The 144,179-nt window shown below is 35.4% G+C and overlaps 5 protein-coding genes, 1 long non-coding RNA gene and 1 other non-coding gene across 11 annotated transcripts; 2 read left to right on the top strand and 5 right to left on the bottom strand.

Annotated features, from left to right (window-relative positions):
• The first annotated feature begins 36,959 nt into the window (after nt 1-36,959).
• Nucleotides 36,960-37,063, top strand: LOC112804241 (small nucleolar RNA R71). Its single transcript, XR_003202857.1, has one exon. It is a non-coding gene; the product is annotated as a small nucleolar RNA R71 (small nucleolar RNA).
• Nucleotides 37,064-50,005: 12,942 nt separating this feature from the next.
• Nucleotides 50,006-54,182, top strand: LOC112800934 (serine/threonine-protein kinase PBL35). 2 transcript variants are annotated; one of them, XM_025843393.3, is made up of 7 exons: nt 50,165-50,356; nt 50,756-50,994; nt 51,739-52,082; nt 52,182-52,317; nt 52,760-52,896; nt 52,985-53,108; nt 53,467-54,182. In XM_025843393.3, exons 2-7 carry the CDS (start codon nt 50,760-50,762, stop codon nt 53,976-53,978), a joined length of 1,488 nt encoding a protein of 495 aa, XP_025699178.1. In that variant the 5' UTR covers nt 50,165-50,356; nt 50,756-50,759; the 3' UTR covers nt 53,979-54,182. The 2 variants fall into 2 exon arrangements, with proteins under 2 accessions (XP_025699177.1, XP_025699178.1); XM_025843392.3 differs by having other exon boundaries at nt 50,006-50,994.
• Nucleotides 54,183-56,277: 2,095 nt separating this feature from the next.
• LOC140184844 (uncharacterized) lies at nt 56,278-56,721 on the bottom strand. Its single transcript, XM_072238031.1, has one exon. It carries the CDS (start codon nt 56,719-56,721, stop codon nt 56,278-56,280), a length of 444 nt encoding a protein of 147 aa, XP_072094132.1.
• A 23,489-nt stretch (nt 56,722-80,210) lies between these two features.
• On the bottom strand, nt 80,211-82,328 carry LOC112803313 (uncharacterized). The gene has a single exon (XM_025846814.1). It carries the CDS (start codon nt 82,326-82,328, stop codon nt 80,211-80,213), a length of 2,118 nt encoding a protein of 705 aa, XP_025702599.1.
• Nucleotides 82,329-83,623: 1,295 nt separating this feature from the next.
• LOC112800933 (2-oxoadipate dioxygenase/decarboxylase, chloroplastic) lies at nt 83,624-87,404 on the bottom strand. Its single transcript, XM_025843391.3, has 7 exons — nt 86,960-87,404; nt 86,391-86,540; nt 86,075-86,290; nt 85,148-85,269; nt 84,900-85,063; nt 84,453-84,607; nt 83,624-83,986 (listed from the first exon to the last, which is right to left on the bottom strand). Exons 1-7 carry the CDS (start codon nt 87,188-87,190, stop codon nt 83,891-83,893), a joined length of 1,134 nt encoding a protein of 377 aa, XP_025699176.1. The 5' UTR covers nt 87,191-87,404; the 3' UTR covers nt 83,624-83,890.
• A 15,329-nt stretch (nt 87,405-102,733) lies between these two features.
• Nucleotides 102,734-108,225, bottom strand: LOC112800932 (protein IQ-DOMAIN 29). Of its 4 annotated transcripts, none has more exons than XM_025843388.2 (7): nt 107,713-108,225; nt 106,841-106,989; nt 106,380-106,658; nt 105,949-106,137; nt 105,707-105,787; nt 103,372-105,040; nt 102,734-103,052 (listed from the first exon to the last, which is right to left on the bottom strand). In XM_025843388.2, the coding sequence occupies exons 2-7, from the start codon at nt 106,937-106,939 to the stop codon at nt 103,021-103,023; spliced, it is 2,349 nt and encodes a 782-aa protein (XP_025699173.1). In that variant the 5' UTR covers nt 106,940-106,989; nt 107,713-108,225; the 3' UTR covers nt 102,734-103,020. The 4 variants fall into 4 exon arrangements, with proteins under 4 accessions (XP_025699173.1, XP_025699172.1, XP_025699174.1 ...); XM_025843387.2 differs by having other exon boundaries at nt 107,784-108,225; XM_025843389.2 differs by having other exon boundaries at nt 107,871-108,134.
• Nucleotides 108,226-119,163: 10,938 nt separating this feature from the next.
• LOC140184669 (uncharacterized) lies at nt 119,164-120,460 on the bottom strand. Its single transcript, XR_011881859.1, has 2 exons — nt 119,540-120,460; nt 119,164-119,430 (listed from the first exon to the last, which is right to left on the bottom strand). It is a non-coding gene; the product is annotated as an uncharacterized lncRNA (long non-coding RNA).
• Nucleotides 120,461-144,179: the final 23,719 nt, after the last annotated feature.

The following is a 144,179-nucleotide window of genomic DNA, read 5'->3' as shown; positions in this document are numbered from 1 at the left end:
TTCTTCCCTCCTTCTACCTCTCATCCAACACTTCCAAACACCATTGATAACCATTTATTTCAGTTAGTTAGTTAATTAGTTAGTTTTAGTTTAGCTTTCATTTTATTTTCTCTCTTTTCACTCTAAGTGTTGGATTATTGACTTTGTTTACTACGCATTGCTGCCCCTTTATTGCCTAAATGCTATTTTAGCATGAATGTTTTAAGAATAATCTTTGTTGGATTCTATTGTTGAGGTTATATTTTGCTACTTGGTTTTGAGTTTTTCATGCTTACCTTTTGAAAAATACCAAGTGATGAGAATTGCCTTCGAGCTTATGACACTTTTGAATTGCATGTTGTAGCTAGCCATCATGTGATTTGAACTCTCTCTTTGAGTGGGCAATTTCTTGATGGATGTTAAGCATTTACCTTAATGTATTGTATTTCATGATCATATGCATCCATATGTGTTTGACTTGAATGCTTTCATGCTTCTTTAATGCTTGTTTTACCTTACAAGTTTACTTAAAGCATCTCAAGCACACTAGGATAAGTGAAGTGCATGCTTCTTTTGTGACATCGCCCTTTTATGCTAATATGTGTTCTAAACCGCGCAATTTAGAATTCACACACCTATTTGTCATTAATGTCACACTCACTCCATTCTAGTGATTTATCTCATTCCAACAATGTATGCTTCCTTGCTTTTGTATTGTCTCATCTTATGGTGTTATATTTTTACTTTTCATGATGGATGCACCACAAGTAATAACGGAAGCAAGACTAAGAACACGTAGCAATCCGGAGATTCACCGTACCCCCTTGCTCATCTTTGGATGCACCGAGGACGGTGCAAACTTTTAACTATGGGGAGGTCGTCCGACCGGTCGGCGATTTTGGGTGACAAGTTTCTAAATTCAACACTTTTGCATTTCATTTTAGTTTTTTTAGGATTTTTGTTGCATTTTCTTATTTTTGCATATATATACACAATTAGCTTAGTCAAAATAATGAAATTTTTCGAGAAAATTATCTATAGGGCATCTCAATTGATTTAAGTGAAAACTTTTCATAGAACTTGCTTGAATTATATATATTGTGGAGCATGTTTTGAGCTAAGAATACAAGCAAGAGAGTTTTGAGCCTATTGATGTGGTTACAATTTATAACCACCTATTTTTCCTTCTTGTGTGCATTATTCTCTTTCTATGAATGTAATCTTTGATTTGTTTGATTCTTTATGTCCATTATTTTGTGTATTCATGCATTTATATGATTGAGGCCATCATTTCATTAGCTCACTTACCCAAAGGGCCTTACCTTTTATCTTTCTTTGTTAGCCAAATTTGAGCCTACGATTAACCCACTTTGTTCTTAATTTAGCACATTACAAGCCTTAAAGCGAAAAACATTAAAAGTCCTTATTTGGATCTTTGATTAGCTTAGGCTGGTGTGTGTGAGTACCATTTAAGTGTGGGACCTCGGGACATTGGGTGAATGAAAGGGTAGTTTTGTATTTTTATTGAAATTATTGGGAATTGGGTATATGCTCATGTATTGATCAAATGTATAGACCTTATGCATTGATGTTCTTGTATATAGTTTGAAAGAAAGAAAAATGAGATAAAACAAAAGAAAAAGAAATAAAAGTGAAAAAAAAAACAAAAGAAAAGAAAAAAATGTATATAGAAAAAGAAAAGAAAAAGAAAAAGCAATAAAAAGGGGACAAAATGCCCCAAAGCAAAGTGAAGCTCAATAAAGATCAATGCATAAGTGTTGTGAAATGAAAAGGAAATGCATGAGTATGTGGAAAAGTGAAGAATGGGTAGTTAGGTTAGAACTTAATTGTATAGGATGTCATAGGCTAGGTGGGAAGTTTAAGCTTATCAAAGATTCAAACTTCAAGCTCACTTAACCAAATATGCATCCTACCTTGACCCTAGTCCCATTACAACCTATAAAAAGACCTCATGATACTTATATGCATGCATGAAATATATGTTGATTGTTAGAAGAAAAATAAATCTTAGAAAGCATAAAATAGAGGAGAATTGAGTGAATCAACCCTAAACACTTGAGCGAATAGAGTGCAAACACTACCGGTGAGGGTTCGATGCTCAATTACATGTTTTCACCTACAATCATCACACTTCATGCAAGTTTGTAAAAATATTTAATAACTCAATTCAAATATGGATTAGACTTGCTAGTCCTTAGCCCTTGTGCATATATGCCTCTTGGGAATTGATTTATTTTGACCAAGCAATTGCATTCATTTAAATAGTTGCAATTAGATAGGTTGCATATAGTTTAGTTCCATTGAATAAATGCCATACCTTTGCTTCATTCTTAGTTTAAGCATGAGGACATGCTTGGTTTAAGTGTGGGGAGGTTGATAAACCCCAGTTTTAGGGTTTATCTTGTATTGTTTTAGGAGATTTTATTACCTTTTACCCACATTTATTCAATGAATTAGCATGATTTTGTGATTGTCTCCTTATTTGTGCTTAGATGTGAAAACATGCTTTTTAGACCTTTAATTTGATGATTTTTTTATCTCCCTTTAATTCCACTAGATGCCTTGATGTGTTTGTTAGTGATTTCATATTGAAAAGGCTAGGAATGGATCAAAGGAGTGAAGAGGAAAGCATGCAAAGTGGAGAAATCATGGAAAGTTAAAGAAGTTGAACTCACCCATGGACGCTGATGAACGAAATTTAGCATGCCGATTTAGAATTCAATAATGGATATGATCGTGAGTATAGTCTAATCGACATTCAAAACTTCGCATCAAACAATCCTACAATCTATAACCGAGAGTACTAGTCTCCCGAGTCGTCCTCCCTTGGAATTGCTAGAGAATGCATATTATTGATTAGGAAGCTTTGTTATGGTTCTTTTAGATGTTTAGCGAGAATAGATGGCAAACTATTAATATTAGAAGACTTGGCCTAGGGTTGGCATTAGAAATTCTATCATTATAGTTTCCCCAATGATGATAACAATTAGGCTTTGCCTCATTTAGTTAACCCCTAGGTATAGAGGAAAGTCAAATGAGATTAACTAACTTGAGTCACAAGTCCTAGTTTTACCCTAGGAAAATCTAGTTTTAGTGCACTCCAAGTCAATTAGCAATTCCTAATTCCCAATCAACAATTGACATAAATTATTCAACTCTCTCTAATGGTCCAAACCCTTATGCCAAGTAAGAAACTTTTACTCCATAACTAGTGTTGGCATTTTATCAAACACTTGATGAGCAAGGATGAAAGACATAGTAAGAATGAGAAGAGATTAGAATTAAAAGTACTTCAACGCAAGGAATTAACAACAATTAACAAAGAACAACAATAGAAATGAACTTCTCAAGAAATTGATAGAATCCAAAACTACAAAGTTGAATCTAGGATCTATGAGAATTGATCAATTACAAGCACTAATGGAGATTAGAGAAGAAGATCTATAATATGAATAAAGTAAATTGAGAATTGCAATTTGATCTCACCAAAGAATGATTGAGAATTCAGAAATTGAGGAAGATGAACCCTAATGAGAGCTTGGAATCTCTCTCTCTACCCAAGAGTGTAACTACCACAAGGAGAAAAATCTAGAAACATGTAAAATGAGCTAAAAAATCACTTAACCGTTCAACCCCTGGTCTTTTTAGGCTTTTCCCGCCAAGGCACTTCCCCAAAATGGGATCTCCAACTGTCTCCACGCCCAGGTCACGTGACCCTATTAAAAAATCATATTCGAGCATCAGCGCGCTCGCGCAGAGTCCGCGCGCGCGCCACTGGGGCATCTCGCAATTCGAGCAGACGCCTGACGTACGCGTGCGCGTCCATGGTGGTCATGGCTTAGCCGCTACACGTGTCGGCTCGTAGCTCGGCTTCTGACTTTGGCTTCTGGCTGCGCAATCCACGCGGGCGCGCCAAGTACGCGCACGCGCCCTTGCTGAAGTTCCCAAGGCTCAATTTCTCATGCTCCCCTCTTTTGCACCCACTTTCCTTCTCTCCTCCGGGTCATCCATGCCCTATATTCTGAAACCACTTAACACACAGGTCACGGCATCGAATGACACCAATAGGAGAATAGAAATGTATCTAGTTTAGTGCAAAATAAGCATGTTTTCATCCATAAAGCAAAAACTAGGGAAGAAACACAAAACCGTGCATTTTCATATGAAAAGTGTGTGGAATCATCGATAAAACCCCTGAAATCGATACAAGGTAAACCCTAAAATTGGGGTTTATCAGACGCGCGTGCACACTTGGCGCTTGCGCACACCTTGCGAATCACCCCATGGATGCGTACGCGGGCTGTGCGCGTACGCGTCGGTGCCGGTTTATGATATTTTAATGAAAACGCACCCAACGAACTCTCAAGGGTTGTGGGGCCCAATCTCAACCAACTTTGGCGCCAGAAATGCTATTTAAAGCCAAGGAATGAAGAGCAAGGGGGATTCCAATCATTCACACTCATTAGGATTAGTTTAGAGTTAGTTTTCGAGAGAGAAGCTCTCTCTTCTCTCAAGAATTAAGATTAGGATTAGGTTTAGTTCTTAGATCTAGATTTTAATTCATCTTCTTCTACTTCTATCTTCTCAATTCCTTGTAGTTACATTCATTCTTCTTCCATTCTTTTGTTGTAATTCCTTTATGTTGTTCTTATATTTTGTTGTAGATCTAATATTGTTCCTTCTACTTTCTCCCAATTCAATTTGAGGTAATTCATAATAATTGTATCTTCTTTTCTTTTCTATTGTTTATCTCTTGCTTTTGTAGTTGTAGATTCCTTTAATTCTTGCACTTAATAATGTTTACCTTTATTGCCTTTTATGTGTTTGTTGAAATGTCTCTTCTAGTTATTAGTTAGATTTTGTTCCTCTTGGCCTAGGTAGAGTAATTAGTGACTCTTGAGCTATCTAATTCCTTTATTGATTGATAATTAAAAGTAGCTAATTGATTTGAATACCTCTAAAGCTAGTCTTTCCTTTAGGAGTTGATTAGGACTTGAGGAATCAAATTGATTCATCCACTTGACTTTCCTCCATGGTTAGAGGTTAACTAAGTGGGAGTAATGGACAATTTGTTATCACAATTGAGGAGGATAACTAGGATAGGACTTCTAATTCTCATATCTTGCCAAGAGCTTTGTTAGTTGTTAGTTTATTTTCTTTGCCATTTATATTTCTTGTCTAAAATCTTAAAAACCCCAAATATAACTCACAACCAATAACAAGACACTTCATTACAATTCCTAGGGAGAACGACCCGAGGTTTCAATACTTCGGTTTATAAATTTAGGGATTTGTTACTTGTGACAAACAATCTTTTGTATGAAAGGATTATTGCTTGGTTTAGAAACTATACTTTACAACGAGATTTCATTAGTGAATTTCTAAGCCGTCAAAAATCCAATCATCAGACAACTCCCTTCAATTACTCCTTCATCTGCAAAGGTCTCTTCTATCTTCACCTTTAGTGCCTCCTCTACCTCCTTGAAGTATGGATTCGTGAAGATGATCCCTTCTCTCTTGTTCCATGTCAATAGTAGCATTGGGATCATGTTGCTCTTAGATTGATGGATGTGGGTGCTTTTCCATGGATGGTGGTGATGGGATGGAGAGATCATTCTGTGGCTGAGATGAAAGTACACTGGAGCTTGAAGGTTGAACATTGGAGGTGGAGGGTTGGTCCATGTGGGATATAAGATTTTGGAGTGTAGAGGTGAGACCAATGAGAGAGGTAAGTGTGATCTCCATGGAGGTTTGGGGTGGATAGGAGGGTTCATTTTTTTGGAAAACAGGTTCATAATATAGAGGTGGTTCTTTTTTATAAGGATATGGAGATGGTGAATATTGAGGTGGTGGTTCTGGGTATGGTTCATATGGTGGTTGGTGTGGTGGATAAGGATTAGGGTCATATGGAGGTGAGTGGTGGTAAGGGGCTTGTGAGTATGGTGGTCCAAGGTTATGTTGAGGAAGGGGTTTATAGGCATGTGGTGGTGGTTGTTGATAATCAAAAGAGTGCTCACCATAGCCATTGCCTTGATATGCATCATAGAATGGTTGTTGATAGTTCATTGGAGGATGTTGTTGTCATGAGGGTTGATAAAGTCCTTGTGACTCCTCCCATCTTTGATTGTCCCAACCTTGATGCATGTTCTCGTTGTAATCTCCTCTTCCTGCAACATAATTGCAAGCAGACTCATAGCCAAAGGGGTGAGAGTTCATAGTAGTAGGAAAAAAATAAAAACAAAAACTAACAAAAAGAATATATTTTGAAAAAGATATGATTTTTGAAAAAAGATAAGATAAGATTTTGAAAAAGATATGATTTTTGAAAAAAAGATTAGATAAGATTTTGAAAAAGATATGATTTTTGAAAAAAATATTTGATTTTTGAAATTCAAAACTAAGATAAGATAAGATAAAAATTTTAAAATAAAAATCTGAATTTTTTTTTTTGAAAAATATTTACAATAACCAATAATAAGGCACACGTTTGCAATTCCCCGGCAACGGCACCATTTTGACGATCGGATTTTCTATCGGTAAAGAAATATAAAAATATAATCGCGTTGTAAGTATAGCTTCTAAACAAACAGAAAATCCTTTCGTACAAACGTTTGGTTGTCACAAGTAACAAACCCAATAAAAATAAATAACCGAAGTATTCAAACCTCGGGTCGTCTTCTCAAGGAATTGCAGGGAAGTATGATTTATTATTGGTTATGGAAAACAGTATTTTTGGGTTTTGAAAGGGTTTTGAACAAGAGAGATAGATTGCAAAAATTAATAAATTAATAATTAAAAACTTTTGGCAAGGTATGAAAACTGGAAGTTCTATCCTAGTTATCCTTATCAATGGTGATGAGAATTATATTTTTGCTACCACTAAGTCAACCTCTAACTATGAAGGTAAGTTAAGTGGAAAAATCAATTTAACACCTAAAGTCCTAGTCAACTCCTAAGGAAAGACTAGAGTTATAGGAATCTAAATTAATCAGCAAAGATAACAATTATCAATCACGATGAGTTTGACAACTCAAGAGTAACCAATTAATCAACCAAAGCCAAAAAGGGAAAAATCTAAATTATTTATATAATAAATAGAAGAAAGCAACCATGAGTCTGAATACCTCAAATTATATTAGTTAAGAAAATCCTAACATGAAAGGTTCATAAACAATAAAAGAGGAAATAAATAAAAAGAACATTGAACCTGTGACGAAGAAGAAGAGATCCTAATCCTAAAATTAAGAGAAATCCTAATTATTAAGAGAGAGGAGAGAGCCTCCCTCTCTAAAAACTACATCTAAAAATTATTAAAAGTAAATTATGAGTCGTCTCCTTTCATTCCTCCACTTTGCAGCCTTTAATCTGTGCATTCTGGGCCGAAAACTGGGTCAAAAACAACCCAAAAATCACTTCTGGTACGTACAGGTGGCGGGAAAGTGACGCGAAAGTGTCATCCACGCGTTCGCTTCTTGAGTAATTATGAATGTTTGTTTGACTGGATTGTTGTGCGGCTTTGTGAAACGGAATGTTTTTGAAGTCGATTCTTTTAAAGATTTGAGATCGAGTTTAATCTGTTGGGAATTGATTTGAGTTGAGTTGATTTTCTTGATAATGTGAAAAATAGAATACATTTTTGGATTCATCCTGGTTTGCTTTAATTGATTGGTTTTGATAAATGAGTTATTGCTAAACTATTTCTTAAAAGTTTTGGAAATGAGTTTAATCAGTTGAGAATGAGTTGATCTTGAAACGGTTTCCTTGAGATATGAAAATGAGATGACTGTTGGTTTTGGTTTGCTTTTGGACTGATTTTGGATTTTTGGACTGTTGAAAAGTATTGTGGAACGGTTTAGTTGGGACCCGAACCGGGTGGCAAAGTCCAAGTTTTAGGGGAGGTGCTGCCGAAATTTCTATAAAAATCCTAGACTTTGTTTGAAAAGTTTTTTAGAAAGGTTTGGATTTGAGAAATTTTATTAATTGATTTATTAAGAAAATATTTATTTTTTTGAGCGTAATTTAATTAAGAAAACTTTGTGTCTTGAGTTTGACTTTAGAAATGAATTATTTTACCGTTTGAACCACTAAATGAAAGAATTGTGTTCTAATATTGATTTTAATAGAAAAAGGACTTTTGCTCTTGGTTGGACTTAAAGATTTTGTTCAGAGGGGCTTTTAGTGATTTTAAAGGAAATTGGACTTTTGATTGAATAATTACGTTTGAGACATTTTGGAAGAGGTTAGAGAATTGGTTTCAAGAAGAAATTCGAAAGTGGTTTGATTCAAATGGACTGGTTTTGTTTCAAGTGAATTGATTTTTGGATTGAATTGGAACTTGAGATTTTATATGACTCGGGTTCATAATAAATTCAGCTTTTATCTACTTGAACTAAGAATCTATGATTTTAAGAGTTTCAATGAGTTTTTAATGAATTGAGATAGGTTGTCCTTCCCTAAAGACTTGAGACTCTACTGAGGAACTTTTGTTATAAAATCCCATTGTTGGATGGACGATTTTGAATATTTCAAAATGAGTTTTTAACTTGCCATGGTTTTGGAAGTTTTGAAAAGAGAATGCCGAGGGTGGCTTTGTTTTTGAAAAATGGGAACTTACCTTGAGTAAGAGTGGCTTGTGAGCCTGAGATAATTTGAGAAATGAGAACTTTAAAGCCAAGGTTGAAAAGCGTTGAAATTTGATTTCAAAGTGAAGTGAATTGAGAAAAAAGTGATTTATGGCTTTGAATACTGATTTTTATGAATTTGATGATGTTGAATGGTGGAAGTGCTATTTTGTTATGAGCCAGAATAGCTGTGTATGATAATGAATTATGGCTGATTGTGGAATATGTCATGAACTGGATGGCTGACTATGAATTATGAAATTAAACCGGATGGCTGAGATGAATGTTGATTCATGGCTGAGAATGAATGCATATATGCTGAGTTATTGATATTGTGATTGTTGCACTTCCACTATTGAAGGCACGAGTTTCTCTGGAAGAAAGCAGTGGCTAGCCACCACGTGCTCTAGGTGGAGACTCGAGACTCTACTGACCCTATGTCCCTTTGGGTTTCCTTGGGGTTTCTTATTTTATTTACATGTATATATTGCTATGCTCGGACCGGTTATCTTCGCCATCGGATTTTGAGTTTTGATATTCCTGTTTTTGACACTCCTTGTATATATATAATCTTGCAATAGTTTTTTCCTTCATTTGTTACATTTTCGATCGGAGTGCTGCGCTTTCGAGTTATGATTTTTTGTTTACCCCTTTTTCTTCAGAGCCTCATAGTTATAATCATCTCTTATACTAATATACGTACTAAATTTTAATTTTTAGAGGTCGTAATACCTTGCCATCTCTGAATTATGTCTTAAGCATAAGACTCTCTATGGTAAGGTGTTACATTATGGTATCAGAGCAGTTCGTTCCTATAGAGCCTGAGGGACGGACTGACTATGCTTCTGTGCATTCTCTATATGTGTGTTATGTGCTATTAGTATATCTACTTGATATAACTAGCATAAACGTTCATGAGCATGCATTTGGGACTTTGAAGCACTAAACTTCCGATATTGAGACTGATAAACTTAATATCGATTGCTTGGTATGTATAGGAACCAGATGGCGCCTCGTGGATGTGGTAGAGGCCTGGTAGAGGTCGTACTAATGCTCGTGCACCGGAGATCAGCCCTAATGACCCAGTGAACTTTATGACGGCGTTGGAGAACATGGCTGCTACTATGCAAGCCACTGCTGAGGCCCTTGGGCAACAGATGAACAACCATGGCAATGACAGAGGCGGAGTTCAGGGCCCGATGACACTGGCAAACTTTTTGAAGGTTAATCCACCTAGGTTCAAGGGAACTACTAGCCCGACTGAAGCCGACACCTGATAAGGATAACTAGGATAGGACTTCTAATTTTCATACCTTGCCAAGAGTTTTCTCATTATTAATTTATTTCCTGCAATTTATTTCTCTTGTTCAAACCTTTTAAAAACCCAAAAATACTGTTTTCCATAACCAATAATAAAACACACCTCCCTGCAATTCCTTGAGAAGACGACCCGATGTTTGAATACTTCAGTTATTTATTTTTATTGGGTTTGCTTAAGTGACAACCAAAACTTTTGTACAAAAGGATTCTCTGTTAGTTTAGAAACTATATCTATAACGTGATTACTTTATTTTTATGAAATTCTTTACTAGCAAGAATCCGATCGTCAAAATGGCACCGTTGCCGGAGAATTGCAAACGTGTGCCTTATTATTGGTTATTGTAAATATTTGCTTTTTAATTGTTTTTTTCAAAAATTTCATAAAAAAATTCAGATTTTTATTTTAAAATTTTTTATCTTATCTTATCTTAGTTTTAAATTTCAAAATTCAAATCTTTTTCAAAAATAATATATTTTTCAAAATATTATCTATCTTATTTCAAAATCAAATTTCAAATTTTAAAATTCAAAATTTATTTTTCAAATTCAAAATTTAAATTTCAAAACCTCTTAATTTAATAACTTATCTTCTCTTACCTAACTTATCTTATCTTTTCTAATCTTAAAATCAAATCTTTTTCAAACCTTTTCTCTTATCTTATTTTATTTTATTTTCTTTTGCTTGTTTATTTGTTTTTTTTTTTTATTAGCTACTATGAATTCTCACCCTTTTTGCTATGAGTTTAGTTCAAATTATGTTGAAGGGAATGGACGCTATAATGAGAACACACATCAAGGTTGGAACAATCAAAGATGGGAGGAGCCACAAGGATTTGATTAAACCTCATGGCAACAACCACCTCCAATGGACTATCAACAACCATTCTGTGATGCATATCAAGGCAATGGCTATGGTGAGCACTCTTTTGATTATCAACAACCACCACCTTATGCTTATCAACCACCTCCACAACATACCTTTGAACAACCGAACTCACAAGCCCCTTACCACCAAACAGCCCCATATAACCCTAACCCTTATCCACCATACCAACCACCTTATGAGCCATATGAACCATATATAGAACCACCCCAATTCCACCCTAATTACTCCCAAGAACCACCACCTGAACATACACCATCTCCATATCCATCAATCCAAGAGCACTATGATCCTACTTATGATAGCTGAGCGCAACAAGAATCAAAGGATCGTCTCAAGGAAGCAGTGAAAAAATTTCATGCAACCCTTCACCAATTGAATCAAGCGATCAATCAATTACCTTTCTGACATTTGGACACTCAAGGAAACCCCATGGCTTCATGTGGACAATTTAATGAAGAATGTAGCATGAAGGAGATGCTAGAAACTCCGGTGGCCAGTATGGAGCATGACCTTGTACTGGAACAAGTGGAGGAAGCCAAAATTATCGAAGAAGATGAATTGGTTGAAGACTTAGGAGATGAAAAACCTCCATGGGAAATTCTAGTCATAGAGCCTCCTTCAAAGACGTTTGAAATTTATGTTGAAGAGGGTGTACAACCTCCAAGGCATATCATGGTTGAAGACTTTGAAGAGGTTGATCAAGAGATGGAGATTAAAGAAGAAGAAGCACAATCCCCCATGCCCTTGGTAAGTAACGAAGAAAAGATTGAATTGGAAGAAAGCTATCAAGAGAGAGAGGTTGAAATTAAAGAAGCTTGGAAAGAGGTGAAAGTTGTCAAGGAAGAGATCAAGGGAATGGAACTGGGAATCACCTTGCCAAAGTTGTTGGAGACCTCTCCCCCAAAGCCATTACCATCGAATACAACATTCAAGTGGGTAAAACACTTATCCTTAACCTTTACTTTCCCACTTGAATATGGGCTTCTAGAGACGGATGGTCAACTTAGGGCACTTTATGGCATTAAGAGTAAGAGGAAGATGGTTAGTGGTTGGAATTGTCATGCAAGGTTCAATATGGTTGTATGCTCCAACTTGAAATGCAAGGTTTGGTGTAAAGCTCAATTGAATGGGTCTAGGAAGCTGTTTGGATGCCTTAGTGAGAATTTCAATTGCGTGCCACCCGGATGGAACAATATTGCTCAACAAGAAGACGGGTGCAAAAGCAAGATTTGGGACCCCAAAATTCAGTCTAGCAATCAATACTCTTGGGGCCTTGTCACTTGCTTTAACATGCTTGAAGACTTTCTGCGCCTAGTTTGGGATCCCGGAAGCTACTGGAATTCCAAACATTGGTGGAGATTTTTGGATGAATACAGCATAAGCCACCATAACAGGGAGCTCATCAAATGTCCAACTTAAGGACTTTAACCAAAAGTGCTAGGTGGGAGACAACCCACCGTGGTATGATCGTTCCATTTTCAATTTTATTTAGTTTTGTTTGTTTTTTTTTGTTTTTTTTTTATTTTATTGAACCTGGAATTATTCATAACATTTGCATCAGCATCTGCATACTGCATTATGCATTTTGCATAAAAAAAATGCCGCGACGTGTAAGCGTCGCTGATGTGTCCGCGTCGCAGGTGCATTAGGAAGAAAAGAAAAGTGAACAGAGAGTCACGTGAAAACGTGGCTGGAGGCGTGCCTTAGGCACAAATATACCCACACGACCGCGTGCACCACGCGTCCGCGTCATGTGCAAAATAGCCTCCCACGCGTTCGCGTCATCCACGCGAACGCGTGGCTCTGTGAAATCGACGTAAATGGGTGCACGGGAGAGAGTTATGATAGAGTAGGGCTGGACTCGTGCTAGCAGCACAAGCCCTACCACGCGAACGCGTGACTCACGCGTCCGCATCATTTTTCAAATATGGCCATTCACACGATCGCGTTACCCACGCGAACACGTCACCCAGATTTTTGGCAAATTGCATTTAAAATAGAGAGTCGCGCAAACGCACGGCTGCACTCCCGCCAATAGCACAAATAAGGTCACGCGTACGCGTGACCCATGCGTACGCGTGACCCACGCGTCCGCGTTACCTGAAATTATCACCCACCATGCGTCCGCGTCGTCTGCGCCGCACAGCTTATCCAGATCTGCGCCAGAAATCTTATCTATTCTAATCCTAATTTCTTCTATCTTTTCTTCTTTCTTCTTTCTTCTTTCTTCTTCCTTTCTTACTTCTTCTTTCTTTCTTACTTTATCTCTTTAACTTCTCATCCCTTTTCACTTTAATTCTATTTTACTTAATTTATTTGCATATTTTATTCATTGCATTTTAATTTTGTGCATATTTTTCTTTTCTTTTCTAAATTTATTATTTTTCCATTGGTGTTACTTGTTCATATTCAACTGTTGCATCTTTTCTTGAATTATTCTGGTGCTTCATGACTTGTTTTACTCTTACTGGGTATTATTCTTCATAAGTCAGTGCTACTCCTTCATGATACTTATATCATCTTGCATTGCCATGAACTTACACTATCTTGCATTACCCACATTCTCTCCCCCATTGTTGCAACTTTTACACCACTGGTATGCCATTTCCTTCTATTGCTTTCTCATGTACATGTTGTAGCTACCATGTAAATGAGACCCTTATTATTTGGCATTAACCCACCCATACTTTATTTATTTTCTTATCTTTATTTCTGGGTTACTTTTTTTTCTCTTCTTTCAGGATGGCCACCAAAGAAGGGAAAGGGAAAGCTCTAAATGGGGAGACAAACAAGTCCATCTGCACAATCCTTGGAGAAAAGCGTCAGTTGTAGCAACCCGTCCACTTGCACATCTTAGCATGCACCGAGGACGGTGAAATCTTTAAGTGTGGGGAGGTCGATACCGATCTCCGTGGGTTAGTACCTTCATGTCTCAACACCAATGATTAAATTTTCTTTGTTAAATTAGTTGTTGCATTTGCATGTTTGTTTGATTTTGTGCATATTTTACCACTTGGTTGAAGTAATATTTTCTTTTTCAAGAAAATTTTTTATAGCATTTCACTAATTTAAATTAAAACTTTTTATTAAACTTGTTCGAAGGAATATTATACTGGAACATGGTTTAGAGCCCGAACACACAAAACCAGTGAGATTTTAAGCCTACTTGATTTTATTGGGTTTCGGGCATACTTTGACAGAGTATAACTTAGGCTCCAGATCCCTGTTTTATGTCAAACTTATTTAGAAATGCAATTGGATCCAGGATGTTCATGCCATTTGAAGAACAGGCGAAAAATGATTTGAAATGATAGAGTTATGTCCGTCGAAAAATTAGGGGTTTAATCTGTGGAATCTACAGCTTTTAACTTAGAAATCTTTTTAGCAGAATACCCCCCACTTCAGTAAAGGTAGCATTATGGGCGTTTAACGCCAGAATGAGCAGCGTCCTAGGCGTTCAGAAAAACACCAGTGACAAAGGGTTTCTGGCATTTAAATGCCAGCCAGGGTACCTGGCTGAGCGTTAAATGCCCAGATTGGCCAGCCGATGGTTGTTAAACGCTAGGGGAAGGGGAAGGGGAACTTCGTTCCCAATTCAATTTTTTTTCAAATTTTTTGTTTTAATTCTTAATTTTCTACATAAAAACATTACAAATCTTTATCTTTCAATTCCCATTTCAAAAATTATTAATCTTATAAATTCTTCTTAATTCCCTTTCAATTCTTTTGCAAAAATGTTTTTAAAACTCATTCATCTTTCCAATTTCTTTCCATATCTTTTCAAATCACCCATTTTATCTTTTTTTTAGATGCATTAACAAAAATTCAAATTTAATTTCCCCATATCTTTTCCATATCTTTCAAAAATTTTAAACCCTATCTTTTTCATATCATGTTTATCTTTTACCAATCATATCTTTCTATCATATCTTTTTCAAAAAAAATTTTGAAAACCCACCCTTCCTCCCTTTTTAAATCCCATTCGGCCATCCCCATTCAATCACCATTTGAATCCTTCTCTCTTTTTATCCCTCTTCTTTCCTTTCTTTTGCTTGAGGACAAGCAAATCTCTAAGTTTGGTGTATTTTACCGTGATCACTGAGCTAAAATTCACCAAGATCATGGCCCCTAAAAGAAAACAAACCACTCCAAGAGGCAAGAAAGAGAACAATCCAAAACCTTGGATACATGAGAGGTTCTGCACCAAAGAACATGCAGACCATTACTTCAAAATCACGTGCAGAAGATCAGTGATCCTGGAAGTTAAATTTAATCTGAAAGAAGACGAATATCCGGAGATCCAAGAGCAGATTCGAAATAGAGGCTGGGAAATCCTAGCTAATCCTGAGATGAATGTGCGAAGAAACATGGTCCAAGAATTCTATGCAAATCTGTGGCTAACAGATAAGCAAAGAATAGAGGGAACTGCCTTCTACACCTTTCGGACTATGGTCAGGAGGAAGATTATTTACTTTCACCTTGACAAAGTAAGAGAAGTCCTCAAACTTCCTTATCTGCAAGATGATCCAGAATCCTTTAATAGAAGAATGGCTAAAGATAAAAAGATGGATCAAGTTCTAGAGGACATATGCCTCCCTGGAACCAAGGGGATAACCAACACAAAAGGTGTCCCAAACCAACTAAAGAGGGGAGATCTCAAACCAGCTGCTAAGGGCTGGCTGGATTTATTGGGCATTCTATACTTCCCACAAGTAACCGTTCTAAAGTTACTGTAAAAAGGGCAGTAATGATTCACTGTATTATGCTGAGAAATGTACACAATTGCACAAAAACAATCTACTGAGGCCAAATTGGCTTACCAAAGCTTGATCTATCTGTTATGTAAGGATGCAGGGGTACAGATGGGAGTGGATGAGTTCATCCCAACCGAGCACTCAATCACTAAAAAGATAATGGATGGATCTCAAGCTCAAGACAATCCCACCAAGAGGAAGGCGCATGAGCTTCTCCCAGAAATCCCCCAATTTGATTATTGGGTTCGCTTAGAAGCATCTGTTACCAAGCTACAAGAAGCTGTGGATCAACTCAAAGAAGAGCAGCAGAATCAGAACAGCATGCTTTGCAAATTGCTCAAGGAACAAGAGAAGCAAGGGCGTGAGCTACAGGAGCTGAAGCGCCAGAGGCTATCCCTTGAAGTGCCAGGCGTTCCTCAGATTTAAGGAGCACCTATCTCCCAAAATTAAGGTTGTTGAGTCCTAACACTGTGATAACTTTTGTTATTAGGGACCTATATTAGGATTGCATGAGCATTAGTTTTATTTTTTATCAATTTGGGTATAATTTAATTTTCTTATCATCATCAAACATGAATAAAATAGTAGATTTTTTTAGAAGAGCAAGGGTGCAAATATCTCGAGTATATAATAAGAAAAATTTAAATTATTTATATGTGGCGGCATTACGCTAGCTCTCTGAATGAAGGCATCAACAGTGCATAATTTTTTTTTATATACTGAAATTTAAGTAATGTTTGACTCTTGAAAGAAGGAGGTAAACAAAGAAATGTTATTGATAATCTAAAAAATCATGAAATTGATTCTTGAAGTAAGAAAAAGCAGTGAAGAATACAAAGCTTGCGAAAAAATGTGCGAAAAATAAAGAAAAAGAAAGAAAAAAAGCAAACAGAAAAAGCCAATAGCCCTTTAAACAAAAAGGCAAGGGTAAAAAAGGATCCAAGGCTTTGAGCATTAATGGATAGGAGGGATCAAGGAAATAAAATCCTGACCTAAGCGGCTACATCAAGTTGTCCCTAATCATGTGCTTGTGTCATGAAGGTCCAAGTAAGAAGCTTGAGACTGAATGGTTAAAATCGTGATCTAAAGCAAAAAGAGTGTGCTTAAGAACTCTGGGCACCTCTAACTGGGGACTTTAGCAAAGCTGAGTCACAATCTAAAAAGGTTCACCCAGTTAGGAGTCTGTGGCATTTATGTATATGGTGGTAATACTGGAAAACAATATGCTTAGGGTCACGACCAAGACTCATAAAGTAGCTGTGTTCAAGAATCAACATACTAAACTAGGAGAATCAATAACATTATCTGCATGCTGAGTTCTGAAGGAAGCCAATCATTCTAAGTTTCAGGGGATAAAATGAGATGCCAAAACTACTCAGAAGTAAAAAGCTATAAGCCCTGCTCATCTAATTTGAATTTGAGCATCATTGAAGACTCTGAGATTTTATTGCACCACGATCTTCTTTTCATCCTATTTTATTTGTCTAGTTGCTTGGGGACAAGCAACAGTTTAAGTTTGCTGTTGTGATGAGCGGATATTTTATACGCTTTTTGGTAGTATTTTCATATAGTTTTTAGCATGTTTTATTCACTTTTTGTTGCATTTTTATTAATTTTTAAGCAAAAACCACATTTCTGGACTTTACTATGAGTTGGTGTGTTTTTCTGTAATTTCAGGTATTTTCTGCCTGAAATTGAGGGACCTGAGCAAAATTCTTATTCAGAGACTGAAAAAAGACTGCAGATGTTGTTGGATTCTGACCCTCCTGCACTCGAAGTGAACTTTCTAGAGCTACATAAACCCAATTGGCGCGATCTCATTTGCGTTGGAAAGTAGACATCTTGGGCTTTCCAGCAATATATGATAGTCCATACTTTGCCCGAGATTTGATGGGCCAAACTGGCGTTTAAACGCCCACCAAGACCCTTTTCTGACGTAAAACGCCATAACTGGCACTAAAGCTGGAGTTAAACGTCCAAAGGGGCATCCAAGATGGAGTTTAACTCCAGAAACGGCACATGCATGTGAAAGCTAGGAAGCTCAGCCCAAACCCTCACCAAGTGGGCCCCGAAAGTAGATTTCTACACTCTCTGCATCTAGTTACTCATTCTCTGTAAACCTAGGTTACTAGTTTAGTATAAAAACTACTTTTAGAGATTTATTTTGCAACTTATGACATTTTTGACAAATCCTATTGTATCTTCTATAGTATGAACCTCTAAACCCCATAGGTAGGGGTGAGGAGCTCTGCTGTGTTTCCATGGATTAATGCAATTACTGTTGTTTTCTATTCAATCACGTTTGTTTCTATTCTAAGATACTCACTCGTATTTCAACATGGAGAATGTGATGATCTGTGACACTCATCATTATCTCCAACTTATGAATGCGTGCCTGACAACGACTTCCATTCTACATGAGCTCAACGTAGTCATTGGCCGACAGCTTGAGTGTGTATCTCTTGGGTTTCTAATCCACGAGTTTGACCTACATCTCCTGACAACAGAGCACTCAAACTCGTGAGATCTGAACCTTCATGGTAGAGGCTAGAATCAATTGGCAGCATCCCTGAGATCCGGAAAGTCTAAACCTTGTATGTGGTATTCCGAGTAGGATCTAGAAAGGGATGATTGTGATGAGCTTCAAACTCGTGACTGTTGGGTACAGTGACAGTGTGCAAAAGGATCAATGGATCTTATTCCAACACAAGTGAGAACTGACAGATGATTAGCCCTGCGGTCAGAACCGTAGCCGGACCATTTTCATTGAGAGAACGGATAGTAGCCACTGACAACGGTGATCCACCAACATAAAGCCTGCCATAGAAAGAGCCATGCGCGTTTGGAGAAGAAGACAGTAGGAGAGCAGCGATTCAGAAGACAGAGTATCTCCGGAACCTCAACCTATTCCTCATCACCAAAACACAAGTATCACTTATTTTATGTTCTTTTACTTTTTACAAATAAAACTAAGAATTGTTATTAATATACTGACTAAGAATAATAAGATAACCATAGCTTGCTTCAAGCTGGCAATCTCCATGGGATCGACCCTTACTCACGTAAGGTATTACTTGGGTGACCCAGTGCACTTGCTGGTCAGTTGTGCAGAGTTGCAAAAGTGTGATTGCAATTTCGTGCACCAAGTTTTTGGCGCCGTTGACGGGGATTGTTCGAGTTTGGACAACTGACGGTTCATCTTGTTGCTTACATTAGGAATAATTATTTTTGTTGAGTCTTTTGTTTGAGTCTAGTTTCATGCTTTAAGTTTGGTGTCAATTGTATGTTTTTATTTTTCCTTTATCTTTTCAAATTTTTTGTGTTCCTTGTTTGATCTTCAGTTTTTCTTGTTTTGTGTCTTTCCCTGTTTTTCTTGTGCATTTTCAAATTATTAGTGTCCAAAGTATAAAAATTTTTAAGTTTGGTGTCTTTTGTGTTTTTGTTTTCTCAAAAATTTTCAAAAATTGTTCTTGGTGTTCATCTTGATCTTCAAAGTGTTCTCGGTGTTCATCTTGACATTAAGATTTTTCTTGATTGTTCTCTTTGTTTTGATCTAAAAAATTCTAAGTTTGGTGTTATTTTACTATTTTTCTCTTTCTACATTAAATTCAAAAATATATATTTTCCTTTATTTGCTCATTATTTTTGAATTCCTTGGGTTGACTTGGTCAAAATTTTTAAAAATTATATATTTTTCAAATCATATCTTTTTTAAAATTTTAAAATCATATCTTTTTTCAAAATCTCCTAACCACTTTCTCTCTCCATTTTTTCGAAAATCCTCATCAAAATTTTTTCAAATCTTTTAAATAATTAATTATTTTAGTTTCAAATTTTTTTTATTTTTATTTATTTCATCAAAAAAATTTAAAAAAAAAAAGAAATTAATAAAATAAAATAAAATAAAATTTTTATTCACAATTCACATCACCTCCCTTTCTCCATCATGGACCTAAGTGGAACTAAACAGTCCAGAAGGACTCTGGGGTCATATAGTAACACCATTACTGCTTCATATGGGGGTAATATTTGTATACCCCCCATTAGAACCAGTAATTTTGAGCTAAATCCCCAGCTCATTATCACAGTGCAGCAAAATTGCCAGTATTCCGGTCTTCCACAGGAAGAACCTACTGAGTTTCTGGCACAATTCTTACAGATTGCTGACACAGTGCATGATAAGGAAGTAGATCAGGATGTCTACAGATTATTATTATTTCCATTTCCTGTAAAAGATCAAGCTAAAAGGTGGTTAAATAACCAACCTACAGCAAGCATAAAAGCTTGGAAATAGTTGTCAGAAAAATTTCTGAATCAATATTTCCCTCCAAAAAGGATGACACAGTTAAGACTGGACATCCAAGGCTTTAAACAAGAGGATAATGAATCTCTTTATGATACCTGGGAAAGGTACAAAGAGATGCTAAGGAAATGCCCCTCTGAAATATTTTTAGAATGGGTGCAATTAGACATCTTCTACTATGGGCTTACAGAAAAGGCCCAGATATCTCTAGACCACTCAGCTGGCGAATCTATACACATGAGAAAAATAATTGAAGAGGCTTAAGAGTTCATAGATACAGTTGCTAGAAATCAGCATCTATACTTAAGAAGTGAGTCCTCCATGAAAGAAGAGGCTAAAGCAGTATCCACTGAACTTAGTCCTCCAGAACAAGTTGCTGAACTCAATCAGCAATTACTTGCTCTAATAAAACAATTAGCAGAATTTAAAGAGATGCTACAAGACACTTAAAATGCTAACAAGAATATGGAAGCACAATTGGATCAGACAAGACAGTAATTATCTAAACAAATAACAGAAGAGTGTCAAGTTGTTCATTTAAGGAGTGGAAAGACATTGAACCTCTCAAATCAAAGCAGCAGGAAGTCAAGAAAAGAACATTTGACAGAGGATGACCAATTCACTACCCAAAATCCCTCTGAGGAAACGTAAGAGCCCAGAGAGGAATGATTCTGGCGTTAAAATGCCAGAAAAGGGTCAAAAAACTGGCGTTAAAGGCCCATTTAGCTGCCAACTCTGGCGTTCAAATGCCAGAAAAGGGTAGCAACCTGCCGTTAAATGCCAATAAAGATTCCAATTCTGGCGTTCAAATGCTAGAAAAGGGTGGCAATCTGGCATTAAACGCCCATTCAGCACCCAATTCTGGCGTTAAAACGCCAATGAGGGATCAGACACCTGCAAGTGCTGATAACAACCCTCCTAAGCACACTTCTCCAACCACTTCTATAGGCAATAAACCTGCAGCAACTAAGGTTGAAGAATATAAAGCCAAGATACCTTATCCTTAAAAACTCTACTAAGCGGAACAGGATAAGCAATTTGCCCGCTTTGCAGATGGTGCACGAAATTATGATCATCAATGGCGCCATCAACATGGTACGCACAATTGCAATCTCAACTCTTTATCACAACTTCGCACAACTAACCAGCAAGTGTACTGGGTCGTCCAAGTAATAAACCTTACACGAGTAAGGGTTGATCCCACAGAGATTGTTGGTATGAAGCAAGCTATGGTCACCTTGTAAATCTTAGTCAGGCAAACTCAAATGATTATGGATGATGTATGAATAAAACATAAAGATAAAGATAGAGATACTTATGTAATTCATTGGTGAGAATTTCAGATAAGCGTATGGAGATGCTTTGTCCCTTCCGTCTCTCTGCTTTCCTACTGTCTTCATCCAATCCTTCTTACTCCTTTCCATGGCAAGCTGTATGTAGGGTTTCACCGTTGTCAGTGGCTACCTTCCATCCTCTCAGTGAAAATGTTCAACGCACCCTGTCACAACACGGCTATTCAGCTGTTGGTTCTCGATCATGTCGGAATAGAATCCAGTGATTCTTTTGCGTCTGTCACTAACGCCCCACAATCGCGAGTTTGAAGCTCGTCACAGTCATTCAATCATTGAATCCTACTCAGAATACCACAGACAAGGTTTAGACCTTCCGGATTCTCTTGAATGCCGCCATCAATTCTAACTTATACCACAAAGATTCCGATTAAGGGATCCAAGAGATAAACATTCAAGCCTTGTTTTCTTGTAGAACAGAAGTGGTTGTCAGGCACTCGTTCATAAGTGAGAATGATGATGAGTGTCACATAATCATCACATTCATCATGTTCTTGGGTGCAAATGAATATCTTAGAACAAGAATGAGCCGAATTGAATAGAAAAACAATAGTAATTGCATTAATACTCGAGGTACAGCAGAGCTCCACACCTTAATCTATGGTGTGTAGAAACTCCACCGTTGAAAATACATAAGAACAAGGTCTAGGCATGGCCGTGAGGCCAGCCTCCAAACGTGATCAAAAGATCTAAAATGATCCAAAGATTCAAAGATCTAAAGATGAAAATACAATAGTAAAAGGTCCTACTTATAGAGAACTAGTAGCCTAGGGTTTACAGAGATGAGTAAATGACATAAAAATCCACTTCTGGGCCCACTTGGTGTGTGCTTGGGCTGAGCATTGAAGCATTTTCGTGTAGAGACTTCTCTTGGAGTTAAACGCTAGCTTTTGTGCCAGTTTGGGCGTTTAACTCCCATTCTTGTGCCAGTTCCGGCGTTTAACGCCGGGCATTCTTGAGCTGATTTGGAATGCCGGTTTGGGCCATCAAATCTCGGGCAAAGTATGAACTATTATACATTGCTGGAAAGCCCAGGATGTCTACTTTCCAACGCCGTTGAGAGCGCACCAATTGGGCTTCTGTAGCTCCAGAAAATCCACTTCGAGTACAGGGAGGTCAGAATCCAACAGCATCTGCAGTCCTTTTTAGTCTCTAAATCAGATTTTTGCTCAGGTCCCTCAATTTCAGCCAGAAAATACCTGAAATCATAGAAAAACACACAAACTCATAGTAAAGTCCAGAAAAGTGAATTTTAACTAAAAACTAATAAAAATATACTAGAAACTAACTAAAACATACTAAAAACATACTAAAAACAATGCCAAAAAGCGTATAAATTATCCGCTCATCAGCAGACTATCTCAGGACTCTTGAAATAAAGATTCAGTTTGCAGAGGCACTTGAGCAAATACCCTTTTATGCTAAGTTCATGAAAGAGATCTTGAGTCATAAGAAGGATTAGAGGGAAACTGAAAAAGTTTTTCTCACTGAAGAATGCAGTGCAGTCATTTTAAAAAGCTTACCAGAGAAGCTTAAAGATCCTGGAAGCTTTATGATACCATGCACATTAGAGGGTGCTTGTACCAAAATAGCTCTATGTGATCTTGGAGTGAGTATCAACTTGATACCTGCATCCACTATCAGAAAGCTTGGTTTGACTGAAGAAGTCAAACCAACCCGGATATGTCTCCAACTTGCTGATGGCTCTATTAAAATTCCATCAGGCGTAATTGAGGACATGATTGTCAAGGTTGGGCCATTCGCCTTTTCCACTGACTTTGTAGTGCTGGAAATGGAGGAGCACAAGAGTGCAACTCTCGTTCTAGGAGGACCATTCCTAGCAACTGGACGAACTCTCATTGACGTCCAAAAAGGGGAAGTAACCCTGAGAGTCAATGAGGATGAGTTTAAGTTGAATGCTGTCAAAGCTATACAACATCCAGACATATCAAGAGACTGCATGAGCATTGAAATTATTGACTCCCTGGTGGAGGAGGTCAATATGACTGAGAGTCTCGAATCAGAGCTAGAGGACATCTTTAAAGATGTTCAGCCTAATTTGAAGGAATAAGAGAAAATAGAAGAACCTCTGATAACTCCTCATGAAGAGGAGAAGCCTCCTAAACCCGAGCTCAAACCACTACCGCCATCCCTGAAATATACATTTCTGGGAGAAGATGACACTTTTTCAGTGATCATAAACTCTGCCTTAAAACCACAGGAAGAGGAAGCACTAATTCAGGTGCTAAGGACACATAAGACAGCTCTTGGGTGGTCCATAAGTGATCTTAAGGGCATTAGCCCAGCCAGATGCATGCACAAGATCCTATTAGAGGATGATGCCAAGCCAGTGGTTCAACCACAGAGGCGGCTAAATCCGGCCAAAAAGGAGGTGGTGCAGAAAGATGTCACTAAATTACTAGAGGCTAGGATTATTTATCCTATTTCTAATAGCCCCTGGGTGAGCCCTGTCTAAGTTGTCCCCAAAAAGGGAGGCATGACAGTGGTTCATAATGAAAAAAATGAATTGGTTCCTACAAGAACAGTTACAGGGTGGCGTATGTGTATTGACTACAGAAGGCTCAACACTGCCACCAGAAAGGATCATTTTCCTTTACCATTCATAGACCAAATGCTAGAGAGACTAGCAGGTCATGAATACTACTGCTTTTTGTACGGCTACTCAGGTTATAACCAAATTGCAGTGGATCCTCAGGACCAAGAGAAAATCGCATTCACATGTCCATCTAGAATATTTGCCTACAGAAGGATGCCATTTGGTATTTGCAATGCGTCTGCAACCTTTCAGAGGTGCATGCTCTCTATCTTCTCTGATATGGTAGAGAAATTTCTGGCAATCTTTATGGATGACTTCTCAGTATTTGGAGACTCATTCAGCTCTTGTCTTGACTATCTAGCACTTGTTCTGAAAAGATGCCAAGAGACTAACCTGGTTTTAAACTGGGAGAAATGTCACTTTATGGTGACTGAAGGAATTGTCCTTGGACACAAAATTTCGAACAGGGGAATAGAGGTGGATCAAGCTAAGGTAGAAGTAATTGAAAAATTACCACCACCTGCCAATGTTAAGACAATCAGAAGCTTTCTTGGGCATGCCGGATTCTACAGGAGGTTTATAAAGGATTTTTTAAAAATTGCCAAACCTCTAAGCAATCTGCTAGCTGCTGATACACCATTTGTCTTTGATACTGAGTGTTTGCAGGCCTTTGAAACTCTGAAAGTTAAGCTGGTCACAGCACCAATCATTTCTGCACCAAACTGGACATTACCATTTGAAATAAGGTGTGATGCCAGTGACCATGCCATTGGTGCAGTATTAGAACAAAGGCATGACAAGCTTTTGCATGTCATTTATTATGCTAGTCGTGTTTTAAATGATGCATAGAAGAATTACACAACCACAGAGAAGGAGTTGCTTACAGTGGTTTATGCCATTGACAAGTTCAGATCTTATTTAGTAGGATCAAAAGTGATTGTGTACACTGACCATGCTGCTCTTAAATATCTCCTCACAAAGTAGGATTCAAAACCCAGACTTATAAGGTGGGTGTTGCTTCTGCAAGAGTTTGATATAGAAATAAGAGACAGAAAATGGACAGAGAACCAAGTAGCTGATTACTTGTCCCGGATAGAACCAGTAGCAGGAGCGTCCCTCCCTCCTAATGAGATCTCGAAAACCTTTCCTGATGAGCAACTCTTTGCCATTCAGGAAGTACCATGGTTTGCAGACATTGCAAACTATAAAGCTGTGAGATTCGTACCCAAGGAGTACAGTAAGATACAAATGAAAAAATTGATTTCTGATGCAAAGTACTACTTGTGGGATGAACCATATCTCTTTAAGAGATGTGCAGACAGAATAATCCATAGATGTGTGCTCAGAGAAGAGACGCAAAAAATCCTATGGCATTGCCATGGATCACAATATGGAGGACATTTCAGAGGTGAGCAAACAGCCACAAAGGTTCTCCAGTCTGGCTTCTGCTGGCCTACTCTCTATAGAGATTCCCAAGAGTTTGTACGTAACTATGACAGTTGCCAGAGAGCTGGTAACTTGCCTCACGGTTATGCCATGCCTCAGCAAGGGATCTTAGAGATTGAGTTGTTTGATGTATAGGGTATTGACTTCGTGGGGCCTTTCCCACCGTCATACTCAAACACTTATATTATGGTGGCAGTAGACTATGTATCTAAATGGGTAGAAGCAATTACAACGCCCACTAATGATACTAAGACCGTGCTAAAGTTCCTCCAGAAGCATATCTTCAGCAGGTTTGGTGTCCCTAGAATATTAATCAGTGATGGAGGCACTCACTTCTGCAATAAACAACTTGACTATGCTCTGGTCCGATATGGAATTAACCACAAAGTGGCAACTCCGTATCATCCACAGACAAATGGGTAGGCTAAAGTCTCAAATAGAGAACTAAAACGAATCCTGGAATGGACTGTATGTACCCGTAGAAGGATTGGGCAAGAAGTTTTGATGATGCTCTGTGGGCATACAGAATAGCATTCAAGACTCCTATAGGGATCTCTCCATACCAGCTTGTGTATGGCAAGGCCTGTCATCTGCCAGTGAAACTGGAACATAAGGCCTACTGGGCAACCAGATTCCTAAACCTTAATGCTAAGTTAGCTGGAGAGAAGAGATTACTCTAGCTGAATGAGCTAGAGGAGTTCAGACTCAATGCTTTCGAAAATGCCAAAATTTACAAGGAGAAAGTAAAAAGGTGGAATGACAAAAAGCTATCATCTAGAGTCTTTAAGCCAGAACAGAAGGTTCTGTTGTTTAACTCTAGGCTCAGATTGTTCCCTGGGAAATTGAAATCCCGATGGAGGGGACCATATGTGATTACAAGTGTGTCACCATATGGATATGTAGAACTTCAGGATACTGACTCTAACAAAAAATTCATTGTTAATAGACAGAGAGTCAAGCATTATCTTGAAGGCAATGTTGTGCAAGAATGCTCAAGACTGAGACTGGATTAAAGCTCAGTAAAGTCCAAGTAAAGACATTAAAGAAGTGCTTGCTGGGAGGCAACACAGCCATCAGCAGACATCAAATGTTTGCAACAGTTATATAAGTTTATTCATGTTAGTTAAATAATACAGAAAAACGAAAGGTTCAGAGTATAAAGCAGAGAAATCACAGAGAAAAAGAGCTCACTAGTATTAAAACGCCAGTAAAGAAGCATTCTGGGCGTTAAACGCTAGAATGGGCACCATTCTGGGCGTTTAACGCCAGTAAAGGTAGCATTCTGGGCGTTTAATGCCAGAATGAGCAGCGTCCTGGGCGTTCAGAAAAATGCCCAGTGACAAAGGGTTTCTGGCGTTTAAACACCAGCTAGGGTACCTGGCTGAGTATTAGACGCTCAAATTGGCCAGCCGATGGGCGTTAAACGCCAAAATGGATACCATTCTGGGCATTTAACGCCAGAACAGCAGGGGGAGGGGAACTTCGTTCCTAATCTAATTTTTTTCAAATTTTCTTGTTTTAATTCTTAATTTTCTGCATAAAAATATTACAAATCTTCATCTTTCAATCCCCATTTCAAAAATTATTAATCTTATAAATTCTTCTTAATTCCCTTTCAATTCTTTTGCAAAAACATTTTTAAAACTCATTCATCTTTCCAATTTCTTTCCATATCTTTTCAAATCACCCATTTTATCTTTTTTTTAGATACATTAACAAAAATTCAAATTTTATTTCCCCATATCTTTCAAAATTTTAAAATCCTATCTTTTTCATATCATGTTTATCTTTTACCAATCATATCTTTCTATCATATCTTTTTCAAAAAAATTTCGAAAACCCACCCTCCCTCCATTTTAAATCCCATTCGGCCATCCCCAATCAATCACCATTCGAATCATTTTCTCCTTTTATCCCTCTTCTTTCCTTTCTTTTGCTTGAGGACAAGCAAACCTCTAAGTTTGGTGTGTTTTTCCGTGATTACTGAACTAAAATTCACCAAGATCATGGCCCCTAAAAGAAAACAAACCATCCCAAGAGGCAAGAAAGAGAACAATCCAAAACCTTGGATACATGAGAGGTTCTGCACCCAAGAACATGCAGACCATTACTTCAAAATCACGTGCAGAAGATCAATGATCCCGGAAGTTAAATTCGATCTTAAAGAAGACAAATATTTGGAGATCCAAGAGCAGATTCAAAATAGAGGTTGGGAAATTCTATACAAATCTGTGGCTAACAGATAAGCAAAGAATAGAGGGAACTGCCTTCCACATCTTTCAGACTATGGTCAGCGGGAAGATTATTTACTTTCACCTTGATAAAGTAAGAGAAGTCCTCAAACTTCCTCAACTCCAAGATGATCCAGAATTCTTTAATAGGAGAATGGCTAAAGATAAAAAATTGGATCAAGTTCTAGAGGATATATGCCTTCCTGGAACCAAGTGGATAACCAACACAAAAGGTGTCCCAAACCAACTAAAGAGAAGAGATCTCAAACCAGCTCGTAAGGGCTGGCTAGATTTCATTGGGCATTCTATACTTCCCACAAGTAACCGTTCTAAAGTTACTGTAAAAAGGGCAGTGATGATTCATTGTATTATATTGGGAAGAGAAGTGGAGGTTCATCAGCTAATTCCTTGTGAAATGTATACAATTGCACAAAAGGAATCTACTGAGGCCAAATTGGCTTACCCAAGCTTGATCTATCTGTTATGTAAGGATGCAAGGGTACAGATGAGAGTGGATGAGTTCATCCCAACTGAGCGCTCAATCACTAAAAAGATAATAGATAGATCTCAAGCTCAAGACAACCCCACCAAGAGGAGGGCGCATGAGCTTCTCCCAGAAATCTCCCAATTTGACTATTGGGTTCGCTTAGAAGCATCTATTACCAAGCTGCAAGAAGCTGTGGATCAACTCAAAGAAGAGCAGCAGAATCAGAACAGCATGCTTTGCAAATTACTCAAGGAACAAGAGCAGCAAGGGCATGAGCTACAGGAGCTGAAGCGCCAGAGGCTATCCCTTGAAGCGTCAGGCGTCCCCCAGATTGAAGGAGCACCTATCTCCAAAAATCAAAGTTGTTGACTCCTAACTCTATGATAACTTTTGTTATTAAGGACCTATATTAGGATTGCATGAGCATTAGTATTATTTTTATCAATTTGGGTATAATTTAATTTTCTTATCATCATCAAACATGAATAAAATAGTAGATTTTTTTAGAAGAGCAAGGGTGCAAATATCTCGAGTATGTAATAAGAAAAATTCAAATTATTTATATGTGGCAGCATTGTTCTAGCTCTCTGAATGAAGGCACAAACAGTGCATAATTTTTTTATATACTGAAATTTAAGTAATGTTTGACTCTTGAAAGAAGGAGGTAAACAGAGAAATATTATTGATAATCTGAAAAATCATGAAATTAATTCTTGAAGCAAGAAAAAGCAGTGAAGAACACAAAGCTTGCGAAAAAAATGTGCAAAAAATAAAGAAAAAGAAAGAAAAAAAAGCAACCAGAAAAAGCCAATAGCCCTTTAAACAAAAAGGCAAGGGTAAAAAAAGGATCCAAGGCTTTGAGCATTAATGGATAGGAGGGCTCAAGGGAATAAAATCCTGGCCTAAGCAGCTACACCAAGTTGTCCCTAATCATGTGCTTGTGTCATGAAGGTCCAAGTGAGAAGCTTAAGACTGAGTGGTTAAAGTCGTGATGCAAAGCAAAAAGAGTGTGCTTAAGAACTCTGGGCACCTCTAACTGGGGACTCTTGCAAAGCTGAGTCACAATCTGAAAAGGTTCACCCAGTTAAGTGTCTGTGGCATTTATGTATCTGGTGGTAATACTGGAAATTAATATGCTTAGGGTCACGACCAAGACTCATAAAGTAGCTGTGTTTAAGAATCAACATACTAAACTAGGAGAATCAATAACACTATCTACATGCTGAGTTCTAAAGGAAGCCAATCATTCTGAGTTTCAGGGGATAAAATGAGATGCCAAAACTACTCAGAAGCAAAAAGCTATAAACCACGCTCATCTAATTTGTATTTGAGATTCATTGAAGACTCTGAGATTTTATTGTACCACGATCTTCTTTTCATCCCATTTTATTTGTCTAGTTGCTTGGGGACAAGCAACAGTTTAAGTTTGGTGTTGTGATGAGCGGATATTTTATACGCTTTTTGGTAGTGCTTTCATATAGTTTTTAGCATGTTTTATTCACTTTTTGTTGCATTTTTATTAATTTTTATGCAAAAATCACATTTATGGACTTTACTATGAGTTGGTGTATTTTTCTGTAATTTCAAGTATTTTCTGGTTGAAATTGAGGGACCTGAGCAAAAATCTGATTCAGAGGATGAAAAAGGACTGCAAATGTTGTTGGATTCTGAACCTCCTGCACTCAAAGTAAACTTTCTGGAGCTATAAATAACAAATTGGCATGCTCTCAGTTGCGTTGGAAAGTAGACATCTTGGGCTTTCCAGCAATATATGATACTTTATACTTTGTCTGAGATTTGATGGGCCAAACTGGCGTTTAAACGCCCACCAGAGACCCTTTTCTGGCGTAAAACGCCAAAACTAGCACCAAAGCTGGAGTTAAACGCCCAAACTGGCATCCCAGCTGGCATTTAACTCCAGAAACGCACATGCATGTGAAATCTAGGAAGCTCAGCCCAAACACTCACCAAGTGGGCCCCGGAAGTGGATTTCTGCACTCTCTGCAACTAGTTACTCATTCTCTGTAAACCTAGGTTACTAGTTTATTATAAAAACTACTTTTAGAGATTTATTTTGCAACTTATGATAATTTTGACAAATCCTACTGTATCTTCTATAGTATGAACCTTTAAACCCCATAGGTGGGGTGAGGAGCTCTGCTGTGTTTCCATGGATTAATACAATTACTGTTGTTTTCTATTCAATCACGTTTGTTTCTATTCTAAGATACTCACTCGTATTTCAACATGGAGAATGTGATGATCTGTGACACTCATCATCATTCCCCAACTTATGAACGCGTGCCTGACAACCACTTCCGTTCTACATGAGCTCAACATAGTCTTTGGGCGACAACTTGAGTGTGTATCTCTTGGGTTTCTAATCCACGAGTTTGACCTGCATCTCCTGACAACAGAGCACTCAAACTCGTGAGATCTGAACCTTTGTGGTAGAAGCTAGAATCAATTGGCAGCATCCCTGAGATCCAAAACGTCTAAACCTTGTCTGTGGTATTCCGAGTAGGTGGTGCACGAAATTGTGATTATCAACAATGGCGCCAAAGACTTGGAGCTCTTAAACGTGAATCACACTTTGTCACAACTTCGCACAACTAACCAGCAAGTGCACTGGGTCGTCCAAGTAATACCTTACGTGAGTAAGGGTTGATCCCACGGAGATTGTTGGTATGAAGCAAGCTATGGTCATCTTGTAAATCTCAGTCAGGCAGATTCTAATGGTTATAATGGTTTTCGAATATAAAGATAAATAAAGCATAAAATAAAGATAGAGATACTTATGTAATTCATTGGTGGGAATTTCAGATAAGTGTATGGAGATGTTTTATCCCTCTTGAATCTCTACTTTCCTACTGCCTTCATCCAATCCTTCATACTCCTTTCCATGGCAAGTTGTATGTTCAGGTTTCACCGGCGTCAATGGCTACCTCCCGTCCTCTCAGTGAAAATGGTCCAAATGCGCTGTCACCGCACGGACTAATCATCTGTCGTTTATCGATCATGTTGGAATAGAATCCAATGATTCTTTTGCGTCTGTCACTATGCCCAACACTCGCGAGTTTGAAGCTCGTCACAGTCATCCCATCTCAGATCCTACTCGAAATACCACAGACAAGGTTTAGACTTTCCAGATTTTAGGAATGGCCACCAATAATTCTAGCTTATACCACGAAGACTCCGATCTTTCGAAATGGAGGCTAAGAGATACGCGCTCGATCTAAGGTAAAACGGAAGTGGTTGTCAGTCACACGTTCATAGGTGAGAATGGTGATGAGTGTCACAGATCATCAATTTATCATGTTGAAGTGAAGCGAATATCTTAAAATAAGAATAAGCTGAATTGAATAGAAGAATAATAGTAATTGCATTAATACTCGAGGAACAGCAGAGCTCCACACCTTAATCTATGGTGTGTAGAGACTCCACCGTTGAAAATACATAAGAATAATGTCTAGGCATGGCCGAATGGCCAGCCTCCCCCAAATGATATGTGAATGCGAAAAATAGGGAAAATGACCCGGTCAAAAAAAGAGACCCCCAGTACAATAGTAAAAAGTTCTATTTATACTAAACTAGTTACTAGGGTTTACAGAAATAAGTCTAAGTGTAGAAATCCACTTTCGGGGCCCATTTTGGTGTGTGCTTGGGCTGAGCTTGAGCTTTACACGTGCAGAGGCTTCTCTTGGGGTTAAACGCCAAGTTGTAACATGTTTTTGGCATTTAACTCTGGTTTGTGACGTGTTTCTAGCGTTTTACTCAAGAATGCAGCATGGAACTGGCATTGAATGCCAGTTTGCGTCATCTAAACTCAAATAAAGTATGGACTATTATATATTTCTGGAAATCCCTGGATGTCTAATTTCCAACGCAATTAAGAGCGCGCCATTTGGAGTTCTGTAGCTCCAAAAAATCCATTTTGAGTGAAGGGAGGTCAGAATCCAACAGCATCAGCAGTCCTTTTTCAGCCTGAATCAGATTTTTGCTCAGGTCCCTCAATTTCAGCCAGAAAATACCTAAAATCACAAAAAAACACACAAACTTATAGTAAAGTCCAAAAATGTGAATTTTGCATAAAAACTAATAAAAACATCCCAAAAAGTAGCTAGATCTTACTAAAAACTACCTAAAAATAATGCCAAAAAGCGTATAAAATATCCGCTCATCACAATACCAAACTTAAATTGTTGCTTGTTCCCAAGCAACTGAAAATAAAATAGGATAAAAAGAAGAGAATATACTATAAATCCCAAAATATCAATGAATATTAGTTCTAATTAGATGAGCGGGACTTGTAGCTTTTTGCTTCTGAACAGTTTTGGCATCTCACCTTATCCTTTGAAGTTTAGAATGATTGGCATCCATAGGAACTCAGAGTTCAAATAGTGTTATTGATTCTCCTAGTTAATTATGTTGATTCTTGAACACAGCTACTTTTATGAGTCTTGGCCGTGGCCCTAAGCACTTTGTTTTTCAGTATTACCACCAGATACATAAATGCCACAGACACATGACTGGGTGAACCTTTTCAGATTGTGACTCAGCTTTGCTAAAGTCCCCAGTTAGAGGTGTCGAGAGCTCTTAAGCACACTCTTTTTGCTTTGGATCATGACTTTAACCACTCAGTCTCAAGCTTTTCACTTGGACCTGCATGCCACAAGCACATGGTTAGGGATAGCTTGATTTAGCCGCTTAGGCCTGGATTTATTTCCTTGGGCCCTCCTATCCATTGATGCTCAAAGCCTTGGATCCTTTTTACCCTTGACTTTTGGTTTTAAGGGCTATTGGCTTTTTCTGCTTGCTTTTTTTCTTTTTCTTTCTTTAAATTTTTTTCGCAAGCTTTTTCTTCACTGCTTTTTCTTACTTCAAGAATCAATTTTATGATTTTTCAGATTATCAATAACATTTCTCTTGTTCATCATTCTTTCAAGAGCCAACAATTTTAACATTCATAAACAACAAGATCAAAAATATGCACTGTTCAAGCATTCATTCAGAAAACAAAAAGTATTGTCACGACATCAATATAATTAAACTAAATTCAAGGATGGATTCGAAACTCATGTATTTCTTATTCTTTTGTATTAAAAACATTTTTCATTTAAGAAAAGTGGAGGATTTATGGAATTATTCATAGCCTTAAGACATAGTTACTAAATACTAATAATCATGTAATAAAGACACAAACATAGACAAACATGAAGCTCAAAAATAAAAAAACAGAGAGATAAGAACAAGGAAGTTAAGGAATGAGCCCACCTTAGTGATGGTGGCGCCTTCTTCTTGAAGGACCAATGGTGTTCTTGAGCTCCTCTATGTCTCTTCCTTGCCTTTGTTGCTCCTCCCTCATAGCTCTTGGATCTTCTCTAATCTCATTGAGAATGATGGAGTGCTCTTGGTGTTCTACCCTTAATTGGTTCATGTTATGACTCAATCCTTCTAGAGAAGTGTTGAGTTGTTCTCAATAGTTTTTTGGAGGAAAATATATCCCTTGAGGAATCTCAGGAATTTCTTGATGATAAGCTTCCTCATGCGTCTCTTGAGATCCATGAATGGGCTCTCTTGTTTGCTCCATCCTTTTCTTAGTGATGGGCTTGTCCTCTTCAATGAGGATGTCTCCTTCTATGACAACTCCAGCTAAGTTGCATAGATGGCAAATGAGATGAGAAAAAGCTAGCCTTGCCAAGGTGGAGGGTTTTTTGGCTGCTTTGTAGAGTTCTAGAGAGATGACTTCATGAATTTCTACTTCCTCTCCAATCATGATGCTATGGATCATGATGGCCCGATCCACAGTTACTTCGGATCGGTTGCTAGTAGGAATGATGGAGCGTTGGATGAACTCCAACCATCCTCTAGCCACAGGCTTAAGGTCCATTCTTCTTAATTGAACCAGATTGCCTCTTGAGTCTCTTTTCTATTGAGCTCCTTCGACACATATGTCCATGAGGACTTGGTCCAACCTTTGATCAAAGTTGACCCTTCTAGTATAGGGGCGTGCGTCTTCTTGCATCACAGGCAAGTTGAATGCCAACCTTACATTCTCCGAACTGAAATCTAAGCATTTTCCCCGAACCATTGTAAGGTATTTTTTGGATTCGGGTTCATACTTTGATCATGGTCCCTAGTGATCCATGCATTGGCATAGAACTCTTGAACCATTAAGATTCTGACTTGTTGAATGGGGTTGGTAAGAACTTCCCATCCTCTTCTTATAATCTCTTGTCGGATCTCCGGATACTCATTTTTCTTGAGCATGAAAGGGACCTCAGGGATCACCTTTTTCTTGGCCACAACTTCATAGAAGTGGTCTTGATGGGCTTTTGAGTTGAATCTTTCCATCTCCCATGACTCAGAGGTGGAAGCAATTGCCTTCCCTTTCCTCTTTCTTGAGGTTTCTCTGGCCTTAGGTGCCATCAATGATTATGGAAAAACAAAAAAGCTATGCTTTTACCACATCAAACTTAGAATATTGCTTGCCCTTAAGCTAAAGAAGAAAGAATAGAAGAAGAAGAAGAAGAAGATATGGAGGAGAGGGAGAGATGTGTGGGTTTCGGCCAAGGGGGAGAAGAGAGGGTGGTGTTGTGTGAAAATGAAGAAGGATGGGGGTTTATATAGTGGAGGGATAGGGGTATGGGTTCGATTATTTAGGGTGGGTTTGGGTGGAAAAAAGATTTTGAATTTGAAGGTAGGTGGGGTTTATGGGGAAGAGTGGATGGATGTGATTGGTGAAGGGGTAATAGGAAAGAGAGATTGAGGTGATTGGTGAAGGGTATAGTGTTATTGGATTGTGTGAAGAAGAGAGAAGTGGGGTAAGTGGGGATCCTGTGGGGTCCACAGATCCTGAGGTGATTCTGTAGGGTCCACAGATCCTGAGGTGTCACGGATTTCTCATCCCTGCACTTTTTAGGCGTGTAAAATGCCCTCTGTATGCAATCCTGGCGTTTAACGCTAGACTGTAGCTTGTTTCTGGCGTTAAACACCCAGATGTAGCCTGTTTCTGGCGTTTAACGCTAGCCTGATGCTTGTTTCTGGCGTTAAACGCCAGCTTGGTGCTTGTTTCTGGCGTTAAACGCCAGACAGATGCTTGTTTCTGGCGTTTAAATGCCAGACAGCTCTTCCTCCAGGGTGTACTTTTTCTTCTGCTATTTTTGATTCTGTTTTTAATTTTTGCAATTGTTTTGTGACTCCACATGATTATAAACCTAATAAAACATAAAAGAACAATAGAAATATAGATAATTAAAAATTGGGTTGCCTCCCAATAAGCGCTTCTTTAATGTCAATAGCTTGACAGTGAGCTCTCATGGAGCTTCATAGATGTTCAGAGCATTGTTGGGACCTCCCAACACCAAACTTAGAGTTTGAATATAGGGGTTCAACACCAAACTTAGAGTTTGGTTGTGGCCTCCCAACACCAAACTTAGAGTTTGATTGTGGGGGCTTTGTTTGACTCTGTATTGAGAGAAGCTTTTCATGCTTCCTCTCCATGGTTGCAAAGGAAGATCCTTGAGCTTTAAACACAAGGTAGTCCCCATTCAATTGAATGACTAGCTCTCCTCTGTCAACATCAATCACAGCTCCTGCTGTGGCTAGAAAAGATCTTCCAAGGATGATGTATTCATCCTCATCCTTCCCATTGTCTAAGATTATGAAATCAACAGGGATGTAAAGGCCTTTAACCTTCACTAACACGTCCTCTACCAATCCATAAGCTTGTTTTATTGACTTGTCTGCCATCTCTAATGAGATTCTTGCAACTTGTACCTCAAAGATCCCCTGTTTCTCCATTATAGAGAGTGGCATAAGATTTATACCTGACCCCAGGTCACACAGAGCCTTCTCAAAGGTTATGGTGCCTATGGTACAGGGTATTAAGAATTTACCAGGATCTTGTTTCTTTTGAGGTAAATTTTGCTGAACCCATGTATTTAGTTCATTAATGAGCAAGGGAGGTTCACCTTCCCAAGTCTCATTACCAAACAACTTGGCCTTCAGTTTCATGATGGCTCCTAGATAGTGAGCAACTTGCTCTTCAGTTACATCTTCATCCTCTTCAGAGGAAGAATAGTTCTCAGAGCTCATGAATGGCAGAAAGAAGTTTAATGGAATCTCTATGGTCTCTATATGAGCCTCAGATTCCTTTAAGTCCTCAATAGGGAACTCCTTTCTGTCTGGGGGACGTCCCATGAGGTCTTCCTCATTGGGATTCACGTCCTCCCCTTCCTCTTTGGATTCGGCCATTTTGATAATATCAATGACCTTGCACTCTCTTTTTGGATTCTCTTCTGTATTGCTTGGGAGAGTACTAGGAGGAGTTTCAGTGATTTTCTTACTCAGCTGACCCACTTGTGCCTCCAAGTTTCTAATGGAGGACCTTGTTTCACTCATGAAACTTAAAGTGGCCTTAGATAGATTAGAGACTATGTTTGCTAAGCTAGAGGGACTCTGCTCAAAATTCTCTGTCTGTTGCTGAGAAGATGATGGAAAAGGCTTGCTATTGCTAAACATGTTTCTTCCACCATTATTAAAGCCTTGTTGAGGCTTTTGTTTATCCTTCCATGAGAAATTTGGATAATTTCTCCATGAGGAATTATAGGTGTTTCCATAAGGTTCACCCATGTAATTCACCTCTACCATTGTAGGATTCTCAGAAGATGCCTCTTTAGTACTGTTGGATGCATTTTGCCATCTATTCAGACTCTGAGAAATCATGTTGACTGACTTACTGAGTCAACATTTTGTTCTGAGCCAATATGGCATTCAGAGCATCAATTTCAAGAACTCCCTTCCTCTGAGGCGTCCCATTATTCACAGGATTCCTTTCAGAAGTGTACATGAACTGGTTATTTGCAACCATGTCAATGAGTTCTTGAGCTTCTGTAGGCATTTTCTTTAGGTGAATGGATCCACCTGCAAAATGGTCTAATGACATCTTAGAGAACTCAAATAGACCATTATAGAATATATCCAAAATGGTCCACTCTGAAAGTATGTCAGAAGGACACTTTTTGGTCAACTGCTTGTATCTTTCCCAAGCTTCAAAGAGGGATTCACCATCTTTTTATTTGAAGGTTTGAACATCCACTCTAAGCTTGCTCAGCTTTTAAGGAGGAAAGAACTTAGCCAAGAAGGTTGTGACCAACTTATCCCAAGAGTCTAGGCTATCTTTAGGTTGTGAGTCCAACCATGTTCTAGCTCTGTCTCTTACAACAAAAGGTAAAAGCATGAGCCTGTAGACTTCAGGATCTACTCCATTAGTCTTAACAGTATTACAAATCTGCAAGAACTCAGTTAAAAACTGATAGGGATCTTTTGATGGAAGTCCATGAAACTTGCAGTTCTGTTGCATTAGAGCAACTAGTTGAGGTTTCATCTCAAAATTATTTGCTCCAATAGCAAGGATTGAGATACTTCTTCCATAAAAATTGGAAGTAGGTGTAGTATAATCACCAAGCATCCTCCTTGCATTATTGTTGGGTTCGGTCATGTCTGCTTCTTTTTCGAGATTCTCTGTAAGGTTTTCTCTGGATTGTTATGCTTTAGCTTCTCTTAGCTTCTTCTTCAAAGTCCTTTCAGGTTCAGGATCTGCTTCAACAAGAATGTCCTTGTCCTTGCTCCTGCTCATATGAAAAAGAAGAGAACAAAAAGGGAAGAGGAATCCTCTATGTCACAGTATAGAGATTCCTTTATGTGAGTAGAAGAAAAAAAGAATAAGAATGAAGAAGAGAAAAATTCAAATACAGGGGAGAAGAGAGGGTTCGAATTTTAAGATGAAGAGAAGTGTTAGTAAATAAATAAAATAAATAGAAAGAGATGAGAGGGAGAGATTTTTGAAAATTATTTTTGAAAAAAAGTGAGTGATTTTCGAAAATTAAGAGAAGAAATAAAATTAAAACTAAAATTTGAAACAATTAGTTAATTAAAAGAATTTTGAAAAAGAGTGAGGAATTTTCGAAAATTAGAAAGAGAAAAGTAGTTAGGTGGTTTTGAAAAAGATAAGAAATAAACAAAAAGTTAATTAATTAGTTGAAAAAGATTTGAAAATCAATTTTGAAAAGATAAGGAGTTAGAAAAGATTTTTTTTTTGAAATTGATTTTGAAAAAGATATGATTTGAAAAAAGATATGGTTGAGATTTGTTTTGAAAAAGATTTGAAAAAGAAATTAAAAAGATTTGATTTTTCAAATTAAAATTGATTACTTGACTAACAAGAAACTAAAAGATATGATTCTAGAATTGAAAGATTGAACCTTTCTTAACAAGAAAGTAACAAACTTCAAATTTTTGAATCAATCACATTAATTGTTAGTAAAATTTTCGAAAATTATGAAATAAAATTAAGAAAAAGATTTTGAAAATCATTTTTCTAAAATTTTCAAAAATTAATAAGAAAAATGAAAAAGATTTGATTTTTGAAAAAGATTTTGAAAATATAGGATTTTTAAAATTGAAATCTTGATTTGACTAACAAGAAACAACTTATTTTAAAAAATTTTGACTAAGTCAACCCAAAGTTTTCGAAATTTATGAGACAAATAAAGGAAAGATATTTTTTATTTTTGAATTTTTAATGATGAGAGAGAAAAACACAAAAATGACTCACAACATAAAAATTATGAATCAAAACACATGATGCATGCAAGAACACTATGAATGTCAAGATGAACACCAAGAACACTTTGAAGATCAAGATGAACATCAAGACTTATTTTTGAAAATTTTCAAGAAAAGAAAAACATGCAAGGCACCAAACTTAGAAATTTTTCATGTTTAGACACTATGAATGCAAAAATGCATATGAAAAATAACAAAAAACACAAAATAAAAAAATATGAAGATCAAACAAGAAGACTTACCAAGAATAACTTGAAGATCATGAAGAATGCAATGCATGAATTTTCGAAAATATTTTTGACAAAAAATAAAAGTATACAATTGACACTAAACTTAAAAATTGACTCTAGACTCAAACAAGAAACACAAAATATTTTTGGTTTTTATGATTTTATTATTTTTTTATTTTTTTTTTGAAAATTAATTGTGGAATTAAAGAATTAAAGAAGATCAAAAAATCCCTACTAAGGAATTTTCACTAGGGGATAAAGTACTGCTAAACATTCAAACCATGAAGGTGCCCCCACAGCTGTCTGATTACTATATTGTGACTGAGATCTTTCCACGGAAACTCATAGAGGTCATCAAAGAAGAAACCGGAAGGAAGTTCACGGTAAAGAAAGACAAGCTAAGGCACTGTGATCTTCAATTTCCATGATCAACAGAATGAAGGATGTCAAGCTAGTGACAATAAAAGAGCGCTTGTTGGGAGGAAACCCAACCTGAGGTAGTTTTCTTTTCATAGCTTTTTCAATAAAAATGCTGAATAATTGGTATGCATTGCAAGGAGCTAAGTTTGGTGTTGCACACCAAAACAATTTAAGGGAGAATGGAGGATTCTAAGTTTGGTGTTCCACCAAAATCTCACTTAAAAGCACATTCTCACCTCCTGCACAATGCTAGCTCCAAGCAATCAGACAAATTATTCAACTCTTTAACAGCTTTCTAGCTTTAATTCCATAACCTCTAGCAAAGACACAAGGATTTCACATATGGTTAACTTGTTGCATCAGAGGCAGTGGCAAGCAATTAAGTTTGGTGTTCCCTGATAAACGAAATTTAGCATGCCGATTTAGAATTCAAGGATGAATATGATCGTGAGTATAGTCTAATCGGCACTCAAATTTCGTACCAAACAATCCTACAATCTATATCCGAGAGTAGAATAGACGATGCTCTCTCGGTTTCGCTTGATGGCATTTCAAGGACATAGAAGTCAATTGGGAACACCAACCCTTTGATATTCACCAATACGTCTTCCGCAACACCCGTTACGGTTATTATGCTTTTATCCGCTAGGACAAATCTTGCCGTCGACCTTTTTAGTGGTGGCAACTTCAATATCCGGTAGACGGAGAGCGGCATGATGCTAACACATGCTCCGAGGTCACACATACAATCTATAAATTGAACTCCATTAACGGTGCAAGTGACCATACAAGGGCCCGGATCATCACACTTCTCGGGCAATGCTCCCATTAAAGCGGAAATAGAACTCCCCAATGGGATGGTTTCCAATTCAAGAATTATATCCTTGTTTATGCATAGATCTTTGAGGAATTTTGCATATCTAGGAACTTGATGGATAGCATCAAAGAGGGGAATGGTTACCTCAACTTTCTTGAACATTTCCACCATTTTTGGGTCGAGTTCTATGCGCTTTCTAGCTTTCTTTGCAAGTGTTGGAAATGGAAGTGGTTGAGCGATTTCTTCTTCTTCCAAGGTTCTCTTGGCCTTGGTTGTCTCCCTTGTTGGTTGGGCTTCATCCTCAACTATGACTTGTGGTGTCTCCTTTTCCTCTACCTCTTCCATATCTCATCTTCTTGGGTGGTTGTGATGGGATTGGGGTCCTTTGCTTCATTCTCTTTTAATTGTGTTCCGGATCTAAGGGTGATAGCATTAATACCTCCTTTTGGATTTGGTTGGGGTTGAGAGGGAATAACACTTTGGATTGGGGGTTGAGGAGTGGGGTTTGATGGTGCATCCATGCGTGCAAGAAGAGCTTGTAGTGTAGAGGTGAGGCCGGTGAGACCGGAAGCAAGTGTGTTTTGTAGTTCCTTTTGGCCTTGGATAATGGTCCGGAGTGTTTCGTCTTGGTTGGAGGGGGTGGTTGTATATGCGAGTTGAGGAGATTGTGATTGGTTGGGTGGCGATCTTTGATGTGGTGGTTGGTATGTTTGATAGTTTCTTTGTGGGTTTTGTTGGTTGTATGGTTGATTTTGTTGGTTGTATGGTCGGTTTTGTGAGAAGTTTTGTGAGTTGTTGCTCCATCTTTGACCTCCTCCGTTGTTGTTGTTGTCCCTATTTCCTTGTTGGTGATTGTCTCTCCAATTTTGATTATGGTACCCTCCCCCTTGATTGTAGTTTCCTCCTTGATAAGGGTGCCCTTGGTTAGAATTACCGCCTTGGTAGTATCCTTGATTTGGGCGGTCATAGAAATTATGGGTAGCCGCCAAAGTGTTGTCTTCTTGAAGGCTTGGGCACTCATCCGTGTAGTGAGAATAGCAAGAGCAAATGCCACATACTTTTTGAGGAACCAATTGTTGGTTGTGTTGTTGAGGGGGTGGGGGTTGTTGTTGGTATGATTGAGGTTGTTGTGGTTGTTGTTGGTTCAATTGGAGTTGCCTCAAGATGGATGTCATTTCACTCAAGGATTGAGTTAAAGCGGTGGTTTCACTACTAGTTGATACCTCATTCACGGTTCTTGGACGGTTAACTCTTCGTCTCATATGTTGGTTGGATTCGGCTAAGTCAATGATAAGTTGCCATGCCTCTTCCGCTGTTTTATATTTGGACAAAGAACCATTGCTAGAGGTGTCCAAGAGAGTTCTATCTTGCTCTCGCATCCCTTGACATATGTATCCAAGCAATACTTGAGTATCAAGCATGTGATTGGGGCATGCGTCTAGTAGCTTGCGAAACCGTTCCCAATACTCGTAGAATGGTTCCGTCTCACCTTGCACAATACAAGACATTTCCTTCCTTAGCCTATCCATCTTCTCCGGGGGTAAGAATTTATCCAAGAATCCTCTTCTAAGTAGGTCCCAATCGGAGGTAACTTCACTAGATAGAGTGTAGAACCATTCTTTAGCCTTGTCTTCAAGAGAGAAAGGGAAAGCAAACAACCATATGGCAACCTCATCGGACCCTTCCCGTCTAGTAGTTGAGCATATGCGATGGAAGTCCTTGAGATGTCGAATAGGGTCTTGTGCGGGAAGCCCATGAAACTTAGGTAGGAGGTTGATCAAAGCGGTCTTTAATTCAAAGTTAGCATTCAAGTTGGGGTGAGTTACATGATGGGGTTGAAGGACATAATCCGATGCACCCGCTTCCTTGATGGTAACTCTCCTCAGAGCATCCATGGTATTATTACCTAAAACAAAAGAAGAATTGTTAGAGAGATTGGTGGGAGTATGACTAATGCCTTCTTTGAGTGACGGTTCAATGTTCACTTTTAGTAAGGTGGTTGCGGAGGTGAAAACCTCTTCACCTTTCCCAAACTTTAGCCGCCTCCGAGCTTGTCTAATATGAAACAAAGTTCGTTCTATTTCCGGATCAAAAGGGACTGAGCTCGGATTCGGTTGTGAACGCGTCATGCAATGAAGGGGAAATGAAATTCATGGTAACGATGAGGGGTTAGTCACTTGAACAATTTACAATGAAATGTAGCTATGTACATATGCACACACTCAATCCAAACAATAACATGGCACACTAAGCAAACTTCCCCGGCAACGGCGCCATTTTGATAAATGAAATTTAGCATGCCGATTTAGAATTCAAGGATGAATATGATCGTGAGTATAGTCTAATCGGCACTCAAATTTCGTACCAAATAATCCTACAATCTATATCCGAGAGTACTAGTCTCCCGAGTCGTCCTTCCTTGGAATTGCCAAAATGTGCATCTTATTGATTAGAAAGAGTTGTTAAGGTTCTTTGAAAGTTTTAGCAACGTAGTAGGAAACAAGCAATCAATCATTAAAGGACTTGGCTTAGGGTTGGCAATTGAATGCATATCCTTATAGTTCTTTCAATGAAGATAACAATTAGGCCATGCCTCATTTAGTTATCCCCTAGGTATAGAGGAAAGTCAAATGAAGGTAGTCAACTTGAGTCACAAGTCCTAGCTTCACCTCATGGGAATCTAGCTTTAGTGCACTCCAAGTCGATTAGCAATCCCTAATTCCAAATCAACAATTGACACAACTATTCAACTTCTTCTAATGATCCAACCCTATGCCAAGTGAGAATTTTCTACTCCATAACTAGTGTTGACATTTTATCAAACATGTGATGAGCAAGAAAGAAAGTCATAGTAAAATGAGAAGAAAAGTAGAATTAAAGGTATTGCAACACAAGGAACTAATAACAAATGTCAAAGAGCAACAATGAGGATCAAAATCTCCAAGTATTAATGAAATCCAAAATCATAAAGTTGAATCCTAGATCTAAGGGAGTTTAGCAATTACAACTACAACTTGAAATTGGAAAAGAAAATCTATTACATGAACAAAGTAAAGTGAGAATTGCGATGGATCTCACCAAAGAGTGGGTGAAAATTCAGAAATTTGATGAAGAAGAACCCTAGTAAGAGCTTGAGATCTCTCTCTCCTCCTCTAAGAGTGTGACTCACTATCCCTCAAAAATATCTAAAACTAGAAAATGAACTAAGTCCCTTTGACCCTTGCCCCTCTGGTCTTCTTAAACTTTCCCCGCTAAGATATTCCCCAAAAATGGGATCTCCAACCAACTCCACGCCTAAGTCACGTGACTTCTAAAAAAAATCACATTCGAACATCGGCGCTTACGCGCAAGGTACGCGCGCGCACCACAGATGCAATTTGGAATGTACGCGGAGGCGTGACGTACGCGTGCGCGCTCACGAAGATCATGGCTTAGCCGCTACGCAAGCCGACTCGTGGCTTGACTCTTGGCTTCGGCTTCTAGTTGTTCTATCCACGCGGACGCGTCAAGTGCGCGCACGCGCCCATGCCGAGATTTCCAAGGCTTAATTCTCTTGCTCCCTTCCTTTGCTCCCATCTTCCTTCTCTCTCACGGTCCATCCCTGCTCTATATTCTGGAACCACTTAACACACGGGTCACGGCATTGAATGGCATCGAGAGAGGATTAGAAATGTATCTATTTTAGTGCAAAATAAGTATGTTTTCATCCATGGTGCAAAACTAGGAAAGGAATGCAAATCCTTGTATTTTCATACAGAAAGTGTGTGGAATCATTGATAAAACCCCTGAAATTAGCACAAGATAAACCCTCGAAATGGGGTTTGCATTCCCACACCAAAATAAATCCAAAAGACACACTCAATTTATGCATACTAACCATTCATTTAAGGGCTTGAGAAGCAAGCAACTTTTGAGAATTATGCAGGAAATTAGCCAACAATTGAAGACAATTTGCATTGTGACTCAAAAGGGATACAACAAGAGGAAGAATGAAAAGCTGCAACCCAAAAGGTTGTATCTACACTTAATCCTTGTTGTTGTGAAATGTTTTAATTTAGGAATTCTTGTATGTCTTGCTAAAGTGTTCATCTGATTGCAAGTGAAGTTGTTTGATTAAGTATGCTGATCTGCATAATGTTTGTTATCCATCACTTAGCTTTGAATTTTGTTTTGTTTCCCCTGCTGTTTGAATAAAAGAGAGATGTTTGACTTAGAAAAGTAATTGTTCAATGTTGCAAAAGTTAGAATGAAAGTTAGTGGTGGTATGTGTTTGATTCAATTATTAGCTCATAGAATAAATGCTGTATAATGACATATTACTTGAAGCTTAAGCTAGTTTGCTGCTATGATCCTTCAATTAATGAAAGTCCGTTGCAAATAAATCAAAACTAAAAGAAAAAGAAGAAGAAAAAGCCAAAAGCTGGCAAAGAAACAAATAATAAGGCTAGACACCAATAGCTTGGACCCTAGGACACATGCCTGTGGTGTTTTTGTACTAGGATATGCTTGGACAAGTAAGTTCTAATGAGTATTTCAAAACTTGGCCACTTAAATCAACTGATTTGGGATTGCCAACTGAAAGTCCACAATAAAGAGCAACCTAGCTACAAAACATTTAGTTATCCAAAGAGATGCTGGGCATCAATGATCCTAGGAAGAAAAAGGTGAGCCATGTGTCTGTGGTGAAGAAATGTCGAGTGAAATTAAGCTAAAGGCCACTGCAACATTTGCCACCAAGCCTTCAATAAGCAATAAGCTCTCTAATGCAAAAGAAAGAAGAAAAAGCTAACAAGGGAAATAAGCAAAAAGTAAGGTATTGTAGCAGCAACCTTGGTGAACCCTTTAGGAGACATTGTTTGTTTTGACAGCAAGTAATAAATGAACTACTATTGATCTGCATAAAACCCCATAAACCAAATTCAACTATCTGCCTGATAAGGACATATATACTTCTCTATTTCATTCTATCTTCTCTTATGTTTAGTGCTTGCTTGGGGACAAGCAAGATTTAAGTTTGGTGTTGTGATGACAAGTCATCATATGCCTATTTTTCAAGTTAATTTCACTTGTTTCACTAGTGTTTATGCACTTTCTTGCATTCTAAGTAAGTAATTTGGAATGGAAATGCATGATTTCTTTGAATCAAACAACCACCATTTAATTAATGCTAAATCATGAGGTTTAAGCTAAATTTAATTGTATTTTAATGATTTATAAACCTTGTGAATTTGGTGATACTTTGATTGGTTATTTTGATTATTTGTAGGTGAAGAAAAGAAGAAAACAAGAAAGCGTGGCCTAAGAAGTGTGGCCCAAGGAAGAAAATAGTGTGGCAAAATGAAGGAGGGAAGCCACACTGCTCTCCCCAAGAGCACACTGCTCTCCAAGGGAGCACAACAATGAACCAAGCATGCAAAGCTTCAATGCTCTGCCCTCCCTTGAGAGCGGAGCACAAATTCAAGCCAAGAAACAAGGAAGAGCAAAAATTCTGCTCTACTCTCCTCAAGAGCAATTTCGGGCTCCTCATGGAAAAATTGAAGAAAAATTAACTCCAAGTGCCACCCATGGGTTTCGAACCCAAGCTCAAGAGGGAAGGAAGTGGCGCTCAAATGAAAGAAAAACAAGCCAAAATTGGCTTGTTTTCAACCTCCAAGGATTGAACACAGCACCTTAAGGAAGCAAGGAGCAAGGTGCCACTTTGTGCACAAAAGAAATCAGCCAGCGCATGCTTCCCCAAAGTTTCGAACTTGGGACTTCACCCAAGAACAATGCGCTGCTCACAAGGAGAGCAGAGCACTCTCCTTGGTGCTTGGTGCGTGCATCACATGGTCCAGGAAGCTTGGCGCGCACATTGACTCGGCCAGGGGGGCTTGGAGCGCGCAAGATATGAGCACAAGCACTGCTCCGCTCTCCACAAGAGCGGAGCAGCATCCTGATGTCTCACCAACCTTGGCACGCAACTTGGATCCCTACACAAAGCTTCACTGCTCTGCTCTCCACAAGAGCAGAGCAGCCTCTTGGGAGAAACTTGGGCTGAAATTCAATTAAAAATCCAACTTAATTCATTTCTTCACCAAATTAAAAGCCCATCCAAATTCTAAAACCCAAGAATAGAAAGTGTATAAATAGAGGCTAGTTTGATTTAGAAAAAAAGAAAAAGAACCTTCAATTTCATTTTTACCTCTAGACTCACTTTGAAAGTTTGATTTTCATTTCTGGAGCTTTTACTTTTAAATTTAGATCTTAGAGAATTGGGAAGAGGAATTGATCTCTCTTCTTCCTTGTTCTTGCTCGAACACTCTTTATTTTTCTTGCTTTGGATCTTGGGCGGAGAATTGAAGAACTTCTGTTTCAATCTCACCTTGAGATCTCTTGTTTACTCTTTCTGCATAATTGAATTTAAATTTCTGTTTACTGCTTCATCTTCTATTCTTCCGCAATTTACTTTTCTTTATTTCTTTTGCAATTAATCTTGTTGGATCAAGGGAGGATTTGAGATCTAGACTTGCTTTCTAGTCTCTTCCACTCCTGAGATCTTCAACCATCTTTTAATTTTCTGCAATTAAGCACAAGTCATTTTCTGTTTTATGTTTCAAAGCATTCTATCCTTACTTTTTAAGATCTGTTTCAATTCAATTCATCTTCTACTCTTCTGTTTAATGCAATTTACTTCTGCTTGTTTAAATTCTGCAATCCCAGTCCCTCAATCCCTTTATCATTCAAGCAATTTATACTTCTTGCACTCTAAGTTACCGCAATTTACATTTCTTGCACTTTAAGTTTCAGTCATTTAATTTCTTGTTCTTTAAGATTCAGCACCTTTACTTTCAGTTCTCTTTAATTTCTGCAATTCATCCCTCTCCCTTTACATTTCTTGCAATTTACCTTCTGTCTGCTACAAATCACTCAACCAATACTTGATTCGCTTGACTAAATCAACCACTAAACTAAAATTGCTCAATCCTTCAATCCCTATGGGATCGACCTCACTCATGTGAGTTATTATTACTTGATGCGACCCGGTACACTTGCCGGTGAGTTTTGTGTTGGATCATTTTCCACACATCAGTTCTCACCCATGCGGATTTTGTGGTTTTCAGATGCAGGACGTGAGGCTTCTCGTTGAAGCATGTTGAAGACTTCTGGATTAGCGAAGATCCTTTGTTCTCGGGACTCCATTTTAGTTTTATATGCTTTGCTTAGATACTTTTATCTCCATTAAATAATACAAACTGTGATAACCACTCTAACAGGAGATTTTGGAGAATAGGTTTTTTGTATTTATGTCCCTTTGGGTTTCCTTGGGGTTTCTTATTTTATTTACATGTATATATTGTTATGCTCGGACCGGTTATCTTCGCAACTGGATTTTGAGTTTTGATATTCCTGTTTTTGACACTCCTTGTATATATATAATCTTGCAATAGTTATTTCCTTCATTCGTTACGTTTTCGATCGGAGTGTTGCGCTTTCGAGTTACGATTTTTTGTTTACCCATTTTTCTTCAAAGGCTCCTAGTTATAATCATCTCTCATACTAATATACGTACTAAATTTTAATTTTTAGAGGTCGTAATACCTTGCCATCTCTGAATTATGACTTAAGCATAAGATTCTGTATGGTAGGGTGTTACAAGTACTGTCCAAGTAGATGAACCTCTTTAGAGAACTTCTTCACAGAACAAGACCTCAATACACTGAGTTATCTCTTCTTATTTCTGAATGAACAAAAAAACTTCTTTTATCTCCTTGCATGTTGCTGGGCTACTCTTCCTAGGTCAACTTCTTGAACTTTGTGCTTCACCAACCCACCATCTCACTTTTTCCCATTAATCTTCAGAATAGAAACTTTGGTTCTGACCTTCTCTTGTTGACTGAAAGCCATAGGAAAGTAGAAACAGATATCCTCAATGGTAAACTTAGATCTTGGCCATTGATAAGCTACTTGGTCTCCAAGACATACTTGTGACCGTAGATACACAGCAGTGGGAACAGAAATCATCTTTCCCATGTTTCTCAATATGGAGTGGCAGAGAGTTGAAGATGAAGAGAAGAAAATGAGATACATGTAGAAGGAAATAAAATCACCTTTAGCTTCTGACCTCTGCTTGATGTGGTTTGAAATGGTTGATTAGACTTCTGTCATTCAAGCTTAATCTTTCTCTTTCTTGCTTCTTTGGTGATTAGCTTAGGGAAGAAGCTCTCTCTTTCTTCTGTGATTTCTGACCAAAGGGGAAAAGTGAACGTTGATTTGGTGAAAGCAAATGAGAGGGAATTGCTTCCTATTGGGCTTGGATCGGATCATTTCATGTAACCCGTTTTGATTTCTCAGCTTTGTTTTCTTTTCGGCTTCGTTTGTGTTATTAACCAACCAGCCTTGTTCTAATTTCATCCAATTGGGCTGCTGTATTGATTTGTGGCCTGCAATGCTTAATTACAAATAATTAACATTAGTTAGATAATTTCCCAAAAATAATGTTTGCCATCATTGATTAATTTAGTTAATTTCTTAACTCAACACAATACACTTAAAATATCTTCGTGTTACACCCAAATATCTTCGTATTACACCCAAATTTACTACAAATACAGAAAAATATTTTCTTTAATGCTACATTTTTTTCTTCTTTTTTTCTTATTTATTTCTTTCTTTTAGTTGAATGAATTGAATGAATGTAAGTTCATCCTCTTCCAAATAATTTTGTACCATTATGTGTTTCTTTTTCTTCTTTGTCTGGTTTTTTTGTTTTTTATTCTTGTTAAGAGAGTAAAACAAGAAAAAAAGATGAATAAGACAAAAAAAAGATGATGATGATGATGATGATGACGATGATGACGATGATGATGATGATGAAAAAAAAGAAGAAGAAGAAGCACCAGAAAATGAGGAGGAGGGAGAAAAAGAGTTTTGAATTATGCAGGACTTATTAGCACATATACACCAAAAATTCTTAAACAATACACTCAAATATCTTCGTGTTATACCCAAATATCTTCGTGTTACACCTAAATTTGCTGCAAATACAGAAAAATATTTCCTCTAATACGGAACTTTTACATTACATTCAATTTAAACCATCAACGATGAACAACAATTTTCACAAACAAAACAATAATCAATTTCGTTTTGGTTCAATTGACAATCTGAACTTAAATTATTCATTATCTTCAATAACGAGATAACTGATGATGGAGGAGAAGGAGAAAAATGAAGGAGGAGAAGAAATTCCAATAAAAAAAAAAGAAGGAGGAGGAGGAGGAGGAGGAGGAAGAGGAGGTGGTGGTGATGATAACGAAAGAAAAGAAGAAGAAGAAGAAGAAGAAGAACGTGCAGTAACGGCACGAAAAAGAAAAACATGCGCGCGTAAATATAAATGATTTGTATAGTAAAATGACTTGTATTTGAAGAATAATACTAATAATAAATATAAAATATGTCAAAATATTAAATATGTTGGTCTTTTACTCAAGGGTTTGAATATTGTTTAAAAATAACCAAAATATATATACTCAAATCCGCGACTTCTTAAGTATGGGGAGACTATGCCATTTGAACTATAATTCATTGGCATAACCAAAATATATTACAAATTTAATATATGAAAAATAATATTTGAAGAAAAAAAACTGAACACTGCTTTTTTTTTTCCTTTAATTTAAACATAGTAGATAATAAAGGAATAGATCCCTTAATTTAAAATATCACTCTATGCATTTCAAAATATTAGACTTTCATGATTGTACAAAAAAAAAAAAAGAAAAAAAGAAGAAATGATTTAATATTTTAGATTTAAAAAGTTCAAGTGGGCAACTAAATGTCCTTACCTTTCAAATGATCATCCATTTAATTTACAATATGTTAAACTTTTTTAGAAGAATAATATTCTGAATATTTTTTTGAGGTAATTTTATCCGACTACTTGAAATTAAATTTCATAAAAGATGTATGGTAACTTATGTGTTTTTTTTTTTTTTAAAAAAAGAGAGGATTATTTATCACCTGAATACATCATGTGTTCATAGTTAGCTGTAGGCAACGAACAGTTAGTATTTCTTTTGTAACGGCTTGTACATTATTATAGTATATAAACAAATATTACAGAAGATATAATATTGAATGAATTAATTAATTAGATTAATTTCCCAACATTTGTTTGTTTGTCTGTATGTTGGTTTGTTTGTGTTTCCTTTTGCAGCATTGTGTTTGTGTAGCAGTAACGAGGGACCCTCCAATCACTGAGAGATTTCTCTCTATTCTTTGAGCTTAGCGGAGTTTTCTGAGTTTCATCTCAGCTCTCAGCTCTCAGGTATTCTGCTCTCTCTGCGAGTGTTTTCTTTCTTCGTTAAAAGCTGCCACTTCACTCTCTCTTCTCTTCTTTTACCCTTCCTTTCTCATTTCCCAACTCATCATCCTTCATCATCAATCTAGGGTTCAAGTTTCTTCTTGTGCTTTTCCCACCACCCCTTTTCATTTGGGTACTTTGATCTGTTTCATGTGATCCGTTTCTCTTTCCTCTTGGGTTTTCTCATTTGCACTGTTTTGAACTGTTCTGATATGAAAAGTTGTGATTTTTAGCCCCTTTTGTATCAAAATTTTAGTGGATATGGTGGTGGGAGAGTAGGGGCATTTAAAAGTTTTTTTTTTTTTGGGAATTGTGGGGGTGGTTTTGGTTTTGATGATATCTGGGGTTTGGTCTCTTTGCTAGAGCCATGGGTTTGGGTGCTGAGAATGGTAAGGTGGTAGATTCTTGGGATGTGTGTAAATCAAAGCGGAAGAAGAAGAGTAAGAAATTGAAGCAGAAGGAAGGGGAGGTAGTGGTGGAGGAGGAAGATGAGGAGTTTGAGGGAGAGACTGGGTGTTGGGTTAGGCTAAGGTTCATGGGGAGCTGCATTTCTTCAAGACCCAAAGTTGATAACTCAGTCAGTGGCACCACCACTCATGATGGTAATCTATCTCTATTTCCTCTTTGAGAGTTGTTATTATTTTTGTGCTTAATTTCTCAGATGTGCTTTGAAGGTTCCTTGTTGGTAAATGTGTTTGTGGTATGTTTTTCATTGCACACAAATGTTACTCAAAGGTTGTATATTGGTTTTCCTTTTTGTCTGGTTTGGTCTGCTCTAGAATTCTTCCAATTGAAACTTTACCATACTTTATGAATGTGAATGATGAATCAATGATATGCCGAAAATGAAGGTGTGGGATTAGTTTTGCTGTGGCATCTAATCAAAACAATATTGAGCAATATGAGATCTAGTTATGTTAAATAATTGACATAGCCTACACAGGATTAATATGTTAATCCTATTAGATGTGCTGTAATCTCCATCATTGAGGTTTTTATTTTTCTCTTCTTTTAACTGCGTGTAGCTTTCCGAGTTCATGAGTGAGAAACCAATGTTGATTTAGATTTTAGATTAGCTAGGAAAGTGTCGCATCTGAAACTTTTCTTAAACTAAATAATATCAGATAACGTGTGTATTAGAACAGAAGTTTATCCTATTAAATGTTTGAAATAACTGGATTTCAGAAATGTTGTAAAGGGTTAAACTATTTTTAAGTTCAATCGTTGGTTTAACAAATAAATCTTGAGTTGGTACTTATTTCCCCATTTTGTCCAAGTTTGAAAGTGCATGATGCTACTTTAGAGCTTTTTCCTATAATCTTTTCTCTCTTTGGCTTTTCTTTTAGCTGAAAGTAAATCAACTAGTGATACAAGTAGAGACCAACGAAGTGAACCAACGGCCCCAGTAGTCTCATCTACAACCACTAGCAATGCAAGCAGTTCATCAACTTCTAAACTCGAAGAGGAGCTTAAAGTTGCCTCCAGGCTACGAAAGTTCTCTTTCAATGATCTTAAGTTGGCAACGAGAAATTTTCGGCCTGAGAGTCTTCTTGGCGAAGGTGGGTTTGGTTGCGTATTCAAGGGATGGGTTGAAGAAAATGGAACTGCTCCAGTGAAACCTGGCACAGGGCTTACCGTTGCCGTAAAAACCCTCAACCATGATGGGCTCCAAGGCCATAAAGAATGGCTGGTTTGTATGCTTTTAATTTTACTTTATTTCTTTCTTTCAAATATTCCTTTATAATTGCATCTTTTTTCGGTTTTGAATTCTTGTTGGTTCATGTTACAGGCTGAAGTAAACTTTCTTGGTGATCTAGTCCATCCACACCTTGTTAAGCTTATAGGGTACTGCATTGAAGATGATCAAAGGTTGCTAGTGTATGAGTTCATGCCTCGGGGAAGCCTAGAAAATCACTTATTTAGGAGTAAGCAACTACTTTTGACTGATTAGTTTCCACATTTTCTTTTCCAGCAATAATAGTTGGACCATTCCTGCACTTTGAAATTTTATATCATTGAAATGACAATGTATTTTCACATGGAAATTAGATTTGAAGGCAGAAGCAGAGGTGTGCTTCTTAATTCTTATTTATATGTTCTAGTACTGACTACTGAGTGATTTAACAATAATGTTTAGTTGTCAATTATACTGTTTCTATATCTCACTTTATTCTTCCCCGGACCTTGCGTTAACGCGGGATGCTTGTTTACCAAGCTGTCCTTCTTATATCTCACTTTATTCCGGTTGGCTTTAGCATTGTTGTATAACATGGGTAGATTGTGAACATAAAATTAACTTTTGCTCTGTATTGTATTTCGATTGTTATCCTTGTTGATGTTCTCATGTAGAAATCATATCGTGTGTAGGATCCATGCCTCTTCCATGGTCCGTTAGGTTGAAAATTGCACTAGGAGCAGCTAAGGGTCTTGCTTTTCTTCACGAAGAAGCTGAACGACCAGTAATATATAGAGATTTTAAAACTTCAAATATATTATTAGATGCAGTAAGTGCAAAATATTACCCAAAATTTTTGCCGTCCCCCCCCCCCTTTTTCTCTCTTTTGTCAGTCTTGTAATATCATGCCAATTCAGGAATACAACGCCAAGCTCTCAGACTTTGGACTCGCCAAAGATGGTCCAGAAGGAGATAAAACCCATGTGTCTACCCGAGTGATGGGAACCTATGGTTATGCAGCACCGGAGTATGTCATGACAGGTAAGTTTAGTTCAATATGGCAAGTCCAAAATTCAAGTATTAGCTGTTATTTATTGGTGAAGTCACATTTTTACTAGGAATGACTCCAGACTGAAATATTTTGAATGTAATTCCTTATGAGATTGTTGAGTTTTAATGTTTGGTACACGATTGTTGTTGAAAACTCCAAAATCAGGTTTCCGCTTTGCTTATGGGAAACTAAACATGCTATTAGTTGTTTTCCTCTGAAATCACATTTATTGTTCAGATCATTATGTACTTGGATTGTAGTTGTCTGCATAAACTTTCAAAAAAAGTTATGCATACATTTTGCCTATAGGATTGCGCAGTTTCATAATTTAAGATACTCGTGTCGCAGGTCATCTTACATCAAGAAGTGACGTGTATAGTTTTGGAGTGGTACTACTTGAGATGTTGACCGGAAGAAGATCTATGGACAAACACCGTCCCAATGGCGAACATAACCTTGTGGAATGGGCTCGGCCGCATCTGGGAGAGAAGAGAAGGTTCTATAGGCTGTTGGACCCTCGCCTTGAAGGCCATTTCTCCATAAAAGGAGCTCAAAAAGCTGCCCAAATTGCCGCTCGCTGTCTTAGTAGAGATCCAAAAGCCAGACCCTTAATGAGTGAAGTTGTAGAAGATCTAAAGCCTCTGCTAAGTCTTAGGGACATGGCAAGCTCTTCATATTACTTCCAATCGATGCAAGCTGACCGCTTTAGCCCTAGTCCAAATACCCGAAATGGGCGGACACAAGGAGTGTTCCTCGCCCGGAATGCGCAGAGGAGTCTTTCAATACCCCATGGTATCCATGCCTCTCCATATCACCATCAGTTTCTGCAACAATCACCAAAACCTAATGGCAAAGCATAGAGCTGGCGAGAATTCTTTCCTTCTTTTCACCTTTTCTTCTTTTTCGAGACTTCTTATTTTCCTCCAGTATAGAATGTGCCCTTGTGTCAAAAAACCATTTTTCATGGACAACTTGAGATCAGACAAAGAAACATGCTGCTTTTATGATGTATGTTATGAGTATCTAGTAGAAGCTATTGAAATAGCTTTGTCTTGTGTCAAAAATTGTTAACCAGTATGTTTCTTCAGGTTGTCGTCATCATCATCATCATCTATTTTTCTTCTTTTTCTTTTTTCAATGTTTTCTCTCGCTTTCTCATGAAACGTTCTCTCCTTTAAGGCTTTGCATGTGTGGCATATAACAATGTGGCTTTCGTAAATTAATATAGGCATATGTTAACAGAAAGATAAAGAAGCAGCATTGTTGCATCAATCTGATGTCAGCTATTTGTTCCTATTTGATCCATGAAACGGGTCTTCATGTGCAGCAAAGGCTCATTCATTACTTTATGGCATCTTCTATTAGTAAAATAGTACAAACTTATTAGTCTGATTATCGTTGATGGCTTTAGTTCTTATCGTTCTTGTAACAATCATAGATTATGCAAAGGATGAGATTTAAGCAATGGATATTACTATTATTCTTTAAATTTCCCTTAATATATATATTCAAACAGTCGTTGCTGCTCCTAAATTTGAGGCACCAAACTCGAGTTTGCACACCCCAATCCATCAAGGATTGTTCAAGGGCATTTTATCGTATTATTTTTTAATTTAATTCATTGCATTTTTGACATTCCTCTTTGTTTATGACGCAATTTTACTTTTGTTATTATCTTTCACGCGTGTTATTGAATAATTGCATGTCGCCTTTAATTTGAATATTATTTAATCGTTGATTCAAATCGATGCCAGTAATACATTTCCTTTAGTTGAGTATAAACAGTAACGGATCTAGAATAATTATACTACGAAGTTATAAAATATAATTATTTTCTAAATTATTTAACCAACAAATTAAAATAATAAAATAATAACATAATTTAGAATTCTATTCTTTTAGGTCTCATATTTTAAAAAGATTGAATAATCTTTTCATTGTCAATACAATCAAATATCTCTCTTTTTATGTCACTAAGCAATGATTTAAAAATTCATCTTCCATACGGTTAGGAAGTTGACTCTTTATGATGTTCATAGCGAAAAAATTCTTTTAACTGATATAATTGCTACAGGCAAAACTAAAATTAATTTCAAAAGAAGAAACACTAATGGATAAACAATATTTTTTCGAATCTCAACCAATTTTTAAAAAAGAGCACCAATTCCATTTAAGTCCGAGAATTGATCGTCAGAACGCACATCTAGCATGAAGTTCTCAAGTTGACTGTCAAGTGCTAAAAGTTGAGTGAAAAAAAATTTTTAATGGATAGAATTGAACTAACTGGATTAACTTCTCCTTATCAAATACAAAAAATGAGTGTCTTAGATTCACACAAGCTAGGCAAAGAAGCAATTTAGTATTCACCTCTGTAAAACGATTATTGAGTTCTTGAAGTTGTCTATCAACTATTTGATAGAATATCTCAACTTAAAAATGATGCAAATTTGATTTTTGAGCTTTGTGTCTTGATCTTTCTTGTGACACAAATATATCATCCATAATTCGAACAGTAATATTATGTTTGTCACAAAACAGTGAGACTTTATCAAGTAAAAGAGACCAACCATCATCTTTTATATTTTGCAACCGTTGCTTAGACACTTTGACTAATGCCACAGCATTTACAATGTCTTGATAATTCTTTTATAACGTTTGAAATAACTCATTAGTAACTCCCAAGATATTTTTCATTAATTGCAGGTTGAAAATGAATTCAAAGGATTGAATGACATTCAATTAATGACATACTTCAGCTCTTTGTTCTGAATTATTTTCATCTTCCTCAATATATTCAAGAACATTAACCACGGAAGGAAAAAAGAAATTTATCTAAGTATAGTTCTATAGTGTGAAACCCATCTAGTGTCTGCAGTTCTTTTTAAAGCTCTTTCTTGATTCAAACCACGTCTACTAGAAATTTCTTCATTTTTTAATGCTTCAACTGTCTTAATCATCTTACTATCACGAAGTATATCTCTTGTTTACACAAAACTCCAATAACATTGTACAAATTGGTTAACAAATTAAAAAGTAAAGCAATTTCAACTTTTTTTTTGTAACGGTTACAAGTGCTAACTGAAGTTGGTGGACAAAGCAATGTACATAAAAAGCATAAGAGTTTTCTTTTAATATCAGAGTTTTCAAACCATTAAATTCTCATTGCATGTTATTTGCACCATCATATCCTTGTCCACGTACTCTTGATAAACTTAAATTATATATTTCTAATAATGACTCTAATGCTAATTTTAGAGATAAAGCATTGGTATTAGAAACATGAATAAGACCATGAAAATGCTCCCTAATTTGTCCAACTTTGTTCACATACCTTAAGCAAACTGACATTTGCTCCTTAATAGAAATGTCGCGGGCTTCATCAACCAAAACAGCAAATAATTCATCTCCAAGATCATCAACAATAACTTTTGTCGTTTCACTTGTAGCAGCTCTTACAATGTCTTTTTGGATTGAGGGTGCTATTAGTTTAAGATTCCCACGAGCATGCTTGAAAGCATGACCAATCTCTTCATTATGTTGCGCAAGAAAGTTTAGAAGTTCCAAAAAAAAATTTTTGGTTAACAGAATCATCTGTCTCATCATTACCACGAAAGGTCAATCCTCGTCGCGAAAGAAATCTAATACAATCAATTGTTGCTGTCAAGTGAATTCGATAATTGTTTTTAGCTTGCTCAGATTATTTTTCAATAGCAGCAGTAATGTGTTGTTTTGGTATCATAAGTTCTTTACATTTTCTATAAGATTGATTATGAGCGCTATCATGAATCCCAACATGAGTTTGTAGTCTCTCTCTTTTTTTTCAATTTAAAAAGTTATTAGTTAAAAAAGCATCACCACCTTCCATCCGAATTTCATAAGATAACAACAAAGACAAAAAAATAGCATCTTTTGATATACTATACTCTAACCAGTTGCCAGAGTCATCAAACCAATTAGAATTAAATATTTGAAAAGAAGAACCACAAGCAGATTGCGAAAAATCATGAGTCCTTGATTGACAAGGACCTTTTTGCAAATATACACATCTAACTTTATCTCTATCATTCGAATGATAACTTAAAATTTTTTGTCGTTATCCTAGATCTGCTATAAGACTCTCTTCTTTGAATTCTAAAAATCTCCTTTTATTAGAAGTGGTTGATGAATTATTTTGGAATCTAATCTCCAACGACGATGTTCTTTTGAAATATTTTTTCATTACTAAAAGAATAAATTTATAGACCTAAGTTAATTAATTAATGAAAAGAATTTATTATTCCATACAAATTTATAAGTACAATATAAAATTATAAATACAAAATATAAACCAAAGAATAAGAAAAATACACAATAATATAGCATCAAATTAAGAATGTATATAGTAAAAGAGTATCCAAAAATATAGATGTTGCACAATACAACTGCAGTGACAATAAGTCAATAAGCCACCAAGGCGCAAACCACCGAATATTAAGAATTACTACCCTACAACATTATTCTTCATCTTATAGCATCTTCCAATAACGAGATTCATTGTAAAAATAATTCACAAGTCCAATAAGGAGATTCATTGTAAAATTCAATTAATTTTTAGCAACAAAATGCAATATCTTAATTTAATTATACATCAATATACACAAACATAAATCATCCAATAATCCAATTATTCAAACAGTGTCAAATATTCAAATTCACAGTTTCACATCAATGTTTAATTCACATCAATTATTCAAATTTCAAACAACATCAACTTTTTATTTCTAAATTGATAAAATCGATTCTTACTGGAGAGTGGAGAGGCGAGACCATGAGAGAGTCATAGACGCAGAGGCAGTGAGCGACAGAGACAACGGAGTGGCGAGAATGCAAGACCGCGAGAGACGATGACAAAGCAACAAGCCAGCAACAAGTTAGCAATGAACCAGGCAAGCAGCAACGAGCCAGTAGGAGACATGAACGTAGAAACAAAGAGCGAGCGAGCAGAGCAGGTCAGGAGACACCGAGCCAGCGACAAGCCAGCAGCGTTGACGACTCCGCGATAGTGACGCGAACTGCGAACAGATGAGAAGGTGGGCAGCAAGCTACGCATCAGTTACGCGATGGGGAGAAGGAAAGTAGAGACAAAATTGAGAAAGGGTAGAAGGAGAAGGGTGTTACGGGCTTAGGGATTTCAATTTTGGAGGTAGGGTCAAATTGTTTTTGGGAGTGGGGGCACTTATTATTTTTTTACTCAGTGCTTTTTAGTAATTTGTCAAATTCTATTGGGTGTACTTGCCCCCACTCAACTATGAATACATCCGTCGGACTGTCCCTAGTAGAATTTGACAAATTACTAAGAAGCACTCAGTAAAAAAAATAGGTGCCCCACTCCCAAAAAGAATTTGACCCCACCCCAAAATTAAAATCCCAAAAATAATTTGACCCCACGCCCAAAATTGAAATCCCTAATCCCATTACACCCATCTCTTTCTCCTCTTTCTCAATTTTGTCTCTGCTCTCCTTCTCCCCCTCACGTAACTTATGCGCAGCTTGCTATCCACCTTCTCATCTGTCCGTAGTCCGCATCACTCTCGCGGAGTCGTCGACACTGCTGGGTCGGTGTCTCGGCATCTTATGACCTGTCCTGCTTGCTTGCTCTTTGTTTCTACATTCACTGTCTCCTACTGGCTCGTTGCTAGTTTCCTGGTTCATCGCTGGCTTGTCGCTGACTCGTTGCTCCGTCATCATCTCTTGCAGTCTTGCACTCTCGCCAGGCTATCTGTCTGTTTATCTCGCCACTCTGTTGTCTCTGTTGTTCTCTGCCTCTGTGTCTGTGACTCTCTCGCGGTATCACCTATTCACTCTCCAGTAAGAATTGATTTTATCAATTTAGAAATAAGAATGTGATGCTGTTTGAAATTTGAATAATTGATGTGAATTGAGATATTGATGTGAAAATGTGAATTTGAATATTTGATGTTGTTTGAATAATTAGATTATTGGATGATTTATTTTTGTGTCTATTGATGTATAATTGAATTGGGATATTGCATTTTATTGCTGAAAATTAATTGGATTTTACAATGAATCTCTTTATTGGAATTGTGAATTATTTTTACAGTGACTCTCGTTGTTGGAAGATGTTATAAGATGAGGAATACTGTTGAGGGATAGTTATTTTTGAGATTCAGTGGTTTGCGCCTTGGTGGCTTACTGACTTATTGTCACTGCAGTTGTATTGTGCAACATCTATATTTCTGGATTTTTTTTACTATATACATTCTTAATTTGATGTTATATTATTGTGTACTTTTCTTATTCTTTGGTTTATGTTTTGTATTTATAATTTTATATTATACTTTTAAATTTATATGGAATTGTAAATTATTTTTATTAATTAATTAACTTAGGTTTATAAATTTATTCTTTCAGTAATGGAGAAATATTTCAAAAGAACATCATCATTGGAGATTGGATCCCAAAATAACAAAAGGAGGTTTTTAGAATCCAAAATAGAGATTCTTATAACAGATCCAGGACAACGACCAAAGATTTTAAATTATCATCCGAATGACAGAGATAAAGTTAGATGTGCATATTTGTAAAAAGTTCCTTGTAACAAAAGACTCATGATTTCCCGCAAACTGCTTGTGATTCTTCTTTTCGAAGATTTAATCCTAATTGGTTTGATTACTACGGCAACTGGTTAGAGTATAGTATATTAAAAGATATTTTTTTGTCTTTGTTGTTATCTTATGAAGTCCGAATTGAAGGTAGCGATGCTTTTGTAACTAATGGATTTTTAAACTGGAAAAAAAAAGAGAGACTACAAACTCATATTGGGATTCATGATAGCGCTCATAATCAAGCTTGGAGGAAATGTGAAGCACTTATGAGACCAAAACAACACATCACAGCTGCTATTGAAAAACAATTTGAGCAAGCTAAAAAGAATTATCAAGACATTGTAAATGCTATTGCATTAGTCAAAGTGTCTAAGCAATAATTGCAAAATATAAGAGATGATGATTGATCTCTTTTACTTGAAGAAGTCTCACTGTTTTGTGACACAAGGAAGATCAAGACGCAAAGCTTAAAAGATATCAAATTTGCATCTTTTTCAAGTTGAGATATTCTATGAAGTAGTTGATAGACAACTTCAAGAACTTAATAATCATTTTACAGAGGTGAATATTGAATTGTTTCTTTGCATAGCTTGTCTGAATCCAAGATATTCATTTTTTGCATTTGATATGGAGAAGTTGATCCCGTTAGCTCAATTCTATCCATTAGAATTTTCTTCCACTCAACTTTTGGCACTTGACGATCAACTTGAGAACTCCATATTAGATGTAAGTTCTGATGATCAATTTTCAGACTTAAAAGGAATTAGTGCTCTTTCTCAAAAATTGGTTGAGACTTGAAAAATTATTGTTTATCCATTAATGTTTCTTCTTTTGAAGTTAGCCTTAGTTTTGTCCGTTGCAACTGCATCAGTTGAAAGAACTTTTTCTACTATTAACATCTTAAAGAGTTGACTTCGTAACCTAATGGGGGATGAGTTTTTAAATGATTGTTTAATGACATATATAGAAAGAGAGACATTTGATTATATTAACAATGAAAATATTATTCAATATTTTTAAAATATGAAACCTAGAAGAATAGAATTCTAAATTATGTTATTATTTTGAATTATTATTTTGTTATTTTAATTTGTTGGTTAAATAATTTAAAGAGTAATCATATTTTATAATATTATAGTATAATTATAAAAATTATTATACTATATATATCGTCCCTACTAATAAAATTTTTTAGATTCGTCATCGACTACATTCCTCTTCTATTGTTTTTTTTTTCTCTTTCTCTTTTCCACCTTTTCTTATTTGTTTTTGTCTTATTTTCTTTTGTTTTTTCCTTTTCAAAAAACAAAATCAAAAAGAAGAAAGAAAAAAGAAGAAAGAAGAAAGAAAAAAAATAGTGGTAGAAGAAGGAGAAAATAAAAAAGAAATCAAGAGAAGAAAAAACGTATAATTTACGTTGTACTTTTGCGTGGATATTTTTGTTAGAATAATAAGTGATTGAATAAACTTAGTTGAATTTGGTTACAAAAATATTTGTTCCTCTGGCACTAACTTAACAATAATAATATCATCTCTTTAACTATTTTGAGTTAGTCTGGCGTTAGTTCATTAATTTATTTAAACTTGGATTTAGATCTCGCTTTGTATATATTAGCGGCTCACCAAGCACTATCGTGTCTGTTGAGCCGCTTTTCTATTGAACTTAAGAAATTAATTTTATATTTTTATTTTAAAATTATAAATTTAATAATAATTAAAAATAAATTATAAAAAATATCTTAAATTATTTAACATAGAAAATGTTAAAATAAATAAATTTAAATTAAAAAATAAGATTAAAAAATATTAATTTGCTATTATGTGTAATAAAATCAATATAAAAATTTATTGATATTATTTAAAAATTAGTTATTTATAAATATTATTAAATTTATTTATTTTTTTAATCCTATTTAATTATAAGTAAATTTAAAAATTTATATTCAAAACATTTTTTTATCTTCCTCCATAATTCTAATAGGTAAAAAAATATATTTCTTCAATCTTATCTTGAATCTCTTTAATTATCTTTAATTTTATTATTTTTTAAAATTATTAATTTTTATTTTGATTATATTATCTCATCATATTATACACTATCATTTCTCTTATCATTATTATTATGTTGCTTTGTTTTATTCTTTTTTTTTCTTTTTTTATTCATCTCAATCGCAATTAATTATCACTATACCATTATTCCAATTCTCATTTTTATCTATCACTTCGATCTATAACAACCATTGTGTTAACTTTTGAGTTATTAAAGATTTTCTAAAAGAATTTTTTTTCTTTTTTGATTTAGATATCTAATATATACTTATTATATAGATCTTTATTATTGTTCAGACTTACTTGTTAAGTCATATTTTATTGCTTTCAGACAAAATTTAAGATATCAAGTATTTAAATTTTTTGTTAATCAAATTATAAAATTTGTCAACAATTATAAAAAAATAATATCAAATATTTTATATCTTTTTAAAAGAGCAATATTATATGAACACTACTATTTTAGCTACTATTAACATATACAATTGAATATAAAAATATTATATTATTGTTGAATATCTCCTCTACTCTTAACACTTATTTATAATAATTCTTAATCTTTCTCTAGATTTAATAGGTCAACTTCTATGTCTCTAACTAATAAAATTTGTAAGATTTTCTTAAAGTTTCATTCAATTTCAAAACAAAATTGTAATTTTTATATTTTTATTTTTTTAAATATTTTTAGGAAATTAATTTTTATATTTTTTAAAACGTATAAATTTGAGATAAAAAATAAAAATTTCAATAAATAATAAATTATTAATAAATAAAAATAAAAATAAAAATTTTATAAGTTATTTAATTTTTTTTAATGTATAGAATAATAAAGTTTAAATTAATTTAAGTATGATACTAAAATTATTATGCTATTATTGTATGTAACAATTAAGATAAAAATTTATAAATATTTATAAATTTATTTATTTATTTAATCTTATTTAATTTGAAGCAAATATAAAAATTTAAATTTAAAGAACTCTTTTTCTTGCATAATTTTAATTGCTAATTTCTTTTTTAATTTTATATTTAATATCTTAAATCATCTTTTGTTCTATTATTTTTAAAAAAATTTAATTTTTATTTTCATTATTTTTTACCATTTTTTTTACACATATTTATCATTATTTTTTTTAATCAAGTGAGATAAAAATAGGGAGAGAGTGTACATGTATTCCATAGAATAAAGAAGAAGACAATACGAGTATAAAAGGTAACGGTACAAAGAATAAAAGAAAATTAACTAATAATTATATTTTTTACCAAATTTTAAGATGACAATTATATTAAACACTGTTTATTAATAGGATTAAGATGGAAAAGTAGAAATTGGCCACCAAACTCTTCTATTCCCTTTATATATATTGTTATAGATATATATTGTTATAGATATTTAATTTAAAGTACATTAAGATATTATAATAATATTTATAACAATATTATTTAGGACAATTATAAAAGATTTATTGAATCAAAATCTAAAAAAAATATTATTAATTAAATAAATACACAGGATTCTTAGCTATATTTAGACTATTCGGTCTGTTACTTGGACCAACTCCATTATTATTATGGTATCTGAATATTTAAAAAATTTATTTTTAGACAACATTATATATTGTGTAGATACTTAGAGTATATTAAAAAAGTAGGATAATAATTTGAAGAGAAAAATTATTCTTTGTAAATTTATTTTTTTAAAAATTGTCCCGAACTATTTTACTTTTATTTTTTGGAAATATATTCAAATAAAAAAATCTGTAACTATAATTTACATCCAATACGAAAATTTTTGATATTATGCAGTAACAGTAATTTGAGATTTGAGATGATAGATAATAAAAGAAGTCAAAGATAATGATAGAAGTTTCGTAAATATGAATTAATGAGATAGAGAGAACGTGAATGTATGTGAGAAGAAAGAAGACGAGATAGTAAAAATTTTTTAACATAAAATAACTAACATCTAGTGGGTAATATTAGAAAGGATAAAATTGAAAAAGAATTTTAGACACAAAAATAAGCTAGAAGATTTTGTAAGAAACCAAACAAAAAAATAATATCATTTCTTTAATTCTCTTATGGGACCATTTATTTATTTAAAGAATAAACTAATATTTCTACCTATATGACAGGACACAAAGGAAGCAGTAACGACAACAAGAAGCAAAGGAAGAGTAGCGACATAAAAACACAAAGGAAACAACAAGAACGATGATGAAAATAGAAAAAACCACGATGGTGACGACGAAGGTGATGAAAAAGAGGAAGCAATTTCGGAGCCAAACTGATTAGAGTAGTTTGAAAATTTTGGATAATTTTTAAACGGAGTCAATAAAAATTTAATACTTACTTTTGTCAAATAAAATTTGTTCGGTTGTCGGTTGTCAGACAGGTCAGGTGGTTATTTGAGGGGGGATAACGCTTCACTCGCGATCGTGCCGGGTTTGGATCTGCCGAGTAGCCGAGATCTCGTTGTGGAAGGAAGGAGAGGCTGCCACCTGCAAAGACACTCCGACGCTCTAGTCAGCTAGTGTGCAGGTGGGGAATATGATAGGTGGACAAAGTGACGTACCTTGGGGGAAGGGCAGGTCCTTCCCCATTTATACCGTGTCAGGGGTGGGCCCTACAAGGACAGGCCCACCTTCCTCGAAGCTTCCTCACAGCTGTAGTGGAGAGCTGTCAGGGACCTTTTACAACCAATTCAGGTATTTCTTGAATTCTTCTCTTTTCTGCTTCGTTCTTGCATGCTTGTTGCTTGTATTTGCTTGGTTTTTGTTGTTATGTGGCCTTTCGATGCTGGTTAGGCGTGTTAGGGGAGGGGTGCCATTCCAGGGTAGGTTTTGTTTGGACCCTTTATGTTTTTAATCGTGTTTAACCTTAGGGAGTAGTGTGGGGGTAACTTCTGTATTCGTTCCGAGCACCCGACCTCTTAGACTGACTGGATGGTCCCCCCATGTAGGTATGGCTCGCACCGCCTTCCGAGCTTCCCCTTCTCCCGCGGCGTATGACCCCTACGCCTGGGTTGTTTCCGATGTAAAGGACTCTCCCAACCAAATGGGCGAGGAGGAGCTCACCGAGTTCCATCAGAATGAGTATCTATTCGGAGGGACAGACGAGGAGGCTAATTACGACGTCTTCGTCCCGGCTCCTCATGAGCTCTTGTACGAGCTCAATTTCCACGCCCCCGAGTTGCCGACTAGATTTGGTTCTACAAATCCATGTTTACACAAGTGGGGGTCCGTATTCCGTTTTCCGCCTTCCAAATGGCGCTTCTAGGTCGGATTTCCGTGGCGCCGTCGTAGTTGCATCCGAACAGCTGGGCTTCAATCCGTTGTTTCGAGATGGTTTGTGAATATCTCGAGCTGCCGGTGTCTGTAGATGTTTTTCTTTTCATTTTCAATCTTACAAACCCTTCGAAGGAAGGGAAACATAAGAAGGGGTTCATGTCCTTCCGGTCTGCTCAAGGTCAGAGGATTTTTGGTCTGTTTGAGGACTCCTACCATGGATTTAAAGATAAATATTTCAAGGTCCGTCCGGTCAAAGGTCGTCATCCCTTTTGGCTGTCATTAGAGGGGGCATGCCTTATCCCGACCTATTGAAGCTTCGGGGCAGGGTCCAACGCCTTTGTTAAAGTGTCCTATAAGGGCATGTCTGTGGTGGATAGGAGGATTGCCGATGTGTTGTTGGCAGTCTTTGGGAGGAATCATGTGAATCCTCACCTCCTCATGGGTGACCGGGAGGCCGGTCGAAACTATATTTGTGAGGAATTTTTGCTTGCTTTGTCTCTTAGCTTCTTGCTTTTCTTAATAACTCATTGTGACTAACCGACTGCTTTTCCTTTTTACAGTGGGAATGTCTGCCGAGATAACGGGTCTCCCTAACTTGTTCCGAACCTTCCTGGTTGCAAGTGACGACGAGGGAGGTAATGAGAAATCTGCAGCTGAGAAATCTGCAGCTGAGAAATCTGCTGCTCCCCTGGAGGACAAGGCCGCTTCCGAGCAAGGGGCTGTGGTCGACGAGACCGGCACCTGATAAACCCCATTTTTAGGGTTTATCTTGTATTGAATTTAGAGTGTTTTGATAACCTTTTGGCACATTTAGCCTATGAATTAGCATGGTTTTGTTATCTCTCCCATATTTGTGCTTAAATGTAAAAACATGCTTTTTAAGCCTTATATTGATGAATTCTAATTTCTCCTTAATTCCATAAGATGCCTTGATGTGTTTGCTAGTAATCCCAGGATTGAAATAGGCTAGGCATGGATCAAAGGAAGCAAGGAAGGAAGCATACAAGTGGAGAGAAGCATAAAAAGTCAAAGAAGCAAAGTCAGCCAAACACGCGCACGCGTACAAGGCACTCGCGCGCACATTACAGAATCGGCCAGGGACGCGCACGCGTACCGTGCGCGCACGCGTCGATGACCGCACATGACTTCATTAATGCAACACGTGCCTGGCGATTTGAGAGGGTTTCTGAACCCATTTTTGGCGCCAATTGCTAGGAGAAAGGAATAAAAGGATGAAGGTTTAAGGGGAAGACATTAGAAGTTAGTTACCATTAGTCATAGTTTAGTTCTAGAAGTAGTTTCTAGAGAGAGAAGCTCTCACTTCTCTCTAGGATTAGGATTAGGATTAGGCTTAGTTCTTAGATCTAGATTTCAATTCACCTTCTTCTACTTCTATCTCTCAACTTTTTGTTGCTACATTCATCTTCTTCTATTCTTTTGTTGTAATTTCCTTTATGTTGTTCTTGTGTTTTTGTTGTAGATCTACTTTTGTTTCTTCTACTTTCTTCCAATTCAATTCAAGGTAATTCATAATAGATGTGTTTCTTTTGATTGTTGTTATTAATTCTTTTCAATAATTGTTGTTAGATTCTACTCTTGTTACCAATTTACTATGCTTTTCTTTTGTACCCTCCAAGTGTTTGATGAAATGCTTGGTTGGATTTTAGAGTAGAATTTTATACTCTTGGCTTGGAAAGGTAACTTAGGAACTCTTGAGTTACTAATGTCCAAGTAATTGATGATTGGGAGCCATTTACTCTAGTTCTCACTAATTGAATTAATGGAGAATTAGGACTTATGGACTAGGATTGATATAGCTCAATTGACTTTCCTTTACTACTAGTTAGAGGATGATTTAATGAGATTAATCCTTGCCAATTCTCATATTGTGGTTAGTGATTAGGATAGAGATCCTTGACCACCAACCCTTGCCAAGACCTTTTTAGGCCTTAGTTTACTTTCTTGCCATTTATCTTTCATGCTTCATATCAAAACCCCAAAATAACTCACAACCAATAACAAGACACTCTATTGTAATTCCTAGGGAGAACGACCCGAGGTTTCAATACTTCGGTTTATAAATTTAGGGGTTTGTTTTAGTGACAAACAACTTTTTGTATGAAAAGATTATTGTTTGGTTTAGGAACTATACTTGCAACGAGAATTCATTTGTGAAATTCTAAACCATCAAAAATCAATTCATCAGCACCTCAGCTCAAGGTGCCTCAATCGAAGGTGACAAGGCGGTTCACGTTTCCCCCTTCCGCGAGGTGATCGGCACTGGGGGTTCAACATCTAACCCTGATGCCGATGACGAGGTGGAAGAGGTCCCTAGCCTCAAAAGGAAAAGAAAAACGTCGTCCAGTCCTGAGGGGGTTCTCACTGTCATGGAGAGGAATTTTGATGCCGGGAACTTTATAGATTCCCAACTGATTCCTGGTACTGAAGAGCATTTTCATGAGTCATCCCTTGCCGGGCAAGCGAGGTGGATGTATCGTACCCTCTTGCGCGGCGCAATGATAGCTCGGAAAGCCGAGTTTGTGAAATTCTAAACCATCAAAAATCAATTCATCAAAAAATGGCGCCGTTGCCGGGGAATTGCAATGGTGTTATGTTATTGGTTATTGTATATATGTGAATATTGTGAATAGCTTGATTTTTTTGGATTGCTTGCTAGTTAGGACTTTGTTTCATTATTTCTTAGTAGTTTTTGTTTTTATTTCCTCTTTCCACCGTGAATTCTCACTTTGGCTATGAGTTTGGTTCTAATTATGTTGTAGGTAATGAGAGCTTCAATGAGGATGTGTATCAAGGATGGAACAATCAAAGGTGGGAGGAGCCATATGCATATGATCAATCTTCATGGCAACAACCTCCACCAATGCACTATGAAGAAGAGCCATTCTATGATGCATATCAACCCAATGGCTATGGTGGATCACCTTGTGACTTTCAAGAACCACCACCATACGCCTATGAACCATATCCTCAACATGAACCTCAACCATACTCACAAGCCTTTCCACATCAAGCACCTTCCTATGATCTATATCCACCATATGACCAATCATCCATGCCATATTCTTATGACCATTATGAGCAAGAACCTTTAGAACCACCACAACCCTGTCAAGATTACTCCCAAAAACCACCTCAATACACACCATCTCCACAATTTTATCAAGAGGAACCATCTTCCTATTATGAACTCTCTCTCCAAAATAATGAACCTTCTTACTCACCCCAAACCCCAATAGACGATCCTCTCACTTTGTTACTTCAAGGACAAGAAGCCATGAAGCGGGATACACTTGAGTTTGTGACCAATTTGACCAAGGTGGTGCATACTTTAGCCCACCAATGTTTGAATACTCAAGGTACTTCTATGACCACATGTGAAAGGTCAAAAGAAGAGCAAAGCATGAAGGAAAAATTGGAAAATTCGGTGGAGAAGGAGGAGTTGAATCTTGTGTTGGAACAATTGGAAGAGCCTATGATCATTGAAGAAAAGGAAGAAGTGGTTGAAGATTTAGGAGGTGTTGAAAGTCCATGGGAATGTAGCATCATGGAGAACCCTTCCAATAAGCTTGATATTGATATCGAGGAGGATGTGCAACCTCCAAGGCATGTCATAGTTGAAGACTTAGAAGAAGCTTATCAAGAAATGGATTCAATCATGGATGAATTTCTCTCTACAATGGAATCCTCTCCCATTGGACATGAAGTTGAAACTATAAAAGAGTGTGCACAACCCTCCAAGGAAAACGAAAATGACATGGTGTATATCGAAATTGAAGAATACGAAGAGGTTGGTCAAGAGATGGATTTGTCCATCAATGAATTCCTATCCAATTTTGAATCACCTCTCATCGGGCAAGAAACCAAAGCTCTTGAAGACAACACCAAGCCAAGAGAAAAAGGGGAAAAGGTTGAAATTGAAGAAGCTTGTGAAGAGGTGGAAATACACAAAGAAGAGTACAAGGAAGTAGACCTTGCATCATCTAAGTGTGGGGAAGTCTCCTTTCCCAAGTCACCATCCATCACAACATTCACGTGGGTAAATCTCTTATCCCTAAGCTTTACTTTCTCACTTGAATATGGTTTAATTGAAAATGATGGTCAACTTAGAGCTCTTTGTGGAACTAAAAGCAAGAATGAGTTGTGTAGTGGTTGCAAGTTAGGAATTAGGCTCTTCAAGGTATAGGGACGATGATTGGAAGAATGCCACTGTACAAGGGTATCGAAGGAAGGCTTGGTATGCTAAAGAGAATTCTATATGTCAACCACCCGGAAAGAAAGAGTATGAAGATCAAATTGAAGACGGGTGCGAAGATAAGATATGGGATCCCGGTTTGCTATGTGAAGACCAACTATGGGAACTCATATCTTGGGTGGAACGCTGCCCAAGCTTAATAAAAATGGTTGGAAATTCTGTCAACCACTTGAGGAGCATGGATCCTTGGAGATTCAAGGATGAGTACAAACATAAACCACCATGACAATAAGCACCTCAAAATGTCCAACTTAAGGACTTAAACTAAAAGTGCTAGGTGGGAGGCACCCCACCGTGGTAAACTCTTTCCACTCTCTTATAAATTTGCTTAATAAGTGATTTGAGTTACCATTGTAGATAGATCTTTCACATAAATTTGTTTGTACAACTTAATTGTTAGCCTAGTCACATGTATGTTGTGTTTCATAGTAGATGAATAATATCAAATTGCATTTTTGTGAATTGTATGATGGTTGATTGAATAAAGAGTTGTGAACAGAATGGGGAGCACCCAACATAATTTTTCTGATAAAAAAAAATAAAAAATAAAAAATAAAAAAATGGAGGGTAGACGCGCGCGCACACTGTACGCGCACGCGTCCCTGTGTGGATGCATCATTACCTACGTACCCGAGAGTTGGGCCTCTCTTGGGCGAACACTACGCCATGAGCCCAACCTGACCTACGCTGACGCGCACTACGTGCATGCGCGCCAATCATGGGAACATGAACGTTCACGCGGACGCGCACCTACCGCGCCCGCGCCGAATTGCTGCTGCAAATTGTTGAGCCAAACCCCAGAGAGTCGAGCCGGATCTGGGCCAACTTTAGGCCCCTAGCCTAACTCGATGTATGCGGACGCGCACTCGCCGCGTGCGCGCCTATATGCCCAAGGTGGAACAGACGCGAGCGCACGTACTGCGCCAGCGCGCCTTACCAATGATTATCATTGTACGCGGGCGCGCGCTGCACGCGCACGCGCCGTTGCATAGTCGGCCAATCCACGCCTGAGCGCACTGTACGCTCACGCGTGGGTCCCAAATTCTCATCAATGTACGCGGACGCGCATGGTGCGCGCCCGCGTCAATTCAAAAAGAGGGGTAACCCTAAGACGCGAAGAGCGTTGCGCCGCAGCGCACTCCTTCCCTCCCCATTTTCATTTTCTTCTTCTTCTTCCCCCATAACCACCACCACCTCTGCTTCACCGGTAACCACCACCACACGGCCGCCGCTTCTCTCACCGTCACCCCACTCGTCCTCGTCCTCCCTCTCTCCTCCACTCACTCTCTCCTCCTCCCTTCAGTCAAACGCCCAACCGCCGCAGCCACCTTCCCCGCCGCACCTCCATCATCCCGCCGGCGACTAAGCACTCGGCGGCCCCCTCCTTCTCTTTCCGTCCTTCACATTCTCCCCTCACTCCCCTCTTTCACCATCGCCGACCTTCCTCCCTCAGTTTCTCATTCTCCCGTTGCAACCACAGCCGGCCACCCTCACCGCCACCACCCACGGCGGCGCAAATTCCCTGAGTCTGCTGCCCCTGCCCCTATCCTAGTTCACCTTCCCATTCCTCCCAGCTCCCAGGTTCCTGCTCCATTTCTGTTTGTTTTTTCTGTTTTTTTCTTTTAATTGTTCATTTCTGTAGTTACTATAATGTCTGTTAGTTAGTTTAAATTCAAATGTTGCATGTTAGGTTAGATAGAAATATCTGCTGTTAGGTAGCTAGGACTGGATAGAGGATTCTAGGCCTGATAAGTGCTCCATACGTGCATATTTGCTGTTTGTTTCCTTGGGTGTGTATGCTGTTTTTTTGGGTTGATATTTTGTGCAAATTGTGTTACCTGCATGCTAAACCACTGCTGCTGTACTTGATTGATGTTGTAATCATGCTATTTGTGCTAGTTTGCTATCCGAAAACGTCCAATTTTAAGCCGGAATGCTGCCCGATTTTCTAGAAAATTAGTTTCATTTTGTTCTTTCTTTCAATTTTGGGCCAATTTTCGCTTCCTTTTTAAACTTCCCGGATTTGCATCAATCATTGTGAATATGAACCGCAACTTCTCTTGTCTTTGAGCAAAAATATCATCATGCCAACTAATCCACTTTTCTAACTTACTAATTTCTTTAACCATTTGACATTTACTCACCTTTAACCCTCTTTAACCATTCTTTCTAAAGTGTGATGATTTTATGCTTAATCAGTTTGAGTTGTTGACTTTAATGTAAGATTGCATTCTTGGTTTACTTGTTCACTTTTGCATATTTATTGCAACATCATGATTGTTATTAGCCAATTGTATCCTGAACATGCCTTCTTTGTTACATGCTAAGTGTTTTATTGCTTATATTCTATCACATTTTTCGGGATGTCGGATAAAGGGAAAGCTATAGCCACTGCCTCCAAGAAAAGAAAATACTCTACACCCTCTATTCCTTCCATCTACAAAAATTATGCTAAGAATCCACTTAACGACGAAGAAAAAGAAAATCAGCAGTTACCTTCTACCGATCCGACTAAGTTCCCCAATCTCTACTGTGAGCTTCGATTTTCCAAGTATCGAACGACTAAGCTGAATATCGAGAAGAAATTGCTCCTACCCAATGATGTCCGACGGTCCATTACTAGCCGGATACTTGAGTTGGGTCTCGATTTTGTTGATAGAGATTTGGGGGATATTAACATCTCTTGGGTCAAGGAATTCTACTGCAACTTCTTCCGTCCCACTTTGGATTCGGTTCAGGTGAGGGGTAGAGAGATTATGATTACTGAGACTGCCATTGGGGAGGCATTATAGTGCCGGCATATTCCTGATGACTTGTGTGCCCATCAGCAGGCCGAGTTGGCCATACACAGCATGACTTTTGATTATGAGGCACTTAGGAGCGTCATTGGTTTACCGGATGCTTCATGGGTTATGGATGCAAACAATACCAAACCTAAGGGGATGCTATTTTCTCACTTGACTAGAGAGGCCAGGACTTGGCAGATGATCTTTGCCCACTATGTCTTGCCTACCACTCACTTCTCTGAGATTCCTATGGAGATGCTTCTGCTGATCGGGTGTGTTATGGAGGGGAAGGATGTCTCTTTTCCGCGACTTATCTGACAGTGCATGTGGCGGGCGCATATTCGTGGCCTACTTCCATTTTCTACTTTGGTCACGAGTATGGCGTCCCTAGCTGAGGTTCCCTGGCTGGACGATGATGTTACACTACCACCCCCTGATGCAGATGACAGGGAGGTTACTATTCCCTGGGGTGGTTAGGTGCACGAGAGGCCCCCTGCTAGACGCCGTTCTAGGGCTAGAGCAGTCGTGGGGACACCTTCACCATCAGCCCCTACAGCAGCCCCATCCTCTTCTACAGTCGCAGCCCCATCTTCATCTACAGCTCCACCTTCAGTCCCTGAGCCCACCTACCTACTGGTCCAACGTCTATTTCGATTCCTAGAGCGTGAGAGACTCCATGTCAGACGTCGATTAGATCGGATGGACCAGGCACTTATTTCCCTGGGTGCTGAGTTACCTCCGCTTTCCGATTCTCCGGCCTCCGATGAGCAGGATCATCAGGAGGGGATGCGGAGGCACCGACTCAGCAAGATGCTCCTCCAGCTGCTCCAGACACCACAGAGCCACAGCCACCGCCAGAGCCGATCCCACCGCCTCAGACTGATTCAGTACCTACCATTGTCCCTTCCACTGATCCTCCAGTTTAGCATCGAGGACGATGCTTGATCTTAAGTGTGGGGAGGGAACCGGTGAACATTTTGGCCACTTTCTTGGTTACCTTATTTTGCATATCTTTGTATATATTTTGATGCATTTTGAGTTTACTTTGGATATTTTTACTGCTTATTTTGGATTTTAGATATTTTGATGCTTATGGATAGTTTTAGATGTTTTAGATGATAGATTCCATACTTTTAGTTGGATTTTTTTTTCTTCATACATTTTTGCATATCTTTCTTTTTTTTTAGTTTGTGGTTGTGATTAGAAATCATACTTTGAATTGCAACCACTTAGTCACCCTTTTTGGCATAAGAAATTGGTTTTAAGTGAAAAAGGGAAAGGGTGAACTAAGAAATTTTTTTGAATTTTTCAATTACAACAATGCTTAGTCAAATATTGAGATTTTGCAAGAAATTTAATTATAGGGCATCAACCCAATTGATTGAAAGAAAATTTTTAGTGGAACTTGCTTGAACTCATACTTTGTGAAGCATGTATTGAATTAAGAACACAAGCTTGTGAGACTTGAGCCTATTGATGTGGTTACATTTCATAACCACTTATTTTCCATTCTTGTGTGATATTGTTCTCTTTCTATGATTGTGATCCTTGATTTGCTTGATTCTAGATGTCCATTTATTTCTTGTATTTGTGCATTTGTATGATTGAGGCCATTATTTCATTAGCCTACTTACCCAAATAGCTTACCTTTTACTCCCCATTGTTAGCCAATTTTGAGCCTATGATTAACCAACTTATTCTCATTTTAGCACATTACAAGCCCAAGGCGGAAAACCAATGAAAGTCCTTGTTTGGATCTTTGATTAGCCTAGGCTAGTGAGAGTGTTTATTATTCAAAGTTGGTGAGGCTTGGGAACATTGGATGGGATAAAAAAGGGATAGTACACTTTCATATTTTAGAATTGGGAACATATTCGTGTATTGATCGAATGTATAAGACCTTATGTATTGATGCTCTTATGTATAGTTGAAAAGAAAAAAAGAAAGAAAAAAAATGAGAAAAAAAACAAAAGAATAGAAAAGAAGGAAAAAAAAAGAGAGAAAGAAAGAAAAGAAGAAAAATAATAAAAAGGGGACAAAATGCCCCAAGGTGAACGTCAATAAAAAGGAATCAATGCATAAGTGTTATGAATTAAGGAATAGAATGCATGAGTATGTAAGAAAAAGTAAAGAATGGGTAGTTAGAATAGTTTGAACTTGTATAGGCTATTATATAGTTAGGAGGGGAAGTCTATGCTAATCAAAGATTCAAATCCTAGTCCACTTAACCATAATTGATCCTACCTTGACCCTAACCCCATTACAACCTAAATGAAAGACCTCGTGATGAATGTATGCATGCATTGAATGAGTGTTGATTGTTAGAAGAAAATCAAATTTTGGAAAAGCTTGAATAGAAGAGAATTAAGTGAATTAACCCTTAAACACTTGAGTGAATAGAGCGGATACACATCCGATGAGGGTTCAAATGTTCAATCACGTGTATTCACCCATATTATCTATATTCTTGCAAGTTTGAACTCTTTTTGATGATTCAATACAATTGTGGTTTGGACTTAACTCCCATTGCCCTAACTATTGTGCTTTCACATGTTCTCTTGGGAATTGATTTGTTTGAACTAAGCATTTGCATTTACTAGTTGCATTTAGATAGGACTCATATAGTTTAGATGTCTTCAATAAATGTCATACCCCTTAGTTCCTTCTTATTCTAGCATGAGGACATGCTAAGGTCTAAGTGTGGGGAGGTTGATAAACCCCATTTTTAGGGTTTATCTTGTATTGAATTTAGAGTGTTTTGATAACCTTTTGGCACATTTAGCCTATGAATTAGCATGGTTTTGTTATCTCTCCCATATTTGTGCTTAAATGTAAAAACATGCTTTTTAAGCCTTATATTGATGAATTCTAATTTCTCCTTAATTCCATAAGATGCCTTGATGTGTTTGCTAGTAATCCCAGGATTGAAATAGGCTAGGCATGGATCAAAGGAAGCAACGAAGGAAGCATACAAGTGGAGAGAAGCATAAAAAGTCAAAGAAGCAAAGTCAGCCAAACACGCGCACGCGTACAAGGCGCTCGCGCGCACATTACAGAATCGGCCAGGGACGCGCACGCGTACCGTGCGCGCACGCGTCGATGACCGCACATGACTTCATTAATGCAACACGTGCCTGGCGATTTGAGAGGGTTTCTGAACCCATTTTTGGCGCCAATTGCTAGGAGAAAGGAATAAAAGGATGAAGGTTTAAGGGGAAGACATTAGAAGTTAGTTACCATTAGTCATAGTTTAGTTCTAGAAGTAGTTTCTAGAGAGAGAAGCTCTCACTTCTCTCTAGGATTAGGATTAGGATTAGGCTTAGTTCTTAGATCTAGATTTCAATTCACCTTCTTCTACTTCTATCTCTCAACTTTTTGTTGCTACATTCATCTTCTTCTATTCTTTTGTTGTAATTTCCTTTATGTTGTTCTTGTGTTTTTGTTGTAGATCTACTTTTGTTTCTTCTACTTTCTTCCAATTCAATTCAAGGTAATTCATAATAGATGTGTTTCTTTTGATTGTTGTTATTAATTCTTTTCAATAATTGTTGTTAGATTCTACTCTTGTTACCAATTTACTATGCTTTTCTTTTGTACCCTCCAAGTGTTTGATGAAATGCTTGGTTGGATTTTAGAGTAGAATTTTATACTCTTGGCTTGGAAAGGTAACTTAGGAACTCTTGAGTTACTAATGTCCAAGTAATTGATGATTGGGAGCCATTTACTCTAGTTCTCACTAATTGAATTAGTGGAGAGTTAGGACTTATGGACTAGGATTGATATAGCTCAATTGACTTTCCTTTACTACTAGTTAGAGGATGATTTAATGAGATTAATCCTTGCCAATTCTCATATTGTGGTTAGTGATTAGAATAGAGATCCTTGACCACCAACCCTTGCCAAGACCTTTTTAGGCCTTAGTTTACTTTCTTGCCATTTATCTTTCATGCTTCATATCAAAACCCCAAAATAACTCACAACCAATAACAAGACACTCTATTGTAATTCCTAGGGAGAACGACCCGAGGTTTCAATACTTCGGTTTATAAATTTAGGGGTTTGTTTTAGTGACAAACAACTTTTTGTATGAAAAGATCATTGTTTGGTTTAGGAACTATACTTGCAACGAGAATTCATTTGTGAAATTCTAAACCATCAAAAATCAATTCATCAGCACCTCAGCTCAAGGTGCCTTGATCGAAGGTGACAAGGCGGTTCACGTTTCCCCCTTCCGCGAGGTGATTGGCACTGGGGGTTCGACGTCTAACCCTGATGCCGATGACGAGGTGGAAGAGGTCCCTAGCCTCAAAAGGAAAAGAAAAACGTCGTCCAATCCTGAGGGGGTTCTCACTGTTATGGAGAGGAATTTTGATGCCGGGAACTTTATAGATTCCCAGCTGATTCCTGGTACTGAAGAGCATTTTCATGAGTCATCCCTTGCCGGGCAAGCGAGGTGGATGTATCGTACCCTCTTGCGCGGCGCAGTGATAGCTCGGAAAGCCGAGTTCGAACTGTCCGGGATGGAATCCCTTCGTAGGAGGTTGAAATCTGCTGGGAAGGCTAATAATGAGCTTAAAAGTGAAGTTGAGACTCTCCGGGAGCAGCTGACCCAATCTACTGCTGCCGAGAAGAAAGCTACTGCTGCCGAGAAGAAGGTTACTACCGCCGAGAAGAAGTTAGAAGAGTCGGACGCCACGGTTTCACGTCTTGTCGAGCGCGAAATGGCTTTAGAGAGTCAGGTCGGCGCGGCACAAAAACGGGTGGCCGAGATGGAGAAGGAGAAACAAGCTGTGGAGGCTGAATTGGCAGCGTTAAAAACAAAGTATAAAGACGTCGTCAAGCAGGGGAAAGGTGCACTTGATGTACCCAAGAAGTGAATTCTCTTTTTCTGTTATAAAACTTTGGTTTAGCCGTTTTGTTTTGACTTTGGTGAACAATTGACTCTTTGAGTTGCTTGCGCGTTTTATTGTAGTTAATACTTTCTCATTTGCCTGGTCGTGTTATCGTTTATATTAGCCGTTATTGACTTGTGGCTGTTGTTCGTTTTGCCGTGTTGATGATATCCCGGTTGGGCCGGGCCGTGGCTTTTTGGTGTAGCCGTTTTGCTATTGTCGTTATTGATGGGCTCCCGGGGTGATCAGTCCCAGGGCCGCACATCGTTGTCGATTTGTGATGAATTCGCTTGCATAGTGGGTTGTCCAGAAAAGGCGAACAAAACAAAGGAGAGAAAATTTGCACAAGTATATCTTATTCGGCAATCACATAAAAGGCCCATAGGACATAACGAAAAGTAAAAATCCACGAATTAATACTTAGCTCGATTGGTCAGTATGTCGCCTCATGCGCTAGGAGTAGAATCTTCTCAGGTTGTCCGCATTCCATGTTCTCGAGACTTCCTTACCATTGAGCCTTTCTAACTTGAAAGCACCTTTGCCCATCACTTTTTTGATTCTATAGGGACCTTCCCAGTTTGCCGCTAGCTTGCCTACTCCAGGGGTCGGTAAGCCGATGTCGTTACACCTTAGGACGAGATCGTTTGGCTCAAACTCCCTTTTAAGCACTTTGGTGTTGTAGCGCAGGGCCATTCTTTGTTTCAGCGCTGTTTCCGTCAAATGGGCCATTTCTCTTGCTTCATCTATTAGGTCCTTCTCCACGGCTTCCTCCACTCCTTTTAAAAGTAGACGAGGGCTCGGTTCCCCGATCTCCATGGGTATTACCGCATCTAACCCGTATGTCAGTCGGAAAGGAGTTTCCTTAGTGGAAGACTGTTCGGTTGTTCGGTAAGACCAGAGGACCGAGGCTAGTTCGTCGGCCCAAGCACCTTTTTTATTATCCAATCGCTTCTTCAGCCCTAACAGGATAATCTTGTTCGCGGATTCCGCCTGTCCGTTTGTCTGGGGGTGCTCTACCGAGGAGAACTTCTGTCTTATACCCAAGCCGGTGAGGAATTCCGTGAACTTCTTGTCGGTAAACTGCGTGCCATTGTCCGAGATAACGACTTCTGGAATTTCGAATCGCGTTATCACCTGCCTCCACATGAATTTCCTGCAATTGGATGCAGATATGCTGGCCAGCGGCTCGGCTTCTATCCATTTGGTGTAGTAATCGATGGCGACTATGAGATACTTGACTTGCCCAGGACCGACTGGGAAGGGCCCCAAGAGATCGACTCCCCACTGCGAGAATGGTCGGGAGGACGTTAACAGGCTTAACTCGGAGGCCGGTGCCCTATGGAAATTGGTGTTCTCTTGACACTTGACACATCTTCTGACGAATTCTTTAGAGTCTGCCATCATTGACGGCCAATAGTATCCAGCTCGGATTAACTTTCTTGCTAGGGCTTTGCCTCCTATGTGGTGTCCGCAGCAACCTTCATGGACTTCCCTGAGGACGTAGTCCGTTTGGTCGGGGTGTAAACACTTCAGTAGGGGCTGGTTGAGCCCTTTCTTGAATAGCTGTCCTTGAATGACCGCATATTTGGCTGCTTCCCTCCTCAGTTTCGCGGCGGCCTTTTCATCTTCAGGGAGTTTGCCATTTTCTAGGAAGCTTGTGATGGGGTCTAGCCATGAAGAGCCCAGCCTTGACAGGTGCAGGGTGACCGCCGGCTCCCTCATCATGCCCTGGATGAGGGACCGGTTGCCTTCTCCCGGTTTTGTGCTGGCCAATTTTGATAGGAGATCTGCCCGTGTGTTCCTCTCCCTGGGAACGTGGTGGACCGTGAATTCCTCAAACTTTTGGCTTAAGTTCTTGACTTTTTCCAAGTACTTTTGTAATAATGAGTCTCTGGCTTGATAGTTTCCGTTTACCTGGGAGGTGACGACTTGTGAATCGCTGCATATTTCCAACCTTGTTGCTCCGACTTCCGCTGCTAGGGTTAAGCCCCCTATGAGGGCTTCGTATTCTGCTTGGTTGTTTGAAACGGGGAATTTGAACCTGATCGACTGCTCGTATACGACTCCAACCGAGCTTTCCAGGATGATCCCGGCGCCCCCGGACGTTTGGTTGGAGGCTCCGTCCACATGGAGCTTCCACCCTGTGCTCGTTTCTTCGGTTGGTTCTCCCGTTACTTCTACTAAAAAATCTGCCATCGCTTGCGCCTTGATGGCTTGCCGGGGTTCGTATCGTATGTCGTATTGGGAAAGTTCAATAGACCAAGTCATCATCCTTCCCGCCAAATCGGGTTTTTGGAGTACTTGTCGGATTCCCTGGTCCGTTCTTACGACAACCTGGTGACCTTGGAAGTATTGCTTTAACCTCCGTGAGGAGGTCAAGAGTGCTAAAGCTAGCTTTTCCAGTTTGCTGTACCTTAATTCTGCCCCTTGCAGGGCTCTGCTAACAAAGTAGATTGGTTGTTGAGCCCTCCCTTCTTCTCGCACTAGGACTGCGGCCAGGGCTTCTCCTGTTATGGCGAGGTATAGATATAACGGCTCCTCGTCCTTTGGCTTCCCGAGCACAGGGGGTGCCGCCAGGATTTCCTTGAATTGCATAAAGGCTTCCTCGCATGCGGGTGTCCATTCGAATGCTATCCCTTTCCTCATGAGGTTAAAGAACGGTAAGGCCTTTGTTGCCGACGCTCTGAGAAACCGGGATAACGAGGTCAGCCGCCCTGCCAACCTTTGGACGTCCTTGATACAACCTGGGCTTTTCATCTGGAGTATCGCTTGGCATTTCTCTGGGTTGGCTTCTACCCCTCTCTGAGTTATCATGAATCCTAGGAACTTTCCAGATTCCATGGCGAAGGCGCATTTGAGGGGGTTCAGCCTCATGCCGTGCTGTCGGAGAGACGCGAACACACTTGCCAGGTCATTCAGAAGGTCGTCGGGTCGCGTCGTTTTCGCGAGGATGTCGTCCACATAGACTTCCACTGTCTTGCCTATGAGGTCGTGGAATATCCTGTTCAACAGCCTTTGATATGTTGCCCCTGTGTTTTTTAGGCAGAATGGCATCACCTTATAGCAGAAGGTTCCTCCCGGTGTTATGAACGCCGTCTTGTCTTCGTCTGGACGGTGCATCGGTATCTGGTTGTAGCCGGAGTAGGCGTCCATGAAGCTCAGATAATGGTAGCCCGCCGCAGCATCGATGAGCGCGTCTATGTTAGGGAGGGGAAACAGTCCTTGGGGCATGCCTTGTTAAGGTCAGAGTAGTCTACGCACATTCTCCATTTGCCGTTGTGCTTTTTTACTAGAACTACATTCGAGAGCCATGTCGAGTAGTCTATTTCTCGTATGAAACCTGCCTCTAAAAGGCTGGCCGTCTGCCTGGCCACCTCCTCCGCCCTCTCGCGCGACATCTTTCTCCTCCGTTGGGCTACCGGGCGTGCTTCCGACTTGACGGCCAGGTGGTGTGACATAATTTTAAGGTCTATGCCCGACATGTCGGCCGGTGTCCAGGCAAACAAATCCCTATTGGCCCTTATCATTTCGACCAAGGGCTCCTTCAACTCATGCGGGAGATTCTTGTTGATGAACGTGAATTTTTCCTCCGTGTCACCGATCCTGAATTTTTCCAAGTCCCCTTCAGGTTCCGGTCTAGGTTTGTCGTCTACTCTGGCGTCCAGGTCAGCTAGGAACACGCCGAACGCCTCTTTGGATTTCTTCCTTAAGGAGAGGCTGGCATTGTCGCAAGCGACTGCCGTCTCAAGGTCTCCTCTTATGGACCCAATAGAGCCATCATCGGTAACGAACTTCATGACTAGCAGCTTCGTGTTGATTATTGCTTCAACATCGTTAATCGTCTTTCTTCCCAAAATGATATTGTAGGCGGTGGAATCTCGGAGGATCACGAACTCGGCCATCGCCGATCTTCGGCCTTGAGTCTGTCCCACTGAGATCGGCAGGGATATTACCCCATCAGGTTTGATGAAGTGGTCGCCCAACCCAATGACCCCGTGCTGGTGAGTCGTCAGGTCGGCGTCCGTTAGCCCCAGTGCGTCAAATACGTTGCGGAACATGATGTTCGAGTCAGCCCCCGTGTCGACAAGGATTCGTTTGACTAGACCGGTTCCCACTCTGGCCGTAATGACCATGGGTGGGTTTTCTGGGGCGTCGTTGAACCATTGGTCTTCCGGGCCGAAAGAAATGGAGGGAGGCTTCTTAGAGTTTCGCGCCAACGAGGAGGAGACCGCCAAGACCTTAGCATCTTTTTTGTGCGCGGATCGTGACCTCGGCGCGGCGTTTTTGGCCGTCACCACGTTGATCACAGTGAGTCCGTGATCTTTGTCTTCTGGCTCTTGTCGCCGCTTTGCCGAACGGATTTTGCCTTCTTCGTCTTGGTCGCGATAACGCCTCCTTGGCTCCCTGATAAGATGGGAGAATTCTGGTAGCTTACCTTCCCTTATTGCTTGTTCTAGTGCATCCTTCAGGTCAAAGCAGTCCTGTGTTTGGTGACCATAGCCTTTGTGGTAGTCACAATAGAAGTTCTTGTTTCCTCCCGTACGGTCCTTGAGTGGTCGGGGCTTCGGCAGGATTCCTTTCTCAGCTATTTGTTGATAAACTTCCGTGATGGGAAAAGTGAGCGGATTGTAGTTGGTGAATTTCCCGACCCGGGGGAATGTCCTGGCTGCCTTTCTTGGAGCTCCTTCCCTGGCTTGTTCCCTTAGTCTTTCTCCGTTACCTTGTTGCCGAGGTTGGCTGTAGCCGGACTGCCGTTTATTGGCAGCCACGACTTGGCTGACTTCCTCATCGTTTATATACTCCTTGGCTACTGTTTGGATCTCGTGCATCGTCCAAACTGGTTTCGTAGTAAGGTGTTTTCGAAAGTTCTCGTTGAGGAGGCCATTTTTCAGGCAAAGGCTGGCCACCAAGTCGGTTAGGCCGTCGATTTCCAAGCATTCGTCATTGAACCGATCCAGGTATTTCCTGGTCGGCTCTCCCTGTCTCTGGGTTACCCCCAGGAGGTTGATCGGGTGCTTTGCCTTTGCTATTCGTGTTGTAAACTGGGCCAGGAATGCCCGACTGATGTCCGAAAACCCGTAGATGGACCCTTGCGGGAGGCCGTTAAACCATCTGATCGCGGGTCCTGCCAGGGTTACCGGGAAGGCTCGGCACCTCACCTCATCCCCCACTCCTTCTAGATTCATCCTTGCTTCGAAGGCCGTGAGGTGTTCTAGAGGGTCTTGAGTTCCATCGTACCTCATGTCCGTTGGTTTGTCAAAGTGCTTCGGCAACCGGACTTCGAGGATGGATCGGTGGAATGGGGTGGCGCCCATTATCACAGGTTGCCGTTTCCTCTCGGACCTCCCTTCCCCGTCTTCTCGATCTCGTGCTGTGCGGCGCGTTTCTTTGCCTCGGGAGTAGATGATCGTGTCATTTCGTCTTCTCGGGATGGGAGACTCTTCACGGGTGCTCTCCGCTTCCGTTCGGGATGCGGAGGCGCGTCGCAGATGGCTTCGGTGGGAGTCTCTCTCTTAGCTCTCAGGGGATGGGGTGTAGCTGGGATCGGTAGTTCGTCCGTCGCGCTCCTGGTCGGCTAGTTGCCGCTCCAGGTTCTGGACCCTGTGACGTAGCTCCTGCATTATTATGGCGCTGTCGCCGCCCGTTCCCCCGAAGGGTCGCGTCCTTGTGTGTGGTTCAGTGTGTTGTCAGGGGGACCTTCGCCGTCCTCTTAGTGAGGCGACGGAGGCCGCCCCTTCTGCTCCGGCTCCTCGGCCTTGGTCTCCGGGGCCTGGCACAACGTCCATCTAGGCGGTTCCCCACAGACGGCGCCAATGTTCGGTTGTCGGTTGCCGGACAAATCAGGTGGTTATTTGAGGGGGGATAACGCTTCACTCGCGATCGTGCCGGGTTTGGATCTGCCGAGTAGCCGAGCTCTCGTTGTGGAAGGAAGGAGGAGGTGCCACCTGCAAAGACACTCCGACGCTCTAGTCAGCTAGTGTGCAGGTGGGGAATATGATAAGTGGACAAAGTGACGTACCTGGGGGGAAGGGCAGGTCTTTCCCCATTTATACCGTGTCAGGGGTGGGCCCTACAAGGACAGGCTCACCTTCCTCGAAGCTTCCTCACAGCTGTAGTAGAGAGCTGTCAGGGACGCGTGTCCGGGTCGCGTAGTGAACTGCATATGCCCGACCGCTCGGGTCGGGTCATCAGTAGATCGGGTCAACCCACGAGTGGCCTGGGCCAGACCGTAACAAAATTCATCTTTAATGAACATGACATGACAAAATTCATCTTTAATAAGCATAACACTAGTTTCATTCTTTTGTAAATAGTTTTTTTCCGTGTTTTGATCTTTCTGAAATACTCTATTTAAATGCAAACAGGACCTACCTGATCGTTTGGCCACATGACATGTACAAGACCTAACAATGTCTTCCAATCTCTCTTTCTCAAGAGAACCAACAAAGTAAAGGGCTTTAATAAATCAAATCTTTCGCTCCAACTAGTTCTCTTTTATATTCCTTCTGTATTCTTTCTTTCTAATTTATTTAATCACAAATGTACGCGCCCTGGTTGAAGTAGAAGAAAGGCAGAAATTTGTGAAATACATCAACTTTACTTCTAGAGGTAAACTATTAATTGTTTTCTACTTCTCTTAAATTATTCAATCTGATTCCAATATACAAAATTTACACACCCTCCGTTTGATACAATTAGTACATTAAAAAAGCCAATGTACCAGTACACTACTGCTTACAAATACATTGAAGTTTCAAAGTACTAATCTAACATAAGCAACATTTATTGAGAGGTGGAGACAAAAGAAGCACTAACTAGAAGTGAACGAAATCCATACTTCCTGAAAATAACCGAGCATGAGATGTACAATCTCTTATTAGCCTACTCTGCTCAACTGATCCTTTGATGTGCTTTCAAAGATCTTGTCAGCATTCCCTACCTCAAAACCATCCCTCCTGTGGAATTCTTTAACCTGTTCCATTAGTTTAATCTTTAAGTCAGCATTCCCCAACTTCAATATACATGAGTAAGTCATTCAAATTCAGACGTATTTCCCATTTTCATTCAAAACCAAAAGTCTACTATGATAGAGAGTTAACACGACAGCATGATACTACTACTATATTATGTTTGGTTTCGGATAAAAAGGGGAAGAAAATGTTCATGGATAAGTTTGGTGTCCATAAAGGTTTCAATCCCATTTTTACCCCCAACCTAACATAAGAGAAAGAAGTGACAATCTCTGTTCTATATTAGGTGTAAAGAAAAAATCAGCTACCAAATGAGCCACTCGTGTAAAATACATATTAAAATACAAAATACATATTGAAAATGAGTTAAACACATGTATTATAATACACAAATACATAGTGGCTGATTTGGTGGCTAATTTTTAGTATGCACGTAACATTTTTGATAAAGGAAAGAATGCAGCTTACCTCTATAGCTGGTAAATTTTTATACTGTGGCAGCACCAGACGCTCAGCAAATTCGATGTATGAGCATGGAACTGATTCAGTTGCCCCGTCAGAAAATTGGAAAGGCATTGAATCTGCTACAGTTGAACTTTGTAGGAGAAGACCATCAGGGCTCACTGTAAGTGAAAGAAATAATCAATTCATTTGCATGATCCTTGAAATCAACCAACTACAAGAACTTGCAGTGAATACTTGAAAATGAATGTATGCTTTTGTTGTATGGAAAATCTAAGTTATGATTCATGAAACAATTAGAAGAAATCGCTGCTGCTTCAATCCTCATTGTGCATAATGGAACAACAATTGCGAGAATCAGAAGCAGACTGGCATGAGATTGTCTTGTCATTGGGACATTGAATGCTTTTGTTTGTCTGAAGGAACTCAGAACATCTATACAAGGGTACAAACCTTTCAAAACTCCTCCTTCAGAATTTAATCTGAATCCACTCTCCTCTATAAACCGATTCAGATTTTTTATATCTCTCAATTCAGTTTTCAGCCGATGAGCGGAAATCGTAACATGGTTCAGTGCATGTCCATTGACTAAGGTCCAAGCAGCATACTCACTTTCACTGTGTATGAAAAATCAGCAAAAGATAAGTATGCAAGATTCTAGACTTTTCTTAAGTAAATAATGTCAAGGCATAAAGATTTACCTTGCCAATTGTTGAAATTCAGAATATGAAGGCTTTTCCCATGTTAAAAGTCCCAAGGAACTTGCAAGAGCAGCATACTGGTTTCCATTACCAGATGATGCAATATATTTTTTAATTATTTCCTGCACCAAAAGTTCAAAGTTCCTCGAGTATAGTTAGGATTTTGGAACCAGAAGCCATCCATACAAGTATAAATATGAACCATTGATGTCACACAACAATTAAATAAATTTGGATATGGATTCCACAAATAAGACATCACAACCATATTGCAGTGTATATATATTTAGAATCCTAAGTTAGCAAGCCAGTCTTTTTTCTCAGAATATCATTCTACGCTAAATACTATTGCTTATAGCTACAGCACAAACATCGCATGACAATAACAGTTATGAAATCATACATGAAATGCTGGTGACAGAGTTATAGTCCCATACCAAGCATATTTGATCAGATCAAACAATAGAAAAACTCAAGCTATATCATTTTGTTCTAAAAGCTCAAATGGCAAATGCTATAATGAGCATGACAAGCTTCGATAACACAATTTCTCCAACTGGACCGCAAGAAAGACCATACTCTTTATTTCTTCTAAGTTCACATGGTGAGAATTAATGAATGCAAACCTCATAAACTCAATATAATTGATTCACCTTTCAGCATCATATCATTGAGTACATCAATAACTGTAAACCTAAATAGCTGCTCAATTCACTACTACAAAAAAGCATAGCAACAACCATGATAAAAAGGACTGTGTTATTTCTTCAATAACATCTGAAGTTAGCATCAAATAAGATAAAGAAGATCCAGCCTAGCATCAAATAAGGGGAAGAAAATCCAGCCTCCATTATGATTATGTAATCCTAATAGGCCAGAGCACAGATCTCAGGGCATGGTAATTGAAAATTGTTCTCGTGAACACACCTGAGTTTGTGGACTCATCTGATCCACAATCAGCTCCGATATAAATATTCTTGGCAAAGGCCCCTTAATTCCCCTGCCACCGCCATCTTGTGAGTCAGCAGGAGGTGAAAACCACAAAGCTCTCAACTTCTTGGCAGGAAACCGCAATTCCTCTCGCCGCGTATAGCCATAATCAAGAAAGAAACTAGCCATAGAGTCAATTCCATAACCAGTCACCTACAATTTAAGGTCACATAACACAAGTAAGAGTGAATCAAAGCATATTTCAGTCACAGATAATAAACATGTATATTTGGAAGAGAAGCAAGAGAAATACCCCGAATGTTCTGAATGCAAGATGATCATAGCACAATGGGTTGTTCTCAGCAGAATGAACAAGTTCCAATATGGCCTCTGCTGTAGGGTTTCTATTCAAGTACACAGATTGCATACTCTCCAAGACGCCCCTTAAAAATGCTTCACTCCCCTACATTCATAAGAAAATTTTGAACAACACATGGTACAACCAACAAGATGAAAATTTTCATTTGTTTATTCAATAACTAAGCCTTGTCACACTAAGTGGGTTCAGTTGCATAGATCAAACGCCGAAGAGTTCAATTATAAATTCTAATTGCTTTCAAGTGACACAATTGATCATCAAGGTTTTTCTAATTTCTAAACCATAATACAAAAAAAAAAAGAAGCCTTTTGTGAGCAATATAACAAATCGAACCATTTGGGAATTGGGTTTGTTTTCTTTCATAGCATGTGACATAATTAAGCATCCCTAACATGGTACTGCTGAAATCAAAGCACAAATGCGAGAAATTTTAACATGCAAACAAGAATCAAAAAAAAAATTGGAAAAAGAAAAAGAAAGACGAAATTTCGCATGGATTGAACCTGAATGGATGATTTGTGGGATGATCCATTTTGCTCAGATCGTGAGGAACAAGACACAGAGAGGCTTCTATGTGGATTAATCAAGCCTAAGCCTTTGTACACAGGTGAACGCGATTCCTTCACGGAAACAAGATTGAATAATTTGGGTTTAGAAGAAGCTGATTCAGCAGTAGTACTAGCAGCTCTATGTAGAGAGAACAAGGTGGCGGATGATTTTGTAGTAGAAAACATGTTTCAAGAGAATAGTTTTATATTATTTTAGTTGATATTCTGAAACTGCATCCAACCTTAGCTTAATCTTGGAAATTATTATAGAGGATGAAGAATTATTCTACGAGGTTCTATATGTTAGTCGTTGCGTACAGGCATTTCCAACTTGCATGTTAATCTTATTTTGTATCTGCAATCTACATGATAATCCCATGATGGTGAGTTTTAGCATGAGGCTTACTTTCTGATACGGTTGAAGGATTTATTTTTGCTTTTTGGTTTGACCCCAGGAAAATAAACATTTGTAGAATGCACCTCAAATCTTCAAGTTTTTCTTTTTTAGAATACAATGTCAATAAGTTTTAAAATGCCTACTTTGTGACTGGTTTTTATATAGAAATTTTATGCCTACTCTGATACTGGTTTTTTATTATTTTTTGTCAAAAATTTTTATTAATTTAATTTCTTTAGTCTAGTAATATAATAATATTTAATCTATATTTTTAAATATTATTGATTAACTATTGGTCAAAAATAATAAATTTAGCTAATTTTTTAGTATTTTTTTAATTATATTTCAGTCATTGTTAAAATTTGGTTTCTTTTGTATGCTGTTGAAATTTTAAATATTCTATTTTAATTAGATTTAATTATTCTATTAGTTTTTATAATTTTATTAAATTTATAATTAAATTTTTATATTTTTTTAATTAAATTTTTATATTATTTTTAAAAAATTACTAATTATTATATTTTTAGAAGGATACAAAAATATATAATATAAAAAATTATGAAAGAATTATAAAAAATCGGAAAAAAAAACATAACACAACCTTGGACCAATCAGTGTCAGAGTCCAGTAAGGCAAAAGTGATTTTTTTGTGAACCGAAAATTGCAAAAAGTCAATGCCAAAAATATTTTTTGCATAAAAGTAATTCAACAAAATACATATAAATTTCCACTAATTTAAAATGACCCAAATCTATGAGCACATTATAGTTATGTTGATTGTTGAAGACCTGATCCACCGTTTACAAGTAAAAAGACCTAATTAGGCTTTGCTTTGATATCCATCTTCTTGCCAAAAATGGTCAATGGAAGCTTTCTAATGCTACAAGGATAATGGAAAATCCTACTTTTGGCATCTTCATATGCTAAAAGCCTAAAACTCACCTATCATGATGACTTATCCACGTGTCATCGATGCTTTGACATAATCATCATCCACTGGATGTCTGTGCTTCCATATTTTAAATTAGAGCGTGCCCCCGAACGGAGATTAATAATTTACTAATATTTGATCATCCAAAAAAAATAATTTACTAATATTCACATGGTTTAATTTGGATAAATAATTTAATTAAATTTTTTAAAAAAAATAAATAAAAAATATTTATAATAAAAATAATTTATAAATAAATTATTTTATATTTAATTTTTTAATTTTTAAAATATTTATTTTAAAAAAGTAATAAAAAAATTTTATTATAAAAGAAGTTATTTTTTAATTTTTTTATAAATACTTAAATATTTTTAAAAAAATTATAATTTGGTTTCAAAAATTATACCAACTATTAATACTATAATTTTTTATAAATTAAAAGTTAAAAAAATTACTTATTGACCTATTTAAAGATATATCCATTTTGATTATTAAAATTTTGATTATTAGAATTCTATTATAAAGTCATAACTTATTTGTAATTTTTTTATTATATTAAATAAATATTAAAAATATCTTAAAAGATATTTATCTTTAAGTTTTAATTTTAAAAAAAAAACTATTTAACTTTGAATATGTAATTATTTGTTTGAATAATATTTTAATTCTTAGTTGACCATTTTAAAGAAAATTAAACTACAATTAATTATAGTTATTGAATTAATCTCTACATACAAATTGTTTTGCATTTACAAGTTTTACAAGTTAGAAGAGAACCAAACTCATTAAACGCGCTGCTTATGTTACGTGCCTCTTTAACAAACTTTTAAATTAATTCAAATCAATTAACGCGCAAATATATAACTTCCATTTTTTAAAAGATTTCGTTTCTTTTTTCGAATTTTTTGCCAAATTTATTGGATCTCCTTCGTGCGTTTTCTCTTTACCTTTTCATTCGTTGTTTTATCTGCGTTTATCACTGGTTTCTTCTTCGTCATTTACGTGCATTTTCTCTCTCTATATTCTTGCTTCGTTTTTTCTAATTTTCATGGTTTCTGAAATCAAGTTTTGAAATCGTTTTAAAGATAATGAAATTTCAAAAATACACTCAAACAATTACAGAAAGAATTACAGAAATACACCCAAACGGTTACAGAAATACACCCAAAGGATTACAGAAATACACCCAAAGAATTTAAGAAATACACCCAAAATATGGGGGAGACAGTATATTTCTTCTTGAAATTTTTTAATATTTTGTTAGTTAAGGATGAGGCACACGGTAGAGACAATCTAGAAAAAAATTTAAAAGAATAGTAAAACAGTACCTTAAATAATGTTTCTTCGTTTTTTTTAGTGATTTTTTATGGAGATTTGTATCTTTTTTTCTTGATTTCTTCTACTCTTCGCGAGGAGTTAGAATGTTTCTACAGAATCGTAGTTTGTTTCAAATGTCGCGTTTTGATTGAGGATGAAGAGGAAGGGTGCAGCATAATGAACGTGTTGTGAAAGGGTGATTAAGGTGCGTGCGTTGGACACTCAATTCTAAAGGAGTGGTGCGCGTGTTTTTTTTTTTTTTGAACTTGAGCCAACTTGTATAACTTGTAAGACAAAAAGGCTTATATGTGTAGCAAGCCTGATAGTTATTAATACTTGTCTTAAATGAATGAGAATACTGGTTAAATTAGATTGATCTAGTAGTCAACTTACTGATTCGCAAATATTAAAAGTTCAAATCCCGTCTTATTCTAAAAAAATAGATGACAATACTATCTTAATTTGTAGAATTTGGTCCAATGTGCAGTAGCTTCTACTTGTTAGTAGTTATTTTACTAGTCTGCTTAAGTAAGTATTGAAAGTTTGAATCCTATCTTGTGTATGTTTAAGATGAGCCTAATAATTTTGTGCGCATTGAATACACAACTTTTTATGAACTATTAGATTTTTTAAAATAAAAATTAAAGAATATTATAAAAGAAGAGTATTGATGAATTTTATAAATATAGAATATATTAGTATATACATACATAAATATATTTTAAATAGAATATTTTAAAAATGGCAAGTGTATGTGATCTTCTGTTTTAAAATAAATAAATACAAAAACTAAAATAATATTTACAAGAATTGATAATAACTTTTAAAAATGACAAGTGTAATCTTTTGTTTTAAAATAAATAAATATAAAGACCAAAATAATAGTTACATGCATTATAATAAATACATTCATTGATAATTTTATTAGATTTTGTTAAATAAAAATTAAAAAATATTATAAAAAAGAGAGTATTGATAAATTTTATACATATAAAATATATTAGTATATATATATATATATATATATATATATATAAATATATTTTAAATAAAATATTTTAAAAATGGTAAGTGTATGTAATCTTTTTTTAAAATTAAATAAATATAAAGACCAAAATAATATTTACATGCATTGATAATAAATTTTAAAAATGAAAAGTGTAATCTTTTGTTTTAAAATAAATAAATATAAACACCAAAATAATATTTACATGTATTATAATAAATACATCCATTGATAATTTTAGCAAACAAAATTTGAATTAATTATATCTCCTTCGATGTAATAAAACAAAATTAAACAAAAAGAAAAATAAGACATCAGAAAAAAAAAAGATAAATTACCCATTTTCCAATTCTTTTATAATCGTTAATTTAATGACAAATAGTGCTTTGAAAAATGATAGTGAGAGATGTTTTCAAACAAAAAAAATTCATAAAGCGATGGAAATAAAACAAAAAATATATACACCATATAATTTAATTTATTTATTTTAAAATATTTATCAAAAAAAGCTAACGTATATATTAACATAGGAAAATAAAAGTGAGAGATATTACAAAATGATAATAAAAGAATAATGATACATGTATATAATGTAATATAATTTAAGAAAAATTATGCTGAAGGACTGTTAGAGAGATTTAATTATTAAAAAAGACTTTTAATATTAAAATTAATAGGAAGGACCAAATCTTTTTATAATATTTAAGAAGACGAACTAAATATTTTTATAGATAAATCTTTTTATAAAAAGCTCTCTTGTCATGAAAGATGCCCTGGAAGCTTAGCCCATACAAAGAAGCAAATCTACCTTCCACTCCTCCATGATTTCATAGTTTCCTTTGGTGTAGCATGGATAGTGAAGAGGCATTTGAAATTCTGAACAAGTAGTAGGATACTCTTGTTGGGTCAATCCTTCTTCAGCAGTTTTGTCAATAGGGTAGTACCCCAAAACATGGTAAGCTGAGTGAACAAGTTATCTAAGAGAAAAATTGGATGGTGTCCAATGCTTAATCCTACTATTCATTGTTCTCTTTCCTATTTAATTTTGGTCCCACTAATAGAATTAAAGGTGAGAGATCACACTTTATTCTCTCAAGTGTTTAAAAAAATGGAAAAGATCTATTTCCGTAATCTTAGAGGCAGTAGTGCTCCAATTTTTATTTCAGGTGAATCTTTCACATATTAAACATGTTTATATATAAGTACACTGTGCACAACAATAGTGTATACATGAAACAATTTTGGACAAAATTAATTAAAAAATATTAAGATATTTAAATATTCATTTATACTCTTGCTAATAATTGAATGGTAAATATTTATTATTTAATTATTTTTTATTAATTACTTATTTATTTTTTTATTTTTGTGATCTTTAGCTAACGAGAAAAAAAAGACAAAAATCATAAAAGTAAAAAATAAATAAATAATAAAAATTATTAAAATTTTAGAAAAAATAAAAACTGTTAATATAAAAATTATAAAAAATAAATAAATAAATAGTTAAAAATTAATATTTTAATAATTAAATCTTCTTAACGTTCTTTTAGAGTAATTTTTTTAATTAATTAACTAATTAACCCAAAGTGAATATTCATATATATCTAATTATATATATAACGTTGAGAATCAAACAGCATATATTAAAGATTATAAAAAATAATTAAGGATATATTTATCTCCTTATAAAAAAATTTGACTCTTCTTTTTAAATATTATAAAAAGATTTGGTCCTTCTTACTAATTTTGGTATTAAAAGTTCTTTTTAATAATTAAATCTTTTTAACGATCCTTTATAATAATTTTTCTTATAATTTAATTCTTTTTTTAAAATTAATTGTATGAAACATAAACCATAATAATACACATTAATATAAAAAGAAATCTCAATATTGTTTAAAATTATAGATAAATAATACTATTCGTAAATAAATGAACATATTTAATCAATGTGTATTTATTAATTATCTCAATTAAAATTTATTAGGATATAACATTTTATTTATAATCCTTTGTTAATATTTTCTTATTTTTTTAATCTCATTTTTCAAATGAACTTTTTCTTAAATTTAAAATTTTTTATTAATATAAATGCAAATTGAAAAGTCTATTAAAAAATTACTCATATCCCACACAAGTATAAACGTCTTTATAATGAAAGTGTCTAATATTATAGATATTAAAGAATTAAAGTATTATATAATATAAAAATTAATTTACAGGCAATTTATTACCATTTTGAAATTTTCAAATATTTTGAATAAATTAAACCACCAAAAGTATCATAAAAAGATTTAAGAGTTGACAAAAATATTATTAAAAGATTAAAATGGCAAAAACACTTCTAAAACATTTAAAAACATGAAAAAGTAATTGAAGATTTTTTTTAATAAGTGAATAAAAACATATATACCTTTTTCATCTTTTATAATTTGATATTTACCTGCATTAATGATTTTGTAAATCAATCGAATTATTTCTTTTGTTGATGTTATAAAATAGAACTTACAAATAGATTACTATCTAACTTTTTCTACGTATTTTTTTATTTGAATAATTATTTTTAAATAATAAATTAAATTATCTACTTATAATATATTAAAATTGGGTTTTCTCCTAATCAATGAAAGTGAGGTGTCACTTTCTCGTGAACCCATTTTCCCTCCAAAATGAATGCATTTAATGAATAATGCATAATTATACTAATTTAGAAAAATATCTTTATTTTAATTATATAAAATCAATATTTAATGCATCATTAAACTACTTATCAATTATTAATCAGAAATATTTTAAATTGTTTTAATGAATAATGCATAATTATACTAATTTAAGAAAATATCTTTATTATAATTATATAAAATTAATATTTAATACATCATTAAACTAATTATCAATCATAAATATTTTTAAATATTTTAATTATATTCATATCCTTCTAATTCTTATTTATTATCCAATGATTTTATTAGTGGCAAGTTGTTAACCCATTTATATTGATAATAATAATAATTTTATTAGGATAAATATCAAATTCTATTCATAATATAAAAATATAAAATTTAATTCCTTCCATTTTTATTTTACCACTATAAAAGACCATGTATGCTAGAAGAAAAGATCATTCGTTTACCAATTACTCTTTCATTTGATAGCTTTTACGATAATTCTTTTTCTTTCTATGAGGCGTCGTTGCAAGAAGAGAACTATCGTAGACACAAACTACCACACTCTCCAACTTTCGTACTCATCATTCGGAGCTATATAAGATATGTTATCTATGAAGTATTTATAGACTATGGTGTTATCATGTATGCATAAATAAAAAATGTTTCATATTTAAATTTAAGTCATTTATCTGTTTGTGGTATATTGTAGTGTGAAATTACTTTCAATATGTGTTGTGTAATGATATTATGTTCTAATTTAAGTTTTTACTTTAGAACTATATTATGATTTTATCTCATCTTTTTTTCTTAGATGTCAAGTTGACGTATTTTTATTTATTATTATTATTATTGAAACGGATTGATATGAAATGTACCAAAAAAAAACTCTTACATTCAATTTATTTTATTGTAGTCTTCTATCTATTCTATTTATTTTTATTTTCTTCTTATTCATTTTATTTTCTTTTTAAATGTTATATAATTTATTATAATTTATATACCAATCTATTTCTATTTTTTAATATACTAAAACTGGATTTTTCCCCAACTAATGAAAGCGGGTGTCACTTTCTCGTGAACCCATTTTTCTTCTTAAATGATTGCACTATTTCTCTCTTTTAAATTTATTTTTAAAAATTATCTTTAATTGATATAATTATATTATAATTAGTATGTAATAAATGATACATAATTATATTAATTTAAGATAATCTCTTTATTATAATTATACTAATCTCTTTTAAATTTATTTCAGAAAATTATCTTAATTATAATTATATAACAATATTATACTTAGCATTTAATGAATAATTCATAATATACTAATTTAGAACAATATCTCTATTATAATTATATAAAATTAATAATTAATGCCATCTTCTTTCTTTTTTGATTACCTTCCTCGCGTATGTATAAGACCGAATCCATTCGATTTAGAATTTTCAAAAGGATTACTATACTAATCCTTAACTTTTTGAGGAATCCTTCATCAGTGGTTGTGAATGACCGATTTTTTATTAATCTAATTATCAATCAAAAATATTTTTAACTATTTTAATTATATTGATATAATTTTATTTTTTATTCATTATCCTAAAATTTTATTAGTGACAAATTATTATCTTAATGGTGAGCTATATAATAATAATAATAATAATAATAATAATAATAATAATAATAATAATAATAATAATAATAATAATAACAAAAAGATAGAAAATTATATTTTAGAGAAATATAAATTAATTATTAATAATTGGTTATTAATAATGATAATTATATGATTAATTTTTAATAATTATTAAATATATTTAATATAAATAACCAAATTTAATTAGTTAACAAATAAAAAAAATATTATTACACGATTGTAGAAGCAACAATATATATATATATATATATATATATAATAATAATAATAATAATAATAATAATAATAATAATAATAATAATCTTTTTTTTTATTAAAACACTCATCTAATTGAATTAATATAAATATATAATAAAAATAAAGGATAAATTTTTTGACTTGAAAGATAATACAATCGAATATTCTTAAAGATTTTAGAGTTGTAAATATATATTCTTCCTGTATAAATATATGCATGCATGTTATCTCATTTTTTTTATAAATGAAAAATAATATTTACCTGTTAAATTTGTTAGTTGCTCAACCGATTCATCTTATTTATTGTGATTGAGATTGATATATAATTATAAAGATTTTTTTCCTACATTAATTTTAGTAAAAAAATCCATGAGGTAAAATAAAATGAAATAAAGTCAGTATCTACTTTTTTCTCAATATTTTTTATATTTACGGTAAATATTAAATATAAAAAAGAAAAATGTGTTATTAATTATTATCACTTTTATTTATTTACATTTATAATTAAATTTAATATAATTATAGTAAGTCTCTATAATTATAATAATTTATATCTGTTACATATATAGCAATTATATTATATATAATTATATATCTCCTCTTTTATATGTACTTAGCAAGTATTTATATTTATATAATCTACTTAATATATTAAAATTGAATTTTTTCTCAACTAATGAGAGTGAGGTGTGAATTCCTCATGAATTCATTTTCCCTACAAAATGAATACATTTAATGAATAATGCATAATTATACTAATTTAGAAAAATATTTTTATTATAATTATATAAAATTCATATTTAATATATTATTAAACTGCTTATCAATTATCAATCGAAAATATAATAATAATAATAATAATAATAATAATAATAATAATAATAATAATAATAGTAATAATAATAATAATAATAATAATAATAATAATAATAATAATAATAATATACTTTTACTTAATATACTAAAATTGTATTTTTTCCTAACTAATTGAAGTGAGGTGTCAATTTTTCATAAATTCATTTTTCTTCTAAAATGAAAGCACTATTTTCTTTTCTAAATTTATTTTAGAAAAATATCTTTATTATATTTATATTACAATTAACATTTAATGAATAATGTATGATTATAGTAATTTAGGAAAATATATTTATTATAATTATATAAAATTAATATTTAATACATTATCAACTAATGAAAGCGAGGTATCAATTCTTCGTGAATTTTTTTTTTCAAAATGAAAGTACTATTCTATCTTTTAAATTTATTTTAGAAAAATTAAGAGTTGATGCTGAATATAGGTGGCAAGTTAAAAAAAATAAGCAAGTTCATGGAATCAAATTATATTTCTATAACATATATAAGAATATATATTTTATTATATAAAATTGAATTTCTGCACTTTATGATGGGCGTGACATACTTTTTAGCGTGTTTCTTAATTTATTTTTTATAACTTATTGAATACAATTTATTACAGTAAATTAATTATATCAACTAATTGATTTGATTAGGTATATTTATTATAACTTATATCAATCAAATAATTATAATTTATTATATCAATTATTTTAATTCATTAATTTATAAGTTACATAATAACATAGATGATTTGTTACTTATACTGATTAAATATAATAAATACATATTAATTTAGTTAAAAAAATTATTATCTCCTATGTTTTTCTATTTATTTTTTTAATTCATTAAATCTAATCAATTATAATAAATTAATTATATCAACTAATTAATTCAATTAATTATTTTCTAATTTATTTTTTGAATTCAATAAATCAAATAAAATTAATTATACTAATTATTTGTATTGACTAATTGATTTGATTAATTCTTAAAATATTTTTATTTAATTTATTTTATTTATTTAAATATAACTAATTAATTATTTAATTTTATTAGGATAAATATAAAATTTTATTTCTAATATAAAAATATAAAATTTTATTCATTCTATTTTTATTTTATCATGTATGTTAGAAGAAAATATCATTTATTTATCAATTATTCTTTCATTGGATAACTTTTACAACAATTCTTTTTCTTTCTATGAGGCGTCGTCACAAGAAGGCAACTATCATGGACACAAATCAGCACATACTCTTCAACTCCCGTGCTCATCATTCAGAGCAATATATGATATCCATTAAGCATTTATAGACCACGGTGTTATCATGTTTGCATGAATAAAAAAAATTCGTAATTAAGCTTAAGTCATTTACCTGTTTGTGTGGTATATTGTAGTGTGAAATTACTTTTAATTTGTGTTGTACAATGATATTATGGTTTAATTTAAGCTTTTATTTTAGAATTGTGTTATGATTTTATCTCATCATTTTCTCTTAGATATTAAGTTGATGTATTTTTATTTATTATTATTGAAGCAGATGTGATATAAAATTTGTAAAAAGAAAAAAAACTTACATTCAATTTATTTTATTGTATTCTTCTATTCTTCTATTTCTTTTTATTTTTTTATTCATTTTATTTTCTTTTTAAATATTATATAATTTATTATAATTTATACCAATTAATTAATTATAATTCATTATATCAGTTAGTTTAATTCATTAATTTATAATATACATGATAAAATAGATCATTTGTTACTTATATGTTTATTTTTCTAAAATCTAAATCTGAATAATTATATTTTCGATTTTTGTTATGAACAAAATATTATTAATAATGAATAATAATTAACCACTCATACTTTTAATCAAAGTGTTTGGATGATTTTTATATTTATTAATATTAATTATTGATTATTTTTTCATAAATAAATTATATTATAATTTTATGTTAGTTTATAATTGATTAATGATTAATGTTCATGAAGCTATGTTATTCTAAATTTTTTATTTTATAAATATTTTATTTAAATATAATTTTTTTAACATAAAAATGTATTTTTAATAATATCATAATTTTATATTTTTTAATTATTCTAAATGAATATTTTATCAAATACTAATTAAAGTCATTCTTCCATTTGCTTTTACTAATCTATTTTTTAACTATTATATAAAATTAAAATCGTATTAATAAATTTAATATTAAAGTTAATTTGGCTTTTTATTATTTAGAGTGTTTTTCAATCAATAATTTTATACTCTTTACTTTTTTTTTCCAGTTTTATTTTGAATTTTAATTTAGTATTCAAAGGTAGTGAAATTCCATTGATATTGAAATAAAGTTACAAAAAGGTTCATAGGTTAGAATAAGTAAAATAATGTGATACTCACATTGCAACATCCAAATGAAACAACTTAGGATCTAAAATGTTTATCTTTCTCCTTCTCGCTGTCTATTATATTATCTATTCTATCTATTCTATTATATAAACATTGAATTTTTACCTTTAATAATAGAATCAACGTAGCATACTTTTGCTTTATTTTGTTTAACTCATTAAAGTCAATTTATTATGATGAATTAATTATATCAACTAATTTATTTGAATAGATATTTAAGTATCACACAATTTAAAATTATGTATATTAATTATTTGATTTAATTTTTATGATATATAAATTTAAGTAATAAATTAAAATAAGATAATTTATTACTTATTTAAATTGAATACAACAAATATAAATTAATTTAGTTAAAAATTTACAATTTTTTAATCTTCTATACGTAAAAATGACAAAACAAAATTATAAAAATAATCTTTTTATCACTTTTGCTATTTTAATTTTATTTTCTTTGCTTTTTTTATGTATAATTTTATTTTATATTAACTTTGTTTATTTAATAATAAAATATACTCATATTAATTCTATCATATAATAATATATTTTTTCCAATATTAACCAAAGAATTAATAGTTATTAACTACATCTAATAGAATGACTGAGAAGTGAGAACTACGAAAAGTTAAACCCAAGTTCAAAATGCTGAAACAAAGAAAAGAAAACAGTGGATATATGATTAGAGAAAAAAGTATAATAATAACAAAATATACTAAAACTAGATTTTTTTCTCCGACTAATAAAAGTGAAGTGTTAATTACTCATGAATTCATTTTTTCTCCAAAATGAAATCACTATTTTCTTCTCTAAATTTATTTTAAAAAAATATATTTATTATAATTATATTACAATTAATATTTAACGAATAATGCATGATTATACTAATTTAGAGAAATATTTTTATTATAATTATATAAAATCAATATTTAATACATTATCAACTAATAAAAGCGAGGTATCAATTCCTTACGAATTCATTTTCTCTCCAAAATGAAAGTACTATTCTCTCTTCTAAATTTATTTTAGAAAATATCTTTATTATAATTATATTATAATATTACAATTAGCATTTAATGAATAATGCATAATTATAATAATTTAGAAAAATAAAATAAAGTCCAGTAATTTATCTTTCGACTACACACGTGTATAGAATAATTTTTAAGAAGGAGTCATGTATAGTAAATACGGTCGATTATTGTAAAACTGTATACTAATATTGATATAATATTATTTCAGGTATATATTTTGCAGGCATCAAAGAAAAGTGTTGATTTATTTTTTAGTAGATTTAAATTATTTATTGTTTATTAGAGAATTTTGTGCATTAAAATTCTCTAATAATTTATTATTTATTTTGAGCTAATTTTGATATATTCTTATTTAACAGTAAAACAACATATAAAAATTTATTGGTGGGTCTAAATATTATTAAGTTATTTATGGTCACATTGAGTATATATGTTTGATTTATTGAAAAAAGTAGATTACTAAAACCAATTAATAACTATTTTAGAGTTAATATATTTAACACTAGCTTAAGAAAAAATAAATAATACATAACATATTTTATTTTTATTAATCAAATTATTATAATTTAAATTAATCTTAACAAAATAATTTAAAATTATAATTTCAATCTTATCACGTGCATAGCACGGGTTAATACACTTGTATCATATATATTTTGTGTTTCTTTTTTATTAGTTAATTTTCTTTTCCATTTTTTTGGTTATACCATTCACTCTCACTTTTAGATTAGATATAAAATACATGAAAATGTTGATTTTTTTATTTTTTTTACACTTTTTTTAATTTTTTATTTATATTCTTAAAAATAAAATTAGAAAATAAATAATATTATTTTTATTTTTTTAAAATATAAATAAAAATTTACTTTTAAAGATTACACTAGTTGCTTAGTATATATTAGTAGATATATAAACACACTCCCTGTTAAGAACCTTTATATATGTATATACACTAGTTTGTGATTTTTTTTTTGACAGGTAAAGGTAGCAATATTATTCATGAATACGTCTAGGCGTTCCAACGAGACCAAATTACAGATTTTTTGGGGTGCTTCTTCCATCCACACTGTGTTTAGAGTGATAAGAATCATATTTACCAATTCATAAGCTACCCTATTATCATTACTAATTTGTGATCTTTATGGGTTCATATGCAACAATTCTCTGTCTCTTTGGTAGTTTTCAAATCAGTCACAATGAATAGTATTTATAACAAATAATAAATAAATAAGTGAATGCATTTTTAACTTTTTTTTTACTAGAGTTGTCAATTATTTATTAAATTGTAGCAAGATAATTAGTTTTAACGTTTTGGATTTTACTTTGTAGTAATAGTTGGAACATCGATTTTATGTAAAGTAAAAAAATTCATAAAAATAAAAACTATATATAATTATTTAAAATTACATATATGTAATTATATCATTTTTTTGTCATTCCATATTTTTTGACTTTTTTAAAATAAATTTTTGTCTATATTTAAAAAATAAAAATAATTTTGTTTATTTTTTATTTCTAATTTTTTAAGAGTATAAATAAAAAATTCAAAAAGTTTGCATAAAAGTGTGAAAAAAATAACATTTTTATGTATTATGTATAATATTTTAAATAAAATGCATATTTACAAATATTTGGATAAAAATTTATATTATATAATAATATATTTTTAATAAAATTAGCTATTACAATATTTTTAATGTTTTAATGAATAATCTATTTTTTTAGTAATACAAAATAATTTAATTATTTTATATTTTATAATTAAAAATAATACTGTAAAGTAATTAATCTTAATAAATAAAAAATATTTTTGTATGTAGTTATATATTTTATATTTATTTATTTTAAAGTAAAAAATTACATTTATCATTTTTAAAATATTTGTATTAAAATGTATTTATATATATGTATATGAATATATTTTATATTTACAAATGTTGAGTTTGTTAAAAATAACAACAATAATTTGATGATGACTAACATTATAGTTTTGGGATGAAAATCCAAAAAGTGTTTGTGATGTGTGTGTGTGTTTTGTGCAGAAAACTAAAAACATACCTAATTACAAAAGCTAGTACTCATTTTCTTCTCTAGCCCGTTATTATTATACCAAAGACTCCAACCAAATACTCTCTTTTTTTCTCTTATGATTATGATCCAGGTTACTAACCCCTAATTAAAAAAGAAAGAGAACTTTAAAAAGAGGTGTTCAGAATAAGGTTGAAGCATTAAGGAAAAGTGAATCACAAAGTCTTCACATTGAAAAAGAAAGAGAGGAAAAAATCAAGATAGAGCCCCAAAACAAATCAAATAAAATGTTGATTCAGAAGAAAATCAGCACAGTTGTTGCCATTTTTGTGCATCTCTTTAACTTGTTGAAATTATCCTCTTCTTACATGCACCTATCGGATAAGAAGAAGAAAATGAAAATTGTGTATTTTTGCTACAAATCAAAGGCTAAAAATAAAACTTTGGGGCAAAGAATGGATCAATGCCTCAAATCTTTGAAGTCAAAAGAAAAAAAAAAAGAAAGAAAAGCATCTTTGAAGTCAAAAGAAAAAAAAAGAAAGAAAAGCAACCAGGTAAGGATATAAGCCAACTCGAATCACTGCTACTGCCTCATCTTTTCTCTACATTTAACCAAGCTCAAATTTTGAAAGCTTCACTCTTATTTAAAAAGATAAATGGCTAGAAATTAAAGTAAAGAGAGTGAACACACTGTATATGAATCTTCATAGAATTTTTGCTATACTTTTTTCTCCTTTATGGTTTTACATTGAGTTTTCTGTTTTTTAGTTTTATTATTTTTTATTTTTTATCAATGGAAAAAGACATTATGTGAGATATTAGAAAAAGTTAGAGAAAAAAGACGAGAGAAATCATGGAGAAAAGCCAAAAAAATATTTCGTATTCATGATCTTGAAAAGATTTCCTTACTAAGTTTGGTAAGTACTTAGTGATTAAAAGTCTAAAAAGTGAACCTAGCCAAATCAAGTTTGGATAAAAATTTGGCTTGTTCCAGATAGGATTGGATAGAATCCTAAGAAATTGGCAATTGTAATCTTTGTGAAAGATAGTAAAAATTCTGTCACAATTGTGATGGAGACTGGATGTAAACCACATTACATATGGTGGTTGAACTATGATATATGGCGGTATCATTTATATGGCGGTATCACAGAAGTAATTATACGTAACATCGTTGCTGAATATAGAGTTTGATCTAAAATAAACAAAGCTTTCTCAAATATAGAATAGTGTGAAACTCGGTTATAGTTTGAGCAAAACACATCAGCCAGGCCAGCAAGACCTGTTCATATCTGTAAATATATACTCAACAAAGAAATAGACTCTAATCACAAAATATATATCCCTTATGCATCTATGATCCTCAATAATAACATGAGTGAAAGAAATGCTGTAATATAAATCACCAATCTTTTCTGCTTTTTGATAAACTCTATTGTTTTTACCACCTTGAAGTATCTCTGATCTGAAAGATCATGTAAAATCACCTTCTCCATTGAGGTTGGATCAACTTATCTGAAATTTTACAAAAATCCATAGAACAGTGAGTAAAGTAAAAAACACCAGTACCAGTTTAAGCCATGGTTTGCTTTCATTTTCAATTCCCGTATTCTGTTTTCAATTTTGTTAATGATTCCATACCATGCATGCATTAGAAAACGCCTTTGAATACATTGGACTACTCACTAAAAAGGCAAAAACACAATCTTTAAACTTGGTTTTAAGAGTTTTTCCCATGCATTTTCAGTAGATTTGGGGGGGAGAGGACCCTCAGACCAGAGCTGTGACACCAGTTAAGAGTACAAGGAAAGACTGTAGATTCCAATGGGCTTACCTGTCACATCCCTTGAAGACGACAGGGATCTATCAGTCCTTAGTGCTCCTTTGCCGCTCAAGGCTACCAATCTTTCTGCTCTGGGAGAAAATGAACCTGACTTGCTATTAAACGAAGATGAAAGCGAATGCCTCCTGGTCATAGCATTTTTGTCTAACAGATCAGCAGCAAACCTTGGGGAGCCTTGTGGTCGTAGCTTAGCCTTTGCCGATTCAGTCGGGGCCATATAACTGGGCAGCCGTGGAGTGCTGTGTAACTCACTATCCTGATCACTGAAATTAGCAGGGAGGGAAGCTCTTCTCTGGCAATTGTTACCAATATAACCATCACCAGCATTCAAGTCCTCACCAGCTCCTCGATTTTCTGTATTTATACCATTTGTTATAGTAGTCTGCGAGACAGTAATAAGATCGTTATGCGGCTCAATATCATGCTTGCCTCCTGCTTTCTGTCCAATACTTTTCTCGGGATTGGACTCTTTGTTCTTGGACACTTTTAATGCTTTCCTTTTCTCAGAAGAGGCACTTGTGCCCTGCTCTGATACATCAGCAACAGTATGGTCTGAGATTTTCTTAGTGCTGTGTTTTCTTTTCTCATGGACAATCTCAGATCTATCCACAACAGTCTGAACATGAGATTTTTTAGGGTTACTAGGCTCCCTAACATGTTGATCTTCTTGTCCAATACTTTTTTCAGGATCAGATTCTTTAGGCTTTGAGACTGCCAAATCTTTCTTTTTCTCTGGTGTAGCATTTGTGCCCTGCTCCAATACATCACTAACAGTATGATCTGAGTCTTTCATAGCGCTGTGTTTTCTTTTCTCATTGTCACTATCAGCTCTATCTTCAGCATTCTGACTGACAATTTTTTCAGGACTACGTGGCTCATTATCGAGCTTGTCTTCTTTTTGTCCGAGACATTTCTCGGGATCAGATTCTTTAGGCTTTGATACTGTCGAATCTATCTTGTTCTCGGGAGAGGCTGTTGCGCCCGGATCGACAATATCATCTGAAACATTTTTACTACTGTGCTTTTGTTTCTCATTAACACCCTCAGATCTATCTACAACATTCTGCATGCAAGATTTCTCAAGACTATTCGGCTCAGTATCAGGATTCTCTTCTTCTGGTTGACCAAGACTTTTCTTTGCTTCTGACTCTTTAGACTTTGACAGTGTTGAATCTTTCATTTTCTCCGAAGAGGCGCTTGACACCTGCTCTGAAACATCAGCAACAGTATGCTCTGAACTTCTTTTAGTACTTTGTTTTCTTTTTTCAGTAACCACCTCAGATCTATCTGAACCATTCTGCAGGCGAGTTTTTTTCAAACTATTTTTCTCTGCTTCCTTTTGCGTATTTTCCTGAGCTGAAATTGATGGGCTGTTCAAATCCTTTTTCGGACGCTGTTTATATTTGTTAGAACCTGAAATTGTGCCATCATCAGCTTTCACTGTAGGGGATTTCTGTGTAGTTCTTTTGACTTGCTTCCTTTTAACTGCTTGATTACTGCAACTTTTCTCATCAGAGACCGGGTCAAGTTTCTTCTTAACACCCTGAAGAGGGGCCAAAAAGTACCTTGTCCAACGGTCAAGCCATTTCCAAGCTAAGTTAGGTTCATTAGGATCACAACTGAGAGATGATGGAACCACAGAGCCCGATGAAGCCAGAAGCTGAAACAGATCAGATGCATAATGAGTCTCTATCAAAACCAAACTTTAGGAAAAACTTAGTTTCAAACAACAATGATGAAAATGGGAAAAATGGAAAAACCTTTGCTATACCATTCGTGTACATAAATCATATCGATGAAAAAAACATTGGAGTGGACATCAGTTTTATTGTTTACAATGCAGGAAAAGATGGGCAGCTTGAGAATACTCAATACTGGATGTTAATTAAGAAACTTGAGTTATGTCTAAGAATACAGAGAATAGAAAATGTGGTGCAGTCAAGATCAAGAATATAAAAAACACCACACAAAACACGACCCAAAGAAAGAATGCTCGATACTATCACTGTTCTTTTATTTCAGAAATATTATCATACACCTAAGGAAGAGTAAACCGTACTGATTCAACCTCATCCTTCAGTTTCTGCTACTGCTCTATCTTTTTCTTATCTCCTTAGATATCAGGTTCTTAGATAATATTAAACTTAAATCTGTTTAGAACTTAGACACAGTCTCACTCTCACCATGACTTTTTGTCTCTCTCTCTTCCTCTAGTTATTGGACTAGCCTCTATCTTATCAATATTTAAGATATTAGAAGCACTTCAAGCACATCAGAAGAAGTTATATACTATATGTACATTCGACATCAAAATAACAGTCTCAACCTTGCAAACAAAGACACTTTCTGGCAGCTTCTCAGCCTGGGTAGATGTAGCCACGTGAATAGAATTTGAATTTTGGGCATCCTAACAAAAGTACATTGAAATGTAGTGAGTAGTAGAAGGGCAGGAAGAAAGAAATTCATTCATTCATCTTTTCATCTACACAATAACTCTATTTTGTAAATCACTAAAGCAGGTCTATTTTACGATAAATAAAAAATAAAAACAAAAATAAAAACTTTTACCTTACGAATTTTAAGGACTTCAAGCCCAATATCTGAATGCCTAACAATGTAACCACGAGCCAAAGCTTGAAACTTAACTATTCCCTTCACACAGTATAAAGCAGAAACAGCTTGTTTTCTAACCAACTGGCCACGGATAAGAGCTTGCAGCTGTATGATACCTTTGAGCATTTGAAATGTTCGACGAGCCTTCAATGAAGTTAAGCACGGGTCACTTGGAGCATTCACTAACCAATATATAGATTAACTTCCAAATGAAGATTCATTGCTTATGAAACCTTCATGTGATAGCTTATGTAGCAATTGTAATTGCACAGTTGCACTGGTTTAAGCAAAAATGTGATATCTTTGAAATGATTATTACCATCACACATTCAAATAAAGTGCTAAACTAGAGTAACAGAATTGTAACAGCTTACGAGGGCAATTACCTGATAGCCTCTGCAAGCAGCCTGGACTTTTATAGCAGCTTCTGTAAGCTTGGGATTCTCATGATCCCCTTGAGATCCGAAAGCACCATCAGCTTGTGGACACGACTCTCCACCCCCAGTTGAAAGGATATCCCTTTCAGTGGATGACTTGTTCTTCTCTGAAAGTACTCCATTATTAGCATTAGCTCCAGAAATTGGTGCCGATATCACCAAAGAATCCACAGTTGGATCGGACACAGATACCTCAGAAGAGCCCAGCACGTCATTCTTATTTAGTTTCTTTATAAAAGAATTGAAACAACAATTAGAACTCGGATAAAAATATTTCGAAATATAAGGACCTACAACAGGCATCATACTGAAAAATTCTTTCTTCCATGCGGTCTTTTCTAACAAAGACAACAGATATATCAAATCATAAACACCAAAAAAGAAAGGTACCAAAAACCAAATGTACTTACAGAAATATTATTTTTCTTTGAGGAATTAGACTTTGATGATGATTTCCTTCCCAAGATAAAATTCTTGATCCATTTACCAGGACTTCTTCCCTTCCCCATTGCAGTAGTAAAGATTAATGGTTTACAGAACAGAACTCAAGCATCAAAATCTGAAAGAAGCATATACAACTTAGCATCAATCACATGAGAAGTAGAAGTGCTAAAACTAAAACAAATTACCAAACACAATAAGTAGACAAAAAAAACAAGTCTAATTATCCTAACGCATAAAATAAGTAAAAGAAAAACGAAGTGCAAATCACCAATTAGCATTTTTCAGAACACTAATTCAATCATGGAAGGTTGTCAAATGATGTGTTTCCAATTAACATCAAAATAGTCCCAAAAAAAACAAATTAATGTCTGCAATGTCTAAATGGCAAACAGGTCAATTGAGAAACATTTAATGCAATTAATCTTTTAAAAACCAATTTGATATTCAAAAACATCTTCTCCGGACCAAATTCCGGATTTACTCCGAAATAAGTACATAAATAAATTTAAAGAAAGGAAGAAATACTACTTGTTTCAATGCATAGTCTAACCCAAATCCACTATGAACAAAGTATAATAATGGAAACACGTGTTAAAAGCAATTAAATTACATCTAGGTAGCAGTTATGAGCAGAAAAAAAATAAGGTGGCATGAATAAAGGAATTGAAAATATAAATGATATCCGAAACAAAGGTCAATTTTTTCACCTACTGCCAATTTATTGTTCAGTAAGGACAAGAGCTAGAACTACAAACCAAGATTCAAATGCAAACAAAAACGAAATAAAAGGAAAATGAATGGGATAGTAGAATTTCAATTAATTCTAAACAGCACCAACCAAGGGTCAACTTCACACTTTCACCTTCCTTAAAAGCAACACTAAAATCAGCTAAGAAATAAAAAACTCACCAAATCAAATAAAACAAAAACTAGAAAAACAAGATTGAAGTGAAGTAGTGAACAACAGAAAGGATAGAAAGGAAAATAGGATCAAACCCTAAGGGTTCCACAACAAGTGAAATGAGGTGAAAGAGAAGAAACAAGTGAGGAAATTAAATGGTTGAAATGAATGCATAGAAATGTGAAGTGAAGGGTGAGATTTGGAATGGGTGAAGTGTTTTTGGAGCAATAAAGTTTCGGTCTTTGGATACAGAAAGAGCAGTGAACTGAAAAAATCAGTATAGAAGAAAGAGAAAGAGAAAATGGCAGAGTGGCTCAAAAGCAGCGTCGTAGTCGTAGATTCCACTTACGAGGTTTCAACTAAGTAATTAGAATTTAGAAGTTTAGAACGTGCCCCCCTCTCCTTTTTTTTTCTTTTTCAAAAAAAAAAAAGAAAATTAATATTGAATTCATTTTATTCATACATTAACATTAATTAATAACTGCTAACTGGTAGCTTAATTGCATATGCTTGGTAGTATTGTGATAAGAATGTGTATGGGAATGTTCATTTATTATAAAGGTCTCATATTTTTAAGGATGAAATGCATTAAAAAAATTTAAAAATATAACCCTATTGTATGCATATAAATTTAAGAGGCTAAGCCTCTCCCAATGCACACTACAATAAAAATATTTTTCTTTCTTTTCGTATATATACTATAATAAATTTTCTTTTTTTTTGAGTATAAGCTGCAACATATATAATATTAATAAATATATATAATTTATTTTTATTATATTGAGATAATAGTATTGATGAATATTAATATTAATAATAAAATTTTCTATTTATATTTATTTATTTTATAGGGTAAAACACAAAAATAAACCAACTTCAGTCTAAAATTACACGATCTACCCAAATAAAAAGAAGTCACATAAATCTTCCATTTGTACGTCTCTATATAAATCAAATGAGTATAATTCAATTTAGCAACTCTCATACTCATTCGACTTAGGTTGAGTCGAATTACTATGAAATAATGCAAATCAAAACTTCCTAAGTCGATTTACACATGCATGCATTCTACCATAGTAAATCAAATCAATATAGTTCGATTTATGCATGCACATGACACTTACTAATTCGAATTGGTGATTACCCATAGTTTTGTGCATCCAGTAATTCGAAACAACCTGTTTCAATTTACCCATGCCTTTACTAATTCGAATTGGGTTGATTCGAATTACTACCAATGAGCGCCTATAGTAATTCAATTTGGCTCATTCGAATTACTAAAGGTTTTCTATAAATAGAATTCGAATTGAACTCATTCGAACTACAATTCAAAAATCCTACCCCACCAAATCGCAAAGAAACCTCAGTCCTAAAACTCGAACAAAGACTTCAACATTCGAATATTCTACTGATGAGGGATAATACAAATCGTCTTTATCATTTAGATGGAGTTGTCCATATTGTTGGTGTTATTAATGAAAAGGTTAGTGCGTACATTTTTTTTTCGGAAATAGGATTTAATGTTTTACTTTTTTTTCTCTTTTAACACTAGTCATTATTTATAATTATTAAATTAGATAGAGTGGTTAGATGAGTGAGTTATTAGTTTCTAGAGATTTGATAGAGCAAATTCTAATTTGGATAGTGATGACAAATAAGTAGAAGAGTATAAGTAGTAAAGATAATGGGTGGTGAAACTTAGTTAGAGTAAAAGTAGTGATTGGAGTTTATGTTGTGATTTGGGTTGTTGTTAAAAAAAAATGGGTAGTGACTTGCTGTTTTACTTAGAATTCATGTGACGTCTACATTAAGTCAATTTTTTTATTAATGTTAAACTTATTTTTATTAGGCCCAGTTTAATGAATATATGATGTTATTTTGTGTTTGAACGCGTAACATTATTTGGTTGCGTACAAGTGGTATCCTTTGGATTAAAAGATGCATTAGTTGATATTGTTATATAAATATGTTTTGATGTGGTAGTAAGAGACAATTTCTTATGTTGATTATGTAGCCCCACCGATGTATCACGAGTATGAGACGGCGGCAGGGCATGCACCTGGATGAGAATATCGTTCTGTACTTCTAGATGGCTGGTTTATACTATCTTGCGAGACTGAACAAGACTTAGTTTAGGTTGGATGAGCCATTGGTGAGTGCATTTGTGGAGCGATGGCATCCGGAGACGCACGTTTCATATGTCGTTCGAGGAATGCATGATTACATTGCAGGACGTGACGTACTAGTTAGGGCTACCGCTTGATGGACATTACGTCAGTGGATGCCTGACAGAGTTTGAGCGATACATCGAGGGTGGTTGTCCAGCTTGGGTGTGGTACAAGGAGCTGCTGGGTGTTTTGCCTCTTGCGAACTGCATGGACAAATTCATGGTAAGATGCAGTTGGATGCAGAACACATTCGGAGAGCTTCCTAATGGCGACGACAATGCCACTGTTAGGAGGTATGTTCCTATTGCACCACCTTCTCGCACTAAAATGGGACCCCAAAGAAAATTAGGGATATATGTTAGATATGATTCTCCCACTATAGTGAGGTTATCTTGAGATACAAACTGAAGATATATTTAAAGCCTGATTTACAGATTGTCATTTTGATGAATCAAAATTTCTAACATTAGGAGGAGAGAATAAGCTTCCTGAAAAGGAACTTAATTGGAATACATCATCCTTGATGCATTTAGATCCTCGATCAGGGCAATATGAACTAGAACTTCAAAAGATTATACATTTACAAAGAATAGCAACTGAATTACCTGATGCATTTTCTTATATGAAAAAGATAACTAAATCCTATATACCATCTGAAAATGCTCCAATTCGAATTGATGTCCCAGTCGGATAAATGGCCACCAAAACAAATTCACATCAGAAGCGTGGTAGGCCTGTCAATTCCAAAGACAAAAATTATCGAAAAAAAGAGGTAAATATTATTCCTATTGAAAAAGATAAAGACATAGTAAAAACACCTGTAATTGTCCAAAATTCTGATATAGTTTTGACGTCAGAAGACATTCAGGTACCTGAAAATTGTGAGAATGATGAGATCTCGATAAATTATGTCTTTACAGGAGAAAAATAGGATCAAACTAAGATAATTGTCAATGAAATATTTACATATAATGTGGCATTAAATATCATGCATGAAAGTAAGGATCTTGAGCCAAGAAAAGTCGAAGAATGTAGACAAAGGAATGATTGGCCAAAATTGGAAGAAGTTATAAAGGCAGAGTTAGACTCACTTGCAAAACATGAAGTTTTTGGACCTGTAGTTCATACACCAAAAGATGTAAAACCTGTTGGATACAAATGAGTATTTGTGAGAAAATAAAATGAGAAAAATAAAGTTGTAAGCTACAAAGCTCGACTTGGTGTCGCAAGATTTTTTACAAAGGCCTGGTATAGATTATGAAGAAATATATTCCCCTGTAGTAGATACAATAACATTGTATTATTTGGTCAGTTTATCCGCATACCATAAGCTACATATGCATCTAATAGATGTGGTAACAGCCTATTTATACGAATCATTAGATCGTGATATCTATATGAAAGTTCCTGAATAACTAAAGATATCTAAACCATCCAATTAATATTTACAGGGGTTATACTCAGTCAAATTGCAAAGATCTTTATATAGTCTAAAGCAATCTAGATGAATGTGGTATAATCGTCTTACTGAGTATCTGGGTAAAAACGGATTTAAGAATGATGATATCTGTCCATGTGTTTTCATAAAGAAATCTGCATCTGGATTCATTATAATTGATGTGTACGTTGATGATTTAAATATCATTGGAACCCCTGAAGAGATTCCAACAATTATAAAAGCTCTAAAAGAAGAGTTTGAGATGAAAGATCTTGAAAAGACTAAATTTTGTCTCGACCTGCAAATCGAACATACAAAAAATGATATCTTTATTCATCAAACAACATACACAAAAATTTTTTTGAAGAGATACTAAATTTTGTCTCGGCCTGCAAATCGAACATACAAAAAATGATATCTTTATTCATCAAACAACATACACAAAAAATTTTTTGAAGAGATTTTATATAGATAAGTGACGAAGGAAAAATGTCGGTAAAGATTTTCACAAAAATATCGCGTTGCAAGTATAGTTCTAAACCAAAAATTAAACCTCAATTAATGTTTAGATTGTTTGTCACAAATAAAAACCCAATAAAATTAACCGAAGTATTTAAACCTCAAGTCGTCTCTCAAGAAATTGCAGGGAAGTGTAGTTTATTATTGGTTATGAGAAAGTATATTTTTGGGGGTTTTGAAATAGGGAACAAGAAAATATAAATTGTGAGAAAAATAAACTAATAACTAAGAAAGCTCCTAGCAAGGATTGAGAATTAGAAGTCTTATCCTCATTATCATCGTCAATTGTGATGATAAATGTGAATTGCCTTCACTTAGTTAACCTCTAACCAATGGAGGAAGGTCAAGTGCATACAATTAACTTGAGTTCATAAATCCTAGTCGACTCATAGTGAGAGACTAGCTTTAGTGAAATTCAAGCTAACCAGTAATCTTCAGTCACCAATCAACAAAAGACTTTTGACAATTTAAGAGTCTCCAAATTACTCAATCTAAGCTAAAAATACAAAAATCTAAATAAAAGCCTGGTAAAATTGCAACGATAATAAAATATAACAACTACCAATTGAAAAAAATTAACAATGACAACCAAAGAAAGCAATAACAACCGGAACATATAAATTGCATTAACAAAGATCTAAAGTGTCAAGAGTGCATAAACATAGGTATAACAAAGTGAAGGAAATAACAAGTAGAATTGAAGAACAAATGTGCTAGAACAATAAATTGCAAGGAATTGTAAATAAAAATAGAAATTAAATCTAAATCTAAAAAGAAATTGGAGTAGAAACCCTAAAACCTAGAGAGAGGAGAGAGCCTCCCTCTCTAGAATTCTACATTTAAAAACCTAAAATTGTGTGAATGAAAGTGAGTGATTCCCCCCTTCCATCTCGACTCTATAGCCTCTTGTCTAGGTTTTCGGGCCTGAAACTGGGTCAAAAGCAGCCCAGAAATTGCCCCCAGCGAATTCTCGCAATTGAGGCACGTGACGTTGGTCACGCGTACGCGTCAGCCACGCATACGCGTCACTGAACGAATTTCTGGTCACGTGTATGCGTCATCCACACGTACGCATCACTTGCCTGCTGCACCGGTCACGCGTACGCATTGTCCATGCGTGCGCGTCGAGGTCAGGTTCCCAAAACTTTAATTTCTTGTGTTCCTTCTACGTTTGCATGCTTTCTTTCCATCCTCTAAGCCATTCCTGCCCTCTATAAACCCTGCAAACACTTAACAAACATATCACGGCATCGAATGGTAATAAGAGAGGATTAAAAATTAGCAAATTTAAAGCCTAAGAAGCATGTTTTCAATCATAGCACAAAATTAGGAAAGAAACTTAAAAACATACAATTTGCATGAATAAGTGTGAGAATAGTTAACAAAATCCTCTCAATTTAGTACAAAATAAACCATAAAATAGTGGCTCATCAATAAGTCACATCCCTTAAGTACCACAATGATCATAAGATTTTTGGATGTGAAAAATGATAAATTTCGTCCTTAAAGAAGAAAATGAAGATATCCTTGGTTCTAAAGTACCATATCTCAGTGCCGTTAGAGCACTAATGTATCTTGCTAATAATACACGCCCTAACATATCATTTGCGGTGAATTTACTAGCAAGGTATAGTTCATCTCCAACCAAAAGGCATTGCAATGAAATCAAACAAATTTTTTGATATCTTCATGGAACAGTTGATATGAGTTTGTTTTATCCACATGAGTCCAAGTCACAATTAGTTAGTTATGCAGATATTGGATACTTGTCTAATCCACACAAAGAAATATCTCAAAAAGGATACCTATTTACATATAGTGATACAGCTATATCATAGACGATAGCAGCAACCTCCTCTAATCATGCTGAAATACTAACAATACATGAAGCAATTGCCCCGAGTGTTTTTGGCTCAGGAGTTTGATCCAATATATTCTGTCATCATGTGAACTGATTGATCATAAGATAGCTCCAACTGTCCTATTTGAAGATAATACAACATGCATTTCTCAACTTAAAGGTGGATACATCAAAGGTGATAGAACAAAGCATATTTCTCCCAAATTCTTCTTCAGTCATGATCTTCAAAATCAAGAAACAATTGATATCCAATAGATCTGCTCAAGTGATAATCTGACAGATTTATTTATAAAGTCACTTCCAAAATCCTCCTTTGAAAAATTGGTACATCAAATTAGGATGCGCTAATTTCGAGATATTAAATTATGTCGACAAGAGGGGGACTGTACTCTTTTTTCTTTGGTCAAATTTTTTTTCATTAAGTTTTTCTTGACAAGGTTTTTAATAAGACAGTCTCCATCACAAAAGATATTATACTCTTTTTCCTTCACTAAACTTTTTTTCTATTGAGTTTTTTTTAGTAAAGTTTTAACGAGACATAATTCTAAATGGGTATCCACAGGAGAGTGTTGTGATAAGAATGTGCATGTGGATGCTCATTTACTATGGGCGGCTCATGTTCTCAAGAATGAAGTGCATTAAAGAAATTTAAAAATGTAAATCTATTGTATGCGTATAATAGGAGGATAAGTTTTAAGCAATACACGTTACAACAAAAATACTCTTTTCTCTTTTTATATATATGTTACAATAAACTCTCTTTCTTTTTTGGAGTATAAGTTACAATATATATAATATTAATATTTTATTATAGTGAGATAATAGTATTGATAAATATTAATACTAATAGTAAAATATTTTATTTGTATTTTTATTTATTTATTTTTTTCAGTTATTTATTTCACAACAGATAGTTTATACTTTATAATGACGAATAAAAAATACTAACAATTTAGGGAAGATTCGGAAGTACTACTTTCAAATTGAAGGTATGGTGCCAACTAGATCTATTGCATTAAATTTATACTTGTTTATTATAGTCTTCTGGCACTATAATTAAATTTATAATTGTTGTAAGAGAATGAACAATATATATAGAGAGTGTAGTTTAATGGATTTATTTGGACCTTTTAATAATAATAAAAATTATTATAAATTAAAAGAAAACTATTTAAATAGCATTGAAAAGTTTATTTTGCTAATGAAAATACCCTTAAAATATACGAACAACAAATAAGCACCCGAATAATTTAAAATCATAACCAAAAAACAAAAAAGTCATATTTTTTTATAAATAGTAAATAAATTTTATATCTAGTAAATGATTTATTCATTTAATTTTAATTTTTTTTAAATATTTAGATAACTATTTAAAAAATGCATGCAAAAAACGAAATAAAATTCAATTTCTAAGTTCTTTTTAAAATTCTTTTAAAAAATTCAGTTATTCACACAAAAAATATTTATTTAGTGTAAAATCACTAAATTTTAAAAATAAAAATATCGCATTTTATAATCATACTTAAAAAAAATTACATTAAAATTTTTTTTGAAAATATATATTTTATATTTGATTATTTTTATTATTTTTAAATAATTCGTAGGTTTATTTGTAATTCGTATCTTTTGAATTATTTTTTGTTGACAGCGTAAATTTTTAAGTACTATTTTACTATTTTATCCTATGCTAGGGATTAGAGTTCGACTTTAGAAAGCTTAAAACATTTATTCAATTAATTTTTAGAGACACATTTTTTTAGTATTAATTTTAAGAGTTGGCTAAAGATACATGTTAAAGTTGATTGATTAAATTGTTATAAAAATTTACAGAAAGTAAGTTTTTAATTAGTGGTAGAACTACAAATTTTATAAGAAAGAGACCAAATTAAATATAAAATAAATTAAAATATAATATAACTAAAAAAATTTTAATTTATGATATACATGTCAAATTAATATATAATTATATTATATAAAAATTAATATTTAATTACATACTTTAAGATTTTGATATTTTTAAATTTGTTTGATAATTTTTTATAAAATTAAAATTATTAACTATCATCTCTATATAAAGTGAATGTTGGTATTTTTAAATTTGCTCTTCTTGATCAAATTCTCTTTAGAAAAATAATTAAAATAAAAAGATAAAAAGTTTTATATTTTTTTTACAGAGAGTTAGGAGTGTATAAAAAACAAATAAAATTTTATTTAAATTTTATTTGGGACATTTATTTCTTTAAATGAGCTAGCTTATTATTTTTTTCGCTCCAACCCATATTAATTACAAATTTATTATATATTCAATTATTCATATATTTATATTCTTTTATTTATTTTTTTAAAAATACTACTTTTTAATAATTGCTACTAATATATTGCAAAACAATAAAGCTCTACATTCAAGCAAAATACTTCCCGTCTTCTTTTTTTTCTATTCCTCCTCCTCCTTCTTCTTCTTCTAAATTCGTGTTTGTAGATTCTTCTTCGTTATCATCATCACCAATAACACCAACGTTTTGCAAACATTTTTATTAGTTCTGATTTTTTCTGCTGCCATCATTAAATAATTTCGGTTCATTTCTTAATTTATTTAAGTTCATTTGTGTATTAATTGAGGTTCATTTGATGTTGCTGATAAGTATTGACTAATTTTTTTATTCCTTAAGTAATTTCGGTTTATTTTTTAGTTTAATTGAGGTTCATTTGGATCCATAAATGAATTTGATGTGTTTTTGTTAATGATTGAGTCTTTTTTACTGTTTGTTCAAATTTGAACTAATTTCGGTTCATTTGTATGCTAATTGAGGTTCACTTGATACTGCTGATAAGTATTGACCAAATTTTTTATTTATTAAGTAATTTCGGTTTATTTTTTAGTTTAATTGAGGTTCATTCGGATCAAGAAATGAATTTGATGTGTTTTTGTTGATGATTGAGTTTTTTTTTACTACATGTTCAAATCTGAACTAATTGAACGAAATAGAGTGAAATCTAATACAATTGAATAAAGTGATAATGAATAATTTTATTCTTCTTTACTAAAAAATTTGGTTAATACTTATTAGCAGGATCAAGTGAATCTCAATTAATACAATCACATTGAATTCGTTTCTGGATCCAAATGAACCTCAAATAAACTAAGAAATGTATCGAAATTACTTAAGAAATAAAAAATTTGGTCAATATTGATAAGCAGCATCAGGTGAACCTCAATGAACATACAAATGAACCGAAATTAATTCACGAATGAACCAAAATAAACTAAAAAATGAACCAAAATTATTTAATGATGATACCAAAAAAAATCAGAACCAATAAAAATGTTAGTAAAATGTGTTGTTATTAGTGATGACGATAACGAAAGAACCTGCGTGCATAAAGAAGAGTTTAGAAAAAGAAGAAGAAGAAAAATAGAAAAAGAAAAACTTATGTTCACAAATTTGATATGTTTTACGTTATTGAAACGCCGTGTATACACACTGATGTGATAAAAATAACTTTTGTTGATTTTGGACTAATTTAATTAAATTTAATTGCCAAAAATATTTAAATATGTAGCTAAACTAATTGTAAAACACATTATAATTTATACATACTAAATTACTGTGACGTGAATTTTGTTAGTATCTAATATACTTAACATATATTTAATTCATAATATATATATAATAATCTATTGATCCACTATTATTAATTTTTTATAAAAAAATTAGAGAAACTATGACCATCTTAGATTTTCTTTATGAATTCGTCACTGCTTTTTATATATTTGATATGTATTTATTAAAAAAATTTAAATTTTTTTACTAATAATAACTTTAAGATTAATTAAGATTATTTAATTTTAATAGAATTTTTTTTTTATTTTGGAAAGAATATAATACACATTTAATTCATTTTGAAAAGAATAATTTTTAGAATTTAATTGATCCAAACTTCAATTTAAATATTCTATCCAAAATGCACTTAGAAAGTGAGATTTTTTTGATTTTGGCATTGCCATATTGGTATTAGATCTTTCATTATTGCAATTAAATGTTTCATATATATTGGTTGTCCCCTGAACTAGACCAATAAAATGTTCAAATACTGCTTTGGTAGCTTGCTTGTTTGCTATATCTATGTTGTATATTTTAAAGAATAAATAAAATATAGTATTAGAATTGTTTACGGGGAAGTTCGATAATTCGATTATTCAAATTTAATAACAAGGAACCACTTTTTTTTTTCCCCTTTTTGCCTGTTATTTTCTTTTTACCTAAATTATTGGCTTCCTCTCCTCTGAGAGACTGGAGAGCTTGTTAGCAATTGTTGTAAAAACAAAATTGTGACTCTTTATGAGAGTAATTTTAATTTTTAAATATTTTTTTTCTTTTTAGAATCGATTAGTTCATATTAAAAAATAAGGTTACGAGAAACGAATCAATCATTAAATCGGTTAAATAACTGGTCTAATGATCCAATAGTAGTCGAACCCTTCTCGAATCAATTTCGTTAAATATAAAATAAAATTATTAAAAATACAATATAAATCTTTTAAAATTTAAATTCAATCATTCATATAATAATAAAATTTTTTTTTCTTTTAAAAGACTCAAAATCATTCATTTTTAAATCAGGATTTGGTCATAAAATTTTTCAACAGAGCCTCAAGACTTCAAGAGAGGATAACCTAACTCATTTCTTTAAATTCATTGAAAACCTTTGAAACCTTAACTTCTTGATTTAAAATAAAAAGAGTAGAATTTAAACCAAAATCAAGTCACGTATCCAAATATTCCAAACTAATTTTAAAACCAACTTACTTAAACCAAAACCAAGTCATTTAAACCGAAAACCAATTTCAGTTTCATTCTTAAATTCGTTTCCAAAAGCTCGGGAATTGTATCAGTTTTATTAAGTCAAAATTTCTTAAAATACTTCAAACTTTTCTTAAAACGTCGTAAAGTGAAATTAGTTAATCAAAATCCAAGTTCCTTTTAAATCCATTAAAACTCCTTTAAATGTGCTTATTTAATCAACTTCCAAAACTTAATTATTTTCATCTTTAAAGTGACTTTAAAACCTAATTCTTTTCTAAAATAGGTTACATTTAAAATATAACAATTTTCTTAATAAAAGGGTTCAAACCTATTTCATATATCCATAATTCAGTTCAAGGCATAATTCATTTCTTTTTAAAAATTCGTTTCAAATAAAATATCGAAAAATTCGGCAACATCTCCTCTTAAACTTGGACTTTGTCACTCTTTTCGGGTCCCAACAAAACCAATCATCAACTCTTTCCAACAATTCAAGACCAAATCAGTTTCCAATAAAACAAAAACTCAATTTCCAGGTTATCAAAAATCATTCAAATCAACCAATCCATAAATTTCCAATTTATCAAAAATCAGACATTATCTCAATCAAACAAACAACTATATTCATTCAGGACAAAATCAAACAATTCATAAGACTCACATAATCACCAGAAACATATTTTACACAGCATATTTATTTATAACAATTCTCAATTTAAATCAAATTAGTTTGTATAAAAGGCTCCTACCACAATACGTTGAAATCACAACCCAAACTTGCTACCTGACTCCTTTCGTATCGACCCGAAACGACTGTAATAAAAACATCAGCTCCAAACCGCTTTCTCAGCAACCAGAACGACTCTATTCGCAATATATAATAATCGAGATTAACTCTCATAACAACGGATGCTACAACACCTCAACGTATAACAGAGCAGTAACTAGAAGGCTTTCAGAATTAGACGCTTACCGAACGAAGAAGAAACGACTGAACTGAAACAGCGGCGGTCTCCGAACTGGTTTGGCGGCAATCCGGCAGCCACCTCAAGCGGCAGCGGTGACCGGACTCCGGCGATGAAGACTGAAACCCACATACAGAAACGATAAGGCTTCCGAAATCTTAAACGAACGAAAACCAAATTCTAAACCCTTATCGGCAGAGTTTTCCGGCGACGGCGGCGAGGTTTTCCAGTGGCAGAAGCTCGGTTACGGCGGCGCAGCTCCCAGCAGTAGCGGTGACGGAGCGCACGACGGCGGCGGTAGCTTTGCGATGCACGGCGGCGCCTCTCCGTTCCCTCCGCCGCGAGATCTCTTTCTCTCGCTCTCTGTTCTAAAGACGGCGACACAACTGAGTGGCGGCTGGGTTTGTCGGCAACGGCGACGCGGTTACAAGCTCGACGGCGGCGCACGACAATGGCGCTGCGACGACCGCGGCGAGCTGGACGCGTGTTGGGCGGCGACGAGCTCCTTCTCGCACTGTCTCTCTTCTTGGCTCAGCTCTGATTCGCGTCGGCACACTCTCCCTCTTCCCTTCGACGGCGACTACGAGAAGCACGGTAGCTGCGCGTGGTGGCGGCGGCGCTGGTCACGGTCTCCTTCTCCCCTCAGATCTCAGATCTCTCTCGGTTCGGGTCTTCCTCCGCGACGGCAACGGTGGCGGAGCCAGGTCCCCCCATCCGGATTCACTCTTCCCTCTCTTCCCCTATGCCCCTTGGTTCTCTTTCTTTCATTCAAAAGGGGAAAATTGTGCGTTTTGCTGCGCAGCAAAGGCAATGGAGAGAGGGGTTTGAGGCTGCGCAGCGTTGAAGGGAGAATGGGGGGAAGTATATGACAAAATTAGGATAAGGGGCAATTTGGTAATTTTAACAAATTTAGAGTAATAGGGTTAGTTTTGTAATTTCAAATAAAAGTAGGGATATTATAGTAATTAGAAATAAATTTTAATTTTATAATAATAATGTACAAAAATACTATTTGTTCATCACTTTTACAAATTACTTTCGATAAAATGTCCAAATCAAATAATTAGAAATAATATACTTAATTTCTTCATTTTTCAAAATAGCAGTATTAATATTTAAATTGTTAATTATTTAATCCAAATTATATAAAATATTTATTATTTCACAACTAACAACTTTACAATTTAAATATAGAAAATAATTCAATAATTGTAAAATTAGATAAAATTCTAATTTTGAATAGGCAAACCTCAATTTTTGAATTTCTAAAATTTTAAATTGTAAATAGTGAAATAATTCATAATTATAGAGTTTGGATAAAAATCTTAATTTATCTCAAATCTAATTAATCAAAACTGAATTTAGTTATTTTTAATAAAATAATTTCTTGAAAATAAACTGTAAATAAAGATATGATTTGAGATTAGTTCAAAATATGACTTTTCAAAAGTCTTGGGTCTTACATTTTACTCATCTTATAAAAATTTTCGTCCTCGAAAATTAAAGTAATACATAAGATAATACATAGACTTAGCACTCTACTTTTTAAATACTTTTTAAGAAAGTAAAAAATCATAACACATAGATATAGAATTTTAAATACCGGGTAACCATAAGATTTAAATATAAGGGTAAGGTATAGTGTAAGGTGAAAGATACAAGATAGGCTCAATGCAAAAAATTTATGTGGTTTCGAAATTCTACAAAAGTTTAGAGGAACCAAATAGGGTGCAAGTCAAGATAGGCGTTCACAAGGCAAATCAGTGGGTACCATGGCAAAAGGCTATAAAGTAGGTTGGTATCTAACAACAGATATAACGTTCACTCATAGGTCTCGTACCCCTTTCAAAGCATCAACTTCTTAACTCCATCAATCGCTTCACAACTCCATAACCGGTCACAAATCTAACATCCGCAGACTCTTCCGCTAGAAACAAAACTCTCACAACTTCTCAGAATGTTGCACACTTATCGCTTCACCTTTCGTATCCACAACAAGTCTTAAAGAACTAACGCATTGCCTTACTATACCTAAATATTGCACGTGACATCAAAATAATTCTCGAATTTACTCAAAAAGATAAAAGACTTTGAAAAAGAAGGACAAACAACAAGGATAATCTTCGCAAGAGTTTTGAAAGAACTGTTGAATCTACAAGTAAACAAGGATGTACAATCGATGAAGAGTATTGGAAAGAAATTCAATTTAACAACCTCAAGGATGACTCCTGAATCAGAGATAATTGATAGGAACACAAAAAGGATAAGCAAGGCAGTAGTTTGGAACTAAATCAAGCTGAGTTAACAAGTATAAAATCATAGAAGAAGGTTAACTAAAACTAGTGATGACACTCTCAAGGTTTAAAATTTATGATTAAGTACACATAATACATTTGGATATAAAGAATGAAAAATTGAAAGAAGATCACCTCATGTGCTAAAAGAAAGGTATGGAACTCACATCTCACAAGAGGGTGACAGAACATATATCAAAACTGCAATATGTTTAAAAGAAAACTAAATTACATTTTATCCAAATAGTTTCCAAGTAAAAGATAGAATAGGTGAGGTTTGAAAAATAAAAGTCAATTGGGTTAAGGCCAAAACAATTTTCCGAAAATCCTAAAAGACATGTAGGTACTCAATCAAATAAAGGTATACAGTGAAACCGTGGCAAGGTTGTAAGAAAATTAAATGTTTGTTCAAAAATTCTCAAGGTTTATATCCAAACAAGCGTGTATAAAAATTATATCAAATATGGAAGAAGATATTAAACTCTATTTAAAAAAGAAACTCCGAGGTAAAAATTTATTTATAGGTCAGTTTCAAAATTTTATTTAAAACAATGCATGCCAACTTCAAAACAACGCGGTAGATTTAAGGAATAGCTATGGATGCAGTTTAAGCAAGAAAACTTTATTTAACTTTCTTAAGAAGAGAATCCAAAACTTACTTTAAAAGTTCACATCAAAACACCAAGAATATACTTGAAATTGCCATCACATAAGAACATTCAAGAATATTTAAGATGTACTTAAAAAAAATCAGACCAAACAAGAAAAGATCTTAAATCAAGGGAGTTCAAACAAGATCCACAAAGCATGAGACACCAACAAGCTTTCCATTGATCCAAAAGAATGCAACACTCGTCAGGAGAGACAACTCAATCAACAGTGAAGTTTCAAGAAGGAACCTTTGGCTAAAGAAGGACAATTAAGAGGAAAAATAACACACTAGATAGAAACAAATTCAAAGTGGCGTAGAGGAGTATGAAATTCACAAAAGAAGAAAAACTGAGACTATTGGTGTGTTCATAAAAGAAAAAGATCAGTTAAAAACAAAACCAAGTATCACAATGATAAACCACTATTTTGTGGTTTATCTTGTGCTTAATTGAGTGGATTTTATCAACTCTTACCCGCTTATTCATACTATTTGCATGGTTTTACATTTGCCTTCCTAACTATGTGCTTTGATTGAAAATAGGCTTCTTTGGCCTTAAGTTCCCTATGTTTAATCCTCTCTTATTACCATTAGATGCCTTGATATGTGTGTTAAGTGTTTTCAGATATTATAGGGCAGGAATGGCTCAGAGGATGAAAAGGAAGAATGTAAAAATGGAAGGAATACAAGAAGTTGGAGAAACTGCTAAGCTGTCCAGCCTGACCTCTTCGCACTCAAACGGCTATAACTTTAGCTACAGAGGTCCAAACGACACAGTTCCAGTTGCGTTGGAAAGCTAACGTCTGGGGCTTCAATTTAATATATAATATGCACCAGTTGCTCTGACGCTAGGCGACTCGAACGCATGATCCACACGGACGCGTCGCATCTGCGAACTTCAATCCGCGCGGCCGCGTGGGCGACCCCTCCGCGTCACTTGCCCGCGATCTGAACGTACCATAATGCACAGGGGGTGATTTCTGGGCTATTTTTGACTTAGTTATTGGCCCGAAAAATACAGATTAGAGGCTATAAAGTAGGGGAATGCATCCATTCATGATCAAGCTTTTGATAATTCATAATTTTAGGATTAGATGTAGTTTTTAGAGAGAGAGAGGCTCTCTCCACTCTCTTAGGATTTAGAAATTAGGATTTTTAGAAATTAGGATTTTTTTCAATTCTTCATCAAGTTCAATAATTTATGTTTCCCTTCTACTTTTATTTACTCTGATGCTTTCATTTGTATTTGATTTATGTTGCCCAATTGGCTTATGAACTTTTCATGTTAGGATTATACATTATTGAGATGTTTTCAGATTTATGATTTTCATTCAGCTTTTTACATTCTTAGCTTTGGTTAAGAAATTAGTAACTCTTGAGTTATCAAACTCAACATGATCGATAACCGCTATCTTTGCCAATTAGCTTGAACTTCTATAATCCCAACCTTTTCTTAGGAATTAACTAGGATTTAAAGATCAAACTAATTAGCCACTTGACCTTCCTTTGCAACAGCAGAGGTTAACTAAGTGGAGTTAAGATTCAATTTTTGTCATCATTGATAAGGATAACTAGGATAGGACTTCTAATTTCTCATACCTTGCCAAGAGTTTATTTTACTGTCATTTATTTAGTTTACCTGTCATTTATCATATCTGCTCCTCATTCTCATAACCCCCGATTTACAAAACTCATAACCAATAATAAGAACATACCTCCCTGCAATTCCTTGAGAAGACGACTCGAGGTTTAAATACTTCAGTTATCAATTTATTTAGGGGTTTGTTACTTGTGACAACCAAAATATTTGCACGAAGGGATTTCTGTTGGTTTAGAATCTATATCTACAACGCGACTATTTTTATAAAATTCTTTACTAGCAAAAATCCTAACGTCAAAATGTTGATAAACCACTATTTTATGGTTTATCTTGTGCTTAATTGAGTAGATTTTATCAACTCTTTACCCACTTATTCATACTATTTGCATGGTTTTACATTTGCCTTCCTAATTATGTGCTTTGATTGAAAACATGCTTCTTTGGCCTTAAGTTCCCTATGTTTAATCCTCTCTTATTACCATTAGATGCCTTGATATGTGTGTTAAGTGTTTTCAGATATTATAGGGCAGGAATGGCTCAGAGGATGGAAAGGAAGAATGCAAAAATGGAAGGAATACAAGAAGTTGGAGAAACTGCTAAGCTGTCCAGCCTGACCTCTTCGCACTCAAATGGCTATAACTTCAGCTACAGAGATTCAAACAACACGGTTGCAATTGCGTTGGAAAGCTAATGTCCATGGCTTCGATTTGATATATAATATGCTATAGTTGCTCTGACACTAGCCAATGCGAACGCATGATCGATGAGGACGCGTCGCATCTGCGAACTTCAATCCGCGTGGTCGCGTGGGTGACGCCTCCGCGTCAGTTGCCCGCGACCTGAACGTACCAAAATACGCAGGGGGCGATTTCTGGGCTATTTTTAACCCAGTTTTCGACACAAAAAACACAGATTAGAGGCTATAAAGTGGGGGAATGCATCCATTCATGATCAAGCTTTTGATAATTCATAATTTTAGGATTAAATGTAGTTTTTAGAGAGAGAGGAGAGCTCCTCTCTCTTAGGATTTAGAAATTAGGATTTATTTCAACTCTTCATCAGGTTCAATAATTTATGTTTCCCTTCTACTTTTATTTACTCTGATGCTTTCATTTGTATTTGATTTATGTTGCCCAATTGGCTTATGAACATTTCATGTTAGGATTATACATTATTGAGATGTTTTCAGATTTATGGTTTTAATTCAGCTTTTTACATTCTTAGCTTTGGTTAAGAAATTAGTAACTCTTGAGTTATCAAACTCAACATGATCGATAACCGCTATCTTTGCCAATTAGCTTGAACTTCTATAATCCCAACCTTTTCTTAGGAATTAACTAGGATTTAAAGATCAAACTAATTAGCCACTTGACCTTCCTTTGCAACAGCAGAGGTTAACTAAGTGGAGTTAAGATTCAATTTTCGTCATCATTGATAAGGATAACTAGGATAGGACTTCTAATTTCTCATACCTTGCCAAGAGTTTATTTTACTGTCATTTATTTAGTTTACTTGTCATTTATCATATCTGCTCCTCATTCTCAAAACCCCTGATTTACAAAAATCATAACTAATAATAAGAACATACCTCCCTGCAATTCCTTGAGAAGACGACCCGAGGTTTAAATACTTCGGTTATCAATTTATTTAGGGGTTTGTTACTTGTGACAACCAAAACGTTTATAAGAAAGGTTGATTGTTTGGTTTAGTAACTATACTTACAACGAGAGTTTACTATACTTTCTAAATCATCAATCTTCAGTTCTTCAAAATGGCGCCGTTGCCGGGGAATTGCAAACATGTGCCTTATTATTAGTTATTGTAAATATATTTCAAAAAAATATTTTTCTTTTACTTGTTTATTTGTTTTCTCTCTTCCCTCTTATTTTTGATATCTGTTATGAATTCTCACCCCTCTCGCTTTGAGTTTGATTCTATTTTTGTTGCAAGGAATGGAAGCTATAACAGGACTATGCATCAAGGTCTAAGCAATCAAAGATGGATGGAGCTACAAGGATCCGATCAACCCTTTAGGCAACAACATCATCCTAGATATCATGGACAAAGACCATTTTACAATGCATGCCCAACTGATAGATTTGGTGGACCGCCTTGTAACTACCAACAAGCCCCACCCTATGCTCAGAGACCATCCTCTCGACATAACTTCGAACCACCACACTCACAAGCTTCTTTTCACCATTCACTACCACATGATCCTTATCCACCCCAACGCCAATCCAATCACTCCCAAGAACCACCACTCACCTATACACCATGCCCATATCCATCAAGCCCAGAATCATAGGTTCACCTCGAAGAATCAGTAAAACAATTTAATGCAACCCTTCATCAACTAGAGCAAGCAATTAATCAATTATCTTCCAGACGTTCAGACACTCAACAGACCCCCATGGCTTCATGTGGGGAATCTAATGAAGAATGTATTGTGAAGAAGACACAAGAAACTCCAGTGGACAGCATAGAGCATAACTTCGTACTGGAACAAATAGAGGAAGCTGTCATGGTAGAAAAAGAAGAGTTGGTTGAAGAATTAGGAGATGCCGAACTGCCACCTGAATCCAGAGTTGTGGAGAATTCCGTCAAGGATGTTACAATTGACGCTAAAGAGGATGTTGCACAGCCTCCAATGCAGATACCTTATGAAGAACTGGACGGAGTAACTCAAGACGCATGTTTCCTTGATGATGATAGTCACCAGTCAAGTCCTCCTAGTGATGAACTTGCACCCGCAAGTGAATTCTTTGAGACAGAAGAATCTTCCCCAAGTAAATATGAAGATGATGCAGAGGTCGACTTTTCTCAACCTCCTAATTATGACTAAAGTGATGAGGAAGATATGGAAGACTTTGACCAGGACATGGCTAGAATGGAAAAGGTTTGCAAGGAAGTGGAGGAATTCACTGAAAACCACAAGGGAGTAGAGCTTGCAGAACCACTAAAAACACTGATCCCAAGGCCACTACCAACCAACACAGACTTCAAGTGGGTAAAATCCTTGACTCTTATCTTCATTTTTCCACTTGAATACGGTTTACTTGAAACAGATGGCCAGCTTAGAGTTCTCTGCAGCTTTAAGAGTAAAAGGGATATGACTCACACTCAGAGATGGTATGCAAGATTCAATGAGGTTTTGCACTTCAATTTGAGGTGCAAGGATTGGTGTCAAGCTTAATTGAAAGGATCTCAGAAGCTGTTGGGTCACTGCAGTGAGAATTCAGACTGCTTGCCACCCGAGTGGAACAATATTGCTCAACAAGAAGACAGGTGCAAAAGTAAGGTTTGGGACCCCAGAATTCATTTTGGCAATCAACACTCTTGGGGCCTTGTTACTTGCTTTAACTTACTTGAAGGCTTTCTGCGCCTAGTTTGGGATCCCGGAGGCTACTGGCATTCCAAGCACTGGTGGAGATTCCTGGATCCGTACAAGCACAAGCCACCATAACAAGGAGCTCACCAGAATGTCCAACTTAAGGACTTTAACTAAAAGTGCTAGGTGAGAGACAACCCACCATGGTATGATCGTCCCTTTTCAGTTTTAATTCTAGTATGTTTTGTTTGTTTTTGAATTTTAACTGAACCTGGAATCATGCATAGCATTCATATTAAGCATTGCACTCTGCATACTGCATAATAAAAAAAAATTTACGCACGCGACGCGGCAGCGTCGCTGACGCGTCCGCGTCACCAGTGCGTTATGAAGAAAAGAAAGTTGAACAGAGAGTCACGCTGGAGCGTGGCTGGAGGCGTGCCAGTGGCACAAATTGACCCACGCGACCGCATCGCCGACGCGTCTGCGTCACATGGGAATAATGGCCTCCCACGCGACCGCGTGACCCACGCGGCCGCATGCCCTAATTTTCGACGTAAAAAGGGTGCACAACGAATTATTGTGCGAGAGTGGTGCTGGATTGGTGCTGAACGCACAATTCTACCCACGCGGACGCATGGCTCACGCGTCCGCGTCATTCCCTTCTAAAGTCCACTCATGCGATCACATGCCCCATGCGATCGCATCACCCCAAATTTGGCAAATAGAATAATTCGAACAGAGAGTTGTGCAAGCGCGAGGCTGCACCCGCGCCAGAAGCATAACATGTGTCACGCGACCGCGTGACCGACGCGACCACGTCGATTAACTTAAAGCGCAAGTCACGCGACCGCGTGCCCCATGCGTCCGCGTCGCTTGCGCCGCACAGCTTATCCTAATTTGCCAAATATCTTATCTTTTCTTCCCCAATCCTAATTTTTCCCTCCCTCCTTTCTTACTCACTTCTTTCCCTTCTCATTCTTCTTATCTTTCATTTTATTTATTTGCTTATTTCATTCATTGCATTTTAATTTAGTGCATATTTTTCTTTTCTTTTCTAAATTTATTATTTTTCCCTTGGTGTTGATTTTCTTATTTAACTGTTGCATCTTTTCTGGTATAATTTTTAGTGACTTATTTTACAATGTTGGGTGATGCTATTTTTCTGTCAATGTCAATCTTTTATGATACTTGTATTCCTTTTGCATTGACATGACCTTACATTGTCTTTCATTACCCACTCTCTTCCCCATTGTTGTACATTTTGTACCACTGGCATGCCACGACTTCTATTGTTTTCTCACGTACATGTTGAAACTTCCATGTAAATGAGACCCTTATCATTTGGCATTAACCCAACCATACTTCATTTATTTTCTTATCTTTATTTCTGGGTTACTTTTCTTCCCTATTTTCTTTCAGGATGGCCACCCGGAAGGGAAGCGGAAGACGTTTACATGGGGAGAGAAGACAAGTCCATCTGCACAATCTTTGGAGAAAAGCATCAGTTGGAACAACCCATCCACCTGCACATCTTAGCATGCACCGAGGACGGTGCAATCTTTAAGTGTGGGGAGGTTGATACCGATCTCCATGGGTTAGTTATTTCCTATTTCAACACCAATGTTTTATTTTATTTGATAGTTCATTGTTGCATTTGCATATTTGTTTGATTTTTGCATATTTTACCACTTGGTTAAAGTAATAATTTTTTTTGCAAGAAACTTTTTATAGCATTTCACTAATTTGAATAAATTTTTTTTTGTTACACTTGTTTGAAATTGTATTTGGAACATGGTTTTTGGGCCAAAGAACACACAACCTGTAAGATTTTGAGCTTATTTATATGGTTACATTATTTAACCATAAATTTTTATTCTTGTGTGTTTCCTTCTCTATAATTGCAATCTCTGCTTTGTTCGATTCTATATGTCCAATATTTAGTGTATTTACATGTTTGCATATGATTGAGGCCATTATTTGATTTTAGCTCACTTATCCCAAATAAGCCTACCCTTTACATCACCCTTGTTAGCCACCTTGAGCCTTTTAACCCCCTTCTGTTCTATAACCACATCACTAGCCTTAAGCAGAAAAACAAAAGTAAAAATCCCAAATTGAATCTTTGGTTAGCTTAAGATAGAGATTATGTATCAACTAAGTGTGGGGAAACTGTGGGAACATGGGTTAATAAGGGAATGTATCATGTTTCTAATTTATTTGAATATTGGAAATTTGGGAACCTACTCATGAAAACCAAAATAGAATATATATATATATATATATATATATATATATATATATATATATATAATGGAAAATCCATGTGCATTGACAAGTTATGTTTCAGACAAAAAAAAAATCAATAAATAAGTAAGTGAATAAGGGGATAAAATTACCCCAATGTTAAGCTTTAATAAAGATCAATGCACATTTGATAAAAGTAAAGAAATATAAAAAAATTTTGGTACATGAGTATGGGAATTATACAAAAGTGGGAATTATGGGTAGCTAGGCATGATTTTAGAAGTTATATAGAATGTATGTATGTTAGGTGATAGCTCATGTTACTCAAAGATTCAATTTATAGATCACTTAGCCATACATATATCCTCACCCTTGCCTTGGCCCCATTACAACCTTGAAAAGACCTTATAATGTGTGCATTGGTACATTAAATATTTGTTGATTAGTTAGATGAAGAACAATGTTTAGAAAGCATAACTAGGGAAGAGTAGAGTGATTACCCTATACACTAGAGAGATTAGAGTGATATACACTACTAGTGAGGGTTAAGTGCTTAATTCTATGTTCCCTGCTTTCATGAGCTATCTTCTTACAAGTTTACTTGTCTTTATTTTATATGATTTGAATTAGTGAAATCTGATTTATGTTTGTCTTGGAGAACTTATTTATTTTTAACCAAGTAGGTAGAAACATTTTTGCATGTAGTTGCATTCATATAGATAGGTTGCATTTCATACATCCTAGCATTCCTCTTCATCTTTATAGTTTCTCTTGAGCTTAGCATGAGGACATGCTATTGTTTAAGTGTGGGGAGGTTGATAAACCACTATGTTATGGTTTATCTTGTGCTTAATTGAGTGGATTTTATCAACTCTTTACCCACTTATTCATACTATTTGCATGGTTTTACATTTGCCTTCCTAATTATGTGCTTTGATTGAAAACATGCTTCTTTGGCCTTAAGTTCCCTATGTTTAATCCTCTCTTATTACCATTAGATGCCTTGATATGTGTGTTAAGTGTTTTCAGATATTATAGGGCATGAATGGCTCAGATGATGGAAAGGAAGAACACAAAAATGGAAGGAATACAAGAAGTTGGAGAAACTGCTAAGCTATCCAGCCTGACCTCTTCGCACTCAAACGGATATAACTTTAGCTACAGAGGTCCAAACGATGCGGTTTCAGTTGCATTGGAAAGCTAACGTCCGGTGCTTCGATTTAGTATATAATATGTCATAGTTGCCATGAAGCTAGATGACGCGAACACGTGATCCATGCGGACACGTTGCATCTGCGAACATCAATCCGCGCGGCCGCATGGGCGACACCTCCGCGTCACTTGCCCGCGACCTGAACGTACCAGAATACGAAGGGGACGATTTTTGGGCTATTTTTGACCCAGTTTTTGGACCGAAAAATACAGATTAGAGGCTATAAAGTGGGGGAATGCATCCGTTCATGATCAAGCTTTTGATAATTCATAATTTTAGGATTAGATGTAGTTTTTAGAGAGAGAGGCTCTCTCCTCTCTCTTAGGATTTAGAAATTCAGGTTCAATAATTTATGTTTCCCTTCTACTTTTATTTACTCTGATGCTTTCATTTGTATTTGATTTATGTTGCCCAATTGGCTTATGAACTTTTCATGTTAGGATTATACATTATTGAGATGTTTTCAGATTTATGATTTTAATTCAGCTTTTTACATTCTTGGCTTTGGTTAAGAAATTAGTAACTCTTGAGTTATCAAACTCAACATGATCGATAACCGCTATCTTTGCCAATTAGCTTGAACTTCTATAATCCCAACCTTTTCTTAGGAATTAACTAGGATTTAAAGATCAAACTAATTAGCCACTTGACCTTCCTTTGCAACAGCAGAGGTTAACTAAGTGGAGTTAAGATTCAATTTTTGTCATCATTGATAAGGATAACTAGGATAGGACTTCTAATTTCTCATACCTTGCCAAGAGTTTATTTTACTGTCATTTATTTAGTTTACTTGTCATTTATCGTATCTGCTCCTCATTCTCAAAACCCCCGATTTACAAAACTCATAACCAATAATAAGAACATACCTCCCTGTAATTCCTTGAGAAGATGACCCGAAGTTTAAATACTTCGGTTATCAATTTATTTAGGGGTTTTTTACTTGTGACAACCAAAACGTTTGCACGAAGGGATTTCTGTTGGTTTAGAATCTATATCTACAACGCGACTATTTTTATAAAATTCTTTACTAGCAAAAATCCTAACGTCAAAATGGTTGATAAACAACTATTTATGGTTTATATTGTGCTTAATTGAGTGGATTTTATCAACTCTTTACCCAATTATTCATACTGTTTGCATGGTTTTACATTTGTCTTCCTAATTATGTGCTTTGATTGAAAACATGCTTTTTTGGCCTTAAGTTCCCTATGTTTAATCCTCTCTTCTTACCATTACATGCCTTGATATGTGTGTTAAGTGTTTTCAGATATTATAGGGCAGGAATGGCTCAGAGGATGGAAAGGAAGAATGCAAAAATGGAAGGAATACAAGAAGTTGGAGAAACTGCTAAGCTATCCAGCCTGACCTCTTCGCACTCAAACGGCTATAACTTTAGCTACAGAGGTCCAAACGACACGGTTTTAGTTGCGTTAAAAAGCTAACGTCTGGGGCTTCGATTTAACACATAATATTCCATAGTTGCTCTGACGCTAGGCAACGCGAATGCGTGATCCATGCAGACGCGTCGCATCTGCGAACTTCAATCCGCGCGGCCGCGTGGGCGATGCCTCCGCGTCACTTGCCCGCGACTTGAACATACCAGAATACGCAGGGAGTGATTTCTGGGCTATTTTTGACCCAATTTTTGGCCCGGAAAATATAGATTAGAGGCTATAAAGTGGGGGAATGCATCCATTCATGATCAAGCTTTTGATAATTCATAATTTTAGGATTAGATGTAGTCTTTAGAGAGAGAGGCTCTCTCATCTCTCTTAGGATTTAGAAATTAGGATTTTTAGAAATTAGAATTTATTTCAACTCTTCATCAGGTTCAATAATTTATGTTTCCCTTCTACTTTTATTTACTCTGATGCTTTCATTTGTATTTGATTTATGTTGCCCAATTGGCTTATGAACTTTTCATGTTAGGATTATACATTATTGAGATGTTTTCAGATTTATGATTTTAATTCAACTTTTTACATTCTTGGTTTGGTTAAGAAATTAGTAACTCTTGAGTTATCAAACTCAACATGATCGATAACCGCTATCTTTGCCAATTAGCTTGAACTTCTATAATCCCATCCTTTTCTTAGGAATTAACTAGGATTTAAAGATCAATCTAATTAGCCACTTGACCTTCCTTTGCACCAGCAGAGGTTAACTAAGTGGAATTAAGATTCAATTTTTATCATCATTGATAAGGATAACTAGGATAGGACTTCCAATTTCTCATACCTTGCCAAGAGTTTATTTTATAGTTAATTATTTATTTTACTTGTCATTCATCATAATTGTTCCTCATTCTTAAAACCCCCAATTTACCAACTCATAACGAATAATAAGAACATACCTCCCTGCAATTCGTTGAGAAGACGACCTGATGTTTAAATACTTCGGTTATCAATTTATTTAGGGGTTTGTTACTTGTGACAACCAAAACGTTTGTAAGAAAGGTTGATTGTTTGGTTTAGTAACTATACTTACAACGAGAGTTTACTATACTTTCTAAACCATCAATCTTCAGTTCTTCACACAACCATAGAGACAAAAGCTTAAAGAGTTAGCCCATACTTGAGAGAAAAGGTATGAACCCAATATTTTCGAAGGAACCAGTGCGTAAATAATGTATCATGCTAAACTGAAGTCAATTTGTCAAACGAAAACTAATTGGAATAAAAGCGAAAAGCCTTTCCTTCAAGAATTTAGAAATTCCTAAGTACATAATCAAATAGAATTACGTATAGGAACCATAATAAAATTATTTGGAAAAGTCAAATTGTACTTAAAGTAAGTGTAGTTCCGTAAACCAGTAAAAGAACATGCGAGGTATTAAAAATAAATAGTTTTTAAATTGCATAAGGAATTTTCAAAGTTTTATATAGATTAGGTGTATATCAAATCAAAAGCGATTCTATAAGAGTTTGAAAGTTGGTTATAAATATAGTCAATTAAGAGAAAAACTGAATCACCATTTCTTTAAAAAGACTAGGAGCAAGGACATAAAAAGGCACACTGTATCAAGACAAGTTCAAAGCCATGTCGAAAAGTTACATGGATCAAGAAAAAGAGTTCAATAAGAGAAAGACAGATACACCAAGAAATCCAAACCGGCATATGCAATTTAGGATCAAAGAAGAATGCTGGTGCACGAAATTGTGATCATCAATGGCGCCATCAACATGGTACGCACAATTGTAATCTCAACTCTTTATCACAACTTTGCACAACTAACCAGCAAGTGTACTGGGTCGTCCAAGTAATAAACCTTACGCGAGTAAGGGTCGATCCCATGGAGATTGTTGGTATAAAGCAAGCTATGGTCACCTTGTAAATCTTAGTCAGGCAAACTCAAATGGTTATGGATGATGTATGAATAAAACATAAAGATAAAGATAGAGATACTTATGTAATTCATTGGTGAGAATTTCAGATAAGTGTTTGGAGATGCTTTGTCCCTTCCGTCTCTCTGCTTTCCTACTGTCTTCATCCAATCCTTCTTACTCATTTCCATGGCAAGCTGTATGTTGGGCATCACCGTTGTCAGCGGCTACAGTCCCGTCCTCTCAGTGAAAATGTTCAACGCACCCTGTCACGGCACGGCTAATCATCTGTCGGTTCTCAATCAGGTTGGAATAGAATCCAGTGATTCTTTTGCGTTTGTCACTAACGCCCAGCCTTCAGGAGTTTGAAGCTCGTCACAGTCATTCAATCATTGAATCCTACTCAGAATACCACAGACAAGGTTTAGACTTTTCGGATTCTCTTGAATGCCGCCATCAATTCTATCTTATACCACGAAGATTCCGATTAAGGGATCCAAGAGATAAACATTCAAGCCTTGTTTGCTTGTAGAACAGAAGTGGTTGTTAGGCACTTGTTCATAAGTGAGAATGATGATGAGTGTCACATAATCATCACATTCATCATGTTCTTGGGTACGAATGAATATCTTAGAATAAGAACAAGCCGAATTGAATAGAAGAACAATAGTAATTGCATTAATACTCGAGGTACATGGTGGACGAAATTGTGATCACTATTCTTTAAGTTATATGAAATTATTATTGTGGCACCAGTTGAATTCACAACTCCGTTCAACTAACCAGCAAGTGTACTGGGTCGTCCAAGTAATAAACCTTACGTGAGTAAGGGTCGATCCCACAGAGATTGTTGGTATGAAGCAAGCTATAGTCACCTTGTAAATCTCAGTTAGGCAGATTAAATTGATTTATGGTTTCGAAAATAGAAATAAGAAAATAAATAATAAAAGGGATAGAATACTTATGCAGACTCATTGGTGGGAATTTCAGATAAGCGAATGGAGATACTGTATGGCTCAAGGACGCCTGCTCTCCTACTGCTTCAACTCAATCCTTCTTACTCCTTTCCATGGCAAGCTGTATGTAGGGCATCACCGTTGTCAATGGCTACATCCCATCCTCTCAGTGAAAACGTTCCTATGCTCTGTCACAGCACGGCTAATCATCTGTCGGTTCTCAATTAGGTTGGAATAGAATCCCTTGATTCTTTTGCGCTTGTCATCACGCCCAGCCTTCAGGAGTTTGAAGCTCGTCACAGTCATTCAATCATAGAGTCCTACTCGGAATACCACAGACAAGGTTTAGACTTTCCGGATCCTCATGAATGCCGCCATCTATCTAACTTATACCACGAAGATTCTGTTGAGGAATCTAAGAGATACACATTCAAGCTCTTGTTGCATGTAGAACGGAAGTGGTTGTCAATCACGTGCGTTCATAAGTGAGAATGATAATGAGGGTTACTTATCATCACATTCATCATGTTCTTGGGTACGAATGAATATCTTGGAATAAGAATAATAGGGATTTGAATAAAAGACAATAGAATTGCATTAATACTTGAGGTACAGCAGAGCTCCACACCCTTAATCTATGGTGTGCAGAAACTCCACCGTTGAAAATACATAAGTAAAAGGTTCAGGCATGGCCGAATGGCCAGCCCCCTGAAACGTGCTCAATGGCCTCCTAAGATGAAGAATAATACAAAACTGAGACCAAAGATGAGACGTGGTCAAAAGACATCTCATACAATAGTTAAATGTTCTATTTATAATGAACTAGCTCCTAGGGTTTACATGAGTAAGTAATTGATGCATAAATTCACTTCCGGGGCCCACTTGGTGTATGTTTGGGCTGAGCTTGATCAATCCACGAGCTGAGGCTTCTCTTGGAGTTGAACTCCGAGTTATGACGTGTTTTGGGCGTTCAACTCCGGATCATGACGTTTTTCTGGCGTTTAACTCCAGACAGCAGCATGAACTTGGCGTTCAACGCCAAGTTACGTCGTCCATTTCCGAATAAAGTATGGACTATTATATATTGCTGGAAAGCCCTGGATGTCTACTTTCCAACGCCGTTGAGAGCGCGCCAATTTAGCTCCAGAAAATCCATTTCGAGTGCAGGGAGGTCAGATTCCAACAGCATCAGCAGTCCTTTTGTCAGCCTTCTTCAGAGTTTTGCTCAAGTCCCTCAATTTCAGCCAGAATTTACCTGAAATCACAGAAAAACACACAAACTCATAGTAAAGTCCAGAAATGTGAATTTAACATAAAAACTAATGAAAACTTCCCTAAAAGTAGCTCAAACTCACTAAAAACTATCTAAAAACAATGCCAAAAAGCGTATAAATTATCCGCTCATCAGTACAGCAGAGCTCCACACCTTAATCTATGGTGTGTAGAAACTCCACCGTTGAAAATACATAAGTGATAGTAGTGATCATTGGCGTCGGCCCCAGAGAGGGAACCAGAAGGACCAAGATGAAAATACAATAGCAAAATGTCCTATTTGTAGAGAACTAGTAGCCTAGGGTTTACAAAGATGAGTAAATTACATAAAAATCCACTTCCGGGCCCACTTGGTGTGTGCTTGGGCTGAGCATTGAAGCATTTTCGTGTAGAGACTTCTCTTGGAGTTAAACGCCAGCTTTTGTGCCAGTTTGGGCGTTTAACTCCCATTCTTGTGCCAGTTCCGGCGTTTAACGCCGGGCAGTTTTGAGCTGATTTGGAACGCCAGTTTGGGCCATCAAATCTCGGGAAAGGTTTGAACTATTATATATTTCTGGAAAGCCCAGGATGTCTACTTTCCAACGCCATTGAGAGCGTGCCAATTGGGCTTCTATAGCTCCAGAAAATCCACTTCGAGTGCAGGGAGGTCAGAATCCAACAGCATCTGCAGTCCTTTTCAGCCTCTGAATCAAATTTTTGCTCAGGTCCCTCAATTTCAGCCAGAATATACCTAAAATCACAGAAAAACACACAAACTCATAGTAAAGTCCAGAAAAGTAAATTTTAACTAAAAACTAATAAAAATATAATAAAAACTAACTAAATCATACTAAAAACATACTAAAAATAATGCCAAAAAGCATATAAATTATCCGCTCATCAAATGCATATGAATAGAAAAATAGGATTGAAAATACCAAATTGCTTCCCAAAAGAAATGACAACAAGAGCATCAAGATAGGTTAAGAAACAATAAGTCACATGACATTCAACCGAATCCAAAGCACATAACTGAGTAGCCTCGAGAAATAGCTTTTAACGTTCCCAAAACCCGCGATTTACTTTACTCAAAACTCGTATATCATCTATGACAACCCATCAGTACTTTCATATACATAATTCTCTAGTATTAAGCCGGCCAAACTTAATATCAGAAATTATGCAACGCAAGCCTAATGGCATTAATCAATAGACCATCATGTGCATAAAGCTCTAATTCTCGTCATTTGACAAGACCTACTACATGACAAACGCTCAGAGTATGCAATTGAAGCATAGTCAGTCCATTCCTCAGGCTCTACAGGAAAGACTGCTCTGATACCACAAATGTAACACCCTAACTATCACAGCTCACGCTTCCGGCTGCGCCCCTGATAGCTCGAGTATTACGATGACTCTCCAATATTTAATATTTAATACTAAAATATGAGCGTGTTTAAAACTTTAAACCGCATAACCTTTCCTAAACACTTTTTCTTTTGTTGAAAACATAAACATACATAAACGTACAGACCAGATACAATACCTTAGGATATATATATATATATATATATATATATATATATATATAATACTAGCTTACAAACATCTATATTACAATTTCCTATCCCTCTTACAAACTTAATGAAGATAAAGGTAAGGGAAAAGTAACAGCTAAGATAATACAACAATACCGAATAAACAGAAAATAAACATAACTCTTCTGAAGTTTCATCGTCCATATCCTGAAAAGAAATAACCTGTAGGGGAGTGAGAACGTTGTCCTCACTATAGGGTTACATAAATCGCTATAACGAGATACGTAAAATAAAGATTATTCTTAGAGTACAGTGACCATTGCTCGTCTTATGAGTCTTTCCAAAAACCTTGGGTATACATTAGAAATCCAAAAAATTCATTTTTGAATACTTGGTAATTTCTCAAATAATTTAAAACAAAACCTTTTTCCCTTCTTGTAAAATCTGAAAAGTATTTCCTAGACACTATGAATGACCAACATGTCCCAAACATAGGTTCAATTAAGTCTATGCTGGAAGAGTTTGATTTTTTATACTTTTCTAGATCACATCCATGAAAGTAGTTACCTACGTGGTATAAATGACCATCCCGTTCCAAGCATATGTTCATTAAGTCTATGCTGAACCGGTCAGATAGTTTATACAAAACTAAAACTCAATATACCAATCACGACCTCAAGCCCATCCAATCCATTACGGCCCCCCAACCCAAACAACTCAATCATCAACCAATTCATCACAAACAAACCAATCAACACAATCACAAATAATGTAGTTCAAACACAATCAATAGCAATTACAACAAATATAGCAGTTAGCAATTAGCATAAGTATTCACATAGGCAAACCAATTACAATATGCACACCCAAACAATGTCACATAAATGAAAATGATGAATGTCTGCCCTACTGGCTGTGATATCACATTGTCGGTTCAACTGCCAATCCGACACATCCCCATGAAGATGTTGCCCTTCGGAATCATGGTGTGGGAACCTCCGAGATATATTGCTCGGATCACTATCCAGGGTTTTGCGCCTGTACGCTCTGATGATCCGAAGGGATGCGAGCAGGATCTATTGCTACCGACCTCACATCTAAGCACAAGCGGGACTAAGCCCTTACGCCGCCGCCGCTACCTCGACAAGCAGGATCCAACCTCGGCCCCTGCCGGGCGCATAGCATCTCATAATCTCAATATAAAACAGTAGTCCAGTGATTTTTCAGAGAAACATTTCAGACACATCAATCAGGCTCAATATCTTACTTCAAAATCATTCTTGACCCATTTACTTTTAAATAACAACGTATTCAAATCACATCTTGCCAAGAATCACTTTTCAAAACGGTGCCACTTTCCACATCTTTCCAAAGTTTCCAAACAATCTCAAAACCATGCCAAATTCAAAATCTCTTTTGAAAGACTCAAAATCATTCATTTCTAAATCAGGATTTGGTCATAAAATTTCTCAGCAGAGCCACAAGACTACAAGGGAGAATAACCTAACACATTTTCTTAAATTCATTGAAAACCTTTGAAACCTTAACTTCTTGATTTGAAATAAAAAGAATAGGATTTAAACCAAAATCAAGTCATGTATCCAAATATTCCGAACCAATTTTAAAACCAACTTACTTAAACCAGAACCAAGTCATTTAAACCGAAAACCAATTTCAGTTTCATTCTTAAATCCGTTTCCAAAAGCTCGGGAATTGTATCAGTTTTACTAAGTCAAAGTTTTTTAAAATACTTCAAACTTTTCTTAAAACGTCGTAAAGTGAAATTAGTTAATCAAAATTCAAGTTCCTTTTAAATCTATTAAAACTCCTTCAAATGTGCTTATTTAATCAACTTCCAAAACATAATTATTTTCATCTTTAAAGTGACTTTAAAACCTAATTCTTTTCTAAAAGAGTTTACATTCAAAATATAACAATTTTCTTAATAAAAGGGTTCAAACCTATTTCTTATCCGTAATTCAGTTCAAGGCATAAATCATTTCTTTTTATAAATTAGTTTCAAATAAAGTCTCGGATTTTATAAAAATTTTGGCAACATCTCCCCTAAAACTTGGACTTTGCCACCCTTTCCGAGTCCCAACAAAACCAATCATCAACTCTTTCTAACAAGTTCAAGATCAAATCAGTTTTCAATAAAACAAAAACTCAATTTCCAGGTTATCGAAAATCATTCAAATCAACCAATCCAGAAATCTCCAATTTATAAAAAATCAGACATTATCTCAATCAAACAGGCAACCATATTCATTCAGACAAAATCAGACAATTCATAAGACTCACATAATCACCGGAAACATGTTTTACACAGTATATCTATTTATAACAATTCCCAATTTAAATTAAATTAGTTTGTATAAAAGGCCCCTACCTCAATATGTTGAAATCACAACCCAAACTCGCTACCTGATTCCTTTTGTATCGACCCGAAACGACTGCAATCTAAACCTTAACTCCAAACCGCTTTCTCAGCAACCACAGCGACTCTATTCGCAACATATAATAACAAAGATTTACTATCATAACAACGGATGCTACAACACCTCAACATATAACAGAGCAGTAACTAGAGGGCTTTCAGATCGAGACGCTTACCGAACGAAGAAGGAACGGCTGAACCGAAACAGCGGCGGTCTCCAAACCGGTTTGGCAGTAATCTGGCAGCCACCTTAGGCGGTAGCAGCGACCGAACTCTGGCGATGAAGTCTGAAACCCACATACAGAAATGATAAGGCTTCCGGAATCTTAAACGAACAAAAACCAAATTCAAAACCCTTACTGGCAGAGTTTTCTGCGATGGCGGCAAGGTTTTCTGGTAGCAGAAGCCCGGTTACAGCGGCACAGCTACCAGCAACAGTAGTGATGGATCGCGTGACGCAGGCGGTAGCTTCGCGATGCACGGCAGTGCCTCCCCGTTCCCTCCACCGCGAGATCTCTTTCTCTCGCTTTCTGTTCGAAAGACGGCGACGCAACTGAGCGGTGGCTGGGCTTGTCGGTGACGGCAACGCGGTTACGAGCTTGGCAGTGGTGCACGACAATGGCGTTGCGACGACCGTGGTGAGCTGGACGTGGGTTGGGCAGCGATGGGCTCCTTCTCGCACTGTCTCACTTCTTGGCTCAGCTCTGATTCGCGACGGCACACTCTCCCTCTTCCCTTCGACGGCGACTACGTGAAGCACGACAGCTGGGCATGGCGGCAGCGGCGCTGGTCACGGTCTCCCTTTCCCCTCAGATCTCAGATCTCTCTCGGTTCGGGTCTTCCTTCGCGATGGCAACGGCGGCAGAGCCATGTCCCCCCTCCGGATTCATCTTCCCTCTCTTCCCCTATGCCCCTTGGTTTTCTTTCTTTCATTCAAAAGGGGAAAATTGTGTGTTTTGCTGTGCAGCAAAGGCACTGGAGAGAGGGGTTTAAGGCTGCACAGCGTTGAAGGGAGAATTGGGGGGAGGGGCGGAGTGTATGACAAAATTAGGGTAAGGGGCAATTTGGTAATTTTAACAAATTTAGGATAATAGGGTTAGTTTTGTAATTTCAAATAAAAGTAGGGATAGTATAGTAATTAGAAATAAATTTTAATCCCACAATAATAATGTACAAAACTACTATTTGTTCATCACTTTTACAAATTACTTTCGATAAAATGTCCAAATCAAATAATTAGAAATAATATACTTAATTTCTTTATTTTCCAAAATAGCAGCATTAATATTTAAATTATTACTTATTTAATCCAAATCATATAAAATTTTTATTATTTCACAACTACCAACTTTACAGTTTAAATATAGAAAATAATTCAATAATTGTAAAATTAGATAAAATTCTAATTTTGAATAGCCAAACCTCAATTTTTGAATTTGTAAACCTTTAAATTGTAAATAGTAAAATAATCCATAATTATAGAGTTTGGATAAAAATCTTAATTTATCTCAAATTCAATTAATCAAAACTGCCTTTAATTATTTTCAATAAAATAATTTCTTGAAAATAAACTGTAAATAAATATATGATTTGAGATTAGTTCAAAATAGGACTTTTCAAAAGTCTTGGGTCTTACAACTTCACCGTCGCTACTTGGCTTGCCACATGCTGCCACTGGTATTGTTCACCCCTAATAAAAATAACCATCTACCTAAGGATAAAAATAATCATCTGCATACCTAATTAATTGAACATCCAATATATTTTAATTATATATAACTAAACCCAATTCAATCAAAATAATCATCCACATAAGAATTAAAATAACCATCCGCATACCTACTAAAATAACCATCCTAAATTGGCCATTGAAGTAGAAGAAGAAGAAGATGAATGAACAGAAGAAGCAACCATGATCAAACTCCCTTAGTCGCGTACGTCCTGGTAAAACCCGGTTAATTAATGGCTAATTAACCCATAAATGAGAATTTATTCTAAAAAGCCAAAAATGTCATTTTTATGTCTTAATATGATAGAGAAGATTGAGACGAGAATTTCGATACCAAATTTTATAGAAATCGGCCCAAGATTAGACTGAACGGGCCAAACCGGGCCAACCGGACCCATATTGGGCCATTGGCCCAACCAAACTAAACCTAAAACCCTAATTTTCAGCACTCTCTCTCCTCACTCAACACTCAAACACGCTGGAAATTACAAAGAATGGGGGAAGAACACTCTCTCAAAGTTCTCACCCTTGGTTGATCTTCAAACCACCATAACTTTTAATCTAAAGCTCCGATTGCCGCACCGTTTGCGGCTACGCGTTCACCGCAAAGGGTTCTACAAAACCCACTACTTTATTCTTGAGGTAAGCCATGAAATTATTTCATTTTTTCATCCCTAAATTTCGAATTTCATGGAGAAAGTGTTGAGATTTTGGGCTTTTTGATGTTATAGGACCTAACTCTCTTGAAGGAGAAGATTAATCTTGTCTCCTTGAATCTTAGGTGTGGTAAGATTCTCAATCCTAGTATAATTTTTTGTTTTATGATGCTTGGATATTGAATTGTGGTGTTTGGGTATGATAATTGTGGCTTAGGTAGTGTGTATGTGAATATTGAAGCTTGATTAAGATTTTAGAAAGCTTCGAAGAGGGCTTTGGTGTGCAAAAATCTATTCTTGGAGGTGTTGAGACCTTGAGAGCTTGTGAAAAAGTGGTTTGGAAGTGCTCCGGTTGAGCGTGGAAAATCGGCTAAGGTATGGTCTCGGTTTCCTGTATCTAAAATGTAATGTGGTGTGAAAACTTAGGCTAGAGGCTCTAAGATAGGCATTGAATTGTTGATGTTGTTGAATGGTTAAGATATATGATGTGGTCATATATGTGATTTTGAATATTGATGCCTTGATGGTGTGATATATGAGAAAAATGCATGTTGTGATATAAGCTTGATGAATGATTGAGGTTGAATTATGGATGAAACCATGTTGATGGTGAGTATGATATAGATTATGTTAAATGATGATTAATTGAAAATGATATTATTGGAAAATGGGATGAGAAAGGATGTATGACATGGTAATATGTTTGAAATTTAGCCATTGATTTGAGATGGGTTAAAATAGTGGGATGGTGGTTGTGATTTTGAGGAAAATGTTAATATATGAGTTGAGGAGGCTTGAGGTTGATTTTGGTATATTTTGATTGATTTCAAAATGGGTTAAAATTGGTATGTTTTGGTTGATTTTGAAAAGGGTTGAAAATGGTTTGTTTTGAAAATGGCACTTTGTGGTTTTGTATGAAAATATGGTTTTTGGACATACTTTGACGGGGCATAACTTGGGCTCCGGATCCCCGTTTTATGTCAAACTTATTTAGAAATAAAATTGGATCCGGGATGTTCATGCCGTTTAAAGAATGGCGAAAATGATTTGAAATGAAGGAGTTACGTCTGTCGGAAGATTGAGATTGCCTATTTGACTGCATATTACTTGTTAATTGTCTAAATGCCTTATCTGCTCCTATTTGTATATCTCTTGTTTGATATAACTGTGTTTGCCATATTATACTCCTGTTGGTGGTTGGGAGGTCTGAAGAAATTGGAAAGAAAAGTATTAGTTAGACTGAAGAATCCTTAGTCAGTTGCCATTTGTGGTTTAGCCTATTTATAAGCTTTGAATTATCTGTTGAAAGTTCTAGGATTGCCTTTGGCTTTTCCAGGACATTACATGTTAGATATGTGGGTACTGTTACCATACTGAGAACCCCCGGTTCTCACCCATACAAATTTTGTGGTATTCAGATGCAG

The sequence above is a fragment of the Arachis hypogaea genome, chromosome 5, assembly GCF_003086295.3.
Source record: "Arachis hypogaea cultivar Tifrunner chromosome 5, arahy.Tifrunner.gnm2.J5K5, whole genome shotgun sequence".
NCBI classification, from domain to species: domain Eukaryota; kingdom Viridiplantae; phylum Streptophyta; class Magnoliopsida; order Fabales; family Fabaceae; genus Arachis; species Arachis hypogaea.
Note: the sequence above shows the minus strand (reverse complement) of the source record. Positions and strands in the feature narration are given on the sequence as shown.

What these genes read in the sequence shown, in the direction of transcription:
- LOC112800932 (XM_025843388.2), bottom strand. Translation starts at nt 106,939, where the DNA reads ATGGGGAAGGGAAGAAGTCCTGGTAAATGGATCAAGAATTTTATCTTG. An exon ending in AAAGTGTCTTTGTTTGCAAG is followed by an intron (nt 105,041 to 105,706) that starts GTTGAGACTGTT and finishes GATCTGTTTCAG; the next exon opens with CTTCTGGCTTCATCGGGCTC. An exon ending in GTCTTCAAGGGATGTGACAG is followed by an intron (nt 103,053 to 103,371) that starts GTAAGCCCATTG and finishes GTAAAATTTCAG; the next exon opens with ATAAGTTGATCCAACCTCAA.
- LOC112800934 (XM_025843392.3), top strand. Translation starts at nt 50,760, where the DNA reads ATGGGTTTGGGTGCTGAGAATGGTAAGGTGGTAGATTCTTGGGATGTG. An exon ending in CAAATATATTATTAGATGCA is followed by an intron (nt 52,897 to 52,984) that starts GTAAGTGCAAAA and finishes ATGCCAATTCAG; the next exon opens with GAATACAACGCCAAGCTCTC. An exon ending in ACCGGAGTATGTCATGACAG is followed by an intron (nt 53,109 to 53,466) that starts GTAAGTTTAGTT and finishes CTCGTGTCGCAG; the next exon opens with GTCATCTTACATCAAGAAGT.
- LOC112803313 (XM_025846814.1), bottom strand. Translation starts at nt 82,328, where the DNA reads ATGGGCGCCACCCCATTCCACCGATCCATCCTCGAAGTCCGGTTGCCG.
- LOC140184844 (XM_072238031.1), bottom strand. Translation starts at nt 56,721, where the DNA reads ATGATGAGACAGATGATTCTGTTAACCAAAAATTTTTTTTTGGAACTT.
- LOC112800933 (XM_025843391.3), bottom strand. Translation starts at nt 87,190, where the DNA reads ATGTTTTCTACTACAAAATCATCCGCCACCTTGTTCTCTCTACATAGA. An exon ending in CCCACAAATCATCCATTCAG is followed by an intron (nt 86,541 to 86,959) that starts GTTCAATCCATG and finishes TTATGAATGTAG; the next exon opens with GGGAGTGAAGCATTTTTAAG. An exon ending in AGATGAGTCCACAAACTCAG is followed by an intron (nt 85,270 to 86,074) that starts GTGTGTTCACGA and finishes CTTTTGGTGCAG; the next exon opens with GAAATAATTAAAAAATATAT.